The 122,824-nt window shown below is 35.2% G+C and overlaps 9 protein-coding genes and 1 pseudogene across 27 annotated transcripts in view; 4 read left to right on the top strand and 6 right to left on the bottom strand.

Annotated features, from left to right (window-relative positions):
* LOC116121152 (NAC domain-containing protein 86-like) overlaps positions 1 to 3,951 on the top strand; it is a 4,541-nt gene extending 590 nt beyond the window's left edge. The window contains exons 3-7 of the mRNA XM_031407093.1: positions 780 to 1,057; positions 1,618 to 1,944; positions 2,191 to 2,634; positions 2,921 to 2,999; positions 3,103 to 3,951. Coding sequence (XP_031262953.1) covers positions 780 to 1,057; positions 1,618 to 1,944; positions 2,191 to 2,634; positions 2,921 to 2,999; positions 3,103 to 3,755 — 1,781 coding nt within the window. The 3' untranslated portion in view covers positions 3,756 to 3,951. The remainder of the gene's footprint in view (positions 1 to 779; positions 1,058 to 1,617; positions 1,945 to 2,190; positions 2,635 to 2,920; positions 3,000 to 3,102) is intronic.
* Positions 3,952 to 51,440: 47,489 nt separating this feature from the next.
* LOC116121133 lies at positions 51,441 to 53,476 on the top strand. Its single transcript, XM_031407067.1, has 10 exons — positions 51,441 to 51,649; positions 51,743 to 51,756; positions 51,882 to 52,100; positions 52,320 to 52,391; positions 52,475 to 52,564; positions 52,639 to 52,680; positions 52,762 to 52,866; positions 52,954 to 53,122; positions 53,201 to 53,310; positions 53,387 to 53,476. The coding sequence occupies exons 1-10, from the start codon at positions 51,559 to 51,561 to the stop codon at positions 53,474 to 53,476; spliced, it is 1,002 nt and encodes a 333-aa protein (XP_031262927.1). The 5' UTR covers positions 51,441 to 51,558.
* Positions 53,477 to 53,901: 425 nt separating this feature from the next.
* Positions 53,902 to 57,592, bottom strand: LOC116121142 (ALA-interacting subunit 3-like). The gene is made up of 8 exons (XM_031407077.1): positions 57,260 to 57,592; positions 57,088 to 57,146; positions 56,938 to 57,012; positions 56,702 to 56,818; positions 56,525 to 56,595; positions 54,880 to 55,177; positions 54,475 to 54,764; positions 53,902 to 54,004 (listed from the first exon to the last, which is right to left on the bottom strand). The coding sequence occupies exons 1-8, from the start codon at positions 57,339 to 57,341 to the stop codon at positions 53,950 to 53,952; spliced, it is 1,047 nt and encodes a 348-aa protein (XP_031262937.1). The 5' UTR covers positions 57,342 to 57,592; the 3' UTR covers positions 53,902 to 53,949.
* Positions 57,593 to 63,867: 6,275 nt separating this feature from the next.
* Positions 63,868 to 72,300, bottom strand: LOC116121153 (sucrose synthase 7-like). 12 transcript variants are annotated; one of them, XM_031407097.1, is made up of 16 exons: positions 72,009 to 72,233; positions 71,758 to 71,912; positions 71,101 to 71,293; positions 70,889 to 71,007; positions 70,596 to 70,812; positions 70,404 to 70,499; positions 70,132 to 70,305; positions 69,918 to 70,034; positions 69,665 to 69,831; positions 69,349 to 69,573; positions 69,170 to 69,256; positions 65,507 to 65,986; positions 65,285 to 65,423; positions 65,119 to 65,198; positions 65,003 to 65,029; positions 63,868 to 64,364 (listed from the first exon to the last, which is right to left on the bottom strand). In XM_031407097.1, the coding sequence occupies exons 1-16, from the start codon at positions 72,231 to 72,233 to the stop codon at positions 64,328 to 64,330; spliced, it is 2,538 nt and encodes an 845-aa protein (XP_031262957.1). In that variant the 3' UTR covers positions 63,868 to 64,327. The 12 variants fall into 12 exon arrangements, with proteins under 12 accessions (XP_031262957.1, XP_031262955.1, XP_031262966.1 ...); XM_031407095.1 differs by having other exon boundaries at positions 65,003 to 65,032; XM_031407101.1 differs by lacking the exon at positions 63,868 to 64,364 and adding an exon at positions 64,559 to 64,881.
* An 8,032-nt stretch (positions 72,301 to 80,332) lies between these two features.
* LOC116121148 (glutathione S-transferase F11-like) lies at positions 80,333 to 81,389 on the top strand. Its single transcript, XM_031407086.1, has 3 exons — positions 80,333 to 80,538; positions 80,621 to 80,669; positions 80,836 to 81,389. The coding sequence occupies exons 1-3, from the start codon at positions 80,392 to 80,394 to the stop codon at positions 81,282 to 81,284; spliced, it is 645 nt and encodes a 214-aa protein (XP_031262946.1). The 5' UTR covers positions 80,333 to 80,391; the 3' UTR covers positions 81,285 to 81,389.
* Positions 81,390 to 83,184: 1,795 nt separating this feature from the next.
* Positions 83,185 to 90,307, bottom strand: LOC116121141 (phytoene synthase 2, chloroplastic-like). 5 transcript variants are annotated; one of them, XM_031407076.1, is made up of 7 exons: positions 90,194 to 90,307; positions 89,254 to 89,882; positions 89,103 to 89,153; positions 84,962 to 85,134; positions 83,859 to 84,094; positions 83,534 to 83,726; positions 83,261 to 83,434 (listed from the first exon to the last, which is right to left on the bottom strand). In XM_031407076.1, the coding sequence occupies exons 2-7, from the start codon at positions 89,714 to 89,716 to the stop codon at positions 83,261 to 83,263; spliced, it is 1,290 nt and encodes a 429-aa protein (XP_031262936.1). In that variant the 5' UTR covers positions 89,717 to 89,882; positions 90,194 to 90,307. The 5 variants fall into 5 exon arrangements, with proteins under 5 accessions (XP_031262934.1, XP_031262936.1, XP_031262935.1 ...); XM_031407075.1 differs by having other exon boundaries at positions 90,189 to 90,307; XM_031407072.1 differs by lacking the exons at positions 89,103 to 89,153; positions 89,254 to 89,882; positions 90,194 to 90,307 and adding exons at positions 86,281 to 86,331; positions 86,432 to 87,060; positions 87,367 to 87,524.
* A 1,177-nt stretch (positions 90,308 to 91,484) lies between these two features.
* Positions 91,485 to 119,553, bottom strand: LOC116121143 (phytoene synthase 2, chloroplastic-like). Of its 4 annotated transcripts, none has more exons than XM_031407080.1 (7): positions 119,533 to 119,553; positions 94,729 to 95,357; positions 94,578 to 94,628; positions 93,262 to 93,434; positions 92,159 to 92,394; positions 91,834 to 92,026; positions 91,561 to 91,734 (listed from the first exon to the last, which is right to left on the bottom strand). In XM_031407080.1, exons 2-7 carry the CDS (start codon positions 95,189 to 95,191, stop codon positions 91,561 to 91,563), a joined length of 1,290 nt encoding a protein of 429 aa, XP_031262940.1. In that variant the 5' UTR covers positions 95,192 to 95,357; positions 119,533 to 119,553. The 4 variants fall into 4 exon arrangements, with proteins under 4 accessions (XP_031262942.1, XP_031262940.1, XP_031262938.1 ...); XM_031407078.1 differs by lacking the exon at positions 119,533 to 119,553 and adding an exon at positions 95,664 to 95,821; XM_031407079.1 differs by lacking the exon at positions 119,533 to 119,553 and adding an exon at positions 95,669 to 95,801.
* Positions 103,890 to 107,562, bottom strand: LOC116121145 (annotated as a pseudogene).
* LOC116121146 (glutathione S-transferase F11-like) lies at positions 112,641 to 113,697 on the top strand. Its single transcript, XM_031407083.1, has 3 exons — positions 112,641 to 112,846; positions 112,929 to 112,977; positions 113,144 to 113,697. Exons 1-3 carry the CDS (start codon positions 112,700 to 112,702, stop codon positions 113,590 to 113,592), a joined length of 645 nt encoding a protein of 214 aa, XP_031262943.1. The 5' UTR covers positions 112,641 to 112,699; the 3' UTR covers positions 113,593 to 113,697.
* On the bottom strand, positions 115,691 to 116,349 carry LOC116121134 (phytoene synthase 1, chloroplastic-like). Its single transcript, XM_031407069.1, has 3 exons — positions 116,127 to 116,349; positions 115,832 to 115,993; positions 115,691 to 115,719 (listed from the first exon to the last, which is right to left on the bottom strand). The coding sequence occupies exons 1-3, from the start codon at positions 116,347 to 116,349 to the stop codon at positions 115,691 to 115,693; spliced, it is 414 nt and encodes a 137-aa protein (XP_031262929.1).
* Positions 119,554 to 122,824: the final 3,271 nt, after the last annotated feature.

Raw genomic sequence — 122,824 nt, forward strand, 5'->3', positions numbered from 1 at the left:
AAGTATAAAGAATATTATCTAGAAATGGCTACGTAATATGAAACTTCTAATCAGTAATCTCAACACCTAAGCCTTCTGTCGAGAACCTGTTACTCATGCATTAAATTAAGAACTCCACAGAACTTTTAAAAAAGTTAAAATAGCATGGATTTTCTTTTTGTTTGATTGTTATTCTCGTACATGTTTATACAAATTAATTACATGCTTTATAATTAGTCAAATATCTTAAACTTTTGCATGAAATATCTTAAGTACAATCAGAAACTATAAGGAACAGGTCCCACGAAGATGTTTTCTTTCTTTTCAATTTATTTTTCTTCGGTTGCTTTCTCTTGAGGTAATGTATAAAACAAGCTGCATGAAAGACCAAGTCAAAAAGTACGTGCGAATTAAAGTATTACTTTGTTGCGAGAGATGAGTTTCAAGCTATGCTTTGCATCTCTCTCATAAATTTTATAACACTCGTCAATATTATAATAATTTATCTCTTTTAATATAATTACTTTTGAATTACCGTATAGTTTCCTTGGAGTAGAGGTTTCATAGTCTTTATGTATTTCCTATGATTTATTACGTTTATATTATGAATTATATCAATATTCTGTTTTCCACTTAAAAATATATTTTTTTTTTTCCTTCTAGGCATTAGTTTCAGGTAAAAATGGCAAGATTTTGGTACAGCTCCAACAATCAAATATGCAAATTTAATTTAATGTAGTTTAGTTCATTTTCTTTTGAATTTTTAAAATTTAAAGAAGTGAATTAAAATATATATGCAGGGAAGTCATTATTACCCAGCAAAGACCTGGAGTGGTATTTCTTCAGTCCTCGTGATCGCAAGTACCCCAATGGATCAAGAACAAATCGTGCAACCAAAGCTGGATATTGGAAGGCCACAGGGAAAGATAGAAAAGTGAACTCTCAGACTCGTTCTGTGGGCATGAAGAAAACCCTAGTTTACTATCGAGGGAGAGCCCCACATGGCATTCGGACTCACTGGGTCATGCATGAATATCGCCTTGATGAGCGAGAATGTGAAACTGATTCAGGTTTGCAGGTGAGCTTTTTTTTGCTTTTCTTTAATTTACTTAAATTCTTATTATTCTCTAACATAACCAGTGCATGAAAGGGACGGAGTCATTAAGGGCTGAGTGGTGGCTCATGCTCCCGCTGATCTTAAAAATTTAAGTTAATCCCCTTCTATTTTGTATTTGTAACAGAAGTCCCATTTCTTCTATGAAAGTACCATTTTTCCATGTTTTGATTTTTTTTCTTCAACCTCCAATATCTTAAAAGTTTTGATTTTTTTTTTTTTTCACTCTTATGATTGAATGTAGTTTACATCAATATTAACAACCACAATATTTTATAATTTCAATTATTTTTTTCTCTTATGACTAAATTCTTCACCTATACAAAATAGATGTATTGGTTGGTGTCTCGAGTTTCAAATTCTATATATGGTCAAATATTTGTACTTTAGATATTTCAAATTTCTTTTAATTTGCCCCCAGTGAACAAAATCCTGACTCCATCACTCAGTTATGAATTATTTTCTTTGATCAATATTAAACTAATAAATTCATTTTTATTAATATTTTGTTTAATCCTTTCCAGGATGCATATGCTCTTTGTCGTGTGTTCAAGAAGAGTGCAATTGCTCCGAAGGTTGGGGAGCATTATGCTCCTACAACTAGTAATCAAATGATGAACGAACATTCTTCCGGGGACATTGGTTTGTATTCAGAGAGACGATGCGATGGTTTTGATAGCTCAGGATATCCAATGGCATATGGAACATGTTTACCCAGCAATGCCAATGGATCATCAATTGATCTCAGTGGGACACAGGACGGAAAATGGACACAGTTCTTATCAGATGAGGTGCTCGGCTATACAAGTCCATTGTCAAATTATGGAACCACTTCATACCATCCTTCCAAGGTAAATTGTTTTGGTGAAACAATTTTCTAAAGTTGAAATATTAATAGCTCTTCTCTAATCCAAACATTCTAAAATTTTTAACCTGCGAATCAAAGGTAAGCAATTAATCATTTATTTTACAAAGCCAACAATCAAAAGTGAGCGAGTAAAGGCTGACCTTTGATCCGTATGTTAAAAATTTTAGAACATTAGCCTCGAAGAATTATATCCTACAATAATAAAATGTGTAATTGATTTTTTTTACAGATTGATATAGCGATAGAGTGTGCAAAGGTGCAACATCGGCTCTCGCTGCCTCCATTGGAGGTGGAAGATTTCTCTCAAGTTGGCTTCACGGACTTCAAAATGCCGCACTCGCACTCAACTTCCTCACTGGGAGGCACAAATGAGGGAAATATACTGCAGGAAATTCTTTCAGTTTCTCATACATCACAACAACTCATCAATCAGTCCAACCTTCAAGATACATGGGGTGGAAATTACGCCCATGCTGATGGTTTTAGTTTTATAACTGGGGAAGATAATCATTATAATCCAAGTAATGATATGAGTTGTGTCAGATATAATGACAAGTCATGGGAAGATCTGAATACTAGGTCAATAGAAATCGGAGACTTGGATGAAGAAATCAAGCCAGAGAGGATGGTGGAGAATTTGAGATGGGTAGGAATGTCCAAGGATTTGGAGAAGGTATGTTTACCTTAAAATTCTATCTTTTTTCATTAATTTGATAAAAATATTATATTAAATTAACGTACAAATATATATATCACATCTATACTAAACAATAAAATTATGTTACATATATATTTATTTTATATGTATTCTATTTTTTCTAATTATTGTACTGATTAATAATGCTTGAAGTGAATGGATATAACAGGATTTTATAAAATGAATGTATGAATCATGAAATAATAATAATTTTTTCATTAATTAAAATTTCTCATCGAGTTTTTTTTTTCCTTTGTCGCAGAGTTTTATGGAAGAGCAGAAGGTTGTTCCCATAGAAAATATTTCAAGTTTCCAAAGAACAGAAGTTCATGAAGCTCAAGGTATTGCTATATATAATAATTAATTAATGCATCTTACACCTTCCTTTCTATGTTGGCATAAAATTTTTCTCGTTTTCTAATTTGAAAAGTTCCTTACGTTCAGGTGAAACTTCGCATAATAGCTGTTTGGGATTCAATGACTCAGAAATAAATGATTTTTCACTTGGGTTCATCGTCGATGAACCCAATGGGAACAATCTAGATCATGAAGACATTGCAGATGGATTTGCAAGTTCACCAAGCTTTGAGGTGGTCGAGGAAATTAAGGTGAATCATGGAATGTTTGTTTCGACCCGCCAAGTAGCAGACACATTCTTTCACCAAATAGTGCCTTCGCAGACAGTTCAAGTCCACCTTAACCCAGTGATCACAAACAACTCATCAATAGAGAAGGTTGAGAAACAATTCATTAGGCATGAGAAACCAGGCTCTTTCTTCAGAAAGTTCACCAAATTCATGAAGCTATGGAAGGAACTAGCAATTGCAGTTGTCTGTGTGGTGGCATTTGATCTCTTAATGCTTCTTTTTCATGTTGGGGAAAGTGAGAAATTGATGGATGGCTTCACTGTAAGTGGTAGTGTGAAAGATGAAGGCTGCTCTAACGATTTGAAGGTGATGAAGAAAAAGCCAGCGGGAGATAAAAATTTCTTTGTTAATGTAAGGAGCGGTGGGCATCATTCTATTGTATTTTTGAAGAAATTAGGGCTTTTCCTCACCATTACCTTGGCTTTATGTACCATGTGGGCAACAGCTTAGTTACCTGATCTTGAGTACTGTTGACATCCTTGTTTGTTTTACTCCTAACTGTAGTTGATAATTTTGGGAAGGGATAAGATGAACCTTCTCCAAAATTGGAGGCTGATCATCTTAATTAATACTTGTGTTGTATACTGATACCTTAATTGAATTATTGTATTTTAATGGATATTTTAATAAAAATTCATATTTTAAAGCTACTGTATCTTTTATTTACTGAATGCAAACTGATCATTATACACCATAATCTATAAATTCTGTCAATTTGTGTTTCTTTTCCATCCAGGGATATCATTCTAAACTCCTTGAGGTTAGCCTAAAAGCCAATAACCCCAAGTTTTGAATCACATTCCAACCATACGAACGAGCAACCGCGCACACACACACACACACATATATATATGCGGTGCAATAACTATAATCATCAATGCGGAGCGGAATGAAGTTTGAGTGAAGTTTGGATACAAAACGAAGCCACAAAGCAGCATGGCAATCTCCTTTCTTGGTCATTGAGTCGTAGATTTATGTCGCAGCGAATCACCTGTATTAACAGACTATACATAAACACTATATTAACTCACGGTATACACGAACACTATGGTAACTGTGATGTAGATGTAGTTTTTTGTGTACTCGAAACATTCAACTTGTACTAATATCAACAAAGTTTTGTACAACTTATAATTAATTTTGCTTATTCTGTTTTTTATTCACTGAGAAATAATGTTTTGGAATAATTATGTTATTCTTTGTAAAAGTTTTCATGTTTATAATTGTAGATGCAAAAATCTATCTTTACAAAAAGGGGGACTGATCCCGTGAGGTTGAGGCCACTAGCGATCTGCTACACCTGCACACGTAAGGAAACAAGCATGAAGCAGACGAAAAACACCAAGGTGGTGTTTTCCATAGGCACTCCGACGTTCAAGTCAGCAAGGCTGAGTGAAGCTAGTTTAGTGAGGGTTAAGGAGAAGAAAGTTTACCGGAAGTCTAGTCGGGGACTGTGACTACGGTTGTAATGCGGAGTTCTTGAGGGTGGGAACTTTGAGGTTTGAAGGTGTAATGTTTCCATCCCTTGTGAGAGGGTTGGCCTCTGTTTAAATAGTGACTGTATGGTCTTCGAATCCTGGTGGGACTGGGAGTCCTTGCAATGGTGGTCCTCCTAAAGAGTGGAGCCTTGGGCTCCCTTATCTGCGCAGGAAAGGGAGTCCTAGCGTGCCTAAGATACGAACCTTACACGAATTGGGATAGTAACTTACTTCCTTAGTAGAGTTCAAGTAGCACTGTAGTTCGTAGGCGACCGTGGGCTCTGAGTTGATCGTAAGTCCAGAGGGTGTTCTAGGATCAGGAGGCTTGGCCTAGATGGTGAGGAACTAGGAAAGAACATCAGACGGGTGTCATCTGCAGCACTCTGAGTTAGGCCCCATTGGAATTGGGCCTAAGCATTTCAGCTTTGTTGAAGGTGTCTTCGTCTTTGGGCTTGTCTAGGCTGAGGACATTTTTTGACCCTAACAGTTTGCCCCTCACTCTCTGAGTTAAGGTGTGTTTAGCTTAGAAAGTAGACTGCTTAGAGATGACTCTGGTCGGCCTTCTAGACCAACCGGTTGAACTTACGAATATGCTACTGCTCTGTTCCTTGGAACGAATGGGGTGAGCTCTTGTTGCCGGTGGGGAATCTGGTATGCCAGTGTACCTAGGCGAGATGAAACATAGTCACGGATGCGTTTGGTATGTCTGACTGAGTGGAAAGTTGAGTGGACCATGTCAGACTCGTTCAGTGTATCGAGATGAGGGGAAGCATGAGAGAATCTGTACGAAATCTCCTCACTCGGTCTGCCCTCTTGAGCAAGAAGGTGTGCGAATCCTCCCATGGTGTATTCGTTCGGTATGCCGGGTGGATGGCTATGTGAGTTGTCCCCTAAAGTGACTTGACTCGGTATAACGAGCCAGGTTAGTAGGCGTATGAGGTATAATTTAATGCGTGCCTGGTTGGTGCTTCCTGCAGAGCAAGGTACGTTATCTTCAACTGGGTAGTAGTGCCTTAGGCTGATTGGTTGAATCCGAGCGGAGGGGTGTACGTATGTTTAAAATCGGGGAAACTTTTTCATTCGGTCGGGATGATCGAGGGGTGAAGTCAAGGTTTTGCTAAGCAATGTTCGATATGAGGCTGGAGAACTAAGGCTGGACAATCAATGAAAACGATGGTAACCCCGCTCGGTCGGATGAACCGAGCGAGTGGTTACCTTTCGAGAACAAGCCGCGGCTAGATTAACCATCTCTCGACACGTGTACGATTGAGGCATTTTCTGAATTCGGCGGGGGGGAATCAAAATCACGCAGTTCTCGATGACAAGTCATAGGTTGCCATGTGTTAGCTCTGACATCTTTTTGCTGATAAATATGTGGGGGCGATCGCTTGTTTCATCTTCTCACTTCCTTTTCTTTCACTTTGTGTTTTCCTCTAAAATTTGGGTTCTCTTCGCAACTTTGAAGGATTTCGGGATTTTGGCCATTTCTATAGTAAAAAACTTCTTCCTTTATGCTCTTTTCTGTTTAGTTTCTTGTTTTCTTCGTTTCTGTGGTGTTTTTTGGAGAGATTGAGCAAAAGTTTGGAAAGTTTTGGTGGGTTTGGTGGCTTTTGAAAGGTTTTGCCAGATTTTTTGGAGGTGTCATGTTTTATTTTTAGAATAGGCTTGAATTTTGGGTTGAACGGAAAAGGTAGACGAAATATTTTTTATTGGCGATTGACGGTGGTTTTTCTGGGTTTTTTTTTGGATTTTTAGAAGATGGAACCGTTTTATATAAGTGTCCCATTCGGCTCGTCTCGGTCTGCCTGACCGAGTAGAGTGCGGTGTTCGACTGGGTTTTGAAGTTTGAGTCTTCTTGGATCGACGAGTTCTCCAAACTAAGTAGTCAAGGTTGCTAGGCTAGTTCTTGGTCATCCGGACAGAGTCAAAGGTAGATTTGGAGTTGAAAAATTTGGTGTTTGGAGATCGAGTACTCAGTGACTCGGGGCGAGTGGGCATCAGGTGGTTGCATTTTGGATAGGGAATCGGTCGGTTGTTCAGGTCAAGCAGTGATCAAGTGGTGCCAGTTTTTGGAGAGGGAGTCAATCGGTGGTGCGGGGTGAGTAAGGCCTTAGAAGAGGTAGGCTCTGAATTGGAGGAAGTTAGTCGCCTAGGGCGAGTGGGTGGACTGCTTAATGTCTAGGTCAGGATCAAGCGATTTGAGTGGGGCCGAGCCAGAAGTTGGGGATGAGTACGAGAATGCCTCGACCATGGTGATGATGCCCGAAGGTGAGGGCATTCCGATCGATATACCGACCAAGGTGAATGTGGCTGCCCTTGGGACGAGTGGCGCCAACCCGAGTGATGACGAGTCTGACAGGCAGGGGGGAGTGGGGAAGACTCCGATGGAATTAGTGATTCTGGAGTTCACTTTCCTCCGGTAGTGGCTCTGAGGACTAGCCGAGTCGACCTGGCGGTGGAATACTAAGCTGGGATTATCCGCCCATTCTGAAGGACAATGATGTGTGGTGGATCCGGACAATGTATCACATTCTGGATTCCATCAAGATCAGGGCGTTGTGGTCGTACGAGCGGGTCGACTAGGAGGGGAAAGGCTAGGTGAGCGCCTATGAGAAATGGTTCCACAATGGGCTGAGGTTTCCCATCCCTCGCTTTGTATGGGAGGTCTTGAACCATTTCATGATTGTTCTGTCCCAGCTTATGCCAAATGGATAGAGGTTATTGATGGATCTAGAGGACCTTTGTGTGCGAAACTAGGTGATGTTTAGGCTGCACGAGTTGCTGTATTCGTATTTCCTAAAGGAGAATGACAAGGACAAAGGTTGGTACCTGATAAACCTTAGGCATGATCGAGCTCACCTCATGACCGACCTCTGGTTGAGTGACAAGAACTGGAAGGATAGGTACTTTTTTATGAGGGGTGATGCGGTCTTCGGGGAGAGAGGCCAGGGTGAGATTTCGTGTACTTGGCGAGCCACTGGTGAGAAACTTTGTCTTTACCTTGGATTTTGATTACTAAAATCTTATTGTGTTTCTTCTTTGCAGATCTTGAATTCAATCGAGCCGGGCAGAGTAGGGACGGCTTAGACGTGTAGACCTAGAAGATTCTAGCCATTCCAAAAGTGCAGAGTGATTGGCGGGTGGTGTTGGAGGAAGCTAACCTCAGGAAAAGTCATCTTTGGGCCAGAGTAAGAGCGATCCAGCGAGGTATCCCCTTCCTCTTGCTGAAGCAAACCTAGAGTGTGCTGCTAACTCGCTACTACAATCATACTTTGTATGGTAAGTCGAGGCTGAACCCACTAACTGTTAAAGAGTTTGCAATTGCAGAAAAGCTGATGAAGAAGCTGACCGTCCCAAATGCAAGTGAGTCTATCGCGAGACGTCACGAGAAACGGAAGAGGGAATCCTCGGCCAAAGAGGAGAGAAGAGCTGAGGATGCAGTGGTGACTTCACTAAGTCATCAACCTGCGGTCGGAGTTGAGTCGTCTAAGACCGTGGTCTTAGGTGAGGAGACTGAGATGATTACTTTTAGCATCCTAGCTTCTGTGTTGACCTACTCGGATGCGGCTTCCATAAGCTAATTGGCAGACTCATTTCTGTTCCCAGTGGACGAGACTTGTTTGAACCAGATGAGTACGGTCGCGGCCGTTGACTAGGGGGTTTCCCATGCTTTTCGGGTATAAGCCGAAGTTTTAGTTTATTGTGTTTGTTGTGGTCGTATACTAATCAAGTTGTTTTGTTATACATGATTCACTAGCAGCTTGCACCTGAGGAAGTCAATTGTGTCGTAAGAGAAGAGGATAGAGGATGTATCCAAATCAAATGCCAATTTGCGCCAAAGAAAGACGGCAGCCCAAAAAGCCAAACGAGAGAGCTAGTAGCTTTTGAGAGAGGTTGAGGCTGAGTTGGATTGACTAAGGAGGGAGCTGGCCGAGAAGAATGCAGAGGTCGAGTCCCTGACGGAGCAGTGCCTCAGCATTGTTGATGACGCCTTCATCAAGGCTAAGGGAGAGATCATGCTTGAGTACAAGGCTGGGAACACCTCTCATTGGAACCCGGATGAGGACATCTAACTTCTACGGGAGATAAAGGAGGAGGAGGAGGAGGCTGTTACTCGCGTGGAGGAGCAGGTTGGTAACCAGATTCTCGACCTTGCTAGCCAGCCAGGTCAGTTGATCACAAAGGATATAGGCGACTAGGTTGCGGGGACGAGCACTAGGGTCAGTGATAAGATGACCGAGTCAGAGATTGGTGAGACGACTCACACTGATGACGTGGTCCATGATGCCTCTTAGGATTATTATTTTTTAACTCATGTATTTTGGGGCATGACTTAGCCGCTTGAGGCTCTTTTATCTTATACTTGGCCATTAGTGGCTATTGTGTTTTTGTTTTGCTGCTTTCCTTGTGGATGGATGAGTTGGTTGCAATATTGTTTGTAGATGTATTAGGGGTTGACCCGACTGCTTGTGCTTTGTGATTTTGACGAGGCCAAACGGCTGAGTCGTTTTGATTATCTAGTGGGTTGGGTTTATGACTCGTCAGTTGGAGGTGTGAGTCTTTCAGTCGGTCTAGGCCGATTGAAGCTATAAATCTATAAGTTGGCCTGCGCCAATTGAAGGTCTAAATTTATGAATCAGTTTGGGCCGATCAAAGGTGAAAACTTATGAATCGGTCTAGGCCAATTAAAGGTGAAAACTTACGAATCAGTCTAGGCCGATTGAAGGTGTAAATCCATGAATCGGTCTTGGCCAATTGAAGGTGTAAATCTATGAATCGGTTTGGGCTGATCAAAGGTGAAAACTTACGAATCGGTTTGGGCCGATTGAAGGTGAAAACTTACGAATTGGTCTGGGCCGATTGAAGGTGTAAATCTTACGAATCAGTTTGGGCCAACTGAAGGTGTAAATCTATGAATCGATCTGGGCCAATTAAAGGTGTGAATTATGAATCGGTCTGGACCGATCGAGGGTGAAAACTTACGAATCGGTCTGGGTTGATTGAAGGTGAAAACTTAGGAATCAGTCTGGGCCAATTGAAAGTGTAAATCTATGAATCGGTCTGGGTCAATCCTGATTGAAGGTGTGAATTATGAATCGGTTTGGGCCGATTGAAGGTGTCAATTGTTATATTGCTGAATAGTATTTTATTGAATTCGGGCCATGAGGCCGACTGATGGTGAAGGAAGTGGATAGGCCCACTCATTCTTTTAAAAACAGAAAAAAGAAAACAGAAATGTTGATCGAGGAGTTAAACTTAAAGTAGTAACGTTTGAGATGGACTGTATTCCAACTGTTGCTGATTTCTTTGCCTTTGGGGGTTAGGAGTCGGTAGGCGCCCTTCCCTATTTCCTTGGCGATCTTGCCAGAGTTGATCTCCCTAGTGTTTTGGAAGACATTGCGAAAGACCCAGTCACCTGTTTTGAAAGTTTTGATTTGGACATTGCGGCTGTAGTGTCGGGCGGCCTACTGCTGATAGATTGCATGGCAGATGTTCGCCCGCTCGCTTAGTTCGTCAACGGTGTCCAGGTTGTGGCAAAGGTTATGGCTGTTGGTTTCTTCATCTACCCATTGAAGTTTGGTAGAAGGGACTGATACTTCGGTTGGGATAACTGCTTTAGATCTATATGCAAGGGAGAAAGGAGTTTCACCTGTGGATGAGTGGGTTGTAGTCCAATAGGACTATAAGACTCTAGGTAGTTCATCTACCTATATGCTCTTGGCTTTCTACAGTCACTTCTTTAAAGTTTGCATGACGGTTTTATTTGATAACTCGGCCTGACCGTTAGACTGGGGGTTGTAGGGGGTAAAGAAGCTAAGCTTGATCCCCCACATGTCACAGAAATCTCTGAAGCCTGAACTGATAAATTGGGTTCCATTGTCGGTGACGATTTCCTTCAGTATCCCAAACCTGCATATGAAAGCTTTTACCTCTCGGTCTCTGAATTGTGTGAATGCTTCGGCTTCAATCCACTTAGTAAAGTAGTCGGTGACCGCCAACATGAAGACACGTTGCTTGGACGCGATTGGGAGCTTTCCAACTATAACCATTCCCCATTTCATGAATGGCCAAGGTGTGAGAGTGGAGTGGAGTCACTCAAGTGGGAGGTGTGAGATGTGGGCGAACCTCTAACACTTGTCACATTTCTTCATGTAAGCTATTGAGTCAGTACGGATGGTTGGCCAATAGTAGCCAACAGTGATCACCCAGTGGGCAAGGCTACGTCCTCTTGCATGGTTTCCACATTCGCCTTCATAGAGTTCGGCGAGAACACGTTTGGCTTTTTCTGGGCTTATGTCCCTAAGGTAGGGACCAAAGAATGACTTCCTAAAGAGCTGGCCCTCGTATATAGGGAACCTAACGGCTTTCGCTCTTAGGCGACGTGCTTCATTCTTGTCGGCTGGGAGCTCATTGTTTTTCAAGTATTTCACTATCAGGGTCATCCAAGAGTCGGCCAACTTGATGTTACTTCTTCGGGCTACTTGTTTGTTGGTCTTTCCTTCCAGTTGGCCGGCTATTGGAGGAATAACAGAGGGATAGATGACTGGGAGGAACATTGAAGGGTTGAGCTGAAGTTAGCAAGGGCGTCAGCATGGGTGTTCTCTGTTCTTAGGACTTGGGCAATGGAGAATTCTTCGAAGGCGGTCTGTAATTCTTTGACTAGGTCCAGGTAGGCTGTCATCTCCGAGTCGTGAGCTTGGTAAGTGCCTTATAGCTGGTTGACCACAAGTTGGGAGTCGGACTTCACCTCCAGCTTCCTTACTTTGATGAGAGCCTCATATTCAGCTTCATTGTTGGTGCATTTGAATCCACATTGTATGGCTCATTGGATGACATCTCCTTCTAGAGTAGTAAGTACGACACCGAGCCCGATTCCATTCACATTGCTTGAGCCATCCACTGAGAGATTCCACTTTGAAGGCGATCTGCTATTCATGCATAATAACTCTCTTTCTGCTTGGACGATGGTGTTCGAGGTGAAATCAACAATAAAGTTCGCTAGTGCCTGGGATTTGACGGTAGTGTGTAGTTGAAAAGATATGTCGAACTCACTAAGCTCTACTATCTATTGTGTGAGTCAGCCTGATAACTCTGGCTTATGCAGTATCTTCTTGAGTGGGAAAGAGGTGAGTACGACTATGGAATGACATTGAAAGTATGGCCTGAGCTTCCTAGATGCATGGAAGAGGGCGACTGCTAACTTCTCTAGCTGACTGTATCGTGTCTCCGCGTCAATGACTGATTTGCTTACATAGTAAACCGGTAGTTGCTTCGTATTATCCTCCCGGACTAACACCACTAAGATTGCTATCTCTGAGACTGTCAGATAGGTGTAAGTTTTTCCTCATCCACAGGCTTGGAATGGAGTGGGGGGGAGGTTAGGTATCTCTTCAACTATTGCAAGGCTTCCTCGCAGGAAGGGATCCATTCAAACTTCTTAGATTTCTTAAGTGTGTGGAAGAAATGGTGGCACTTGTCAGTGGATCTAAAGATGAAGCAGCTCAAGGAGGCTACTCGTCTTGCCAGGTGTTGTATGTCTTTGATGCAAGTTGGTGATGGTATGTTAAAGATCGCTCATATTTGGTCAGGGTTTGCTTCAATCCCACGCTGAGTTACCAAGTATCCCAAGAATTTCCCTGATGAGACCCCAAACGAGCATTTGGCCAGATTCAGTTTCATGTTATACTTCCTTAGGATGGTGAATGGTTGGCTAAGGTAGTCGAGATGCTGCTCGGCCATGAGGGACTTGACGAGCATGTCGTCAATGTACACTTCCATGGTGTCCCCAAGGTGTTCAGCGAACATTCTATTGACTAGCCACTGATAGGTAGCCTCAGCGTTCTTAAGACCAAACGGAATCACCTTGTAGTAGTAGGTTCCCCTCTCTGTAATGAAGGTTGTTTTCTCCTAGTCGTCAAGGTGCATCAAAATTTGGTTGTACCCTGAGAAGGCATCCATGAAGCTTAAGAGTTCGTGGCATGCTATCGCATCGACCATCATGTCAATATGTGAGAGCGAGAAGGAGTCCTTAGGGCATGCTTTGTTTAAGTCTGTGAAGTCTATGCAGACCCTCCATTTTCTGTTCTTTTTCTTCACAACCACAACGTTTGCCAACCAGTCGGGATAGTGGACTTCTTTGATCAGGCCATTATTTAGTAATTTGTCAATCTCCTCATTGACGATCCGGTTGCGTTCTGGTGTGAATTTCCTAAGCCTCTGCTTCACTGGGGGGATGATCCAGATATACTTTAGGTGGTGGACGATTGCCTCTAGGTTGACTCCTGTCATGTCTACGTGGGACTAGGCGAAGCAGTCTTGGTTTTGTTTAAGGAATTCTATAAGTCTCTCTCTTATTTCAGGCCCGAGGCGTGAGCCTATCTGGGTCTTCCTTTCGGGGTCATCCGGGTGTATCTGTATTTCATCCCACTCCTTCATAGATGGTTGATCTAGCTCGGTCAAAAGGTTTGGATGAGACTGTAGTTGCTATAAAGTGTGACCTTTATTTTTGAAGGCGTTTTTGTAGCAATCTCTGGATGCCTTAGGGTCGCCCTTGATTTCCCTTACTCCCCATTTCGTTGGAAACCTTATAGTTTGATGAAAGGTCGATGGAATAGCTCGCATGTTGTGGATCTAAGGTCAGCCCAAGATGACGTTATATGGTGAAGGATAGTCGAGCACTAGAAAAATGGTTTGCTTGTTGACTCCACTGGTGTAAACAGGCAGAGCAAATTTCTCTAATGGTATATTTCTACTTAGAACTGAACTCGACTAGTATGTTTGGTCATTTACTGATGTTTGTTTCATCCAGTCCCATGGCCTTTACTGCTTCGAGGAAAAGAATATTTGTCGAGGATCCCCCGTCTATGAATACTCTCTTGACCAAGATATTGGTGATCTGGAGGGAGATGATTAGAGCATCGTGATGAGGGGCAGCCAAGGTAACTGGCTCGTCATCTTCAAACTGAATTACCTGGTTGATGTGTGACCGAGAGGGCAGATGGATGGATTGGACTTCATGGTGATGGTTGGCTCGGGCATAGCGCTTAGCTAAGGAATAACTGACTCCACTTATCTCTGACCCTCCTAAAATAATTGAGTAGAGCCCCTTTAATGTTGGTTCTCGTGGAGATGGAGATGTTTCCTTTGAGCTTCTTTGGCTGACTGTACTTTTCCTTTTATCCGTTAATAGATCCCAGAGATGTCCCCTCTTTAGTAAAGTTGCAACTTCCAACCGTAGGGCGATGAAATATGCGGTGTTATGACCATGGCCACCGTGGAATTCGCACCACTTGGTTGTGTCCCTCCTCGCTTCGGGATTGAGCTTGTTCGGCCACTTGACTGTAGGTCCCATCCCTTTCATGATTGCCACGAACTAGACTGGTTAGACGTTAAGGTTGTACTCTGGAACTTTATATTGGCTCGATCCGGATGGTCTGTTGTCATTTCTAATTGGTAGGTGGTCCTATGGTTTTTTAACTTTGTTCAGATTGCGTGGAGGCGGTTGGTATCGGGGCTCAATCGACCTGGACTCTGACCTTTTATCGTTCTGCCTTTGATGACGGTCATCGTACCTGGCATGGCTCATGCGGTTCATTTCATCGTCCTCCCACCTTATTTGAATCACAGCTCTGGCTAAAGCATTTTCCATTGTGGTGCAGCCAAGCTTCATCCGGTCTTTGTATAGTTCTCCATCCGGGAGGAAACCTTTTCTGAAGGCATCCATTTCCGTCTCTGGGTTATAGGAGGGGATGAAGATTTTTTCTTTGTTGAATCTATTGACGTATTCTCTTAGTGGCTCCCTTCTCTTCTGATAGACTCTGTACTGGTCGACCGACAGTTTCTCGAGTTTCTTGCTGTTGGCGAATTGTTCAACGAAGGTGTCGATGAGTTGGGCGAATGAGCTGATTGAACAATTTGGGAGGTTAGTGTACCACTGAAGGGTTGGGCTGGAAAGGCTTGAATCGAAGCTCTTACACATGCAGGTTTCTCTCAATGTTCGGGGTATCGAGACTGCAAACATCTGTTGCTTGCAGGAGGCTATGTAGTCATCTGGGTCGACTGTGTCATCGTAGGGCTTCATGCTAGGGATGGTGAATTTATGTGGTATCTTGGCTAGCGCGATTGCGTCTACGAAAGGTGAATCAGCATAGCAGTGAGGTTGGCTATTTTTTGTTGGGATTGACATTCTGGGTATGCGCCGCATCACTACCTCTATGTCAGCCAGTCTCTTGGCTAATATCTACTACATAGGAGAGGTGGATACCATTAGGACATCCTGGTTGACTCGGTTGGCCACGTGATTTACAGTCGATGTATTTTGGTGGGTCAATCCACGTGGTGTAGCCTGACAGATCACTCTATTGTGTACCGCTTGGTAGCTTGGATCCCCATTCATTCCCTCCAGTTGGGTGACTCCTATTGTGACTGATCATGTGTTTCGCCCTACATGGATTGTAAAGGGGGTTATTTGGGATTTGCTTGGTCTGTCGGGATGGATGGATGGATGGACTTGAGCGGGATGGTTTGTAGGAGTGGGGGACCGCTCAACCCACGAGGATGAGTCGAGCCGAGCCGAGCCAAGCTAAGCTGAGTGGGGCTTAGGTAGGGATGATTGACTGAAGGTGAGACTGGGCTGCGAGGATGGATAGTTCTTGTTGTAGTGGGCTTTCTGCCACCTGGACGCCTTGATCTTATGCTTGAATCGAATCGACAAGAGTGGTTCATCGATAGCCCCCGTTCACTATTAGTCAGGGTTGAATCGTTGGCTAATGTCGAACATAGTTGGCATGACCTCGTATCCAAGATCGTGGGTCTATGTTCAGGAGTTTGGAGAGGTTACATAGGCAGAATCGTAGTGCGAAACCGATTGGGTTGTACTTGACAAGGCAGAAGCTCAAGGTCATAAAATTGACTTACCTTCCCTTTTAAGAGATTGGTTCTCGGCCCTGATGGAGGCATTTTCGGTCTGGATGACAGTGTTCTCAACTTCCAATATGGCCACCTTGTCTAAATGCTACTGCATGAGGGCAGTTAGCGCCTCCAGTTTGGCCTCGAGGCCAGGATTAGTGTTATCAGAATTGATAGCCATAAAGAGTTTCTTTATGTAGCAGGGTTTGTGAGACGAATGATCGCTAGAGGCCCCACGGTGGGCGCCAAACTATTGATACGAAAATCTACCTTTACGAAAAGAGGGACTGATCTTGTGAGGTTGAGGCCACTAGCGATCTGCTGCACCTACACACGTAAGGAAACAAGCGTGAAGCAGACGAAAAACACCAGGGTGGTGTTTGTCGTAGGCACTCTGACGTGTAAGTCAGCAAGGCTGAGTAAGGCTAGTTTAGTAAGGGTTAAGGAGAAGAAAATTTACCGAAAGTCTAGTCGAGGACTATGACTACGCTTGTAATGCAGAGTTCTCGAGGGTGGGAACTCCAAGGTTTGAAGGTGTAATGTCTTCGTCCCTTATGAGAGGGCTGGCCTCTGTTTAAATAGTGACTGTGTGGTCTTCGAATCCTGGTGGGACTGGGAGTCCTTGCAGCGGTGGTCCTCCCAAATAGTAGAGCCTTAGGCTCCCTTATCTCCACAGAAAGGGAGTCCTAGCATGCCTAAGATACGGATCTTACAGGAATTGGGATAGTAACTGAATTCCTTAGTAGAGTTCAAGTAGCACTGTAGTTCGTAGGCGACCGTGGGCTCCGAGTTGATCGTAAGTCCAGAGGGTAATCTAGGATCAAGAGGCTTGGCCTAGATGGTGAGGAATTGGGAAAGAACATCAGATGGGCCTCATCTGCAGCACTTTGAGTTGGGCCCCATCGGAATTGGGCCTGAGCATTTTAGCTTTGTTGCATGTGTCTTCTGTTAGGAAACGGTCCATATACACAACGGAAAACAAAATCATAATAAAAAGATCGTTCCAAAGAGCCAAGATCAAAGGTGTAATTTTATAGTTTATATTAAAGTAGAAATCCGCAGAAAAATTAATCAAGAGTTTAGAAACTATACGCACGTTTGGAGGCTCCTCCAACTTTGTCTTTGAACGTTTTGCTACCGACCCAAGTATAGGATTGAACCGACGTAGTCTACATGAAGACAATCACAAAGAACTAAGGAGGGATTTGCTAGATCCTCCGTAGCTTTAAGATTAAAGAAGAAAAATCAAATGAATTGACTTTGGGCAAAATGAAATACTGCCGTGGGAGAGACTTTGGGGCTGTGTGTTTTTGGTTTTTCAAAGAGAATGAACAGTGAATCAATTTATTCTTTTTACAAATAACTCTTTCTTTTATATTGAAAACTTAGTTGCCCTATTCTCATACGGATTAGGCTTGGGCTCCAACCCAAACACCCCATGTTACCAAACACTCCTAATTAGATATTTATTTTTATTTCATCGTTATCTCAATTAAAATCAATTACTATATATATTTAATCTATATTTATTAATATTTAACAATAATGATGATTTAATTAAATTTATGCAAACACATATTTAAACGTAATTTCACTTATTTAATTTTTCCAATAAATTAAATAAAAGCTACGACCTCAGCAAATTTAATTGCACTGTGAAATTACCAAAATACCCTTTCACCTAAAAAGATGAAAATGCCCTTCTTTCTTCTTGGCTCTTAAATTATCTTCTATGTGTGTGACCCATAGGCTTCTCATCATACCGGCAGTGTATAGTATCGTGATTAACATCAATTAATCACCTCACTAATACACAGACCAAGATTGGCCCCTAACAAGGCATCATGGTCACCCGATAGATTCGGATTCAGCAAAGTAGCTACCTGTCAACGATATGGTTACTGTACAATTCGATCCTTTCATCATACGTTATCTTGACGAGACGAAGGCATAGAAATATTGTCAACCTTCGGTTACTCTCAATATTATGTATTCAGTTTCTGGACTAATGACCTGTATTATAATCCGGATAGAGCAACAACTCAATTCCACTGTGGCCACAGTTTCAGTGTCATTGCCATATACTGAATTGCGCCGTGAGATAACTTCTCTTGTACCCGGGAGTGATGAATCCTCTGTCTATCCACCATAGTCTTGATACACTCTTTGATGCAGCTAATCACCACCGTATTGATAGCTCTGAATAGAACTGCATTAGGCTAGTGTCAACTGCACCAATCGGTGCACAAGGCACTCCGGTGATCTCAAGTCTAAGGATCACATGCACCACCATTCGTTAGAGGATTTGTTCCATAGACACTGGGGTTACCATCCATATGGAATCCTCTGGTGGGCTAGTCCAGTGAACTTGCTGTATATCCGCCTACAGCAAGCACCCATGTCATGCACCAGGTTGTCACCAAACAAGCTTGACAAGTGAGATCAGTCACTGCCTTTCGACAGGGTCGTTCAACACTATGATAGCCTTACTGTATTATTTGTGCCCTTACTTCATAATAATACTGGGGCTACGGACGTTTCTAGAATGGCCACCATATGTGCTTATAGGGTTCTCACTATCAAGATTTGAAACACTTGATACCCTCGTCACGGTTCTGCCATTCTAAGGACATATATCGATACATATTGCAATAATAATGATTTACGTGATATAGAATAAAATGCCTTTTATTATTGATTAATGAACATTATTACAAAGAGTCAATTCTACAATAATTGATTGGCTCTAGGGCAGCTACTCTAACAATCTCCCACTTGCACTATAGCCAATCATTCATGTATTTAATACCAAATGATCTTAAGTGCCTTTCATGCTTCTGTTGCCATAGAGGCTTTGTCAGTGGATCTGCGAGATTGTCGTCAGTATGCACTTTACTAATCTGCACGTCTTTCTTCTCAACTATCTCTCTGATGAGATGGAATCGACTGAGTATGTATCTGGACTTTAGATGAGACCGTGGTTCCCTGGCTTGAGCAATTGCTCCATTGTTGTCGTAATAGATGTCTATAGGATCAACAATCGTGGGAACCACACCAAGTTCAGTAATGAACTTCTTAATCCAGACTACCTCCTTGGCCGCATCTGACAATGCAATATACTCAGCCTCCATTGTAGAGTCCGCTATAGTGCTTTGCTTAGAGCTCTTCCAGCTCACTACACCATCATTGAGACAAAATACAAACCCTGATTGCGATCAATAATCATCTTTGTCCGTTTGGAGACTAGCATCACTGTATCCTCTTACAGTGAGCTCATCTCCCCCTCTATAAACCAAGAATATATTCTTAGTCCTCTTCAGGTACTTAAGGATATTCTTGACAGCCATCCAGTGATGCTCACCTGGATGCGATTAATATTTACTACAAGTGCTCAAAGCACATGAGACATCAATCCGAGTACATAACATGGCATACATGATGGATCCAATTGCTGATGCATATGGAATCCTCTACATCCTATCTCTCTCATCTTGTGTTCTAGGACACAATTCCTTAGAGAGATAAACACCATGTGACATCGGAAGAAATCCCCTCTTGGATTCTTCCATACTGAATCTTTTCAGTACTTTGTCAATATATGCACTCTGACTTAGGCCAAGCAACCTACGCGATCTATCATGATAAATCTTTATTCCAAGGATGTAGGTTGCTTCCCCTAAGTCCTTCATGGAGAAGCACTTGGATAACCAAGTCTTTACCGACTGCAAGTTCGGTATATCATTCCCGATCAGAAGTATGTCATCGACATACAACACTAGGAATGCTACTGCGCTCCCACTCACTTTCTTGTAAACACAGGGCTCATCTTCGTTTTTGATAAAACCGAATTCTTTTACGGCCTCATCAAAACGAATGTTCCAGCTCCTTGAAGCTTGCTTGAGTCCATAAATGGATCTCTGCAACTTGCATACCTTATTAGCTTGACTATCAAGAACGAAACCATCAGGTTGTGTCATATTCACATCCTCCTCAAGGTTTCCGTTCAGGAAAGCAGTTTTGACATCCATTTGCCAAATCTCATAGTCATGATATGCTGCAATTGCAAGCATAATCCGGATGGATTTAATCATGTCAACCGAAAAAAAGGTTTCTTCATAGTTAATGCCATGAATTTGTTTGAAACATTTGGCAACCAGTCGTGCTTTATAAGTATGCATGTTGTCATCCATGTCAATCTTCTTGTTGAAGACCCATTTACACCCTATGGGTTTTACCCCTTTAGGTGGTTCCACCAGAGACCACACTTGGTTCTGGTACATGGAGTCCATCTCAGATTTCATGGTTTCAAGCCATTTAACGGAATCTAGATCTGATATAGCGTCTTTGTAGGTTCTGGGTTTATCGTCTTGGTAGACTAGTATGTCACCATGTTGAGTCACGAGATAACCGTATATCTCGGGCTCATGGCGTACTCTCCCAGATCTACATAGCTCCTGTGCTACCTAAGGTGGTTCACTTTGATCCACAGGTTGTGGAGTAACCTCATCATGATGTTCAACCACTTCCTGTGGCACATCATCCCGTCCTTTGTCTAGTATATCTTGTGGTTCTAGAACTTCATCAAGTTCTACTTTTCTCCCGCTAGTACTTCTTAGAAAATATTCCTTTTCTAGAAAGACACCAGATCGAGCAACAAAAATTTTGCGCTCTTCTGAGTGGTAGAAGTAGTATCCTTTGGTCTCTTTTGGATACCCCACAAATATACATTTACAAGATCTTGGGCCCAGCTTGTTCGAAGTCAATTTCTTAACATAAGCTTCGCAACCCCAAATCCTTAAATAAGACAAGTTGGGCTTTCGCCCACTCCATAGCTCATATGGAGTCTTATCTACAGACTTTGACGGCACACGGTTCAAAACGTGAGTCGCAGTCTCTAGGGCATAACCCCAGAACGATGCAAGTAAATCACTAAAACTCATCATGGACCTAACCATGTCAAGTAAGGTCTTGTTCCTCTTTTCTGACACTCCATTGTGTTGGGGTGTATAAGGAGGGGTGAGTTGTGATACTATCCCACATTCCTACAGGTACTCTAAAAACCCTGAGCTTAAGTATTCACCTCTTCGATCTGACTAAAGAGCTTTAATACTTTTGCCCAACATATTATGTACTTCATTCCTGAATTCCTTGAATTTATCAAAGGCTTCAGATTTATGTCTCATAAGGTAGACATAACCATATCTACTGAAATCATCAGTAAATGTGATGAAGTATGAATATCCACCTCTGGCTTCAACTGTTAGTGGACCACATACATCACTATGGATGATGCCTAACAAGCTTCAGTAGCCCTTCACCTTGTCCTGTGAAAGGAGACTTGGTCATCTTGCCTAACAGGCATGACTCGCATATCAAATGACTGAAAGTCAAAAAGGTCCAAAACTTATCCCTTGAAGTTTTGCAATGCGAGTTTTATTAACATGACACAATCTACAATGCTAGAGATATGTTGGTTTTGATCGCTATGTTTAGCTTTTTTGGTTTCAATATTGAGAATATCTTATTGTTTAAATCAAGAACATATATCCTTATGTAACCTTGCAATTCCAAATAGAATACCATCAACACTAAATGACAACAATCCATTAGATATCTCAAAATGATACCTATATTATCCAAAGTAGATATTGAAATAATATTTCTAGAAATAGAAGGTACGTGATAACACTTATGTAGTTCTAATAACAAGCTCGTAGGCAAAGATAAATAGTAAGTCCTACAGCCAATGCGAGCCACATGTGTTTATTTCTAACTTGTAGGTCCACCTCTCCATTGGCGAGCACTCTACTTGCCTTAGTCCCTGGCATCAGTACAAATGTGAGTACCAAATACTGTGTCAATGAACCAAGATGTTGATTGAGAGAAATTAATTTCAATCATAAAATACCTGAGTCGTAGCCTTAACTTCTTCTTGCTTGCGAGGAAAGCCTTGCAAGTTTCCTCCAGTGGCCAGTTGCCAAAAAGAAGCAAACTGCCTTGCCCTTCCTATGCTACTCTCAGGCCCAAGGCAACTGTCCTTTAGGCTTGGCTGGGTTTGGCCTTGGCTACCCTTATCGTTACCCTTTGCTTTACTGGCAGCAACCAGTAAACAGGCTTGGACTTTTCAAGTCCTGGTTTGCAGTCCTTAGCATGTTCAAAGTTCTGACAGGGTTTTCTCCATGTGTTCATATTGAAATTCATATGAATGGAGCATAAGAGTCAGGCAAGGATTACAGAATTAAATCCATTGTAATTCTGCATCAAGCCACATCCCAAAGTCTCAAGCTCTCTATGTGCTCGATCATCTTGAGCACATGAGGACCAACTTGGGCTCCCTCAGTCAGACGACTCCCAAACAGTGCTTTCGACACCTTGTACTCTCAGTCGAGCATTTGTTTCAAAAGCTCCTGAGGTGTAGAATAATGGAAGAAGCATCATATATTCTCATGCTGCTTTTGCAGCAAGGTGTCATCGATGTCAACATCAAGCATTGAACCCTATCAGCATCATCAAGGAACTTTTGAAAAGTACCCTTACTTCTGAATCAGGATCAGGCTCAGCCACGTCGGCTTTTCAAGGATATACAATTTCTTTCTGACTTGAGTATAATCGAAGATTACAATACCAGTCTGAGAAATTGGATCCATCCAATTGTTTCTTTCTCGATTATCAGCGTAGGTTAATGCTCTATTTGGTGACTCTACAATTGCAAAAAGAAAGATTTATTTATAATATTCATTATTATATGGTCTTTTATTAACGATGCTCCATATTTACTCAATTTAATAGCCTCACTATTAAACTAAGGAAAGCCCGTTGACTTTCCTTGTGGACTGAGATCCATGGCCCATTTCAAACCTTCGCTTTGGGCACAAGCCAAAATGAGTGATTAGGTAGGCCAACAAACTTAATCCACACTAGCTGATAGCTCTTACTATCAACCTCAAATGTGAAAAAGCCAACAAGCCAATCACACAATCCAATGGCTCAAACCATTGTCCTCAAGTGTGATTCTCAGTATCAGTAGAGTGGACACTACATGTCACCATGTACACACATATGTGTACTGCTCTACTATGCCTATGACGCATTTATCAACCTCGCTTTGGCGAACAACCAAAACCGATTTTAAGTCGACCATCATCATTAAGGAAAACTCTAATGCATTTTAACCTCCCACGGTAGAAGTGTACCTTTCGCTTTGGTGAACAAGGTTTCGACGAACAGGGTTTGATTAAAACCATGAGATGGAAGGATACGTGACTTAATATAATTAATTAGAGGTTTTATTTAATGTCTCATCAGATTATTATCTTTGTTAGAATGACATTGTTGGCATGTTATTGAACATAACCTTCGTATGCATTCTAAACAATAATATAATACGTTCCGGTACATGGCCCAACTAAAACCGATTCCTCGAGCCTAGAGGAATCGATGGGACCTAGGGGTCCTATAATAAACATCTGAGTCTTCAAGTATGGTTGCCTCGTTCTTTGCTCCATTTTCAAGTACATTACAAAATATCATTTAAATTTTACAATAAATAACTATACAAAATTCTTTACATCAAAAATTTAGAAACCTCGATTTACATTCGAGGGGAATAGAGATGAGAAGAGAAGTACATTGAGAAGAGGAAAAAGGTAGGACACGTAGGCCCTATTTAATAATTATACACAACCATACATAACCAAAAATTATTTTAAAACATTCACCATAGGTTTAAGGCTCATGTACCAGGCACCATGCAATATACAAACAAGTACAAACATACATTAAAAAAACAATCAATTTTGAAATTTGTGGGTTAATTACATTTACCCCCTGACCATTTGCAAATTGATTTGGTCCAAAGTTTTGAAACTTTACATTTTAGCCCCTATGCCTTGGAAGTGCGCTCACTACAGCGATGAGTTATATCGCAGCGGCGTGCGTTGGTATGTGACATCTACGCTCTAAGGATGAGCGCATGGCGAGCGTGTTTTATGAGTGCTCGTCCAAAGGACGATTGCCACGGCAATGCAAAGTGTGAATAACGCTCGCTGCGGTGATGGATTATATCGCCGCGGCGAGCGTACACAGATCTGTAGCTTCAGATCTGTTCATACAGTAACCATAACACTCCAAAGGGATTTTCAATCAATCATACACACTGATTTCAACAAAAATCCATCAACCATTTCCAAACTTGCAGATCATCAACAAATTAAAATTAATCAATTATAGATTTCTTTAGAACATGCTTTTAAGGCAGTTTAGGCAGATTCTATAAGGCAACAAATATCATCAAATACATGCTATCAACCATCCATATAAAAATTGTAAAATTTGGTACCTAGGCTTTGATACCATGTTAGGAAACGGTTCATATACGCAAGTGGAAAACAAATTCATAATACAAGGATCGTTCCAAAGAGCCAAGATCAAAGGTATAATTTTACAGTTTATATTAAAGTAGAAATCTGTAGAAAAATTAATCAAGAATTTAGAAACCATACGCACGTTGGAGGCTCTCCAACTTTGTCTTGAACGTTTTGCTAAGACCCAAGGTTGGATCGAACCGACGTAGCCCACACGAAGACAATCACAAGAACTAAGGAGGGATTGCTAGATCCTCCTTATCTTAAGATTAAAGAAGAAAAATCAAATGAATTGACTTTGTGCAAAATGAAATACTGCCGTGGGAGAGAGTTTGGGGCTGTGTGTTTTTGGTTTTTCAAAGAGAATGAACAATGAATCAATTTATCTTTTTACAATAAACTCTTTTCTTTATATTAAAAACTTAGTTGCCCTATTCCCATATGGAAAAGCTTGGGCTCCAACCCAAACACCCCATGTACCAAAACACTCCAATTAGATATTTTTTTTATTTCATCATTATCTCAATAAAATCAATTAATATATATATAAATATATATATTAAAATTAACAATAATGATGATTTAATTAAATATATGCGAACACATATAAACGTAATTTCACTTATTTAATTTTTCTAATAAATAAATAAAGGCTACGACCTCAGCAAATTTAATTAATGTGAAATTACCAAAATACCCTTTCGCCTAAAAAGACGAAACGCCCTTCTTTCTTCTTGGCTTTAAATTATCTTTTATATGTGTGACCCATAGGATTCTCATCATACCGGCAGTGTATAGTATCTGCGATTAACACCAATTAATTTCTCACTAATACACAGACCAAGATTGGCCCCTAGCAAGGCATCATGGTCACCGTAGATTCGGATTCAGCAAAGTAGCTCCTGTCAACGATATGGTTACCGTACAATTCGATCCTTTCATCAACGTTATCTCGACGAGACGAAGGCATAGAAATAGTGTCAACCTTGGTTACTCTCAATATTATGTATTCAGTTTCTGGAACAATGACCTGTATTATAATCCGGATAGAGCAACAACTCAATTCCACTGTGGCCACAGTTTTAGTGTCATTGCCATATACTGAATTGCACTATGAGATACATCACCTGTACCCGGGAGTGATGAATTCTCTGTCTATCCACCATAGTCTTGATACACTCTGATGCAGTCAATCACCACCGTATTAACAGCTCTGAATAGAACTGGTTAGGCTAGTGTCAAAGTGCACCAATCGGTGCACAAGGCACTCCGGTGATCTCAAGTTAAGGATCACATATACCACCATCGTTAGAGGATTTGTTTCATAAACACTAGGGTTATCATCCATATGGAACTCTGGTGGGTCAGTCAGTGAACTTGCTGCGGTATATCTGCCTACACGCAAGCACCCATGTGTTGCACCATGTTGTCACCAAACAACCTTGACAAGTGGGATCAGTCACTACCTTTCGACAGGTCGTTAACACTAATAGCCTTACGTATTATTTGTGCCCTTACTTCGAATAATACTGGGGCTCGGAGTTCTAGAATGGCCACCATATGTGCTCATAGGGTTCTCACTATCAAGATTTGAAACACTTGATACCCTCGTCACGGTTCTACCATTCTAAGGACATATATCAATACATATTGCAATAATAATGATTTATGCGATATAGAATAAAATGTCTTTTATTATTGATTAATGAACATTATTACAAAGAGTCAATTCTACAATAATTGATTGGCTCTAGGGCATCTACTCTAACATCTTCGTCTTTGGGCTTGTCTGGGTTGAGGACATTTTTTAACTCTAACAATAATATATTTTCAATTTTTGAAGCTCTTCTTAGCATAAAAGCATATAAAAACCGAATTAACACTAGTTTAGAAATAAATCTATGTTGAAATAAAAATATCAACACTTAACAAATTTTTTTCTGACCGGATAATTATTTTAAATCCTTGGAAGTTTGGCCTAACCTCAATTTGGATTCTGCAAATCTAATCGGCATGAAGTTCTATCCAGTCCAATCCAGATCATTCATAAAATCCAAGGATGGATTGGATTATTGGAGTGGATTTTTGTGGACAATGGATTGGATTATGAGTTATCCAATCCAAAAATTTTAATATTTATTTCTAGTCTAGTTTTTATATTTTCAATCTAATTTTGTTATTTTCAGATTATTTTTTCTATTTAAGCCTAACTAATTATACATATCTTATCTATTTATTTCAAACCTAATTTATTGGAAATAATTAAAATATGAAAGTTAAATGTCTTTAGAACATATTCTTACCCCAATATTATGAAAACTGGACTGGACTGGCTGGTTAGACTGGTTCGACCGGGAATCGGCACCCTCTTAGGCTCGGTTTTCTTCTGAAATAAAAAATGGAAGTCAAATCAGATTGACCTGTGGTTGGACCGTTGGAATATTGTCGAATAGCGGTCTAATCTAGAGTCAATCCCACCAGAATTCGACACCATTTGAGGGAGATAACACCATCATAAGACTCGTTGACATCTCCACAACAAAACCCTTCCATTTTCAGTGGTCTCTATCCTATCGTTCGTTACTCGCTGTTCACCTATTGTTCGCGTGATCGATGTCCTTTCTTCTTGATTCCAGGATATTTCGATGCAGTTTGAACTCCTTGACACCACCATAAGAGTCGCCGACATCTCTACATCAAAAGCCCCATCATTCCAAAATCCGATTGGCCGTCGATTATCGTCGTCAGCCCCACTCACCAGTCTCTTCATGTGACTACATAGGTCGTAGGGGTGTTTTGGATAAATTTCAATCTTGTAGGGATCCGTGACTAGGTTAAGGCCTGGTCTGGTTTTGAGAACATTGCTTACCACTCAATAAACACAATAATAAAAGAGTTTATGACGTTTTCCCACTTGAAAAATATCGTAATGACACTTTCCCACCCTCAAAACTTTTAAAATACCACTTTAATATCCAAAGCAAAAATCCGTTAGTAATTTAAGTTATGAGGAAGGGCAAGATAGTAAAAAGAAAGTTATAAGTGAGGGCAGAATTGTCATTAAACTTTTTCCATCTGAAATCAAATTTTAAAAATAAAGTGAGAGGAATCGTAGGGCTAGGAAGATGACATGTGGCTTTGGAAGTTGACTCTAGTAAGGAAAACAAAAAGGCAAAAGTCATATCACTTGTTGCATGTTCTGGAAAAGGCGACGTTTGTGTTTTCTGCTGCCAAACTACCACTAGTTTCTGGCGATTCTGGCGGTTGTTTTCGGCAACATTTGAGTGTTAACGACGACTTGCATTGAAGGGTTAGACTGTTGGTTGACACGTTTGGAGTTTTGGCTCGGTTAAAGTGTTGTCAACAAGGTTTTGGGTTGTGGTGGCGGAATTTCTTTGGCGAACAATGAGTGTTTGAAGCGAGTTCGAGTCACAGTTGGATGGCTGAGTGTGAGTTTTGGCTTGCTTCATTGTTTAGATTTCTAACAAAAGGGTTTACGTTAGCGACCGTTCAGACTTCTGGAGGTACTCGTCTTCTTTTAGTTTTTTGTGGTTTATGTTTATAGCATGCAAAATAAAGCCATGAGCCATCCACTGTTGTTTATTTCAAACATTATTCTTTTTGTGTCTATGATACGCTTTTAATGGAGTGTAATATACTTTTTTAATTGTTGGCTTTTGTCGATTAAATAAAGCCATGACAATATGTTTTTCATTCTTTGTCCATAGCTTTGCACAACTTTTTAGATTCTTAAAGTCTATGACTATGTGAAAACCGTTGCTGATGTATGAACGCTATTAGTTTCCTTGGTTCAGATTATCTATATACGTGTATAAATTGCTTGTCTAATATAAATCAAGATACAATTGGGTTTATAAAATTAGTTTCAAATCATAGTCACGTTTGGATTTTATTCGAATTTGAATGAGTATGCAAGTTTTGCTTTGTTCTATTAACACGTGTGTGTGTATATATATATATATATATATATATGAATCAACATATTGAGTGTTGCATTTTGTTTGAGATTATACATATTTAAAATAAAGAACTGCAATTTTATGTTCGTTTTCATGTGGTTAATTGAAATTTCTATTTGTTGCATTAGTAAAACAATTGAGCTTGATGATTTTACTTTCCATCAATGTGTGAACTTTACGAGGTTTAATTCGGTGAAAACTGTGAGTTTTGTGCCACCTAAAGGTGAATTTGAATTGACCAAATAACTTGAGAAATTTTCTGAACTTATGTTATGTTGGGAGACTTAAATCTTATAATTGTAGTCATAGGCCATGTGATGATATTCTATTTTACTAAGGCATGCAAATTATGTTTTATATTTTAGTGAAATTAGCTTCTAGATACACATCCCTCTGTTTAATTTATCTATCTTTTATAGAAATATCAGTCACTTACCCATAAATTATAGGTCAAAGAATTTTTGAGGTTGGTCAAAAAAATTTGTTCGATAAAATTAGCAGTGAGGCATTAACAACTGACAATTTTTTTCACATCATTGTATCGATGTTGTTTTACACAATGCTCCACAATCTCACAACACAAGCAACGATATCTACACACTCTACTTTGGATTAGTTTATTTCTAATCAGTCATGACTCTATAACATATAACCTTCATGTTATAATTTAATATGTAGGGTCATAGCGTATTTAAGACCATGGAACTCTAAACTTGGAATGGCAACATATGCGAAGGTAATTGAAATAATTACATACACACACATATATATATATATATATATATATATATTAATGGCCTGTTGGTTTAATTTGGAGATGCTTTGATACTTGAGGAGTGAATGGAAAATTAATGAAAATCTTTTGGTTTAACTGGAATTCTAGCATGCACGTGCTTTTCGTTAAGAAAATGGGTTGCTTTAAAAAGTCCGGCTACATGAGAGATGAATTAATTTTGTTTTGCTTGAAAAGTGATGCAAGGAAACTACATGTTAAAAAAAGGCCAAATTTCTTTTAAGTTTTGCATGTTCATACAATTTGATTAACTTTCGGATGCACTATGGAATCATGAGAGATGAATTAATATTGTTTTGCTTGAAAAGTGATGTAAGGAAACTACATGTTAAAAAAAGGCCGAATTTCTTTTAAGTTTTGCATGTTCATACAATTTGATTAAACTTTCGGATATACTATGGAATCATAAGTTGCATATCAATGTTTAGTTCATTAGTTTAAAATCTTTTTTTCTTTTTCTTTTTTTATACATATCTTGTTGAATATTATGTGTAATTGAGTTTTGACTTTGAGACATGTTAGAAAAAGGCCAAATTATTCCTTAAGCTTGCATGTTTAGTTCTAATTTACAGTGAAATACTTTGATTCATATCTGAAAATTTTGGTTCATTGTTGTGATAAATCTGTCCTGCATGTGCTGGCTAAATTGATTCCTAGATATTGCATGTAATGACTTCTTTCTACTATTATACTTTAGAATATATGCAATAAAAACATACACACTTAGCATATGAAAATAGTTGGGCCCAAATTTTTCTTTACTTATAAAATATAATCTTTACATAGACTAAAATAACAAGTACAAAAGTTTAGCAACGGTGGACAGTAATGCCAATTCTCTCCGCTTGTCGACTTCCTTCCGACCGCTGCTCACCTATTTCCTGCAAAACATGGAAAAACAACGGGGTGAGCACAAAAATGCTCAGTAAGTAAATCCCTTATCTCTTCTCTTTCTTTGGTTATTTCCTTACTTAATTCTCTTCTTCTTTCTTTCATTCTTCGTTCTTTCTCTGTTTCTAATTCTTACTGTTCTTTCTTTCTTCCTAATTCTCGCTGTTCTTTCCTTCTCTCTGTTCTTTCTTTCTATTCTTTCTAACCATGGTGGATTACATGGTAATATGCATGAATGAAATGCATGTGCAATAATGCATAAAAATGCATTTTCTTTCTTCTTTCTATTTCGTATTCTATTTCTTTCCTTTTCTTTCTATTCTTTTCCTTTCTTCTTGTTTGTCTTGCTCAAGCTTCTCTTTCCTTTCTTGTTTTTCTTTTCTTTTCTTTGCTTGTTCAAGCTTTCTCATTCTTTTTATTCTTGTTCTTTCTTATTCGTTCTTTTCTTGTTCCTTATTCTTGCTTATTCTTTCTTTTCTTATTCTTTGCCGATCGGACTCGGTTGATGCATGGATTCGGAACCTTGGCTATGTGAATGCGTACAGTCCTCATCTACATACGCTCTTGTAGACCGTACAAATTCTTTCTTTCTTCTTAGGCCACTCAATTAAGGTGGCGTGCATGTAGGAATTCTTCTTAGTGCAACCCTCATCCACATACACTCTTACGGGTCGTACAATTCTTCTTCTTCTTATGTCACTCAATTAAGGTGACGTGTATGTGGGAATTTCTTCTTAGCACTCACGGTTCCCCATCGCACAACCTATTCTTTTCTCTTCTTTAATGCTTTTCTTTCTTTAATTCTTTAGTGCTTATTCTTTCTTAATTCTTTAGTACTTATTCTTTCTTTCTCTTTATTCTTAAAGTGTTATAGTCTTAAAATTCTTTATTCTTTCTTAAGTACTACATATATACAAATATATGCATATGGATGGCTCATGCTTAGAATTCTTACTTAAATGCACTCATGAAATGCAAATATGCAATGTTGCATAAAATTAAGGTTTTTACTCATACTCATACTTTTCTTAGGCATTTCATCAAACAATAAATGTGCATATACAAACTTTATTTTAATTATAATTCTATTTGTTTCTTAAACCATCCAAAATGAGAGAAAACTCCCATGTATCATCACAATCCCTACACGGCAAAACACTCCCAAAAATTTTCTTAAACTCTTCCAATTTCAACCGAATTTCAACCCATCATCATACAATCAAAAACACTTCTCATACTCAAATATATCCAACAACAAGAATAAATAATCATCAATCTCATCTCAATTTCTCAACAATCATAATATATACATGCTTAAAGAAATCTCTACTTAATTGATTTCTTAAACCTTAACTTGAGTTGGAGTTTAAGTGGAATTTACTTACCTTATACTTGAGTAGTCTCCATTAAAGCTCTCTACTCTTGTTGGATTCAAACCTTGTCTTAACCCTAAGCATAAACTTAATAAGAATTCAACTTTTACACAAATAAATCTTATATATAAAGCAAGAATTATTACCTCTTGTTGCCTATGATCAAAACCTTATTGAAATCCACTCAAAAGCCCTCAAAATTCCTTGGAGAATTGAGTGAAAAATTGAGAGAAAATGGAGAAGGAAAGTGGCAGTGGAAGGAAAGAAATAAGGGTTTCAAACCCTTAATATCTTATTTTATAAACATACTTTCCCATTTTGCCCTTACACTTTCTTAGAAATTTCATCTATGTCCCTTAGTCAATTGTCATAATGCCCTCATTTTTATTACATTTTACATGAACTTCTCTCTCTTTTCACTCCCCACTTTTTCAACTAATTTCAAGTGAAAAGACCATTTTACCCTTAATGCAAGTTTAAGACATTTTCTTCACATTTTCTCAAAATAACTTTAACAAAAATCAACTAAGGGCAATAAAAACATAAATTAAATTATATACCTCCGTGTGGGCGTTACATTGCACTAACTTTGTTTTTAAGAAAAGTGATTTCATGCTGCATTTTATATATATGTATATGGTTTTCATGTGGATTCAATTAATGGTGAAAAGGCTTATTTTCAGTTGAAATTGTTCCTTCGGATGAAGTTAGGTTTTGGTTGAACTGGGAGATGATTTTGATAATTAAAAAGGGTTGTTGAAATTCGTTATATATGCTTGTAATTGGTTGAACAGTTCATTGGAACATGCTTGAATTGGATATTTTTTATTACAATGTTGTGTTGGATACTAGAGTTGCTTGTAGTCAGATTGGAATACCTTTGGGAAATTGGTTGATTTGAGTTTTCTTTTAAAAAAATGTTTGATATTAAAGTTGTTCCTTAAACTGATTTTTTCTTCTTCTTTGTCATTGTCCCAAGTGGTCTGTGAAAATTTTACGCTATTTGTGTATTGATTAACACTATGATGGCCTAACTCTACATTGTTTTATTTCTTCATCATTTTCATTGTCCCAAGTTGTTTGTGGACTAATCTGTTTGGCTCTGACATTGATTAGTTTTTAATTTGGCTGAAGGTTATTGTAAAATTCTGATTCAGGTCATAACAATTCCAAAGATGAGGGTTCAACATCTTGGAGATCCTTAACTTTTTTTGCATCACAAGAAACAGCAATATTACCATCTTGGTCACCAAGGACAACTCCTATACTAATCACGTTTTGCTCTCTATCACCAAGGACAACTCTTATATTGATCACATTTTGCTCTATGAATCAAAATTATGACAATGACCATGACGTTCCCACCCCCCAACTTTTAGTTCTACCCTTTTTTTAAATTGTTTGTTTTAATTGTGCATTATTGAAGAGATTTGTATTGAATTCACAAATTTCATTTGTGTTCTTATGAGTAAAATACATTGTGATTTTGCAATCTGGATTGTTATTGGATTTAAATGGATAGAATTGATGTAATATAATATAAATATTCGCTTAGTTTGTAGCACTTGCAGGGACAAAGGTAATTTCATGTGTCAAAAATCCAAATTCTCAACTGTTATTTATTATAAACATTAGGGCAAATTCATCATTTAATTTTAACAGAGCAACTACCTCCATTAACAGGTATGAATCAACATATGGGTTTGACCGTAAGGGAGAGTTTTGGAGTCTCATAATGACTAGGCACGCTCAAGCCTACTAGTGAGGGGGTAATCCTCTCATCAACAAGGTCTTATTGGGTAAAGAGTCAGGCTCATCTCAAATTCTATGGTATTAGAGTTTAGCCCAATTGAGCTGAGTGTTTAACGAGTGAGGAGTTGAAGCCAACAACTACCTCCATCAACAGGCATGACCTAACATATGGGCTTGACTGTGAGGGGGAGTGTTGGAGTCCCACATCGACTAAGCATGCTCAAGTCTATTGGTTTATAAGAGGAGGTAATTTTCCCATTCAACAAGGCCTTATTGAGTGAGGAGTTAGACCTACCTCAAATTCTATCACATTGTTGGGGATATGATAGTAATTTCATAATTAAAAAGTGAGGTTTATAAGTAATTGATTTTATTGACTTGACATATAATAATAATAAAAAATTAAAATCAAACAATTAAGGGTATTTTCGTCTTTATAGTGAATATCACTGTTTTTAACGGAATCTGTTAATGGAATATGTCGTTTAAGTATTAAAGTAGTATTTTAAAAGTCTGAGGGTAGGAAAGTATCATCACACCATTTTTCGGGTGGGAAATAGTCATTAACTCATAATAAAATCGGACCTAATAACCACAATAATAAAATCATACCAAGTAAATCTCAACTAATAAAATCATATCAAATAATAAAATCTCAAACCAAATTCACAACTAAGTCTGTAAACCAAATAATATATAAAATCACACTAATTAATAAAATCTCAAATCAACTTTCTAACTAAGTAAAGTTTAAAACAAATTATAATGTTAAGTTATATAGTATCAAATCAAAAGTACATGACTAAAGGTCAATAATTGAACACAAATCTGTATCATCTTGGTCTTCTATCCAAATTATTTTATTAGAACATTTCTATTGTAATACTCTATATAGGAATAACTTCTACCTAGTTATAAAAAATTATGGTCCCAACTTAGATCAGCTATAAATAAAAATAAATTTCACATTGTAATAAGTTATAATTTTTCTAGGTCTCATCTTAAAAAGTTTGTCTCTACATAATAATAATTATATTTATATTGCAAAAAATATATGCTACATTACATTAAAGGTTTAAGATGAAATATAATATTTAGCTAAAGTTTCTTGAGATAATGATTTATGCTTTAGAGTTGTTACCATATTTTTTATCTAGCGGATACATAATAAGTCGACAGCATGGACACCTTCTTGTTGAAGCCAGAATATTTTTAGTTTTTCAAGCATGTTTAGAGTTTTTTGACACGAAACTTTTAATATTTATGTACTATCATCTTCAGGATTATCTCCTCCTTCTTCTTGTCTAATTCCAGTAATGATTTCTTTTTCAGTTAAAACATACATGACTTGTTGCTCATCTGGATGATTGAGGAAGACATTAATATCCATTTGATTAATGTAATGAAATTATCAAATCTGATCATTCAATTTTGCAATGACTCTTTGATATTCATTTCCGTACTGCCCTAATGCTACTAAATCAATGAATTGAAATCCTAATACTACTAAAACATGAATAATAAAATAAGAAATCAAAACAATAATTTTTGTAATTATATCTCTATTAAGTTATAACCTCCTTATGGTAATAAATTTAGTAGGTCCCAACACTATGGCTATAAAAAGGTTTCACTCTCTGTGTGTTTGTATATATATATATAACAAATAATATAAACGACATAATATATTGTTAGAATAGGTGCCCTAGAGCCAATCGATTTATCGTAATTGACTTTGATGTATCATAATAAAAAGCATTATATATTTATTTATATATTGTGTAAATCGTACTTTAATATATGTAATAATATATGCCCTTAGAGTGGTGGAACCGTGATGAGAGAGTCAAGCGTTTTAAGTCTTGATTGTGAAATCCCTATGAACATATATGGTGGTCATTCTAGAAATGTCTATAGCCTCAATATTACTCTGACCTATGACACAAATAATATGATAAGGCTATCATAGTGTTGAACGACCCTACTGAAAGGTAGTGCTATGTCTCGCATGTCAAGGTTATTTGATGATAACATGGTACAACTTGTGGGTACTTGTTGGTTGCAAGTTCACTAGATTGACCCACCAGAGAATTCCATACAGATGGTAAATCCATTGTCTATAGAACAAGTCCTCTTACAGATGGTGATGCATATGATCCTAAGACTTGAGAGCACCAGAGTGTCATGTGTACGTAATGCTGTAGTTTGACACTAACCTAAGGTAATCCTTTTTATGGTTATCAATATGGTGGTGATTGGCTACATCGTGAAATACATCATGGCTATGGCGGATCAACAAAAGATTCATCACTCTTGGTTATGGGAGTAGTTCTCATCGCTTGGTTAGATGGCAACGACCCTAAACCTTTTGGCACAGTGGAATTGAGTTGTCGCTCAAATTTGATTTAATCACAGTCGTTAGTTTGATAACCAAACATGAAATACATCAGGGGTATGATCTAAGAATGACACTATTTCTGTACCTCAGCCTTGACGAGATAATAAATGATGAAAGGATAAAATTGCACGATAATCATACCATTGAAAGGTATCAGTTCTTTGCTGATATCTACTTGTTGGGTGGCCATAATTCCTTGCTAGAGGTTAATCTTGGTCTGTGTGTAGTGAGACGATTAATAGGTTGTTAATCATGGTACGACTCACTGTCTACCATCATAGAGAGCCTATGGGTCACACACATAAGGAGAATTGAATCCATAACGTATATTTTGTCGAAGGACGGTTAAATGGTGTTTCGGACCTTTCACTAAGACAAGGTAATTTGGTAATTTTGTATAGGTTGTTGCCTATGATTATTTACTAGTTAAATAGAATAAATAAAATTACCTAATTAATATTTATTATATTAATATTAATTGAGTTAATTAAAATTGCCATAATTAATATTAAATATATATTTATTATATATTAATATTAGTTGAAATAAAATACCTAATTAGTTAATTAATATATTTCATATATTAATTCGAACGGGAAACCTATTAAATTCTATTCTTAATTGGTTTAAGATTAAACCCAACCCGGAATAGAATTGTATCCTATTCCAAGATGAATAAGATTTTAAGGTGCACTATATAAGTCAGTTTAAATTAGGTTTCAATATACACAATTCATTCACTCAAACTTATAACCTAATTTTGAGAGAGAAACCTAATTAACCCTAGCCACCCACTCCCTCCCTAGCAATTGAGATTTTATTATTTGATTAATCCATGAGATTCTCTGTGTGCATAAGCGCGATTCTGCACTTGAATCGAGTTGCGAAGAATCAAAAGAAAGAGCTTTCAAACTTGAGTAAGTTCTTTTGATTCTTGAATGGTTTTTAACATGAAAATAGTAAAATCAATACCTGGATCCTAGGCTTTAAGGTTAAATTGTTATTCTGCTGCGTTTTTCATCTAAATCAACCTTACATATGTAATTAAAAGTTAAAAGGGGAAAAGAATTAAAGTCTTTCCATTCCTTCCATAACACCCCAAAACCAATTTTGAGCACACCTTAAAGCTTCCAATGTCTTAGGAAGAAGTCTATCGCGACGTGGACGTAAAAATCCATTGTCAATACTAAAATTCAGACGCAACAATAGAAATAAGAATATGACCAAAATATCTCTAGCCAACTGAGATAATATAGGATATTTACCCTCATTTACCTTCCACCAAATCAAAATATTAAAATCTGCAATTCTAGGTACAATACGCTCCTCCAAATATAAATATAGTTCTCACTTAACTTGATAAGCATGATGATCACTAGATTCAAAAACCTTATATTTATCCATAAATGTAAGCATTAAGAATGTTGAGTTCCATCTAGTTTGAAAATCAGTCGCACCAAATTTTTAGTGTACTTCTCATCCACGTGACAAGTTGTATCTTCAAAATTTTCCACCCTTTTAGGTGTTGACAACCAATAGGAAACACTATCTCCAATTTTTTCAATATCACCTTCAATTACACTTAACCTATCCTTTATTATTAAATTCAAAATATGAGAACAACAACGCATACGAAATCCACCGAACGTTATCAAATCATGAGTAAATGTGCTAAACAACATCTAAACTATGACATTATTAGTTGAATAATTATCAACTATTAAAGTGTGCAAGTTCCTATCAATTTTCCAATCAAACAAACATTGAGCAAACTTAGAAGAAAGTGTCTTAGTTGCGTGCCGGCATGACACATATATAAACCTAGTAAATTCAAATACAATAATCATACCATAAGTATATTACATAACAAAAACACTTTCAAATAAATAAATAAAATTAAAACCACAATATTTTACCTCATAACTCAACTTTGCAAAGTCCATGAATCATCAATCCATTGCGCTGCATTCATATATCCTCTTTTTTTATTGATAATAGTCTACAAATCCAGGGTAATAGTATTCTACTTAGATTTATGTCTAGCAAATCCTTTGTCTTCACTAGTTCACCATTTTATAGCTTGGGAGGGTCACTTTCTTAAGTGTGTTTCTACTCATTTGAGGGAACTTCATAAACTCTTGATAATCTCTATATTCAACGAACTTAAGAGGAACCTCATGCAATATAACCATACTTGCAACCTTTTCCTTTATCCAATTTATCAAAAGGTACAACATTAGTTTCTTCTTCTTTCTTGGTGTTTCTCCTTCTACATCTTTCTTAGGATGTTCAGGACGTTTTAACAAATGTAAACGTAAAATTTGAGTTCCACTACCTCTCTTTGCAGTATAGAATTTTTTTTTGTCAAAATAGTTGCATGCAATTCTTTCTATCCCATTGATTTTTAGCTTCTTAAAGGTGATCCCGAACTACAAATCTTCCACCACTTTGAGATTCTTCTTCCTTACGTTTTCTCCCACCTCTATGGTCTCGTGTAACACTAGTAGATTGAGTTTCAATCTCAGCATTACAATCTTCCTCTCCAAATTTTCTTTTCTTGTGTCGTTGGTGTAGACATTGATAACACTAGTCTCAAAACCTATTTAATAGGTACCTATTACAAATAATTATCATTTCTTTTTAAATCAATTCAAAACCTATTTTTATTTTAGAATTTAGTCATATAAAACAACTCATTATCATATTCAATGCAATATAACTCAATCATAGAACTCCAAAATCATAAATAATGATATCCCTTAATCTCTTTTTAATAGGTAGGTGGTCTCATCCCGTTGAGGAATGTTGAGGAATGTAGAAGCTTTTATAAGAATTAGTACTCACACTTTGTTCAACGTCAAAAGAAATTTCGGTAGCATCCCCCCCTAGTTCTTTAAGTACATGAATATATTATTAATTTGATTACTATGAGGACAATATAAGAAAATGTATATTCTGCAATCAAATTTTATGCAACTGGTCAATACTAGTTGTAGATAACTCATATGTAGCAACTAAAATGCAATTGGTAAGCAAAAGAAGAATGAAATTTTGGGGGCCATTTATTCCTAGGTTTGGTGCTTAAAATTAATATTCTGCGACTATTTGATTAGTTGCAGAACAATTTACATTAGCAACCAATTGATTGGGTTGGCAATTTTTGCGTGGAAATTTTTTCTGGTAAAACGGAATAATTGACATCTAAATAAAGAGATTTTGCATCTAAATTTTTTGTTATAGAAAACAATTATTGGCAACTACACTATAATAGCTAAATTAGATGACAAATATTTATTAATTAATTGGTAACTATTTTGATTAGTTACAAAATATCAAAATTATTGAAATATCCAAGTTTTTGACAATAATTATAAAGGGCCCAATATATATTTAGCAACAAATTATTTTTTGCATATTAAAAGTAGTTTAAAAACGCATCAATAACAACTAAATTGGATCTAGTCACTAAAATTAATTGAAATTTTCATGTTCCCACCTAGTTTTCGTGTTCCGATCAGCGCAAAATCGACAACTAAGAGTCTACTTGGGAGTTTTTTTTTTACTGGTTTTGGGAGATTTTTAATTAGACTAATTTTGAGGTGTTTAAAAACCATTATTTGTCAGATTTTTTATGAACTGGTTTTGACTGGTTTAAAAGCTCCCCAAAGCCAATGTAATGTATTTTTTAGGGGTTTATAAAAAACCCCAAATCGGAGTGTTTTGATTGATTTAAAAATTTTATCTCAAAAAAACCCTTTTCCACTGCTAAAAATAAAGTCACAGAATAGAGGAGCCATTCATTTCTACTTTTGCAAAAGCTAGATGTGCCCTTGTTGCTGCCGCAAAGTAGATATTTTTGTTTAAGTTTGGACATGTTCCATACATATTCACGAGGGGATCCCAGGGCCCAGATTGTACATTTATGTGCATGTCCAAATACATTTTTAGGAGTGACTCTTTCTGTCTGCATGTTCTGCTCCTTGGCAAAAATTGGTGCTCAGAAAGCTATGTTCTACTTTTTATTTTCATGCCACTCTTTTCATCATGCTAAATTACTCCCAAAGGTGCATGATCTGGACTATTAATACGTGTTGAATCTTCAATGTTTCTTTAATTGGTTGTTTTTGAAAATTAGAGTGCACGGATGCTTCGGTTCCTTATATTCAAACTATTTATTTTTTTGAACAGTTCTCTTTCAAAGTTTGCTGTTCTTGGATATGAATTGGGTTATTCAAGTGAAAACCCGAACTTATTGGTAATGTGGGAAGCTCAATTTGTCTTCTTTTGCATATATTTTCAGCAAATCTAATTGTTGAGTGAAAGTCAAATTACCAAGTATGCTAATAGTGCCAGCATAATCGAATGTCATCAACTAAATTACATATTTTAGTGAGAACATACAAATAAATTAATAATATACAATGAAAGAACTTACAAAAAAATTAAACTTGGAAGGAACTTTGATACTAAGTATTGGTAATTGAAAAAAAAAAACCTCCCAAGTACTGGTTGAAGTTGGGGTATTTTTATGGGTATATATGTAAATTTATCATTTTAAAAAACTGTCAGAACCGCTGAAAAATAAACTCTCAAGCACAGATTGGGTATTTTAAAAACCGCTACTAAAAACCTCTTAAAACTGTTATGATGGTTTATCCTCAAAACTGCTACAATGGTTTACCTTCATATTTGCTACCATAAAACTCCCAAACAGACCCTAAAATAATTATTTGGCAACTAAAATTTTAGCTAAAAAATAAGGAGCTCAAGAAATGACCAAAATTTTTAATATAGTTACTAAAAACCCATTCCTATATAAACGCAACCTAATTCCCAATCCTAACTCTCCAATTTCCCCTTTTTGATATTGCGCGCATCTTCTCCTCCATGCACTATTCCAGTCCATTCTCCTCCTCGGCTTCGTTCATTCATTCATTACCATCGTGTCACGGTTGATCCGTTCAAAACCATCACTGTCTGGACACTGGTAAGTAAAGCTTTTCTTCCTTATGTTTCTTATAAAGTTACAAAATGTCATCGGTGTTCTCTTCGGTTACGTATGATTATGCGTTTTCTTTTTTGTGGGTTTTGGAAATTTTGCATATTTATGTGTTTAGTTTTTGAGGTAAAAGAGTGGAGCTGAAGTGAATTTGGATTCTTAGTATAACTATCAAAATCCAAAGCTTGTGGTGGTAAATATTTTGTGCATTTTACTAATGAATCATATAAACTATTGATTTGAGTTTATGGTAATATTTCGTTACTTGTGGGTTAGTTTTACCATCACTGAAGTCAATGCGGTACGTAATGTCTCTCTGACTCTACTTTACATAGCACATCATTGCAATTTCGTTTTGTTTTTGGCTTGAATTTTGTAAGTGGCTTTTGTTAATTGTGATGAAAAAATTGAATGAAATAATGAATGCCTCCTCTCGCTAATTATTATGAACTAAAGAAATGACCAAATTTGTTGTTTTGGCTTGTTGCCGTTGGTGTTTTTGGGCTTGGGTCCATGTTGTGGCTTGCTGGTTTGGTTTTGCTCTGCCCTGTGAGTGGTGTGCTGTTGGTTGCGTTGATTCTTGGATGGCCCGGTGCTGGTTTGTTTTGTGGGGGTTTAGGTGTTTTGGTTTTGGTTTACACATTGTTGAGTCTATGGAGAAAAGGGATTATGATTAATCTATGGAGAAAAGGGATTTGTTGTTTTGCCTTTGAATTGATTCTGACATTTGATTGAAAATAAGACGATGAGAATGATGGTTAATATGCAAAATACTCACATTTCAGTTTCAATTTGTTTTAACTTTAATATGTTAAAATAGAGAATCTGTTATAAATTTTTTAAAAATAAAAAAGGAAAATGAAAACAAATTGTACTAAAACTCTCTAGCTTTCCCTCTCAAACCAAACAAGTGTCCAAGATGACCCTACAAAGTAAACGTGTTGACTGAAATAAGGCTTAGCCTTTGGTTTGGTTACGTTTTTTGGGTGTGTTCATGTTTTAAAATGGTTGTAATATTTATGATCATCAATTCATATGGTTTTGCATTACATAAATGAAGAAAGACTCGTTATAACTAATTGTAAAAGTACATAAAATAAATTAACTTTGAAGTGAGGGGCAGGGCGCCCACAATTTAACCAACGAAGTTTCTTTTTTGTTATTATTTCAATGATTGGAAAGTGGAAGAAACATTTAATTTAATCTTTGATTTGTTATTCAAGATGTTAATGATGCTTAAGGACTTTTTTCCCTTTCCATTTTCCATGTCAAAACTAAACTTCGGGTTTGTTTTGTGGGTTTAGGTGTTTTTGTTTTGGTTTACAGATTGGTGGGTGTTTTATATTATTTTATGATTGCTAGGACAGCCTAAGGATAATTATCTTTCCTTGGACGTATAAATTAAGGGGTAGTTTTAGACTTTATCTAATTTGAGGTTTAAGTAAAGACTGACATAATGTGTGTTAAATTGTTTTATACTGAAAATAATTATATGATGATGGATGAACTATGTTAAAAATATTTCAGATATTAAATTCTCATTTATTTTCTTTAAGCTATGAAATTGATTTGTTCTTACAAAACCAAATTTTTTTAGAAAACCTAGGGTGTCTTTGGTTTATTATTTTGGGTAGGATTTTGGGGATAGTATTGGATAGTTGAATAGGGGAGTATTACGAGATAAAATTTAAAAATTTATGAAAAAGCCCCCAAGGTTCGCTAATTTAATAAATACCCCAATATATTAAAATATTGTAAAATGACAAAAACACCCTTAACACCCAAAGTGCCAGATTCCGGCCACCACCGCCGGAATCTGGTCGGAAAATTGGATAACTACAAAATCTGGTCGGATCTGGCGGGCATTCGATTGATATGGCCTTTTCCGGCCATATCCACCACGGATCTGGCCGGAAAAGGCCAGATCTAAGGCTGGATGTGGCCTTCGACGGCCAGAACGGCCAAAGCTATGGCCGTCGTTGTCTGTCAACGATGGCCAAGATTTGGCCGTCGTTGATAGTCAACGCCGGCCATTTCTTTGGTCGTCGCTGACGGCCAGATCCGTGGCGGATCTGGCCGGAAAAGGCCAGATCTGGCCATTACCGGTGCTCATGTGACTGTTGTGACAGATTCCGGCTACCATCGGCGGTGGTTGTCGGAATCTGGCAAGTATTGTGGGTGGGGGTATTTCTGTTAGTTTTTAAACTTTTTTTCTGGAGGGTATTTAATGAAATTAATAAACTTATGGGGTCAGGAGTAATTAAAAAAAATAGACTAATATTTTGGGAATAACATGCCAAACAACATTTGAAGAATAGGATTGGGAATATGGATAAAAACAATAAGCCAAACGCACCCCTAATTGTTAAAATAAATTGATTTATCTTAAAATTTCAAATGAAAGTTTACTAAGATTTATTATTTAAACAAGGTAGCACACTTTAAGATATTTGAGGATCTTAAAGTTGACTTGAAGATCGAGGCTGAGAAGAGTGAGGGTACCATTGCTACTACAACCATAAAAAAGAAGGTATAAATTACGTAAATTGAAATTTAAATACTTTATTGATCGTTTATATTCATTTACATTATCACTTGTAGTATATTCTTTGTTGGTATCTATTTATTTTTTTGTTTTGTATGGATGACTATGTTTTAATTGGGTTGAGTAATGTCTTTGTGATACAACATATTTGTGATACTGAATTTCTGTTTTGTTTGTGAACCTATAAGGTCATGATGGATAGAAGATGGATTTGGTTGTTTAATAGGTTGTGCGATGAATATGTTCAAGGAATTGACTCTTTCATAGACATCGCAAAACAACACTTGGATAGTGAGGGTAGGACTCGTTGCCCATGTAGAACTTGTTTGAATACAAGATCACATGATATATTCACCATTCAGCTACATGTACAGATGTGGGTTTTCTAGAAGTTACAATGTATGGACTTTCCATAAGGAACACATGAATCTAGGAACTATATTTGATGACATGTTTGACGATGAAGTGGACAATGAATATGAAGATGACGATAAAATCATGGAAATGTTGAATGATGCTCGTGGTCCAGTAAACATGGATATGAATGAGGAAGTGCTTGGTAAAACTTTCGGCTTCAACCAGAATTTTGTATTTTCTGTGACTCAGTAGCATGATATATCAGAAGTAATAGAGTTAAGGCGCACAGTTGAATAACAACAAAATAGGATTAAAGATTTAAAGGAGCAACTTATACTATTTGATCAACAAAAGGAGAAAATCAAAATGCTTGAAGAACAACAAGCTCGTATGTTGGAGATGCTGACTCACATGACTATAGCAGGTGCACGAGCGCAACCTACTAGCACTTCAACTCGATTGCCATCTCCATCTCCAATTAATGATGAGTCTTCCGCTGCTTCTAGAACCTCAACCGATGACGTTTGAGATGCTAACATTGATATTTAGGTTTTTTGTTGTATGGCTAGTACATATTTTGACATAGGGGTAGGACAATCTTTTTGGATTTTTTAGGATTGCTTGCACATATCCTTAGATGATGTACTTGAGATGAGTATTTTGTTTTGTTTTTTTTTTTTTTTTTTTTGTTTTTTTTTGGAGTTATGCACAGATAGATAGGTTTGATGAAAATGTGGGGTGTAATGTTTTTTTTTTTTTTTTTTTTTGTTATGCACTCATGATAGTGCATTTTAGATTTGTATTACTCATCATGCATAAAAATCCATACAATTTTAGATTTGTATTGCTCATCATGCATAAAAATCCATATATAGACTATTAATTTTATATGCATTGAAGATATTGGATGTTATTGATCTAGATTTTTATATTGTGTCACTCTTATTTTGTTGATGTTAAATATATAAATGAGGTCAATGACAAAGAGCAAAAACAATGCTCTTAAATGTTAACCAATTAGCTATTAAAATATTAGTTGCAAAAATAATAGAGCACCCAAGACTAATTAATAATATCAGACTAAAATAATTAGTTTCCAAAACTTGTATACAATCAGTTGTTATATTATTTAGATATAAAAAATTAATTTTAATAACTAAATCATTAATTATTAAATGTAAGAAACGAAATTGGACATACAAATTTCCTAACTAAAACGAAATGTTTTTGTCACTAATTTTTTTTCTCATAGAAACACTTATTCTGTAACTACTTTCATAGTAGCGGAAAGTAATTTACCAGATTTGGGTTCAACATTTAGCGTCTAAAATTATTGGAATTTACCACTATTTTTTTTGCTCACTAAAAGATACATTCTTCAACCAATAGAATAGTCACGAAACACTTTTATTAAATTACCCTTACACATTTAGCGTATAAATTTTTTGGAATTCACCACTAATTTTTTTTTCACTAAAAGATACATTCTTCAACTAATTGAATAATTGTAATACAATTTTACCAAATTACCTTTACACATTCAACGTCAAAGTCAAAGGACTATTTCAAACAACAATTAGTAACTAAATTGCTAGTTGTTAAAAAATACATTTCCTCGTCTAACCTAATATTTAGTTGCCCATTCATTATGGGACATCGATTCTGCAATTAAATGGTGACTACGTAAATTTAGATGCGCAAGACAATCAGTATCTAAATTGGATGATTAGCGTCCAATTTTGCTAGACGTCGAGTGCCATTTTTCTTGTAGTGAGAGGTTATAACTTAGTAGAGGTATAGTTAAAAAAATTATTGTTTTGATTTCTTATTTTATAACTCATGTTTTAATAGTACACTATTAGAATTTCAATTCATATTTTAGTAGTATTAGGAATTCAATTCAACGTTTCAATTACCTACTTTTAAAATTGATAGAAGATCATGTCTTAGAACAAACAAAGATAAATGTCATTGATGAAATTGTAAATGCAATTGATGCATAGTCAATTGATGTGAAACCACAGACAATTGCCAATTGTTTTAGGCATTGCAAAGTTAGGATCCTCGATGTCAATGAATTGCAAATTACAAATGAAGTGGATGAAGAGAATCAAAGAGTCATTACAGAATTTAATGATCAAATTCGACAACTTCACTACACTAATCGAATGGATATTAATGTCTTCTTTAATCATTCAAATAAACAAGTCATATATGACTTTAACTGAATAAGAAATCATTGTTACAATTAGACAAGAGAAAATAAATAATCTTGAGGGTGATAGTACGGAAATACAAAAAATTTCCGTGCTAAGAAGTTATAAACATGTTTGAGAAGCTAAAAATGTTTTGGTTTCAATAAGAAGGTATCCATACTAGCGAGTTATCAAGTACCTGCAAGTTAAAAAAATGTGTTAACAACTCTAAAATATAAATAATTGTCCCAAACAACTTTAGATAAATATTTTATTTAATCTTAAACATTTAATGTAACATAGCATATATTTTTTTGCAATATATAGATAACTATTACTATGTGGAGACAACTTTCTTAAAACGGGAATTAGAAAAATTTTAACTTATTACAATGTGAAGTTCATTCTTATTTATAACTATCTCAAGTTGCGACTAAAATTTTTTATCACTACATAGAAGTTATTCATATCTAAAATATCACTATAGAGAAGTTATACTGTATATTGAGCTAGCTTCATAAAGTTGTCAAATCAATAAATGACCCTTGAATCTCTCACATTATTTCACTGACCAATTAACCGATCAAATGGTAAATTTGGTTATTGACACCTTCACCCTCCTATCAAATATTGACTCAATCACCTACTACATTAAGTGTTTACATCAAAGTATCAAGCAGTTTAGAGTGTGTTTGTTTTATTATTTTGGATAAGATTTTTAAAAAAGTCAGAGTTGGTGGTTATTAGGTATGATTTAAAAATTAACAAAAACACCCCTTAGGTTTGTTAATTTACTAAACACCCTTGCAATAAAACATTAAAAATTAATAAAAACACCCCCATCTACCCATTAAATGCCGGCAGCTAGCCACCACCGCCGGAGGGTGGTCGGAGTTGTCGTATTAGCGTACAACTGGCTGGATCTAGCCGGTCATACGCCGATATGGCCTTTTCCAACCAAATCCATCGTGGATCTGATTGGAAACAGTCAGATCTGGCAACGTTTGGTCATCATTGATGACCAGCTATGACCGTAGATCTGGCCGACCAGTCAAATCCATCGTAGATCTGGTTGGAAACAGCCAGATTTGGCCACGTTTGGTCGTCATTAACGACCAGCTATGACTGTAGATCTGGCCTTTTCCGGTCAGATCCAGCCAGTAGTACTCCATTATACTAGATTCCGGCCACCTTTCGACGGTGGTGGCTGGAATCTGGCAAATATAGGTGGGTGGGGGTGTTTTTGTCAATTTCTAAACTTTTTTTGGGCGGTGTCTAGTTAAATTAACAAACCTAGAGGGTTTAAAAAGAATTGAATAAAATAGAATAGGATTTTCATAATAGGGAAATAAATGTATATTTTGGGTAAGATAGAGATATGATAGTGCAAAAATGCTAAAACAAACACACCTTAGATTTTGGTCTACTCACTACTTAGTAGTATTTATCCATTCAAGTGAATTATTAGGGAATAATGTAAGTAAAAGTTAGGTAACAACATTCTTCTAAGTACAATTAGTAATCTAAAACACAAATATAATGGGCATATTATTTCCAAATAGGGTATAAGTGAGTTGGAAGCTACAATAATACCAAATCGTACCTAACTAAAATAAGAGCTCAATTTATATGTCGGTGTAATAAATGTTCATTACTAGAAAATTTTTTCTCATAAAATAATCTTTAAATATATTAAACAATAAATCCCAATGGTAAGGGTATGGGAAGGTGGGAAGGGTGCTAGCCATTACGGATCATGCATACTTTGTCCCACCAAGTAATATGGCTTGTGAATGCACAACAAAAAAATAACAATAATAATAATAATAATAATAATAATTAACACTTGTGAACTACAGCTGGATGAATTAATAAAAGTTATGAAAGCAAGAATGTTTAAATATTCGGGCAAAAATATAAGGGGATTATTCCTCAAAGTTTGAAGAAAATAAAAGACACCCAAGAATTTCAGAGGTAAAAAATGCACCCAAAAATTGATTACTTTACTATATAAAGACTAGAGTACCCTTCATCTAATTATACAAACTAAATTCAATTAAAGTGCATAATATTAAATGAATAAAGTAGAATGGGAGAGTGAAGTATAATAAAATAAAGATGCTAAATTTTTTTCAAAAGTAACAAACCCTTGGAACATTGGGTTTGTAGAGTATTCAAGGGTCCTGATGATTAATCGAGATGTGTGCAAGTTGACTCGAATACTTGAGTCATAAAATAAAAACTAAAAAAAAGATCTTTTAAAAATGAAGTTTTAGATTCTTTTAATTTTTTATTTCCTTATAAAAAACTTTATATTTAAAATAAAAATTGAAGAAATAAAAAACTCAAAAGAATATATAATTGGACAAAGTATATTATAATTTTTTTATGGTGGAGTAATCAATTTTTTGGGTGTATTCGTTATTATCTGAAACCTTTGGGTTGTGTTTACTTTCGTAGAGCCTTGAGGAGGAAATTGTTATAAACCCAAAATATGTGTTTGAACATTTTCAGACGATGAACAACCCGACTAAAATTAGCTTATCAATTAAATATAAATATAAATCTAAATCTAAAAAGCAATATGGCTAAGTGAATGGCGTTTGATCCATCAAAATGAGCTGAAAGCCCTTGATTTAAAAATAGAGCACAAGATTTTGTATATTAAAGGAACACCACTTATAATTTGAGTGAAGTGGTGGTAGCGGTGACGGTGCATACATAGCACATGGAGTGAGGATATGATGGTGAGACAATTGGGTTAAGGAGCGAAAAACAAAAAGAAAAGAAGATGACAAATAAGGCAAAGAAAGAAACATTGGTTCACGGGTTACCAACTGTTTCAAATCCATTAATGAAAAAGAAAACCTCACATGACAACAAAATCATCAAATAATTCACATATCCAAAAGTTCTTTTCTCTCTCTCACGCACTGATAATTAGGTATATTAGTACTATTCCATGCTAGAGCTAGGAGTGTATAGAGTAGTTAACTAGTGAGTTTTGTTTTGTGCTTCTTCATTAAAACCATGTCGTCTTCTTCTTCTACTTCTACTTCTGCAACTTGGAAGTTTCAGCTAGTTGTTTTGTTGTTAAGTTGGGGATGGTTTAGCGGTGGGAATGGTGATATTTCAAAAGTGGAAGATGCCCAGAATTTCCATGTATATTATGGACAAACCTTCAAAGTTATCAAGAACTCCATTGATGGCCGGAGCTACCTTCTNAGTCAGATCTGGCAACGTTTGGTCATCATTGATGACCAGCTATGACCGTAGATCTGGCCGACCAGTCAAATCCATCGTAGATCTGGTTGGAAACAGCCAGATTTGGCCACGTTTGGTCGTCATTAACGACCAGCTATGACTGTAGATCTGGCCTTTTCCGGTCAGATCCAGCCAGTAGTACTCCATTATACTAGATTCCGGCCACCTTTCGACGGTGGTGGCTGGAATCTGGCAAATATAGGTGGGTGGGGGTGTTTTTGTCAATTTCTAAACTTTTTTTGGGCGGTGTCTAGTTAAATTAACAAACCTAGAGGGTTTAAAAAGAATTGAATAAAATAGAATAGGATTTTCATAATAGGGAAATAAATGTATATTTTGGGTAAGATAGAGATATGATAGTGCAAAAATGCTAAAACAAACACACCTTAGATTTTGGTCTACTCACTACTTAGTAGTATTTATCCATTCAAGTGAATTATTAGGGAATAATGTAAGTAAAAGTTAGGTAACAACATTCTTCTAAGTACAATTAGTAATCTAAAACACAAATATAATGGGCATATTATTTCCAAATAGGGTATAAGTGAGTTGGAAGCTACAATAATACCAAATCGTACCTAACTAAAATAAGAGCTCAATTTATATGTCGGTGTAATAAATGTTCATTACTAGAAAATTTTTTCTCATAAAATAATCTTTAAATATATTAAACAATAAATCCCAATGGTAAGGGTATGGGAAGGTGGGAAGGGTGCTAGCCATTACGGATCATGCATACTTTGTCCCACCAAGTAATATGGCTTGTGAATGCACAACAAAAAAATAACAATAATAATAATAATAATAATAATAATTAACACTTGTGAACTACAGCTGGATGAATTAATAAAAGTTATGAAAGCAAGAATGTTTAAATATTCGGGCAAAAATATAAGGGGATTATTCCTCAAAGTTTGAAGAAAATAAAAGACACCCAAGAATTTCAGAGGTAAAAAATGCACCCAAAAATTGATTACTTTACTATATAAAGACTAGAGTACCCTTCATCTAATTATACAAACTAAATTCAATTAAAGTGCATAATATTAAATGAATAAAGTAGAATGGGAGAGTGAAGTATAATAAAATAAAGATGCTAAATTTTTTTCAAAAGTAACAAACCCTTGGAACATTGGGTTTGTAGAGTATTCAAGGGTCCTGATGATTAATCGAGATGTGTGCAAGTTGACTCGAATACTTGAGTCATAAAATAAAAACTAAAAAAAAGATCTTTTAAAAATGAAGTTTTAGATTCTTTTAATTTTTTATTTCCTTATAAAAAACTTTATATTTAAAATAAAAATTGAAGAAATAAAAAACTCAAAAGAATATATAATTGGACAAAGTATATTATAATTTTTTTATGGTGGAGTAATCAATTTTTTGGGTGTATTCGTTATTATCTGAAACCTTTGGGTTGTGTTTACTTTCGTAGAGCCTTGAGGAGGAAATTGTTATAAACCCAAAATATGTGTTTGAACATTTTCAGACGATGAACAACCCGACTAAAATTAGCTTATCAATTAAATATAAATATAAATCTAAATCTAAAAAGCAATATGGCTAAGTGAATGGCGTTTGATCCATCAAAATGAGCTGAAAGCCCTTGATTTAAAAATAGAGCACAAGATTTTGTATATTAAAGGAACACCACTTATAATTTGAGTGAAGTGGTGGTAGCGGTGACGGTGCATACATAGCACATGGAGTGAGGATATGATGGTGAGACAATTGGGTTAAGGAGCGAAAAACAAAAAGAAAAGAAGATGACAAATAAGGCAAAGAAAGAAACATTGGTTCACGGGTTACCAACTGTTTCAAATCCATTAATGAAAAAGAAAACCTCACATGACAACAAAATCATCAAATAATTCACATATCCAAAAGTTCTTTTCTCTCTCTCACGCACTGATAATTAGGTATATTAGTACTATTCCATGCTAGAGCTAGGAGTGTATAGAGTAGTTAACTAGTGAGTTTTGTTTTGTGCTTCTTCATTAAAACCATGTCGTCTTCTTCTTCTACTTCTACTTCTGCAACTTGGAAGTTTCAGCTACTTTTTTTGTTGTTAAGTTGGGGATGGTTTAGCGGTGGGAATGGTGATATTTCAAAAGTGGAAGATGCCCAGAATTTCCATGTATATTATGGACAAACCTTCAAAGTTATCAAGAACTCCATTGATGGCCGGAGCTACCTTCTTATTCAGGTACTCTTTATCTTCTGTAAATTTATTAGTTTACCTCAAGAAGAGGCACATTTTAGCTAGTTTGATGCACTGGCTTTGCATATAGAGACATTATAAATTGAGAGTGAATTAGCTAGATATATATATACTATATTAATTACATTTATTTGGTGAGAATATTGGCCTACAATATTGGTTGTTGGTTCGAACGGTAATGACAAATATTATAAAGATGACATTAAATATAAATTCATAAAAAAGACTGGCGTTTAACACAATAAAGAGTACATTGTAGTAACTAATATAAATAAAGTAATGCTATATTTAATACTTTTTAGTCTGGTAGTAACAAGCGGATGGAATCGGTTTTAAGGTGGCCCGTAGAGATCACGGGCCGTTGATGGCCCTTTTTTGGAACTCAGTCCACAATGACACCGTCTGGCTAATACAACTTGGCTACTTGTCACAGTTGGGCTTCCACAACCCAATGCCTGGTTTTTCTAGTCGGCTCATGGGCCAGTCATGAATTAGAGCAACGTTTTCAAAATTTCATGAGAATTTTATTGCATGTATTAACTATTGAAATTGAAAGATAATAAAAAAAAAAAAAAAAAAAAAAAGTATTTCTTGAAGATTTGAGGGTTTAGAGTTTGAGAAAGTGTTAGGTTGTTTTGGTATGTGAGAGAAGTTATGGTAAAGAGATATAATCTCATGTTTTATTATACATTGGGTATATGAAGTTGGATTAAAAATTGAACAGAACAACTCAAGAATGGCAGAAAGAACAAAGTATTGCACCTCCAGAATCAAATCTTTTGTCGTTCCATTGTCAAACTATTCAGTTGATACTGATTTCTTTCCAGGTACTAACTCAACTCAATTCATATTTCTTTTATTTCATCATTTTATTATCACTTTTTCTAATTCCTTTTCCCTTCTTATTTTAAATCCATCAGTATCCTTTTTCGAGGTGAGGATCCAGGCCTTCTCTAAGTTGTAATTATAATAATTTAGCAAGTTTTAATACTGATGAAATTATAAAGATTTTTGTTTCTTTTATTATATATAGTTGAATATATATATTTTTCTCCACAGCTACTAGGATTGTTAGAGAGCATGAAGGGCATTACATCGAGCTTCGTGGCTTCTGAATGCGTAATGAAATTATACGAAGGAGGAGAAATAGATATAATCAACAAAACTGAGCCACAACAACTTTCACTATATGCAGCTCATTTTACTAGCCAGACCGATCAGCCACAGGCTTGCAATTTCGCTATTTTTGCTCCTCTTGGAGAGGATTATCCTCTTCAGGTAGTCATCAATCAAACCCTTTTTACCTTTGGAAAAGATGCATTTCCAAGGAACATATTTTCCTCAAAAATTATTTTTTTATCATGATATTTTCCATGGTAATTTTCATCTTTTACGAGAGCTTTTATCCCTTGGAAATAGACAGTTTTGTTGTAATGTATAAGTACATTTTACTATTAGTAATCCAGTTTTCTTATGCATAACATGTAAATATAATAGCGAGCAGAGTGGATCAAGTTCTTGGGAGTTTTTGCAAACGTTGAAACGAGAGCCAACCAAGTGTATAGTGCAGTGAGAATTACAGTTTACCCTTGAACAAGCCGATTATAGATATTACTCAATGTGTTTATCAATGTTTCATTTAATTTTTGCAGGTGAAATCGAACTATTTGTGCCTGAATAAATCAGCAGCAAGCAAGACACAGTCATTCAAACCAATTGTTGCTTGGATGGAGTTGGATAATGTTTGTACCTATACATTTATCTCTGTGTTATGAATTAATATTTGCCATTTTAATTAAATTACTTGCATTTTCAGCAGGGTATATGGTCTTTTAATCAGGAAACATTCAAGTTGAAGGTACAAACTCAATCTTCAATGTTGGATTATAATTTCCTTTGATTTATTTTTTATTTTTGATGCATTGAATTGGAAGAACAGTATGTGGAAGATGCAGGTGGAGAAAATGTAGATAACTCAATCAACAAGAAGACTTTTAACATCTCTATTCCTGATGATTTAGATGATTTGCATGCCATCCTTTGTGTAAGCTTTTTAATTTTAGATTAAACAATTTACTTTAAATTATATTTTTCATCAATTATAATTCCAACACTTGTTTATGAAATTTAGACAGTGGATGTTGTGATTGATGGAACGAATACTTCTGATCCGATTAACTACAATCAATCAACATTTCTCAAAAATATTGATGTCCATGACAACTTTTGCTTTGCTTTCATTACAAATCAAAGCTTATGGAGATATGATAAAAGAATTCAAAATAATTCAATCACTCTTGGTAAGTATTTTTCATATCAATTTTCTTTTTCTTTTTTATATTTTTATAACTAACTAATTGTGAATTTTAAAACTAAAGATTGGTATGATGGAGCTGTGGCCCAACCTCAATTGGTTTTAGCAGATCTCATTGAAGCTCTATTTCCTACTGGAAATTATACCACCACATTCTTTAGAAACATTGCAAAGGTATTTCAGTAATTTTCTTACCATATTATAAAATATAATATAAGATATTTATGAGTAAATAGTTTATAATATGCAGGGAGAAGGTGTTGTAAATATTGGTGCAAGCATGTGCGATAGAAATATTTCCATTGCAATGGAGCCTACAATTATTCCTTGCCAAGAGTAATTTACAGTACTATGATCTCCATATTTCTATTTAATAATTTCCTTTTACAAGAAGACATAAGAGTCTTCAAAAAAATTTCTTTTGATTTTGAGTTGGCACAATATGTAAGTTTAATTGAATATTTATTTGTTGAAAATGAATCAGATAGTTTCCTAGTCCACTTCAAGTGAAGAAGATGTATCACCTTATTGTGAATGAATTTATTGGTAATAAATATGATGCCGGTGAATTTTTTGTTTTTTGAAAGCTGTTGTATAAAACATTCATCAATTTTACAATAATAAGACAAAATAATACAATTAGGTTTATGAAAATGCAGAATAATGATATTTGTTAAAACTTTATACCGAGTGAGGACGAAGTTGTTTTCTTCGGCAAAATTAGTACATCAACTTGGTGTGATGAAAGTTATATCCCAACAGACATGATCTATAAACTGCGGACGCCGGATAATATTTTATGGCAATGCTAATCTAATTGCCTGCTGGATTTCTATTCCAAGACAAGTAAGTTGGATCCCCAAGAGGCCTACACAAAACATAAAACCATCTCAAATGAATAACGCCATATAATTCACTACAACAGATTGTGCACAACACAAGAAGATGTAAAATCAAAGAAATTAATTATCATTACCGGAAACAAGATCATCATCAATTCGAGTTAGCAACGTCAGTTAAATATATGCCGAAATCAGGATTCTCGCTCAAGAGCAAAGAAATGGAAACATGAATCATCATGCAAAGATATTTCAGCCAGTTCTATTGTACATCTCCATACATGCGATCTGAAGGAAATATACAACTAAACTAAATCCTAAAGCTAGTACACTGCAAAAATACTATAGGGTACATCACAGATTAGGAATTTAGGATGAGAAATAATTTGTCTTTAGGGTGGAAAATTTCTCTAGAGAAAATTTTCAAACATAAAATTTATTTACTTCAAATGATTATATTGATAAATAGAAATCAGTATGAGTTTAGATATTAACTCACCTTGGTTTGGCCACATATACAAGTATGAAGGATATTGCCAAGAACAGGCATAGTCCGCCAACGGTAAGATATGCTATGCCCAGAAAATCATTTTTTCCGCCTATCCAACTTGTGGTTGAAAGAACCACCTTCTTTTTACCCCCGAAACTGTAAGTGTTATAATTGTTCTGGATTACGACTGTAACTTGGTCATTAACTTGAAGATCTACCTCTATTTTTCCATATAATTTTCTAAAACTTGGAAGTGCAGCGGTACGCATCCAAACTATAAGATCATCTTGTTCGCTCAACTGTCATACACAAACCAGTAATGAGAAACATCTTTTATAGTTAAAGAAAAGGAAAAAAATTAAAAAGCAGTAACGTTATAAAACTAACAGGAAAGAATAACAAAGGTATACTCACTGGTATGCTAGAATTGAGTTTTCCACCTCCAATCAACTCTCCAGTCTGGAAATTTTTGGGATAGACATCAGACCCAAATTTATGCCCTTTGTCACTTTTCCAGGCTATGTTCTTCTTGCTAACCTCTAGCGCCTTGTTTTTCACTGAAAACCCATATGTGTCATTGAACAAACTCCATGCAGTAAGGCCACAAGGAACAATTGGGAAACCTTTTGATGTGGCCTCAGGAGCACAGTCTTTTGTATCACTCTCATATTTTCTACTCCGCAATTGTTTGTCACTTCGACTTTTAACATATCTGAAAGCAACTTTTAGACTTCAAATTAAGAGAAGGTTCAAAAAGATACAGAAGTCCAGCAGAATATGATGACAGGATGATTAATATATGGTAAACACTGTACAAGGTTCCAAATTCAAAAATAAAACTCTACTTTTCAAATTCATAAAAATTTTAATTCCAATAAATAATAAGCAAAGCAGAAATGCGAAGTTGTTACAAGGTAAATTTAGAATCTCAAATTAAATTATAAATTTATACTATCACCGCATTAATCGCAATTAAATCTGTTAAATTGTATTTCATTCAGAAAATCATCTTGACTATTTCTCAACTTCATCTCCTTATAAATACAAGGCAACATTTAGATCTTGACACTCATATTTATTCAATTTTTCATCGTTCTTCAAAAATTTTGAATAGGTTGAAGAGTAACAAACTAATTGAATAGAAGATTAGAAGAGGAAAGTGAGCCACAAAAGGAACAAACATATATTACTCAAACTATTAAAATCATTCATTATGTAAAAGTATTAGCTTAAATATGATTTAAAGGATATTTTTCTTCATAATAAAAAATCTCAACCAACTCTGGGCTCTGTTTTTGAGAACTCTGCTACAATTTTTGGCTTCTTTGAAAGAAAAATTTAGGAAGGATAGGAATGCAGTAGTCTGCAAATGCCACTTCTCTTGGTCCAATTTGGAGCATTTGGCGTAACAGAATTAAGTACACTTTTGGGGGTGAGAACTTTCTTTTACAAAGCCTAAGGTTCTGTTCCGGAGATCAGTTTTCAGCTTGATGTCTTAATCAAATTGCAAGGTTTACTATGCTTCATTTTTCAAATTTCCAGAATCCTCACAATTTCAGGAGTTAAATGATTTTGTTTTGGTTCTCTCAGCCTACATCATCTCATTTATAATTCCTGTGTCGATGATCACAAGTATTTTCCTCAAAATATATTGCGTAGGAGAAGCCTATGCAATTTATTAACAAAAACAATTCTTTCTTTCAAAGTATTTACTACAAATATTTGTGTGGTTGTAAGCACAGAACTAGATGAAACAAAGGTAAAGATGACATCCTAGCTCAAGCTTTCAATTCATTAATCATCAAACTCACTGCCTCCTCCATTATGATCATAAATTTCACAATTTTTTTATTTTTTTATTTTTTTTTACCAATTTCAAGAGATCTTTAAACATCAAAACTCAGAATTAGGACTTTTACTGGGAGGAGAATGGCAAGTAATTTTTAGAAATCACATACATTCACAACCAAACATATAGAAAATATAACAATATCAAGCCTCTCAAAAATGTAAAACTATCCAAACAATTGCACGTAAAGTACAAACAGATTGTGCATACCGACGATGATTCTGGTAGAAGTTATCAAGCTGATAGTAGATAAAAACAGGACTTTTCATTTCCTTTGTAATCTGGAACATATCAAGTTAATGCACAGAAGAAAAATGTTATTAATATATAATTTAAAAGTGAAGAATAAACCTGCAAATCGTTGAGAAAATAAAATAAAGGACTAACATTCAAACTCCTAGTGCAGGTCTTGTTAGTGGCAGTGCTTTGGATATACGCAAGCATATTCGAGGAATAATTAGAAGGAACACAATCAATATCATATCTATCCACAATTTCCACCACCTGCATATAAAATAAATAAAGAAACCCTAGTTTAATTTTAAATATCAATCATTTCCAAAGTTGACAAATTAAAATAAATTCAGTATGTATATAATATAATATATGATTAAAAATATTACACTTTCTGATGCAAATAATGAAAAGAGGCCAACTGGGATGAAGATGACACCAACGGCAGTAAATATCATAATCACCTGAAACCCCAATACAAGAAATTCAGAAAATAATCAGAGAAAAAAAGATTAAATATTATACATTTTAATCCATACATATCCGGGTGTTAGAATTGGCTTGCATGCCGGAAGCTCTTGCTGGGTAAACTTAGAATCTGACAACAAAAACAAAAACAAAAAAATGTCAAGAAAAAGAAATTCCCAAAAACAAACCCAGAAACAGAATGGTTAAAATAAAACAAAAAGATGATGAAATAAAGAAAATCACATTTGGGTTTCTTGGTTCTGGAAGAAGAAGAAGAATTTGAAGGAGCATCTGTGCCTCCAGAACTGGCTGATCCTCCCTTCATCTCAAACAAAAGAAAAATGAAAGAGTTTGAGATTAACGTGTCCGTTTCTGATTTTTTATTGTTTTAGATATTTTCCATTTGGGATGCTGTGCATATTAGGAAATTTAAAAATAAACAAAAACGAAAGAAAAACGAAAATGGTTGACATATAAGGCGGAGGATGAGAGGTAAATTTATGTAACTAACGGTCTTCTTTATAAAGCAGAGTTTCAATTTAGTTTGTTTTGTCTTTTGTTTTACAGCGGCTGACCTTCGGACACCCTCCTCAATTCATCATCAGACTTTCTCCTCTGCCTCGAGTTAGGTGGTGCAGTGCAAGTGTGCAACCCATCACATGCCTTACTGTTGTTTCCGTAAATTGGTTAACCCCTAACTTTTAAGACTTTTCATTTACATCCCTAATTGAATAGTTGTTGTGGCCATTAGACCATCTAATTTTTGAGTCCACCACCTATTTCGTAATTATCATATGAGATTCATTTTAAGGTCACGCTATTTGCAACAATATATATTTTTGTTCAATTGAGCATTGATCTATTGCTTTGATGCTGAAATTATGAAAGCATATAGGTAAAAATCTTTTTTCTTTTTTTAAATAATAAAAAAATACTAGTGGGTGTTTTTAAATAATAGATTCAAGATCAATTTTAGGTGAAAGGAGTCTCATCGCTGAAAGGGTGATCAACAATAATTATAAGGGATATTATGCAAAGTTTCATAATGATAGGTGGTTTGCTGATATTCAAAAATAAATACTATGAGAGTTCTAAAATGATCCCATGTGTAATTATAAATTTCCTAAGAGTCCCACTAGGGGCGGTGACTGACCGATGGTCCATGTTAGACATGGGCCGACCCTACCCGCCTTTAACTCAGCAGTTTTCCTATTATGTCTAACTATTAAAACATTATTGATGTTCATTTAGTTTTTTTTCAGAAATAATTGTATGTAATAACTAATAAGCGTTAAAAAACAAAAAAATGAAAATTTAAAGTTCTTTTTATTTGATTAATGATATTACCATGCTACTTGCCGTGCCATTTAACCATTTACTTGCATTAGATAAAAAGAACCATTTAAAATAAGGCTTGATAGTGAACTGCATATTTATATTTACTAAAATGATTAATTAGATTTATCTTTCCTTTCCTTTCAAATGATGGTTGTGTTGCGGGCAAATAAAGCATTGTTATGAATAATAACTTCACCTAGTAACGTCTAAAGTTAAGTTTAACCAAACATTGATAACATTTGAGTGAATAAAGAAAAAAAATCCAATATCAAGTGGGTTGAACCTCTTTTAAGAAGAAATTCTTAAACAGAATCAAGTTTTGAAATTTCATGGAATTCTAATTTTCCCATTTTTGGCTTAAAATTAAAATGAAGAAAAACAAACCTTGTTTAGTGGCTTGGAAGTTGATAATTAAGATGAGGTTCCTTTCTTTTTTTATTTATTATTTTATTTTATTATTTTTGCCTAAGTTAAACGTGAAATATCTTAATTGAAGTAATATGATTGAATGAGATGTAAAATATTTCCAGAGAAGGCTTCAGCTGGGATGGGTTGCAGCAAGAGCGTGCCAAAGTAAAACTTTCCTCCTACATTCAATAATGTGATTTTAAGAGTCAGTTAATTGAGGCAATGGTCTATTACATTAATTTTTATTTTTATTTTTATTTTATTTACGGGTATTTGCTAATTGGGTGAATAATAGCCACTAATTTCAAAATACATGGAAAATAATTATTTTATTTTATTCAAAAACCCCATCATGTATGCCTTGTCCAGTGTTTTAAAAATCGCCCGACCTAGCCAGTTCTGGCCTGGCCCAGCCTGGATCGGTTTAACCAGTTTAACCAAGACCCGAGATCACTTGACCACTGATTTGCATTTGGGGTATGTTTGCTAAATTTTAAACCTGTAAGAACTTAAATAGTTTTCAAGGGTTTATTCTTTTTTGTTGTTGAAAGTTGTGTGTATTTGTATATATAATTCAGCCAATCAATTTTGTAGAATTGACTCTTTGTAATAATGTTTATTTATCAATAAAAAATATATTTTATTCTATATCGTGTAAATCATAATTATATGTATTGATATATGTCCTTAGGATGGTAGAACTGTGACTAGGGTATTAAGTATTTTAAATCTTGATAGTGAAAACCCTATAATCACATATGGTGGCCATTCTAAAAATGTTAGTAGCTCTAGTATTATTTTGACCTAGAACACAAATAATACGGTAAGGTTATCATAGTGATGAATGACCCTATCGTAAGACAGTGGTTAATCTCACTTGTCAAGGTTGTTTGTTGATAACCTGGTGCAACACATAGGTGCTTGTTGTAGGCAAGTTCATTGGACAGACCCATCAAATGATTCCATATGAATGGTAACCCTAGTATTTATGGAATAAATCTTCTAACGGATGGTGGTGTATGTGATCATTAGACTTGAGATCACCAGAGCACCTTGTGCACCAATTGGTGTAGTTTGACACTAGCCCAACGTAGTTCTATTCAGAGCTATTAGAACAGTAGTGATTGGCTACATCGAGAAGTGTATCAAGACTACGGTAGATTGACAAAGGATTCATCATTCCTAGGTACAGGAGAAATTATCTCACTGCACAATTCAATAAATGGTAATAACACTAAATCTATGGCCACAATGGGAATGAATTCTTGCTTAATCCAATTTATTATCCCAGTCATTGGTCTAGTAACAGAATATAAAGATGTCAAGGATATCTGAGGTTGACACTATTTTTGTGCCTCAACCTTGATGAGATAACGAATGATAAAAAGATTTGATTGTACAATAACTATATCGTTGATTGGTAGCTATTTTGCTGAATCCGAATCTATCAAATGGTCATGATGCTTTGCTAGAGGCCAATCTTAGTCTGTGTGTAGTGACACGATTAATTGGTGTTAATCGCGATACTACTCGTTGCCGATATGATAAGAAGCCTACGGGTCACACAATTATAAGATAATTTAAGGACCAAATGTGAAAATGGTATTTTCATCTTTTAAGACGAAATGGTACTTTGATAATCTCACAGTGCAATTAAATTTGTTGAGGTTGTTGCCCATATTCAATTTTAATATTGAAATTAAAATTAATAAGATTATATTTAAATATATGTACGTATATATTTAAATGAATTATTGTTATTATTTAATATTAATATATTTTAATTTATTAATTGATTTTAATAATAGTAATAATTAATTAAAAATACCAATTTAGCTTGTTTGGCTACAAGAGTGGATTAGAGTTGGAACCCATAACTATTCTTAAGTAGAATATGGTTTTAATTAGTTACACTATATAAATGCAACTTAAATTAAAACATAATTAATTAATTCATTGAATTGAAAAAACCCTAGCCACCCAAAACACCCTGCACGTTTTTCTTCATTGAGTCATCAAGTGGATCCCTCAATTTCTGAAAGTATGAAATAGCAGGCTTGGCAGTTTCACTTTCTTTGTTTGATGGGACTCCAACACACCTTAATACAAAATTACATTAGCTAATAGCATTATTACACAAAAATATCAACTTAATGAAATCTGGCCAGCCAATAATTTATGAGACTATCAGTTTAAATAACAAACATACAATATAAACAGCTGTGTTTAGAATTCTGAGGTTAGTTAATGAATGCCAACAATAACAACTAATTATGAGACGTTGAATAAACTAGTAGCACAGAATGACCAAGTAATATAAATGTTTCACTTCTGTTTAATCTTTTCTCCATCGGAATATATGCATTCACGTAAAAGAATACAAAACAATTAAAACTGTTTAACCCTAAAATAAAGTCAGAAACTGAGAAATACCTGCAGAGAATACCCAGAAAAAGCTCCAGGAAATTGCTCGGCCATTATTTCCATCACTGCAAGGAATGCTACAACCTACCAAACCAACAAAAAATATTATGATATGGAATACAATAAACCAGAGAGCATTAAAATATTTACATCTGGTCAAAGGTGCAGGACCTGTATTTCCTTTTTTCCGATTTGTGGGGAGATCACAGCATATACCTGTGAATTCTCTGGAGTCTTATACAATCTATGCTTGTCTCCACCAGTGGTTCCCATAGTAAAAGGGCACTCCAATTTTACAATACAGCTCTGTGTTACTACATTTTGCAGGAACCACAGGAGATCAAATTACATGAAGGGAAAACTTGTATGCAATATTATGTTGTCTATAAACAATTGGTGTAGGCACAATTAAACGAAACATATTGAATTAAACTGGTCTAATGATTAATAAAATTATAAGGTCAAGGATCCTTAGACTACTAATAGACCGTAAGACAACTTATAATTTGAGAAATAAGTAAAACCTGATAACAGTTGCAACGAAAATGTTGGACAGTATGTTTAGCCCTTCTGTACAATAAATCTTACAGATTAAATCTTTCTGTCTCATCAAATAATTTCTATGAACACTTGTGATTTAATTCACCTTAAATTACCGAATCCAATCTTTTTTCTTTACTAAAAATCTAAGTTTCAACATCTGGATAGCTTTTTTCTTTCAAAATAATAGTACTGTAACTCGGTACCATTCACTGTATCGGGCACAGTATAGTCGACCACAATCATGTTTGGATATTTATCAAACACTTTCCCTGTCAGAAGGACCATGCAACAGAATCTCTTTCCCACATACTTGTATTGTTTTCCCGGATTCATCTTTCAAGCTAAATGATACAGGAACCAACTGAAGTCCAATGGAATCTGCTGCAGAGAGTATAACCATTTACCTGGAATTGTTAAAGCAATCCAGCGCAAGAGGCAAATCATTAATTTATGCTACACAGAGTATAACTACTCTTCTCAATTAAATTCTTCCAACATAATGTTTTTTAAAATTAGTTTTGAATAAGATTTAAAGTACTTCATAATTGATTTTCCACACGTGTGCAAAATTAAGCAAAGCAATAAAAATCATATCACTTAAACAGGTCGAAGCAAATGGAATTGTGAAGCAATATAGGAAAAGCACAAAGACGAAGGAATCCACAATTTAATGTTGATCTTTACATATAACACCTTTGAAATTCACTTGACAGATAAGCTTTTATAATCGCTGTAAAAAGTTTTCCAATTGAACATGATAAGTGAAGACTTATATTCAGCTATACTATCCTTAATGACCCCAAGCACCTCCCTGGCTACTAAGCACCACAAAACAGAAAATTCAGCACAACTCACAATCCTTTGCCAATGTTGCAAGCTGATCAGTATCAAATCAATGATATGTAAAACATATTTTAGTTAACCAATTCAACGTTTGAAGGACAAAATGTTTCAAGTTCATCACACAGCACAACAACAATAAAATACATAATGATACGGATGTGTGTGTGTATGTGGGTGTCTATATATATATATATATCTCTATATCAAGTGAAAACGTCCTGAAATTTTTAATAGGCAGATTAAGGACTAACAATAAGTCGTTAGCTTAACAAAATGTAAAGTCAAAGCTAGCAATTGCACGTTAAAAATTTTAGAACGTCCACACCTATATGGTTGAAGGGTTGTTACAAGTGAGTTACAATTATGGGAATATGAAAGTTCTTGGACATGGATGATTCCAAATGTTGAATTGGCTTTGTTGTTGCTGACATTGACATAACTATAGGGCCAAAGATCTTTTTCCTGAGAAAACAATGTTCTTAGTTCCGTTACTAGAACATTCTCTTCGAATTCTTGCTGCAGTGAACAACTCAAGTCTTCTCTTGCTGATAAATGTGTTCAAACAAGCTTTAAATAATAATGACTTCATCTGCCGCAGACACATCATAATATATTACTTTAATTGTCAGTAAACAAAAACTGGGTTTTAAATTATAAAACACTACAATAAGCGAATTTTACCTCACCTAGTTCAGTCCTATCTTTACCTTTTGCAAAGAACTTGAACTTACTGCTTCTGATTTCTCTCTGAAACAAAATAAAACTGAAGAGCGGAATAGAGGAGTTGAGTTTTAAAGTTCTAAAGAGAAGACAAAAGAGGCGCATGAAGCTGGCGTGGTTTGAATTAAATATGACTATTTGTTTCACCCATTGGAATGATATTGAGTTGTTAAAAAAGATATAACCAAATAAGTCAGTTAGATTCAATTGTTAGGACAAATATGTTGCCCGCAAAACCAATTAAGTAACAAGGAATGCATGGACATAATTTACCACTTGGCTAGAGTTTAGGCCAGGTTGATTGGGATGGAAAACAAAAATAGTAAGAAGGAAAAAGAAAATAAAAAACATCCTTATGCACCAAGAGTTTGAGGGGATAAATATCACACCTTGGCAGCTCAGTAGATTGATATGGTCCAAACAATCCCAAAAAACCAGTCAAGTCCAAAGTAGTTTTTTAAAGTTACAGGCCCATCACCATTCAAGATAGGCATTTTGTAAACCATCGAATGATTGCTCAAGCTACTGTCACTCCCATAGCCATTGTCTAAATGGTGACTATCAGAGAGAAGATGTTTATATTCAACTAACTCTAACCATTTCAAGTTTCCCTCTCAAATAACCTATATTTGTCTCAAACACAAGGCATTTGCATCAAATAAGTACAACAACAAGCAACACAAACGGCAAGACAATTCTTGCAAGATACCATAAATATTTAACAATTGTCGTGTGTGAGAACAGCGAGATGAGTTATGTTATGTCCCAACCCGGAACAGAAAAAGGAACAAACTATTTAATTTGAACTTCGGTAAGAAAGAAACTCGACGTCAGCAGCGACGGCACTACACGGCTGCGGCCTTGGAGATGATGCCTTGGCGTTTGACAGTGGCGAAGCAAAACACATGAGCCGAGAGTCAGTCAATGTGATTCGGACAGGCGAAGGCGGTACTTCGACGGTAGCCGGTGAAATGCAGTGGTGCTGCGACCCCTTTTTTTATTTTTATTTTTTTATTCCAGGGGTTTTGAGTGTTGCTAATTGTTGTCAAGGCTTGTGGCAATTGACTGACTCCTGCAGGTGACATATTCATTTTTAAGGCTATGGAAATTAAATTTGATTTAAGATTTTATATATAAATTTATCATTCGTTTAAAAATGGTTTTCATGAGTTCAATAATGAAATTTAAAAGTAACCACTAAATCTAACTTCATTTAACAAAACATAAGACAAATATGTAATTAATCTAATTCAATCGCATGAATTGATGCAGGAACATTTAAGTCTCCATATTATAAACACACTCAACAAAGTTAAAACATCAGCTGTGATAATAGGTGCCAATACATAATACTCAATACTCATCACGGTCTTCTATTTTCAAACTCCACATTATTCCCTTACATTCTTCAATTGATTCATGTACATCATATTTCCACTCCTTTATTTTTCATTATTTGGACAACACGTTAAGGAAGAAACCAGAGGCAACACCCTTGTTAGTTAGCTCAACCTTAACACAACAGTTTACAATTTAGTCACAACACTCAATTGTTCACAGCGGAATTGGACCTTCAAGCTCCAAACAACCTGAATACGATGAGTTCAATACAAGAGTTTGAATGAGTTACTACTTCGGTAGCTTTAGGAGTGATTCAAGCAAATCAGGATTGAAGATTTGGAGAGAATCAGGTAGCACAAACAGATTTACCTGTTCAATCGCGACTGTGAGCGTTTGCTGCTACACAAAACAATTACGCAAATTAGCTTCAATGAAAAAGGAATACTAGCATGAGAACAGGGCTGCAGTGAGTTTAGTGTCAATGCCTTTGTGAAGGTTGTGTTTTGGATGCAGGCTTTGATAGTTGTTGTTGACCCTCTTCAATTATAATCGGTACATTCTTCACCTGCAAGAGTTTCATAAAAGAACAAGTAAATTCCTGTCCTCTTTTATATTTTAGCACTAATTAGCGGCAAAGGAAATAATATATACCAGGCTTTTGTACTGCAGATTGTAAAACATTTCAATGTATCTCTGCTTAGCCTGTTTCTGCTCTTTGTTCAAGTTCTTCCAGAAGCTATATGTGCATCCCATATTCAATAGCTTGTTTGCATAGATCTTCCAAGTGTAGCTACATTCAGAAGAATACATATATATCATACTAATTTTGTTATAAATCACTAGAAGAATTGGTATTTGGTTTGTGTGACTTACCATTCGTTTATGCGTTTTAAGCCTTCAGTTGAAAACTTATTCCATAATCCTGGATCCACCATGCACTTCTCAAAGAAATTTGCAATTTTGTTGCTTGATTCATCCCCGTTGTTAGGATCAATATGGAAGCCTGAGATCCCGTCAACTATAATTTCAGCTGGTCCGCCTTGATTGGTTGCGAAGGTGGGTAATCCACAGTTCATAGCCTCAATGACTGTAAGGCCAAATGCTTCATATAGAGCAGGCTGCACAAAACCTCCTTTTGTATCAGCGATACAACGGTAGAGTTCTCCATTTCTGATCCTGTCACTTTGTGCTACTATCCATCTCATCTGTCCCTTAAGCTGATATTTTTCCATCAATGCATGCATCTTTGTAATTTCAGCACCTTCTTCTCTATCTTTTGATTTGGAAGGGTCAAAGAAGGCCCCAACAATGACAAGATTTACCATTTCCCTCAGCTTTTTGTTCTTTCCATACCACTCAGTTTAAGGACTAACAATAAGTCGTTAGCTTAACAAAATGTAAAGTCAAAGCGAGCAATTGCACATTAAAAATTTTAGAACGTCCACACCTATATGGTTGAAGGGTTGTTACAAGTGAGTTACCATTATGGGAATATGAAAGTTCTTGGACATGGATGATTCCAAATGTTGAATTGGCTTTGTTGTTGCTGACATTGACATAACTATAGGGCCAAAGATCTTTGTCCTGAGAAAACAATGTTCTTAGTTCCGTTACTAGAACATTCTCTTCGAATTCTTGCTGCAGAGAACAACTCAAGTCTTCTCTAGCTGATAAATGTGTTCAAACAAGCTTTAAATAATAATGACTTTATCTGCCGCAGACACATCATAATATATTACTTTAATTGTCAGTAAACAAAAACTGGGTTTTAAATTATAAAACACAACAATAAGCGAATTTTACCTCACCTAGTTCAGTCCTATCTTTACCTTTTGCAAAGAACTTGAACTTACTGCTTCTGATTTCTCTCTGAAACAAAATAAAACTGAAGAGCGGAATAGAGGAGTTGAGTTTTAAAGTTCTAAAGAGAAGACAAAAGAGGCGCATGAAGCTGGCGTGGTTTGAATTAAATATGACTATTTGTTTCACCCATTGGAATGATATTGAGTTGTTAAAAAAGATATAACCAAATAAGTCAGTTAGATTCAATTGTTAGGACAAATATGTTGCCCGCAAAACCAATTAAGTAACAAGGAATGCATGGACATAATTTACCACTTGGCTAGAGTTTAGGCCAGGTTGATTGGGATGGAAAACAAAAATAGTAAGAAGGAAAAAGAAAATAAAAAACATCCTTATGCACCAAGAGTTTGAGGGGATAAATATCACACCTTGGCAGCTCAGTAGATTGATATGGTCCAAACAATCCCAAAAAACCAGTCAAGTCCAAAGTAGTTTTTTAAAGTTACAGGCCCATCACCATTCAAGATAGGCATTTTGTAAACCATCGAATGATTGCTCAAGCTACTGTCACTCCCATAGCCATTGTCTAAATGGTGACTATCAGAGAGAAGATGTTTATATTCAACTAACTCTAACCATTTCAAGTTTCCCTCTCAAATAACCTATATTTGTCTCAAACACAAGGCATTTGCATCAAATAAGTACAACAACAAGCAACACAAACGGCAAGACAATTCTTGCAAGATACCATAAATATTTAACAATTGTCGTGTGTGAGAACAGCGAGATGAGTTATGTTATGTCCCAACCCGGAACAGAAAAAGGAACAAACTATTTAATTTGAACTTCGGTAAGAAAGAAACTCGACGTCAGCAGCGACGGCACTACACGGCTGCGGCCTTGGAGATGATGCCTTGGCGTTTGACAGTGGCGAAGCAAAACACATGAGCCGAGAGTCAGTCAATGTGATTCGGACAGGCGAAGGCGGTACTTCGACGGTAGCCGGTGAAATGCAGTGGTGCTGCGACCCCTTTTTTTATTTTTATTTTTTTATTCCAGGGGTTTTGAGTGTTGCTAATTGTTGTCAAGGCTTGTGGCAATTGACTGACTCCTGCAGGTGACATATTCATTTTTAAGGCTATGGAAATTAAATTTGATTTAAGATTTTATATATAAATTTATCATTCGTTTAAAAATGGTTTTCATGAGTTCAATAATGAAATTTAAAAGTAACCACTAAATCTAACTTCATTTAACAAAACATAAGACAAATATGTAATTAATCTAATTCAATCGCATGAATTGATGCAGGAACATTTAAGTCTCCATATTATAAACACACTCAACAAAGTTAAAACATCAGCTGTGATAATAGGTGCCAATACATAATACTCAATACTCATCACGGTCTTCTATTTTCAAACTCCACATTATTCCCTTACATTCTTCAATTGATTCATGTACATCATATTTCCACTCCTTTATTTTTCATTATTTGGACAACACGTTAAGGAAGAAACCAGAGGCAACACCCTTGTTAGTTAGCTCAACCTTAACACAACAGTTTACAATTTAGTCACAACACTCAATTGTTCACAGCGGAATTGGACCTTCAAGCTCCAAACAACCTGAATACGATGAGTTCAATACAAGAGTTTGAATGAGTTACTACTTCGGTAGCTTTAGGAGTGATTCAAGCAAATCAGGATTGAAGATTTGGAGAGAATCAGGTAGCACAAACAGATTTACCTGTTCAATCGCGACTGTGAGCGTTTGCTGCTACACAAAACAATTACGCAAATTAGCTTCAATGAAAAAGGAATACTAGCATGAGAACAGGGCTGCAGTGAGTTTAGTGTCAATGCCTTTGTGAAGGTTGTGTTTTGGATGCAGGCTTTGATAGTTGTTGTTGACCCTCTTCAATTATAATCGGTACATTCTTCACCTGCAAGAGTTTCATAAAAGAACAAGTAAATTCCTGTCCTCTTTTATATTTTAGCACTAATTAGCGGCAAAGGAAATAATATATACCAGGCTTTTGTACTGCAGATTGTAAAACATTTCAATGTATCTCTGCTTAGCCTGTTTCTGCTCTTTGTTCAAGTTCTTCCAGAAGCTATATGTGCATCCCATATTCAATAGCTTGTTTGCATAGATCTTCCAAGTGTAGCTACATTCAGAAGAATACATATATATCATACTAATTTTGTTATAAATCACTAGAAGAATTGGTATTTGGTTTGTGTGACTTACCATTCGTTTATGCGTTTTAAGCCTTCAGTTGAAAACTTATTCCATAATCCTGGATCCACCATGCACTTCTCAAAGAAATTTGCAATTTTGTTGCTTGATTCATCCCCGTTGTTAGGATCAATATGGAAGCCTGAGATCCCGTCAACTATAATTTCAGCTGGTCCGCCTTGATTGGTTGCGAAGGTGGGTAATCCACAGTTCATAGCCTCAATGACTGTAAGGCCAAATGCTTCATATAGAGCAGGCTGCACAAAACCTCCTTTTGTATCAGCGATACAACGGTAGAGTTCTCCATTTCTGATCCTGTCACTTTGTGCTACTATCCATCTCATCTGTCCCTTAAGCTGATATTTTTCCATCAATGCATGCATCTTTGTAATTTCAGCACCTTCTTCTCTATCTTTTGATTTGGAAGGGTCAAAGAAGGCCCCAACAATGACAAGATTTACCATTTCCCTCAGCTTTTTGTTCTTTCCATACCACTCAGTTAGTCCTGTCAGGTTCTTCACAACGTCAAGCCTTGCCATTGAGAAGATTGTCGGTTTATTCCGGTCTGCTAGATATCCACTGGTTTGGAAACAAATTAAAACAAGATGTCAGACTGACTTAAATTGACACTCAGGATTTTTCAAGTGAACTTGATTGTGACCAAAACTTACATGTGTTCATCATTTTCCTCTTTATTATACAGCAATGCTTCAATTTCAGGATGATACTTTGTGAGTCGTCTTTGTTTCTCGGTATAAGGAAAATACACAGATTGATCAGCTCCAGGAGCAGCAATGTTAAATTTTGGATCAAAAACATTGATGCCCTTAACAACTCTGCAGAGCCCCGGAAGAGTAAATGCAGCATGGCTCTCATACTGTCCTAGTCTATCTTTGCTGCAAACAACAACATAAAACCAAATATTTTTCAGTCTATGACAATCGTTACAGAATACTTTGTTGAAATAAACTGACAGATCTTCCTAACCTTCCTGCAATCTCCTGGTATGTGCTCGCTATGACGAAATCCGTCGCATTCATTGCAATTGTATCAGCAATGAACTGGCATGAGAAGTGATACTTTGGGTCTAATTCCTTCCACTTGACATCTGAATCCTCGTACTTGGTCTTCTCTAAAGCATGTGCTATAGTTGCCTATTTTTCATTAAAAAGTACTAGTTGAACTACTAAAGTTTGTAGAAGATCCATATTTTAAAGCCGTTAATATAAACAAAACTGACCTGAGTTACTCCAAGTTTACTGGCCATGAGGGACGCAACTAAATTTCCATCACTGTAGTTTCCAATGATAAGATCTGGTTTTCCGTCGAGGATTTCTAGTATCTTGGCTGCAGCATCCTGGTGATTTAAAAGAGACAGAGCCATCGGTACCCATATTTGAATAAGAATGAACTCTTAACACATTTATTTGGCAAGAAAAGAAAAGTATACGTACTTGAGAAAACCTCTCAAGATAGGGATAAATGTCAAAACGAGAAACCCATCGATGGAGGACTCCTCTATCTGTCTTAAATGGCACTCGGACGATGTTTGAATATTTTGTACCATCAATTGCTTCCATTTCCTGGTCGCACTTGGTTCCTTTAGCATCAGGAATGAGCCGAGTAACCTATTTTAGGTATACAACACAATTATGCTATCATTAATACCAAAACTAAACTATATTTATGCCTTGTTTGGAACTTAGTACATGATGCAATTACTTACAACAAGAATTTGGGGCTTGACATTAAGTCCTTGGAGCTTAAGTCTGAGGAGCATTTCCTCTTCCAGAGCTCTCACTTGATCCAAAATGTAAACAACCTGTTCAGATTTGTAACAAGCAAATATGTCATAATCTTGCCTGGAATATCAAATAGTTGCTAAATTAAACACTGCCAAATTAACTGAAAGTTATACCTGCCCGCCAGTGTCCGGCAAGCCAAGGACATCAGCCTGGCCAAAGTAGCCATGAGGAGAGAAAATTACAACATTGAAAATTATTGGAAGCCTGCTAAGAAGCTTCTCCATATTTGATGGATCAGGCGCTTGAAGTACTTCTGAGAGTGATCCCATTGTCTCCTTCACTCTTTCTGCAGTATCGCCCCATCCTTTCTCAAACCCCCATTCCTTAAACCTGTAAAACAATTTGGCATCACATATAACTCTCAACTCAAAACTTTGATAATAATATGTATGAGAAATATATTCACCTCAACTCAAAATTTTGATATGGAGTGTCCTTGTGAAGTCCTGAGAGAAAGACATCTGCAATTATTAATGCAGTCTGAAGCCTTTCAGCTGTGTTGAGGTTATCATTTATCATAAGTTTCTGCAAAGAAAGAAAATGATGATTTAGAAAAATTGAAATGAAGCTGTTTGCATTAAATTTTCATGTATGAATGAAATTCTATTTTGATCATACTTCTCCTTGATGTTCCAATGACAGTAAATAATCAACAAGGGGCTGTGCACTCTCCAGGCGGCCGCTTAGTGTTGCAGTCATGAACTTCGAAACAAAATGACTGCCATTTCCAATTGAAGAAGACATGGTTAAGTGTGGCGCAGAGAAATCATATGCACCAAAGTCCACTTCCAATGCATTTTCATCTGTTGCCCTGCATTAATGTTCATGAACCCTTCAGCTAAAAAATAAAACTTGAAGCTAGTTCAATTCTGAGAAATCAATGACAAACACATCTGTAATTGAAATAAAGAGGATAAATTGTTAAATTAATGTAGCCTGATAATGTTATGACACTGGTTTAAACCTTAAACTGCAGCAAGATATCGTGTTCATTTTTTACGAACTAATCCAAATTTTGAATTATTGTAATATATAACAAGTAAAACCTTTGTTTCATTTCATCTAAAATTTATTTATTTTTGACGTAATATCAATACAAAGAATAGAATCATAATATGACCCTCATATAATTGATAGTTTATTTTCTCTTTTGACAAGTGGCCCCTTCCCGAACTACTAAATAATAAATTAGCTTTTTCAGAAAGCATTTGACAATTTTACTAATTGAACCAAAAAAAATAGAAATAAAATAAAGAAAACATGATCAGGACATACCAGTCCTCGTCGAAAACCATTTCTTTGAACTTCAAATATTCGGAGGCATTGATGATCTCAACTGAGAGATCATCAGAGTTCACCTTAGCGAATTCCCAGAATCCAGGATTCGGTCTAATGGCAAAAGCTATATACGGAGGAACGACAACCACTTCCTGCAAAAATCATAGGAAAATAATTAAAACTAACGTATAAAGAGCTGAATTATTGTTCTGTAATTGGACTATACGAGAACAGTAATAAACATAAACCTGAGTAGCACTGAAAATGTATCCGAGTGTTCCCTCCAGGACCTGGCTTCTTTCAGCCTTGTCTTGTATCACCACATTGATTTCATCCATTAATTGGTGACGTTTCATTATTCTTTTTCCCTTCTCAACACACCTACTAAAGCACCTCTTCATGTGGTACCGGCTCTGCTTCAACGCCTCCGGCATGGTATCGGCCATCGAATCAGATCGCTTAAAGGTGGCCATTTTTCAACACAAAGGTTTTGAGTTGTATTTTTTTTTTTTTTTATTAATGGCCAATTGATTGGTTTTGCTGAGCAATGTATAAGTTACTGTATTTATAGAGGAATTGTTTTTATAATATTCAATGCATGGCAGAATCAAATTGGTTGCTTATGTTCTGCGTTAAGGATGGGGCCCGTAGAGGATGCATGAGAAGGAGAAAGAACATTCCTTAAAGTGAGGGTAGAGAAAGCAAAGAATATTGTGTAAGAAGTAGATTCTTGAATTATGCATAAAAGGAAGCCAATAGTTATTCTTTTCTTTCCGTGACGGTAAGAAATAAATCAGAGAAGCGAAAGTTGATATCTTTACGGAATTTCTTTGATTGTCTCATTGTAGCTCCGTGCCCTTTATATTGAAACTTGAGGTGAGTAAATTCTTTGGTGATAGCTTAGGCTTTTTCCAGAAAGAAATACTTTTGGCACTATAATATGCCAAACTTTTGGGAAATGTTTTTAAGTAACACTTGCATCCCATGGAAGAAGAAGCGCCACGCAACCACACGTATTATGCTCTCATTCATTAGTTCAATATTGGGACAAATCCAAAAATTAATTCAAGTTAAAAATAATATAATATAAAATAAAATAAGTGAGGTCACATATAAAACCATTAATACAAATACAGGATGATCAAAGTAAAAAACAAAATTAAAATCATGGAAAAGAAAATTTGAGTGGGTAATTTATTTATCATTAGTATATAAAAACCATTGTTAAAAAAATTAATGTGAATTTTCTAATATGATGATATCATTTATATCTTGAAACTAAATAATGTTATTGATAAATTATGCGCTATAATTAGGCAATTTAAAAAGAGAAAACTAATTACATTGAAATTTTGAGATGCTCACCATTTTGATTGCATAATTCAAATTTATCAATTATGCAAAGCATTTTTTTTTTTTTAAATTCCATTTTCATACTTCATGAAAAAGCAGATTCAGGAATCCTACATTAGAAGTGGCCCTTTTCCACATGAAATGAACCTTTTAATATGCTTGGACAACTCCAACTCCAAGCCACGAGAAAGTGAAAGGCAAAATAAAACAAGAATGTGAATAAGTCGATCGTCATTCACAGCAGATAATATGTCTCTAAACGAAAGTAGTAAAATAAGCATTTTTATCAATGGATTAAATTCAAAGATAATTTTGAAATTTTCAAGTTAGTTTTCATATTAGCTAGTAAGTCATTATAATTTGATAATGTTAAAATATTTACATTCAAGATTTTGACGATTTTTGTATGTCTTTAAGCATTTAATGATAAGCATCCAGTACCACTTACACACCCAAAATTGATTAGTAGAATCAATGATCAAGGGTCTATGACTGATTATGGAAACATTTGACTATATATGTTGTATAAATATCAATTACACCACCATAACACACCAAAATGGGTCATCAACATCGCTTGAGAGTTTACTTTAGTTTTGATTCCCTTTTTATCATCACATATCACAAGCCTTTGATAAGTAATCTCTTTACCACATTTTACGAATTGTCATTTTGATAAGACAATAGTCTCTTATTTAGGGAAATCAATAGCAACTCTTGAAGTTAGGTATGACTTTCTTAAAAAAAAACCAATGCAATGTCTCATTTGGATCATCCCACATCTTAATTTGTGTGACATAAAGTAAGAAGAGTGTAGATAGTAAAATCTATTGTTGATTTGGAAGGGGCGGATCTTGTAAGAAACGAGCCACTAACAATCATATACACCTGCATAAAGAGAGAAAATGAACATGAAGGCTTGGGTGACACTAGTGTGATGTATGTCATAGGTACTCCGACGCTCAAGTCAACACGGTTGAAGGTATTTTAGTGAGGGCAAATAGCGAAAAAGGGTTTACTGTAAGGTGGCTAGGGCTAGACTAACACAAAGTGACCGGAGCATAGCTTGGCGGTGGTTGAAGGTGGTAAAGTTAATGGATATTCTTGAGAGCAAGAATTTAGGAGCTAAAGCTATGGGTGATTTCTAAATGCATAATGAGAGGCTTGACCTCTGTTTATATAGGAGTCCAAGGGAGCTTGAGTCATAGTAGAACTCTGAGTTCTACTTGGTAGAGGAGTTCGAATTAGGAAGGAAAACTTGTAACTTGCCTTTATCGAATTAGGACTACCAATTCAAGTAAAATCTTAGATCTTGACTGAAGTGGAAAGTAATAGGATTTTGATTCTTGTTTTTGGACCAATGTTGGCTAATAGGCTGGAGCCCGATTTAGCTTAACTTGTAGAAAGACCCACCTCATGGGGTGGTCAATCCACAAGGTGGATTTAAGCTAAGGCCCAACCAGAATTGGGTTAAATCACTGGACAGTAACATGCGTATTTCATTATTGGACTTTGTTAGCCCAACACGATTTTAGCGCATACAGTTTGTCCCTCACTCTCTAAGCTAAAATTAATTGTTGGTGTAATATGAACAAGTCAATGTCCTCTCAGGGAGGGTTTGACTCGAAGCACTTGTTACTGCCACATGGGCATAGGCCATTTGGCTCGGCTCGTGTGGCCGAATGGAGACGAAAAGCCAAATGGAATCGAAGTGGAGGTTCGCAATTGCCCTGGACCGAAAGGCATACGTCGAGCCAAAAGAAGCACATATTGTCATTTTGATTTTTGATAAAACAATATTCTCTTATTTAGGGAAATCGATAACACCTCTTGAAGTTATGTATGACTTTCTTAAAAATTCAATGCAATGTCTCATTTGGATCATCCCACTTCTTAATTTATGACATAGAGTAAAAAGAAAAATACATCTTTAGAAGACTATAAATCAAATGCTAAATGCATTTACTGATGCAATAAGATAACGAAATCAAATATGTCACACCCCAACACACAAATGGATCCAAAACACAAGTTTAAATATAAAATATAGTTCTTCAATAGAATAATTCCTAAAAGGATCAAATTATTGTCAAAGAGATTCGACAAACTACTATTCTTTCTTAAAACAAAAGTCTATCATACGAATGAAAGAACAAAAGAGTAGCTCCCCAAGTCCTAAACCTTATTCATTGAAGGGGAAACCAACTCATGAGCTCAAAACACTATGAAATTCATGGTACACTCACATATATTTATACCAAAAGTTTTATATTCACCACATAATGTACTAAATACAAGTGTACAGTGATGGACCCACTCAGTGGTGATTAAGGGCTGGTGACCCCACTCAAAAATAAAATAAAAAATCATTAACTTGGTTTGGTTTTTGATGGGAGAATTTCAAAATCTACCCTTTAGGTTTCACTATTCATTGATTTATGGCACTTATGTAAGAAATATTCAAGAAACACCTTGAGCTCTAACACCGTTAAGAGTCCAATAACATTGCAAGGATATTCTTGTAATTGTGTTGTCACTTTAACAATTCCTAACTCTTATCCTAACTCAACATTTACTAATTCTAATTAAGTTAATAACATATTTAATAAAGTTAATAATATGAATTAAGTTAATTCATTAAATTACAATAAATATACCAATTGTTAGGCAAAAACGCAACAACTAGAGATACCTAGTCGATCTTCGACGGGACTAGGTAGGATGTGCGTGTGGTTAATGATAATCAGCTTGGAATGAGTTAGGAAGTGATAATGTGATGACAAAATAAGATTTTTAAAGTGGTTTAACGAGTATGAATCAAGCCTACGTCTATTGTTATATTATTGCTTTGTACTTGCCTTATACACAGGGTGATTACAAGGTAGAAACACGTAATAGCAAGCTAAAACTCTCTCTAAGTGGTTTCTTATGCTTGTATGAATGATCCCTCTCCCAAAATGGAGGTAAATCCTCCCACTATCTAGCAGTGGTTGGGAGTGGTTGCTACGAGGTGGATTACACGCATAATCCCATGTAATCCGAATCTGAGTCAACTTTGCCCATGCTTAAGTCTGAACACCCATGCTTAGTATTGATGAGCTTGTTGGAGAAGTTATCTGCTGTGGGAGCGACACATTAGACGAGTCTGACCGTTGGATCTCGGTATGGCGTATGAACAGGTGGCACAAATCGGGTCTTCGAAAAGTATGCACAACAGTACCAAAGACATTTAAAATCAACCACCGTCAAAATTCATCAACATTGTAACTAATCTCCCATACCGATCTTCCCTCCAATTTTCAAATGGACCTTACTCACACAACCATAATAGCACTTAAACAAAACAAAATAAACTCCATCAAAAGTTATTTGGAGACATTAATGAAGAAGTTATTCAATAGAAACTATGAGAATATGTAGATCTATAAACTTTAAAAACAAATGGTGTGGATGTTGAAGCTTGACGCAACACCATGTAGAGGCGCTTAACCAGTAATTCCCTTGTTATGATCTTCTGCTGAGCGACTAAACCCTAAACATCACTAAATCTTATTTTCTTGTTTCTTTGTTGTTGGTGTTGGTATTAGCTAAAGGAAAAAGAGATGGCAACACAAGAAAATTCACCAATTGCTACGAACATTACCCTAACGTTGCAAAATATTGACCAACTATCTCACAATGACTTTCATTGCTGCATTGTCTACAATATATTCCGACGCCACTTGGCTTGTTCAACGAAAATATAATGGCATCATAAAGTCATTGTTTTCAACTCCTTATCAAGCATCCATAGCAACGTGCACCCTATGCCGATGAAAATAGGACACAAGGTAGACGATGCAATCATTGACTGATTTAGTTGCAGTACGATCAATGACAAAAAACTTGCATCGTATTCTATGGGATTGAAGTTTGCTGAATTGATGGGATTGTTTTGTGGCAATTTTGACGAGGTTTTTTGGTATGTGTTTGCTTGTGAATGAGGGATGAAATCAAAGATGTTGTAAGTGTTGAAGGATGGCTCAAGAAGTCAGCAAAATTCCCTTAATAGGAAGTCGTAGCTTCACATTAATGGCAATATTATGATCCCATATCTAGATCCTGCACCCACTAAGTGTGGTACTTAAGCCTAAGGGCTCTCCCACCTATCAAATATATTTTTTGGCTTAGGCTTTCCCTTAGGCTTGAGTTCTAATATTGGTGTTTTCGTTGAAATTTGGCTACGGAATGGGCTACTTATAGGCTAAATTAAGGTGCAATGTACCCTTCCAATTGATAGGTAAGTGATAATGTATCGAATAATTGATAGGTAAATGAAGCCGCCCAGTGTGCTACTTCGAATAATTGATAGGTAAGTGAAGCTGCCCAATGTGCTACTTCGAATAATTGATAGGTAAGTGAAGTCACCCAAAGAGGGAAAGGGCTACCGTCAGGTTAGTGTCAATAGAATGAAAGTCGTTGTGGACGTTGGCTCTTAAAAGGAATGCAATGTTAGAATCCCACATCGAGCTCTCACACCCACCAAGTATAGCACTTAAGCCTAAGGGCTCTCCCTCTTATCAAACCAGTCTTTTGGGTTAAGCTCTCCCTTGGACCTAAGTTCTAACAAGCAATGATGAGAGGTTTTGTACTTTGCATATTGGGTTGTGTTGTCATCCAGGTTGTCCCCTTTTTTTCTTCATGAACGTCTTCCTTTATACTAAGAGGTTTGATAATATAAAACTTATTAGAATAATTTAATTGTATATGATAATGCATGTTGTGAATGGTTAATGCAAATCTAATGACAATAGTAATCAACTTTGATAAATACTAATGCAATAATGAATGCAACTCTTAATAAAGAATAGGTTCATTAGAAAAATAATTAAAGGAGACTTTAAAGAATAATGGAACAAATATAATAATTCTAAAAGATAAAGGATTTTGATTATTATAAAAATAATAACATAAAAAGAATAATTATCTAAGTAAATATAGTTAATAAAACAGTTTTTCAAAAATTTATTAAGAAGGGATAATTTCTGGAGAAATATTTAAATAATTATCCCATCTTTATATAAATACAAAATAAAATTACTAATAAGATAAGGATTTTAAGAGATAAATTATATTTTATAAAAGAGGATAAAATAAAAAACAAGAGATTTATATTAAAATAAATTAATAAATATTTTAAAATAATAAAATAATCAATAGACTCCAACCAACCAAAATTTTGGCCAACAATGCACTATCATAATTAAATTCCAATAAACCTTCCTGCAAATCATCTCTTTTTTGATGGATCTTACTTTAGTTTCCACAAGGTCACAAACGGAGATTATTTTTTCTTTCTTGGAGATTGGCTAACCTCCTTTTGTTTTGAGGCGGATCTACGACCATCCTTAAATTCCACTAGCCGAGATTAATCATAAAGAAGGTTTGGAAAAAACCCTTTTCCCCCCTTAGGTACTGCTACTTCTGGAAGCCTTCCTATTTTTCTTTTTTGCTTTGTTGAGGAGACATACGAAAGCAAGATAGCTAGACAAGACTCACCCCTCTTCTTCTTGTCTTCTTTTAGCTTAGCTCTTTCTTGTTGTATATCTGAAATAAAGAACTGAAAAGAAAAAAAAATGCCCAGGAAGATCAAGACGTCTCCTTTAACTCAACAAAATCAATCCACAGAATCGAGGGTTTGGGGTTTTAATTTTTGAGATGATGATCAACCCACGTTACAGCTTCAGTGTTTGGAATTCTTTTTTCTTTTAATATGGAAAGTGGCGGCGAGCATTGGTAGAGTGGGTAGATTCGATTCCAAGTTAGCAGGAGTTACTCTAACAAATTATAGTTTTTAATAGTTTCTTGTATAAATGTCACAAGTTAACTATTAAACAAAGGTCAAGGGCAGTTCTTGAAAATCTCCCATTTCAAAAATTTGAAATCAGCAAAATGGTTTGTATGTATTTCTATTGATCAAAATTTTACTATAACCCTATTTAATACAATATACCAATAAATTTTTTCACCCTGTTTAGAGTATTTAGACATATTTGCTTAATGGTTGGGATATGTGAAACTATCATATTAACCTTGATATTGGAAGGTTATAACGGTATAATCAATATTGAATTTGACTAGTTCTATAAGCTCAATACACTATATTTTTATCTAATTCTGATATAATTTTAAGAAATTATACTAAACATATTCTCATAATTTTATCTTATTTGATTTAATCATATCCTATCCTATCATATTCATAATAGTTTTTCAGAATATCATATTTCAAATAATATATCAAACATACCATTTCTTTCTTCTTGATGGGCAAAAGAAGATAGGTATTGAAATTGAATGGCCCATGCAGAAAAATCCACGTCCAAAAGGAACAAAAATAGTGTGGAAGAAGGAGAAAGAAGAAAAGAGAAGAAAGGAGAAAGAGAAGAGACAAAAACTGGGGATTTTGTTTTTCAACTTTATATAAGGGTGAAACGACATAATTGTCCCTCATTTTTTTTTTTTTCAAACTACTGTTCTATACTTCTATCTTTCTGTAGTTAAAGATATCAAAAAAATTGGATGAATGGATGGATGGATGGAAAACTGTTGTTTTGAATAGTCTTTGGTTCACAAATGAGAATAGTTCATTAGTATATAATTTGATCTGTCCAAATTTCAACCTATAAAGTTAGGGTTTGTTGAACTTCTCTTCAGCGTAGTATCTCCACCTGAATAGTCTCAATACTCTTTGGAAAAAGAATTAGTCTTTAATACTACGGGAAAAAGATGTTGAAGCCACTGGAATTCTAGGACTAAAGAACACCATTTTTATTCCCTTTTTGCAAAATATTGTTCTTGTTTTTGTAGGTACAATCGTTTTTTTAAGTTGGAGAAATGGAAGGAGATATATAGTAAAAGGGTATTTTTCAGATAATTTTAAAAATGAACTAAAACAATAATTTATTTAAATTGAGGTTTAAAAAGAGTTTTCTAGAGTCAATTGAGCTGGCCAAGCCCAACCTGTTAGTAACCTCCAGCTCACTTGTGGGCAAGATCGACCCACCGGTTGGGTCGATGAGGGTGGCATGTGACAACCCCCGAAAACCACCATACTGTAAACGTATTGCAAAAGTCAAAAGTGTTCTTTAATTTATCAGAAGTAGAAAAATAAAATAACACTTCATGGGAGGAGAATTCCACGTGACAACCACCATGTGTTTTCGAGAAAATTTCGTCTATATAACACCTTCAAAATCCTCATTGAAAAGGGCCGAGATCAGATCACTTAATAACAAAATGGTAGTGAAAGTGTTTGGTCCAGTGCATGCAGCTTGCCCCCAGAGAGTTTTGGCTTGCCTGCTTGAAAAGGATGTGGATTTCGAAATTGTGCATGTTAATCTCGATCAAGGGGAGCATAAGCAACCGGATTTTCTTGTTCGACAGGTGATTTTTAACAATGTTGCTTACTATAATATTTATGCTTTTTTATTTTTTATCTGACATGAAATTTCAATCATTTTTGAAGCCGTTTGGGCAAGTTCCGGCTATAGAAGATGGGGACTTTAGGCTCTTTGGTAAGTAACATAATCTTACATGATCCAAGGATGAAAATAATTTCAATTTGGGTTTTTTACACTATTGCACCAGTATCATATATATATAACTCGCAAAATACGTTAGTACTAATCATTTATAAAAGGTTTTCTAAAATCCATCTCCAACTTCCATTGAATTTTGCAGAGTCTAGGGCAATCATAAGGTACTATGCAGCAAAATATGCAGAGCGCGGTCCAAACCTACTGGGAAAGACATTAGAAGAGAGAGCTCTGGTGGATCAATGGCTTGAAGTGGAAGCTCATAATTTCAATGACTTGGTTTATACTATGGTTCTTCAGCTTGTTGTACTGCCGAGAATGGGACAGCCGGGGGACTTGGCCTTGGTCCATAGCTGTGAGCAGAAGCTGGAGAAAGTTTTAGACATTTATGAACAAAGGTTGTCTAATTCCAAATATCTCGCTGGAGAAAGCTTCACACTCGCGGATTTAACCCACCTTCCAGGCACAAGATATCTAATGAATGAAGCTAAAATGGGACACTTAATCACTGAGAGGAAACATATTAATGCATGGTGGGAGGACATTTCCAGCCGCCCTGCTTGGAAGAAACTTATGAATCTTGCTTGTTTCTAAGTGTCTTGTGATGAGTGATTAATTTGCTTTCTCTAGTTTGCTTTGTGTTGTAATAATTTATTACTCTTGATAATAAAGTAATAATAATTTGGTTTCCTCCTCCAATCCTGAAAATCTTGAGAGCAAACGGGCAGTTCAGATGCTAGTAATAGTATGGGAGGTGTAAGTTGCAACGATAACAAATAGGTAGAATTACGGGTAAAAACCAGCTACCAGCTTAAAAGGGGAGGATGCCCACAACATGTTCAATATACCCAATTGGTAAGACTAAGACAGGATGCCCACAAGTACATGTTTAATTAATATACCCAATTGGTAAGACTTACTCTATACCTTCTGGTCGTGCTTGCCTTAGCTGTAGCCCGGCCAAGTTTTCTGAAAAATAAAGAAATAAGTAAATACATATTTTAATAAAATTGAAGCCATTTAACCTTCTTTTTTCATAAAATTCTCTAAGATATCTTCAAAAACATATATTTTTTGTAACTATTTCATTCCTTTTTATTTACAAACAATCAAACGTAACCAACTTTGATTCTTCATAATATACATTATATTTCTACATTCTCTAATTAGATTACATATATTTATATTTATTTATGTTTATATTAAATGTCTTAATCAAATTAAGTGTAAATTAGTAATTAACTTTTTTTTTTTTTTTTTTTTTAAATTTTGGTTGTAGAATAGTATTTATTAGTAAACATTTTATTGAGAAACTAAAAACTTTATTCGGTCCAGGTTGAAAAAAATCTTGGCTATGTCCCCTCGCTGCAGAAGCATAGAAGGGATGGGTGCTTATACCCAATTGACTAAGACTTTATTTTTTTTTTTATTTTTTTTTTTTTTTGGCATAAGACTTTATCTAGATTAATTTGTGCGTATCTTAATTAGTCTCTCAAAATCCTGAAGTTAACGGTCAGGTAAACCTCCTGTAACTAACCCTTATTAGTAATCGTAGAGATTCTAATTCAAGACCTTTTGAGTAATACACTCAAGAATCTCAGATGAACCACCGAAGAGGCAGTTACAAGACTTACTTTATACCTCCAGTTTGTTCCATGCGCAACGAGTTTCGTCTCATATGGATACTATTTCGTACCAATTGTAACAATCACAAATAGAAAAAAAATCACCACATGTCAAACCCATTCTTTAGCGATATGAGACTCTATATCGCTAGAGGAGTCATTTGAAGCAATGAGAACTTTTGTTATTGGGCAGAAAATGATTTTGGCGCATGCATGGAAAATTAACAGTTGGTGAGTTAAAGACTTTAGGGTTGAGTACTGAATTAGGTGTCTGCTCGTAGAAAGAAATAATGGGATTCAAAGAAGAGGTAGCAAGTACGACACGTCGATTCTCATGTTTCATACGTTTTCTCCAACAAACCGACAAACGTGCGTGAGACTTGAGACTGACTGCTTGGCGCACTTAAATTTGTCAAAAGCTTCACTATATATATATAATTAAAATATACAAGAAATTCTCTCATTTCACAAGATATTAGAAAAGTCTTCATTCATTGCATATTGTAACAATAAGAAATTATTTCTAGGAGTTGAATGAAATGCCGAAGAGGAGAATTTTGAAAAATATAAATACGTTCTCTATCAATTAATTTTAATTTATTTTACGTGGATATTCCTCAAGTAAAACATAAAGAGACAAAGAGATTTAGTTTTCAATTTTATACATTTTTTTTATCCGTAATCTCAATGACCAACCGAGGCAAAGGCAAACCTCTGTCTACATAGATAGAATATAGCAAGAGCAAAGCATAAATCTTGATTTGCGAATTGCAAGTGAGAATTGAATTTACTATTTGAGCTTTATCTTGGATACACGTTGTTGTATTACAACAATTCCTAATATACAAAATAAATGATTCCTTCTTTTTTTTTTTTTTTTTTGGAGGGATTTCCTTCTATTCAACTACATATGCTTCTAAGATTTGTTGATGTAAAATGATGAGTTTATACTTTAGACAGAGATTTTCTTGAGGGGCGTATAAGTGACTTTGCATATGAGATAGGCAATGCAGCTATCTTCTTCACTTTACTCACATATGCCCTCCTTGTGAAATTGTTATAATCATTGGCTTCAATCTCGTCCAGTATTTGACGATACAACAGCAACGATGCCCATACCTGCATTAACATCCAACACTCATGTTCATTCATATCTTCAATCTCATCCAGTATTTTAAGGCACAATTTATACTGATAAAAAATTTCCTGATTATTTACCGGCCATCGACTAGCCTCACTCAGCTCTGTCACGCCTTTCTCTGCCGCATCAAAGAACATCCTTGCTCTCTTAATTTGGTTCTTCATGAAGTTTCTCCATTTCTCTGTCACCTTTCCAGCTAGTATGTCTTCATCAGAAAGCCCTGCTTGTGCCAACTCATCTTGTGGTAGATAAACCCTTCCTCTTCTTGCACTGAAGAGGAAATGTTCAAAGATGATGAAAATGAAGAGAAACGTTTAAAAAGTAACAACAGCAGAATTTCAAAAGATGCTTATCTTCATGAAATTTAACAGAAAAGCTAGCAAATTTAAAGACTGCACTTACTCCTCTCCAACGTCCCGGAGTATGTTGGTGAGCTGGTTAGCAATCCCTAATGCCAAGGCAGCATTATAGACACTCTCTGTTGTTGCCTGTGATTCAGGTGCAATGCCCATGACCGGAACACTCATCAAACCGACCGTCCCGGCAACATAATAACAATAGAGGTATAGTTCATCAAAGGTTTTATAGCTTGACTTCTTAAGGTCCATTCTCATTCCTTCAATCATGTCTCTGAATGGCTGCAAGACAACAGGTATTTTGGTGATAAGTTCAATGTCTTGCAGTGCAATACAACCTAGTTTTAAAAGTGTAATGCTTTAACTAAGGGGAACATCGATACATTCAATTGGCTGAAATTCACTTGAAATGGCAGAAGGTTCAGATTAAGGGTTTACTACAAGTTCTTGACAAAATAATTACTTAACTTTTGCCGAGGAAATTCTACAGGGTAAATATAAAACTTCAGAGAGGTTTCTCCAAATCTTTACCCCATTCATTTAGAAATTTTAGGGTCTCTTAGGCATTTGCATATTCCTCATAGTACCGTGTAGACCCTGCCTACAAAATCTGGCCCCAAATGACTGTTTTCATGGCTGGACAACCCTTTGTTTTGATAAAGGTTAGTTTTTTCTTTTTCCCCTCTTCCGATGAGTGACTAAAAAAGCGAGATTGGTCAACTTTTGTGGACGAGGGGAATAAGTCTGGTATGAACATGGGACAAAAATCAAAACACAAGGTAGATATTTGCTTGTACTTTACAATTCTCTGACATATTCCCCCAACTCCCAATAAGCTCGACCTTTTCCTAATAATTATCCAAAATTTATGAAAACTAAAGAGCTCATAGTAGGCATACAGTGTCACCTCTTTCAAAACTTTGGACTTGAAGGATAAAATTGAAAACGCAGAAATAGCATGATATCATTACAAATGGAACATGATCTGTCATTATAGATAAAATTTTAATGTTATTAAAAATTGTTATAGTTATGCTCAAGGACCACCCAATTGACATGAGATCTAACAACACTACAAAAAGTTCAAACTAGTACTACAACAACCATTCTCTGTTAAAATTTAATTTGATTCTGAAAATATAATCCAACCTGAATGTCAACAGGAAATTTGGCTACTGTATCTGATAAAGCAGCATCAAGCATATCAAATGGACGACCCTGGAAAAGATCTTCTAACCTGGACTCCCACCTATCTAAAGCTGTTGGAGTAATGTGTGAAGCATTAGGCCCATCAACCAGTTCATCAGTCCTCCTACACCACACTGTACATACATTTTATAAGAAACGATAGGTAATGTACATACATGTTACTAAGAATCAGCATGAAGATTCTCACAAATTAATAAAACTGCTTAGCCAACACATATACAAAAGACGAAAAAAGAATGTACAAGACATATGTCATACAGAGATTCTCTATTTCTGTTAATGTACAAGACAAGTTCCCAAGACAAACAAAAGCATCGTTGTAGGCAAAAGTTTAGTTGAAAGAAATAAAAAATAAAAATTCACCACCTTATGCATTTTTCTGTAAATAATAGTGCATATGTGATTCAAAACGCTAATAACATAACATCAGACATACAGGGCTTGTCGATGGTCATTATTTGATATAACATTTTAATGATAACTTTAACATAAAAATAGAACAGGAAAATCAACGTTAAATGTGGAGAACAAAGCTCCTTTCAGTGAGGTATTTCAAAGAACTGGGACTGAATATCATCCCCATCAAGGTTGAGAGAGTTCGGTGTCAAGGAAAGTTATCTGAATAGAGCATATACATCCCCCCCATGGAAGAAGACAAAGCTAACATTATAAAATAAATTAAAACAAAAAGTATCTCTATCCTATAAATATTAAATAGAAGGAAAAGAAGTCACAGATCAGATAACCACAACCACATAAAAGTCATGTTTAAAGATGAACTTCGTTATAGTGGAGTCGGTCACAGCATGATTGAATTTGTGCTGTGACCGAATTTGTTAAAGAAATATAACCCTTGAGTAGTCATCAACAAATAGCAGAAACTGGCAGTAAAGTACATACTCATGCAGGGAGAACATGAGGTTTATATCATCATTCAAAGAAACAGCAATCCTTGTTGTTTGGATAATAATATAGATTCAGGACACAACCAAACTCACTAACACCAACAATCCACAACAGTAATTCTATGGCATGGTTTGGGATGTCTTTGTTAAGCACATAAAAAAAAAAAAATTACTTGGTTTAAGATTCAATAAGCTACAAAGTCCTACATTTTTAAAAAAAATCTTTCAAGGTTTTTACTGATTCTTTGATAAATCTGATCGTCAAGTACCTAAAAATTTTATATGAATATTTACTCAGGTAATGTTAAATTGCAAGCAAAAGATGCAGTATGATTTAAGGTTATGATCACAAACCATATATAGCCCATATAGCCCTTCTTCTTTCAGGGGTCATTAGGAGAGTTCCTGAAAAAGGCAAAAATACATAAGGATTTGATTCAAAAGAACTGCAAATACAGAATTTCACTCCCAGTTCAAAACTCAAATTACATAGAAGAAGTCTAACCCAAGTAAAATGTCTTGGCATACTCTGCACAAACTTCTCCACACCGATCATAAGCTTCAGTCAACAAGCTCAGAGTTCCCGGCAACACAATATCAGGTTTTACATCAAGTTCCCCACTTGACATTAATTGCCTATTAACCAAGGCTGCCTGCTTCAACACCACATTGTAAACCTTTTCTTCTGAAGACAGGGCCATTTCTCCCGCTGTGCTAGCCACCATACTTATTTCAGGCAAGTTGATTCCACCTAAGCAAGGATGCCTAAAATCTGTATCCAATGAGCAAGAATTCCATTTTTGTTTCCTACCTTTTTTCGGTCTACAGCTAAACATGGAACTACGATCCCGGTACAGAAATCTTGATAATTCTATTAGTCGGTTTCCATCGCGAACTGAATCAACGTATCCAACATATCTTGACAACTGTGAGTTGGGCGATACAACCCATAGCAAAGCCACAGACATGCTGAAACTTAAAATTCTATATATCTAGCCTTCTTAATTCCCTCCTATCTCCAACCTCAATTCACACACATCCAACTGAAACCTATCTTCTAGAAAACAACCCCACAAGTTCAACTTAAACACAATATTTAGCAACAACTCAGCAGTCAAAGACTCTGCTTCAACTCTGTATAAATGAACCAGAAACCACAGTAAGCATACAAAACCAACAACAAAAAAATTTAAACACAACAAAGCATTAATAACAACCAACACAAAATCCCACAGCAAGAACAAGAACTTAGAACGGGATCGCAAAAACATAAACTAAAATTGTTTCAGAGTTCAGAAACCATAGTTATAGTGATTAAACAAAGAAGGGTATTGGAAATGTTGGTAAAAGCAGTGACTAATTAAATAAGAAAAAAGAAAGTATCAACATCATATCAAAATGAAAGCATAAATAAAACTAACAACGGCCATTTTATCTAACCTTACCTAACAAACTCTCCACTCTTCCAGACCTCTCAAAGCCTCACACTGTTTTGTTTCTTCTTTTTATTTTATTTTATATTTTGTTTATATTAATGACTAGCATTGTCCGGATTTGTATGCAGAATGCAGAGTTGTTTCTCTCTCTTTTTTATTTTTAATGGTTGCTGTTTTGTCATGTATCAGAATTCAGATCCGAATGGAATATGGATATTCTTGGATAACCCGTTTCTTTTTCTATGGTTTGGGTTAAACCCTTCCAAGGATTCTTTTGTCTTCATCAATGCACTTCAATTATTTTCTTAAAATTTAGTAACCTACTTGACAATACATACGGTTCTAAATTTTTGAAAAGGTTGAAAATTCTTAAATTCGAAAAAAATACTTTTTATATTTTCCAAAAATGTTTTACTAACCGACTTTGAAAAACATTTTTTATATATAGTATTATTTAATTATTTCTATCAAGTTTGTATAGGAATGTACTTCAAAAACTACATATATTCATAGTTACAAAAGGCTTATTTGGTATTTTCTTTAAAAAATGATTAAAATGGCTATCAACCAGTTCATCAGTCCTCCTACACCACACTGTACATACATTTTATAAGAAACGATAGGTAATGTACATACATGTTACTAAGAATCAGCATGAAGATTCTCACAAATTAATAAAACTGCTTAGCCAACACATATACAAAAGACGAAAAAAGAATGTACAAGACATATGTCATACAGAGATTCTCTATTTCTGTTAATGTACAAGACAAGTTCCCAAGACAAACAAAAGCATCGTTGTAGGCAAAAGTTTAGTTGAAAGAAATAAAAAATAAAAATTCACCACCTTATGCATTTTTCTGTAAATAATAGTGCATATGTGATTCAAAACGCTAATAACATAACATCAGACATACAGGGCTTGTCGATGGTCATTATTTGATATAACATTTTAATGATAACTTTAACATAAAAATAGAACAGGAAAATCAAGGTTAAATGTGGAGAACAAAGCTCCTTTCAGTGAGGTATTTCAAAGAACTGGGACTGAATATCATCCCCATCAAGGTTGAGAGAGTTCGGTGTCAAGGAAAGTTATCTGAATAGAGCATATACATCCCCCCCATGGAAGAAGACAAAGCTAACATTATAAAATAAATTAAAACAAAAAGTATCTCTATCCTATAAATATTAAATAGAAGGAAAAGAAGTCACAGATCAGATAACCACAACCACATAAAAGTCATGTTTAAAGATGAACTTCGTTATAGTGGAGTCGGTCACAGCATGATTGAATTTGTGCTGTGACCGAATTTGTTAAAGAAATATAACCCTTGAGTAGTCATCAACAAATAGCAGAAACTGGCAGTAAAGTACATACTCATGCAGGGAGAACATGAGGTTTATATCATCATTCAAAGAAACAGCAATCCTTGTTGTTTGGATAATAATATAGATTCAGGACACAACCAAACTCACTAACACCAACAATCCACAACAGTAATTCTATGGCATGGTTTGGGATGTCTTTGTTAAGCACATAAAAAAAAAAAAATTACTTGGTTTAAGATTCAATAAGCTACAAAGTCCTACATTTTTAAAAAAAATCTTTCAAGGTTTTTACTGATTCTTTGATAAATCTGATCGTCAAGTACCTAAAAATTTTATATGAATATTTACTCAGGTAATGTTAAATTGCAAGCAAAAGATGCAGTATGATTTAAGGTTATGATCACAAACCATATATAGCCCATATAGCCCTTCTTCTTTCAGGGGTCATTAGGAGAGTTCCTGAAAAAGGCAAAAATACATAAGGATTTGATTCAAAAGAACTGCAAATACAGAATTTCACTCCCAGTTCAAAACTCAAATTACATAGAAGAAGTCTAACCCAAGTAAAATGTCTTGGCATACTCTGCACAAACTTCTCCACACCGATCATAAGCTTCAGTCAACAAGCTCAGAGTTCCCGGCAACACAATATCAGGTTTTACATCAAGTTCCCCACTTGACATTAATTGCCTATTAACCAAGGCTGCCTGCTTCAACACCACATTGTAAACCTTTTCTTCTGAAGACAGGGCCATTTCTCCCGCTGTGCTAGCCACCATACTTATTTCAGGCAAGTTGATTCCACCTAAGCAAGGATGCCTAAAATCTGTATCCAATGAGCAAGAATTCCATTTTTGTTTCCTACCTTTTTTCGGTCTACAGCTAAACATGGAACTACGATCCCGGTACAGAAATCTTGATAATTCTATTAGTCGGTTTCCATCGCGAACTGAATCAACGTATCCAACATATCTTGACAACTGTGAGTTGGGCGATACAACCCATAGCAAAGCCACAGACATGCTGAAACTTAAAATTCTATATATCTAGCCTTCTTAATTCCCTCCTATCTCCAACCTCAATTCACACACATCCAACTGAAACCTATCTTCTAGAAAACAACCCCACAAGTTCAACTTAAACACAATATTTAGCAACAACTCAGCAGTCAAAGACTCTGCTTCAACTCTGTATAAATGAACCAGAAACCACAGTAAGCATACAAAACCAACAACAAAAAAATTTAAACACAACAAAGCATTAATAACAACCAACACAAAATCCCACAGCAAGAACAAGAACTTAGAACGGGATCGCAAAAACATAAACTAAAATTGTTTCAGAGTTCAGAAACCATAGTTATAGTGATTAAACAAAGAAGGGTATTGGAAATGTTGGTAAAAGCAGTGACTAATTAAATAAGAAAAAAGAAAGTATCAACATCATATCAAAATGAAAGCATAAATAAAACTAACAACGGCCATTTTATCTAACCTTACCTAACAAACTCTCCACTCTTCCAGACCTCTCAAAGCCTCACACTGTTTTGTTTCTTCTTTTTATTTTATTTTATATTTTGTTTATATTAATGACTAGCATTGTCCGGATTTGTATGCACTATTGATCTGTCATTATAGATAAAATTTTAATGTTATTAAAAAAGTTATAGGTATGCTCAAGGACCCCCAATTGACATGAGATCTAACAACACTACAAAAAATTCAAACTAGTACTACAACAACCATTCTCTGTTAAAATTAATTTGATTCTGAAAAATATCAAACCTGAATGTCAACAGGAAATTTGGCAATGTATCTGATAAAGCAGCATCAAGCATATCAAATGGACGACCCTGGAAAAGATTTCTAACCTGGACTCCCACTATCTAAAGCTGTTGGATAAGGTGTGAAGAGGCAGTTACAAGACTTACTTTATACCTCCAGTTTGTTCCATGCGCAACGAGTTTCGTCTCATATGGATACTATTTCGTACCAATTGTAACAATCACAAATAGAAAAAAAATCACCACATGTCAAACCCATTCTTTAGCGATATGAGACTCTATATCGCTAGAGGAGTCATTTGAAGCAATGAGAACTTTTGTTATTGGGCAGAAAATGATTTTGGCGCATGCATGGAAAATTAACAGTTGGTGAGTTAAAGACTTTAGGGTTGAGTACTGAATTAGGTGTCTGCTCGTAGAAAGAAATAATGGGATTCAAAGAAGAGGTAGCAAGTACGACACGTCGATTCTCATGTTTCGTACGTTTTCTCCAACAAACCGACGAACGTGCGTCAGACTTGAGACTGACTGCTTGGCGCACTTAAATTTGTCAAAAGCTTCACTATATATATATAATTAAAATATACAAGAAATTCTCTCATTTCACAAGATATTAGAAAAGTCTTCATTCATTGCATATTGTAACAATAAGAAATTATTTCTAGGAGTTGAATGAAATGCCGAAGAGGAGAATTTTGAAAAATATAAATACGTTCTCTATCAATTAATTTTAATTTATTTTACGTGGATATTCCTCAAGTAAAACATAAAGAGACAAAGAGATTTAGTTTTCAATTTTATACATTTTTTTTATCCGTAATCTCAATGACCAACCGAGGCAAAGGCAAACCTCTGTCTACATAGATAGAATATAGCAAGAGCAAAGCATAAATCTTGATTTGCGAATTGCAAGTGAGAATTGAATTTACTATTTGAGCTTTATCTTGGATACACGTTGTTGTATTACAACAATTCCTAATATACAAAATAAATGATTCCTTCTTTTTTTTTTTTTTTTTTGGAGGGATTTCCTTCTATTCAACTACATATGCTTCTAAGATTTGTTGATGTAAAATGATGAGTTTATACTTTAGACAGAGATTTTCTTGAGGGGCGTATAAGTGACTTTGCATATGAGATAGGCAATGCAGCTATCTTCTTCACTTTACTCACATATGCCCTCCTTGTGAAATTGTTATAATCATTGGCTTCAATCTCGTCCAGTATTTGACGATACAACAGCAACGATGCCCATACCTGCATTAACATCCAACACTCATGTTCATTCATATCTTCAATCTCATCCAGTATTTTAAGGCACAATTTATACTGATAAAAAATTTCCTGATTATTTACCGGCCATCGACTAGCCTCACTCAGCTCTGTCACGCCTTTCTCTGCCGCATCAAAGAACATCCTTGCTCTCTTAATTTGGTTCTTCATGAAGTTTCTCCATTTCTCTGTCACCTTTCCAGCTAGTATGTCTTCATCAGAAAGCCCTGCTTGTGCCAACTCATCTTGTGGTAGATAAACCCTTCCTCTTCTTGCACTGAAGAGGAAATGTTCAAAGATGATGAAAATGAAGAGAAACGTTTAAAAAGTAACAACAGCAGAATTTCAAAAGATGCTTATCTTCATGAAATTTAACAGAAAAGCTAGCAAATTTAAAGACTGCACTTACTCCTCTCCAACGTCCCGGAGTATGTTGGTGAGCTGGTTAGCAATCCCTAATGCCAAGGCAGCATTATAGACACTCTCTGTTGTTGCCTGTGATTCAGGTGCAATGCCCATGACCGGAACACTCATCAAACCGACCGTCCCGGCAACATAATAACAATAGAGGTATAGTTCATCAAAGGTTTTATAGCTTGACTTCTTAAGGTCCATTCTCATTCCTTCAATCATGTCTCTGAATGGCTGCAAGACAACAGGTATTTTGGTGATAAGTTCAATGTCTTGCAGTGCAATACAACCTAGTTTTAAAAGTGTAATGCTTTAACTAAGGGGAACATCGATACATTCAATTGGCTGAAATTCACTTGAAATGGCAGAAGGTTCAGATTAAGGGTTTACTACAAGTTCTTGACAAAATAATTACTTAACTTTTGCCGAGGAAATTCTACAGGGTAAATATAAAACTTCAGAGAGGTTTCTCCAAATCTTTACCCCATTCATTTAGAAATTTTAGGGTCTCTTAGGCATTTGCATATTCCTCATAGTACCGTGTAGACCCTGCCTACAAAATCTGGCCCCAAATGACTGTTTTCATGGCTGGACAACCCTTTGTTTTGATAAAGGTTAGTTTTTTCTTTTTCCCCTCTTCCGATGAGTGACTAAAAAAGCGAGATTGGTCAACTTTTGTGGACGAGGGGAATAAGTCTGGCATGAACATGGGACAAAAATCAAAACACAAGGTAGATATTTGCTTGTACTTCACAATTCTCTGACATATTCCCCCAACTCCCAATAAGCTCGACCTTTTCCTAATAATTATCCAAAATTTATGAAAACTAAAGAGCTCTTAGTAGGCACACAGTGTCACCTCTTTCAAAACTTCGGACTTGAAGGATAAAATTGAAAACGCAGAAATGGCATGATATCATTACAAATGGAACATGATCTGTCATTATAGATAAAATTTTAATGTTATTAAAAATTGTTATAGTTATGCTCAAGGACCACCCAATTGACATGAGATCTAACAACACTACAAAAAGTTCAAACTAGTACTACAACAACCATTCTCTGTTAAAATTTAATTTGATTCTGAAAATATAATCCAACCTGAATGTCAACAGGAAATTTGGCTACTGTATCTGATAAAGCAGCATCAAGCATATCAAATGGACGACCCTGGAAAAGATCTTCTAACCTGGACTCCCACCTATCTAAAGCTGTTGGAGTAATGTGTGAAGCATTAGGCCCATCAACCAGTTCATCAGTCCTCCTACACCACACTGTACATACATTTTATAAGAAACGATAGGTAATGTACATACATGTTACTAAGAATCAGCATGAAGATTCTCACAAATTAATAAAACTGCTTAGCCAACACATATACAAAAGACGAAAAAAGAATGTACAAGACATATGTCATACAGAGATTCTCTATTTCTGTTAATGTACAAGACAAGTTCCCAAGACAAACAAAAGCATCGTTGTAGGCAAAAGTTTAGTTGAAAGAAATAAAAAATAAAAATTCACCACCTTATGCATTTTTCTGTAAATAATAGTGCATATGTGATTCAAAATGCTAATAACATAACATCAGACATACAGGGCTTGTCGATGGTCATTATTTGATATAACATTTTAATGATAACTATAACATAAAAATAGAACAGGAAAATCAAGGTTAAATGTGGAGAACAAAGCTCCTTTCAGTGAGGTATTTCAAAGAACTGGGACTGAATATCATCCCCATCAAGGTTGAGAGAGTTCGGTGTCAAGGAAAGTTATCTGAATAGAGCATATACATCCCCCCCATGGAAGAAGACAAAGCTAACATTATAAAATAAATTAAAACAAAAAGTATCTCTATCCTATCAATATTAAATAGAAGGAAAAGAAGTCACAGATCAGATAACCACAACCACATAAAAGTCATGTTTAAAGATGAACTTCGTTATAGTGGAGTCGGTCACAGCATGATTGAATTTGTGCTGTGACCGAATTTGTTAAAGAAATATAACCCTTGAGTAGTCATCAACAAATAGCAGAAACTGGCAGTAAAGTACATACTCATGCAGGGAGAACATGAGGTTTATATCATCATTCAAAGAAACAGCAATCCTTGTTGTTTGGATAATAATATAGATTCAGGACACAACCAAACTCACTAACACCAACAATCCACAACAGTAATTCTATGGCATGGTTTGGGATGTCTTTGTTAAGCACATAAAAAAAAAATTACTTAGTTTAAGATTCAATAAGCTACAAAGTCCTACATTTTTAAAAAAAATCTTTCAAGGTTTTTACTGATTCTTTGATAAATCTGATCGTCAAGTACCTAAAAATTTTATATGAATATTTACTCAGGTAATGTTAAATTGCAAGCAAAAGATGCAGTATGATTTAAGGTTATGATCACAAACCATATATAGCCCATATAGCCCTTCTTCTTTCAGGGGTCATTAGGAGAGTTCCTGAAAAAGGCAAAAATACATAAGGATTTGATTCAAAAGAACTGCAAATACAGAATTTCACTCCCAGTTCAAAACTCAAATTACATAGAAGAAGTCTAACCCAAGTAAAATGTCTTGGCATACTCTGCACAAACTTCTCCACACCGATCATAAGCTTCAGTCAACAAGCTCAGAGTTCCCGGCAACACAATATCAGGTTTTACATCAAGTTCCCCACTTGACATTAATTGCCTATTAACCAAGGCTGCCTGCTTCAACACCACATTGTAAACCTTTTCTTCTGAAGACAGGGCCATTTCTCCCGCTGTGCTAGCCACCATACTTATTTCAGGCAAGTTGATTCCACCTAAGCAAGGATGCCTAAAATCTGTATCCAATGAGCAAGAATTCCATTTTTGTTTCCTACCTTTTTTCGGTCTACAGCTAAACATGGAACTACGATCCCGGTACAGAAATCTTGATAATTCTATTAGTCGGTTTCCATCGCGAACTGAATCAACGTATCCAACATATCTTGACAACTGTGAGTTGGGCGATACAACCCATAGCAAAGCCACAGACATGCTGAAACTTAAAATTCTATATATCTAGCCTTCTTAATTCCCTCCTATCTCCAACCTCAATTCACACACATCCAACTGAAACCTATCTTCTAGAAAACAACCCCACAAGTTCAACTTAAACACAATATTTAGCAACAACTCAGCAGTCAAAGACTCTGCTTCAACTCTGTATAAATGAACCAGAAACCACAGTAAGCATACAAAACCAACAACAAAAAAATTTAAACACAACAAAGCATTAATAACAACCAACACAAAATCCCACAGCAAGAACAAGAACTTAGAACGGGATCGCAAAAACATAAACTAAAATTGTTTCAGAGTTCAGAAACCATAGTTATAGTGATTAAACAAAGAAGGGTATTGGAAATGTTGGTAAAAGCAGTGACTAATTAAATAAGAAAAAAGAAAGTATCAACATCATATCAAAATGAAAGCATAAATAAAACTAACAACGGCCATTTTATCTAACCTTACCTAACAAACTCTCCACTCTTCCAGACCTCTCAAAGCCTCACACTGTTTTGTTTCTTCTTTTTATTTTATTTTATATTTTGTTTATATTAATGACTAGCATTGTCCGGATTTGTATGCAGAATGCAGAGTTGTTTCTCTCTCTTTTTTATTTTTAATGGTTGCTGTTTTGTCATGTATCAGAATTCAGATCCGAATGGAATATGGATATTCTTGGATAACCCGTTTCTTTTTCTATGGTTTGGGTTAAACCCTTCCAAGGATTCTTTTGTCTTCATCAATGCACTTCAATTATTTTCTTAAAATTTAGTAACCTACTTGACAATACATACGGTTCTAAATTTTTGAAAAGGTTGAAAATTCTTAAATTCGAAAAAAATACTTTTTATATTTTCCAAAAATGTTTTACTAACCGACTTTGAAAAACATTTTTTATATATAGTATTATTTAATTATTTCTATCAAGTTTGTATAGGAATGTACTTCAAAAACTACATATATTCATAGTTACAAAAGGCTTATTTGGTATTTTCTTTAAAAAAAATAATAATAATAAGAATGAGAAATTGAATACTGTTCAATTTTTATATAAACAGAAAATGAATGAATAAAATTTCACCCAAGCAACCGACCCGGCCCGAGTGAGAAGGAGATGAGGGAAGAGGATCGGACGTGGAATGGTCGACCAATGAGTGGAAGATAAGGTTATCAAATGGAGAGTGGAGGTGAGAGTACACGTGGCAAGCGGTGAGTGAAGAGGGAAAAGAAAAGCTAGATCCCGGGAGGATGAGTTGAGTGGTGGAGCCCAATAGTGGAGAACACAGTGAAAAAGTGGAAATGGACAAAGGTGTTTGTCTTTTATTTGAATACAGCAAAAATTGTGAATGTGGACGACGTGTCGTCCATGTGTTTACGACACGTTTTTCATGGTCAAGCGATTGACACGTATCTGCATTTTTGCCAACTTTCATGGGGTGGGGATGGCCTACGTATGCAAACTTAATTGGTTGACGGCTTAATAACATAATGGTAATTGTATCATACAATGTGAGTGAAGAAAATTTACTCTTAATTTCTTTTTTGTTTTACTTACGGTAGCTCTTCATTCCCACCACATCAACTTATTTCTCAACCTCTCTTCAATTTTAATTATTTTTTATTTTACTTGTAAAATAGTGAAAGATTTAGAAATTTTAAAAATATTCAGTAATTATACTGTTAATTGGATATGGAGGGATTTGTTAAGATTTAGATTTGATGGCGAAATTAATAGTAATTTAATAAGAAAATATACCAAACTTTCCACCAACCAATTAAATAATATTTGATAACATTAGAGGCAGACATGGGCGGCTGGTCCAGTCACTTCAAAAAAAAGAAAGAACAATCCATATTATTATATATTTTGTAGTGAAAAATAATTTTTTCTTTTCTGACATATTAATTTGCACATGGTTAAATTGCATATGAATCTTTTTTCAAACAATGTTAACCGTTAACTAATTATTTGTCAAACTCTTTGATGTTATATAATAATTGCCCAAATCCCGATTAATAAACAAAAGAAAAAACAGTTATANCTATTCAATTTTTATATAAACAGAAAATGAATGAATAAAATTTCACCCAAGCAACCGACCCGGCCCGAGTGAGAAGGAGATGAGGGAAGAGGATCGGACGTGGAATGGTCGACCAATGAGTGGAAGATAAGGTTATCAAATGGAGAGTGGAGGTGAGAGTACACGTGGCAAGCGGTGAGTGAAGAGGGAAAAGAAAAGCTAGATCCCGGGAGGATGAGTTGAGTGGTGGAGCCCAATAGTGGAGAACACAGTGAAAAAGTGGAAATGGACAAAGGTGTTTGTCTTTTATTTGAATACAGCAAAAATTGCGAATGTGGACGACGTGTCGTCCATGTGTTTACGACACGTTTTTCATGGTCAAGCGATTGACACGTATCTGCATTTTTGCCAACTTTCATGGGGTGGGGATGGCCTACGTATGCAAACTTAATTGGTTGACGGCTTAATAACATAATGGTAATTGTATCATACAATGTGAGTGAAGAAAATTTACTCTTAATTTCTTTTTTGTTTTACTTACGGTAGCTCTTCATTCCCACCACATCAACTTATTTCTCAACCTCTCTTCAATTTTAATTATTTTTTATTTTACTTGTAAAATAGTGAAAGATTTAGAAATTTTAAAAATATTCAGTAATTATACTGTTAATTGGATATGGAGGGATTTGTTAAGATTTAGATTTGATGGCGAAATTAATAGTAATTTAATAAGAAAATATACCAAACTTTCCACCAACCAATTAAATAATATTTGATAACATTAGAGGCAGACATGGGCGGCTGGTCCCAGTCACTTCAAAAAAAACGAAAGAACAACCCATATTATCATATATTTTGCAGTGAAAAATGATTTTTTATTTTTTGACATATTAATTTGCACATGGTCAAATTGCATATGAATCTTTTTTCAAACAATGTTAACCGTTAACTAATTATTTGTCAAACTCTTTGATGTTATATAATAATTGCCCAAATCCCGATTAATAAACAAAAGAAAAAACAGTTATACTATAATAAACAATTGTCCAAATACCAATTTGTAAGACTGTTGTTATCATTATTAACTGTCATCTATTGCCTCCTAATTTTTATGATTTTATTATTTTTGTTAACATTTAATTCAAGGTAATAAAAGAGAATTCTGATAATCTATTTTTAATTCGATCATTATTATGTTTAGTTGTTAAGTAATAAAATATTACGATAATCTTCTGATACTAATAATAATTACTATGGTAGCGTTTGGTTCAAGAAATATTGTATTACAAGAGAATGTTATATTAATGAAAAAATAGATTATCAGAGAATATTTAGAGAAATGTATTTAGTTGATTGGAATGAATTAGTGGTTATATTATACTGTATTAATATATTTGGTTCGGAGGATAAATGAGTAGATATATTATATAGATTACTAAATTGTCTTTCTTTTTAAATAATAATATAATATTATTTTTAGTATTATTTTTTGAATAATTTCTTTTAACCCCCTATATTTGAAATTTTGTTAAAACACCTTAGCCACATAAAACTTTAGTTTGTAGTAAAATCACCCTCACCTACCCACCCCAAGCCACTGCCGGCAACTAGCCACCACTGCTGGTAGCCGTTGTAATGGCGCACGACGATAATGCCTTTCCTAGCCGTGAAACAGCGACCACTTCACGACCACATTTTGGCTGTGAAACGGCCAGATCTGGCCATTTTCAGCCATGAATATGTGATCCATGGCCGGAAACATCCTTACCGACACACAACCGACAATATCCCACCAATCTTGCGCCAATATGATGACTTTCGCCAACGGTCGGCGATGGTCTTGGGTGGCTAGGGTTATTTTGTTAACTTTTGAATTTTTTTGTAACTGGGATATTTTAGCTAAATTTTCAAATATAGGGGGTCTAGGTAAGGGTTATTTGGTATACATATAAGGGCAAATGTGTCCAGAATGATAAAAGATTAAGGGCCAAATAGGGTCAAAATTAAGATTGCCCTGGTAATCTTATAATAACACCCTTGAGAAGATAATCTAATTACCCCTAATATTACCAATAGTAAACACTATTTGCAACAAAAGATTATCGTAATATTTTATTATTGACAACAAAACGAGGGAATCTTGAAAATGAAATAAAGATTACAAAATTAATCTTATTTCACCCCGAACAAAATGCAACCTACAGGTAATATGAGAGGTAATTCGATTACCGACTGAAAAGGTGTTATTCTTTTATTACCGGGGTAATCCATGTTCATACCAATTTTACCCTTAATTAATAAATATTTTGGACACAAATGCCCTCATATATCTACCAAATAACAATTAGCTCAAATGTGCGAAATAACTTCTGTAACCTCATAAATTAATTTTTTGGACAATTAGGGGTGGTGGCCGAAAGCCGGCAGTTGTCTTGGCCTAAGAGATTACTAACATAATGTTAACCTGGGACATTCAAAACATCACAAGATTTAGGAGAAAATAAGCAAATTTACCAAATCACTTAAGCAACATCGCTTATTGCTTAAGTGATCAAAACTTGCCTATATGATTATCGTTTAAGCGATTCGTTTACATCGCTTAAGCGATCTTGTATTTGACAGGGATTATTTGACAACCAAATTACATCAACACATACTAAGGCAATTTAAGAAGATTACTAACGTTAACCTACAATGTTCAGAACATGACAAGATTCAGGAAAAAAGAAGCAAATTTACTGGATCGCTTAAGCAACGTTGCTTATCGCTTAAGTGATCAAGGCTTATCTATATGGCTATCGCTTAAGCGATTATTTGCATCGCTTCAGCGATCCTGTATTTTTTGCGAGATTATTTGACAACCTAATTACATCAACACATATTAAGACCATTTAAGAAGATTACTAACGTTAATGTAAACCTAGGATGTTTAGAACATCAAAATAAAACAACTAGGATATGTGATACTAACAAGTCTATGATACATGAAGGAATGTCATAGCACACTACTGTGACAGGTTAGTATAAACGTACCTCATGCACAAATATGGATGGTTATGATTGCACAAACAGTCGACCCACATTACGGAATACAACTTCTCACGAAAATGTTCACAACATCACAAGATTCAAGAGAAAACAAACAAATTAGCCTTGATTGCTTAAGTGAAGTCGGTTTTTGCTTAAGCGATCAAGGCTTATCTATATGGTTATCGCTTAAGCGATCTTGTATTTTAGAAGGATTATTTGACAACCAAATTATATCAACACACATTAAGGCAATTTAAGAAGATTACTAACGTTAACATTAAGTCGGGACATTCAGAACATCACAAGATTTAGGAGGAAAGAAGAAAATTTACTAGATCGCTTAAGCAACGTCAATTATCGCTTAAACAATCAAGGCTTATCTATATGGTTATCGCTTAAGCGATTGTTTACATCGCTTAGCGATTCTATATTTTAGAAATATTATTTGACAAACAAGTTACATCAATACATATAAAGGCAATTTAAGAAAATTATTAAGGTTAACGTTAGCCTGGGACGTTCAGAACATCACAAGATTAAGGAGAAAAGAAGCAAATTTACCGGATTGCTTAAGCCACATCGCTTATCACTTAAGCAAATCGCTTAAGTGATTCGTTTTCATCGCTTAAGCGATTCGTTTACATTGCTTAAGCAATCTTGTATTTGAGAAAGACTATTTGACAACCAAATTACAACAACACTTATTAATGCAATTTAAGAAGATTACTAAGGTTAACGTTAACCTGGGACATTCAAAATATGACAAGATTCAGGAGAAAAGAAGGAGACTTGCTAGATCGCTTAAGCGATCAAGACTTATCTATATGCTTATTGCTTAAGCGATATGTTTACATTGCTTAAGCGATCTTGTATTTTGGAAGGATAATTTTACAGCCTAATTACATCACAAATTTACCGGATCGCTTAAGCGACATCGTTTATCACTTAAACGATATAGGCTTATTTATATGCTTATTGCTTAAACGAGATGTTCAAATCACTTAAGCGATACTACATTTGAGAAGGATTATTTGACAACCTAAGTACAACACATATTTACAAGATCACTTAAAATCATAGATTATTGGTGCAATAGTTTAAGATTACAAGATTGCTTTAGGGGGTGAAGATCCACTCGAAGAAATCTCTAGTTCACAAGCATATATATCACTATGAAATATCATGAAATAGTATAAGATTACTACTTTTTCTATTTATATAACATCTTAGAAGTAGTAAGTCAATCATCGAACAAGAGAAAAATGTCATTCACGCTCACACTTCAAATAAAAAGAATGAACAACCCCTAAGTTGAGCTACACTGAGCCATTTCTTGTTCCACTATGCTTGTGCTAACAGGATTGTACTAATAGTAGAGCTCCCCAACATCATCACCAGACAACTTCTTCCATCCATTAGGTCCAACGTGATAAACTGATTTAAGGAAAAGCTTTCGATCAAAACAAGCACATAAAAAAATAACATGCAAGTACGTGTGTGAGAAAAAGAGAGAGTACTGCTAGCACCGCCACCACTAGCCCTATCCTAGGCCAACAAACCAACCAAGAGAAATGCCTAAACAAAGGCAGGTAAAAATTTTGCACAAAGAAGCAGCCAAAACACAAACTTGCAGCACCCAAAACCCACAAACAGCAGCACACAAACTAGCAAAAAAATCTGCACAAAAAGATAACACCTGTAAAACCCCCCTCCAGTCAGGTATCCTCTGAATATCCCTCAATGAGAATCCCGAGGATACATGTCTAGAGAACGAGTTGTATTTAGAAAAAATCTGTATAAGGATAATAATAAAAATATCCAAAACATGCATATAAAATATCACGCAGGATCTAAACTTATAATTTACAAACTTTAAGAAATTACACAATCAAAACATATTTATAGGGTGGAATTAACCCACCTTCCAGGCACAAGATATCTAATGAATGAAGCTAAAATGGGACATTAATCACTGAGAGGAAAAATATTAATGCATGGTGGCAGGACATTTCCAGCCGCCCTGCTTGGAAGAAACTTATGAATCTTGCTTGTTTTCTAAGTGTCTTGTGATGAGTGATTAATTTGCTTTCTCTAGTTTGCTTTGTGTGTAATAATTTATTTACTTGATATAAAGTAATAATAATTTGGGTTCCCTCCAACCCTGAAAATCTTGAGAGCAAACGGGCAGTTCAGATGCTAGTAATAGATGGGAGGTGTAAGTGTGCAACGATAACAAATAGGTAGAATTACGGGTAAAAAACCAGCTACAGCTTAAAAAAGGGAGGAGGCCCACAACATGTCCAATATACCTTGTTTTTTTCATAAAATTCTCTAAGATATCTTACAAAAACATTATTGTTGTAACTATTTCATTCCTTTTTATTTACAAACAATCAAACGTAACCAACTTTGATTCTTGATAATATACATTATATTTCTACATTCTCTAATTAGATTACATATATTTATATTTATTTATGTTATATTGACATTTGTCTTAATCAAATTAAGTGTAAATTAGTAAGAACTTTTTTTTTTTTTTTTTAAATTGGTTGTAGAATAGTATTTATTAGTAAACATTTTATGAGAAACTAAAAACTTTATTCGGTCCAGGTTGAAAAAAAATCTTGGCTATGTCCCCTCGCTGCAGAAGCATCAAGGGATGGGTGTTATACCCAATTGACTAAGACTTTTTTTTTTTTTTTTTTTTTTGGATATACGAAAGTATCCAATGAGTTGTGCGTATTTTAAATAGTCTCTCAAAGTCCTGAAGTTAAGGGGAAACCTCTAATAGCTAACTCTTATTAGTAATCGTAAAATCTAATTCAAGACCTCTGAGTAATACACTCAAGAATCCCAAATTAACCACCAAAGAGGCAGTTACAAGACTTACTTACCTCCAGTTGTTCCATGCGCAACGAGTTTCGTCCCATATGGGTAGTATTTGTACCAATTGTAACATCACAAATGAAAAAAATTGACCACATGTCAAACCCATTCTTTAGCGATATGAGATCTATATCGCTGAGAGAAGTCATTTGAAGCAATGAGAACTCTTGCTATTCGGCAGAAAATGATTTTGGCGCATGCATGGAAAATTAACAGTTGGTGAATAAGACTTAGGGTTGAGTACTGAATTAGGTTGTCTGCTCGTAGAAAGAAATAATGGGATTCAAAGAAGAGGTAGCAAGTACGACACGTCGATTCTCATGTTCGGACGTTTTCTCCAACAAACCGACGAACGTGCGTCAGACTGAGACTGACTGCTTGGCGCACTTAAATTTGTCAAAAGCTTCACTATATATATATAATTAAAAATATCAAGAAATTCTCTCATTTCACAAGATATTAGAAAAGTCTCATTCATTGCATATTGTAACAATAAGAAATTATTTCTAGAGTTGAATGAAATGCCGAAGAGGAGAGTTTTGAAAAAATAAATACGTTCTCTATCAGTTAATTTATTATTTTGCGTGGATATTCTAAGTAAAACATAAAGAGACAAGAGATTTAGTTTTCAATTTTATACTTTTTATCCGCAATCTCAATGACCAACCGGGCAAAGGCAAACCTCTTCTACATTGATAGAATATGGAAGAGCAAAGCAAATCTTGATTTGCGAATTGCAAGTGAGAATTGAATTTACTATTTGAGCTTTATCGTATACACGTTGTTGCATTACAACAATTCCTAATATACAAAATAATTGATTCCTTCTTTTTTTTGAGGGATTTCCTTCTATTCAACTACATATGTTCTAAGATTTGTTGATGTAAAATGATGAGTTAACTTTAGACAGAGATTTTCTTGAGGGGCGTATAAGTGACTTTGCATATGAGATAGGCAATGCAGCTTCTTCTTCACTTTACTACATATGCCCTTGTGAAATTGTTAATATCTTGGCTCAATCCGTCCAGTATTTGACGATACAACAGCAACGATGCCCATACCTGCATTAACATCCAACACTCATGTTCATTCATATCTCAATCTCATCCAGTATTTTAAGGCACAATTTTACTGATAAAAAATTTCCTGATTATTTACCGGCCATCGATAGCCTCACTCAGCTCTGTCACGCCTTTCTCTGCCGCATAAAGAACATCCTTGCTCTCTTAATTGGGTCTTCATGAAGTTTCCCATTTCTCTGTCACCTTTCCAGCAGTAGTATTTCATCAGAAAGCCCTGCTGTGCCAACTATCTTGTGGTAGATAAACCCTTCTCTTCTTGCACTGAAGAGGAAATGTTCAAAGATGATGAAAATGAAGAGAAACGTTTAAAAGTAACAACAGCAGATTTTCAAAAATGTCATCTTCATGAAATTTACAGAAAAGCTAGCAAATTTAAAGACTGCACTTCTCCTCTCAACGTCGGAGTATGTTGGTGAGCTGGTTAGCAATCCCTAATGCCAAGGCAGCATTATAGACACTCTCTGTTGTGCCTGTGATTCAGGTGCAACATAACCGGAACACTCATCAAACCGACCGTCCCGGCAACATAATAACAAATAGAGGTATAGTTCATCAAAGGTTTTATATCTTGACTTTTAAGGTCCGTTCTCATTCCTTCAATCATGTCTCTGAATGGTGCCGACACAGGTATTTTGGTGATAAGTTCAATGTCTTGCAGTGCATACAACCTAGTTTTAAAAGTGTAAGTTAACTAAGGGGAACATCGATACATTCAATGGCTGAAATTCACTTGAAATGGCAGAAGGTTCAGATTAAGGGTTTACTACAGTTTGACAAAATAATTACTTAACTTTTGCCGAGGAAATTCTACGGGTAAATATAAAACTTCAGAGAGGTTTCTCCAAATCTTTACCCCATTCATTTAGAAATTTTAGGGTCTCTAGGCATTTGATATTCCTCATAGTACCGTGTAGAACCCTGCCTAACAAATCTGGCCCCAAATGACTGTTTTCATGGTGGAAACCCTTTGTTTTGATAAAGGTTAGTTTTTTCTTTTCCCTCTTCCGATGAGTGACTAAAAAAGCGAGATTGGTAACTTTTGTGGACGAGGGGAATAAGTTGGCATGAACATGGGACAAAAATCAAAACACAAGGTAGATATTTGCTTGTACTTCACAATTCTCTGACATATTCCCCCAACTCCCAATAAGCTCGACCTTTTCCTAATAATTATCCAAAATTTATGAAAACTAAAGAGCTCTTAGTAGGCCACCAGTGTCACCCTTTCAAAAACTTCGGACTTGAAGGATAAAATTGAAAAGCGCAGAAATGGCATGATATCATTACAAATGGAACATGATCTGTCATTATAGATAAAATTTTAATGTTATTAAAAATTGTTATAGTTATGACAGGCACACCCAATTGACATGAGATCTAAAACACTAAAAAAGTTCAAACTAGTACTACAACAACCATTCTCTGTTAAAATTTAATTTGATTCTGAAAATATAATCCAACCTGAATGTCAACAGGAAATTTGGCTACGTATCTGATAAAGCAGCATCAAGCATATCAAATGGACGACCCTGGAAAAGATCTTCTAACCTGGACTCCCACCTATCTAAAGCTGTTGGAGTAATGTGTGAAGCATTAGGCCATCAACCAGTTCATCAGTCCTCCTACCAACTGTACATACATTTTTAAGAAACGATAGGTAATGTACATACATGTTTACTAAGATCAGCATGAAGATTCTCACAAATTAATAAAATGCTTAGCCAACACAAACAAAAGACGAAAAAAGAATGGACAAGACATATGTCATACAGAGATTCTCTATTTCTGTTAATGTACAAGACAAGTTCCCAAGACAAACAAAGCATCGTGTAGCAAAAGTTTAGTTGAAAGAAATAAAAAAAAAAATTCACCACCTTAGCATTTTTCTGTAATAATTAGTGCATATGTGATTCAAAATGCTAATAACATAACATCAGACATACAGGGCTTGTCGATGGTCATTATTTGATATAACATTTTAATGATAACTATAACATAAAAATAGAACGGAAAATCAAGGTTAAATGTGGGAACAAGTCCTTTCAGTGAGGTATTTCAAAGAACTGGGACTGATATCATCCCCATCAAGGTTGAGAGAGTCGGTGTCAAGGAAAGTTATCTGAATAGAGCATATACATCCCCCCATGGAAGAAGACAAAGCTAACATATAAAATAAATTAAACAAAAGTATTCTCTATCCTATCAATATTAATGAAGGAAAAGAAGTCACAGATCAGATAACCACAACCATAAAAGTCATGTTTAAAGATGAACTTCGTTATAGTGGAGTCGGTCACAGCATGATTGAATTTGTGCTGTGAACGAATTTGTTAAAGAAATATAACCCTTGAGTAGTCATCAACAAATAGCAGAAACTGGCAGTAGTAAAGTACATACTCAGCAGGGAGAACATGAGGTTTATATCATCATTAAAGAAACAGCAAACCTTGTTGTTTGGATAATAATATAGATTCAGGACACAACCAACCTCACTAACACCAACAATCCACACAGTAATCTATGGCAGGTTGGGATGTCTTTGTTAAGCACATAAAAAAAAAAAATACTTGGTTTAAGATTCAATAAGCTACAAAGTTACATTTTTAAAAAATCTTTCAAGGTCTACTGATTCTTTGGTAAATCTGATCCTCAAGTCTAAAAATTATATAGAATATTTACTCAGGTAATGTTAAATTGCAAGCAAAAGATGCAGTATGATTTAAGGTTATGATCACAAACCATATATAGCCATAAGCCTTCTTCTTTCAGGGTCATTAGGGGAGTTCCTGAAAAAGGCAAAAATACATAAGGATTTGATTCAAAGAACTGCAAATACAGAATTTCACTCCCAGTTCAAAAATCAAATACATAGAAGAAGTCTAACCCAAGTAAAATGTCTTGGCATACTCTGCACAAATTCTCCACACGATCATAAGTTCAGTCAACAAGCTCAGAGTTCCCGGCAACACAATATCAGGTTTTACATCAAGTTCCCCACTTGACATTAATTGCCTATTAACCAGGCTGCCTGCTTCAACACCAATTGTAAACCTTTTCTTTGAAGACACGGCCATTCTCCCCGCGGTGCTAGCCACCATACTATTCAGGCAAGTTGATTCCACCTAAGCAAGGATGCCTAAAATCTGTATCCATGAGCAAGAATTCCATTTTGTGTTCCTACCTTTTTTCGGTCTACAGCTAAACATGGAACTACGATCCCGGTACAGAAATCTTGATGATTCTATTAGTCGGTTTCCATCGCGAACTGAATCAACGTATCCAACATATCTTGACAACTGTGAGTTGGGCGATCAACCCATAGCAAAGCCACAGACATGCTGAAACTAAAATTCTATATATCTAGCCTTCTTAATTCCCTCCTATCTCAACCTCAATTCACACACATCCAACTGAAACCTATCTTCTGAAAAACAACCCCACAGTTCAACTAAACACAATTTAGCAACAACTCAGCAGCAAAGACTCTGCTTCAACTCTGTATAAATGAACCAGAAACCACAGTAAGCATACAAAACCAAAACAACAAAATTAAAAACAACAAAGCATTAATAACAACAACACAAAATCCCACAGCAAGAACAAGATTAGAACGGGATCGCAAAAACATAAACTAAATTGTTTCAGAGTTCAGAAATCATAGTTATAGTGATAAACAAAGAAGGGTATTGGAAATGTTGGTAAAAGCAGTGACTAATAAATAAGAAAAAAGAAAGTATTAACATCATATCAAAATGAAAGCATAAATAAAAACTACAACGGCCATTTATCTTACTACCTAACAAAATCTCCACTCTTCCAGACCTCTCAAAGCCCTCCCTGTTTTGTTTCTTCTTTTATTTTATTTTATATTTTGTTTTATATTAATGATCATTGTCGGATTTGTATGCAGAATGCAGAGGTTGTTTTCTCTCTTTTTTATTTTAATGGTTGCTGTTTGTCATGTATCAGAATTCAGATCCGAATGGAATATGGATATCTTGGATAACCCGTTTCTTTTTCTATGGTTGGGTTAAACCCTTCAAGGATTCTTTTGTCTTCATCAATGCACTTCAATATTTTCTTAAAATTTAGTAACCTACTTGACATACATACGGTTCTAATTTTTGAAAAGGTTGAAAATTCTTAAATTCGAAAAAAATACTTTTTATTTTCCAAAAATGTTTACTAAGCCGACTTTGAAAAACATTTTTTATATAGTATTATTTAATTATTTCTATAAATTTGTATAGGAATGTACTTCAAAAACTACATATATTCATAGTTCAAAAGGCTTATTGTATTTTCTTTAAAAAAAATAATAATAATAAGAATGAGAAATTGATACTGTTCATTTTTATATAAACAGAAAATGAATGAATAAAATTTCACCCAAGCAACCGACCCGGCCCGAGTGAGAAGGAGATGAGGGAAGAGGTCGGACGTGGAATGGTCGACCAATGAGTGGAAGATAAGGTTATCAAATGAAGAGAAGGAAGAGTGGAGGTGAGAGTACACGTGGCAAGCGGTGAGTGAAGAGGGAAAAGAAAAGCTAGATCCGGGAGGATGAGTTGAGTGGTGGAGCCCAATAGTGGAGAATACAGTGAAAAAGGGAAATCGACAAAGGTGTTGTTCTTTTATTGAATACAGCAAAATGCGAATGTGGACGACGTGTCGTCCATGTGTTTACGACACGTTTTTCATGGTCAAGCGATTGACACGTATCTGCATTTTTGCCAACTTTCATGGGGTGGGGATGGCCTACGTATGCAAACTTAATTGGTTGACGGCTTAATCATAATGGTAATTGTATCATACAATGTGAGTGAAGAAAATTTACTCTTAATTTCTTTTTGTTTATTACGGTACCACATCAACATCCACTCCCATCTCATCAACTTATTTCTCAACCTCTCTTCAATTTTAATTATTTTTATTTTACTTGTAAAATACTGACAGATTTGGAAAATTTAAAAATATTCAGTAATTATACTGTTAATTGGATATGGAGGGATTGTTAAGATTTAGATTTGATGGCGAAATTAATAGTAATTTAATAAGAAATATACCAACTTTCCACCAACCAATAAATAATATTTGAAACATAGAGCAGACATGGGCGGCTGGTCCCAGTCACTTCAAAAAAAACGAAAGAACAACCCATATTATCATATATTTTGCAGTGAAAAATGATTTTTTATTTTTGACATATTAATGCACATGGTCAAATTGCATATGAATCTTTTTCAAACAATGTTAACCGTTAACTAATTATTTGTCAAACTCTTTGAGTTATATATAATTGCCCAAATCCCGATTAATAAACAAAAGAAAAAACAGGATACTATAATAAACAATTGTCCAAATACCAATTTGTAAGACTGTGTTATCATTATTAACTGTCATCTATTGCCTCCTAATTTTTATGATTTTATTATTTTTGTTAACATTTAATTCAAGGTAATAAAAGAGAATTCTGATAATCTATTTTAATTCGATCATTATTATGTTTAGTTGTAAGTAATAAAATATTACGAAATTTCTGATACTAATAATAATTACTATGGTAGCGTTTGGTTCAAGAAATAGTATTACAAGAGAATGTTATATTAATGAAAAAATAGATTATCAGAGAATATTTAGAGAAATGTATTTAGTTGATTGGAATGAATTAGTGGTTAATTAACTGTATTAATATATTTGGTTGGAGGATAAATGAGTAGATATATTATATAGATTACTAAATTGTCTTTCTTTTTAAATAATAATATAATATTATTTTTAGTATTATTTGAATAATTTCTTTTAACCCCCTATATTTGAAATTTTGTTAAAACACCTTAGCCACATAAAACTTTAGTTGTAGTAAAATCAACCTCACCTACCACCCCAAGCCACTGCCGGCAACTAGCCACCACTGCTGGTAGCCGTTGTAATGGCGCACGACGATAATGCCTTCCTAGCCGTGAAACAGCGACACACTTCACGACCACATTTTGGCTGTGAAACGGCCAGATCTGGCCATTTTCAGCCATGAATAGTGATCCATGGCCGGAAACATCCTTACGCACACAACCGACAATACCCACCAATCTTGCGCAATATGATGACTTTCGCCAAAGGTCGGCGTGGTCTTGGGTGGCTAGGGTTATTTTGTTAACTTTTGAATTTTTTTGTAACTGGGATATTTTAGCTAAATTTTCAATATAGGGGGTCTAGGTAAGGGTTATTGGTATACATATAAGGGCAAATGTGTCCAGAATGATAAAAGATTAAGGGCCAAAAGGGTCAAAATAAGATTGCCTGGTAATCTTATAATAACACCCTTGAGAAGATAATCTAATTACCCCTAATATTACCAATAGAAAACACTATTTGCAACAAAAGATTATCGTAAATTTTATTATTGCAACAAAACGAGGGAATCTTGAAAATGAAATAAAGATTACAAAATTAATCTTATTTACCCCGAACAAAATGCAACTACAGGTAATATGAGAGGTAATTCGATACGACTGAAAAGGTGTATTTTTTTATTCCGGGGTAATCCATGTTCATACCAATTTTACCCTTAATTAATAAATATTTTGGACACAAATGCCCTCATATAACCAATAACAATTAGCTCAAATGTGCGAAAAACTTCTGTAACCTCATAAATTAATTTTTTGGACAATTAGGGGTGGGTGGCCGAAAGCCCGGCAGTTGTCTGCCTAAAGAGGAAAAATCAATCCACAGAATCGAGGGTTTGGGGTTTTAATTTTTGAGATGATGATCAGCCCACGTTACAGCTTCAGTGTTTGGAATTCTTTTTTCTTTTAATATGGAAAGTGGCGGCGAGCATTGGTAGAGTGGGTAGATTCGATTCCAAGTTAGCAGGAGTTACTCTAACAAATTATAGTTTTTAATAGTTTCTTGTATAAATGTCACAAAGTTAACTATTAAACAAAGCTCAAGCGCAGTTCTTGAAAATCTCCCATTTCAAAGAGTTGAAATCAGCAAAATGGTTTGTATGTATTTCTATTGATCAAAATTTTACTATAACCCTATTTAATACAATATACCAATAAATTTTTTCACCCTGTTTAGAGTATTTAGATATATTGCTTAATGGTTGGGATATGTGAAACTATCATATTAACCTTGTTATTGGAAGGTTATAAGGGTATAATCAATGTTGAATTTGACTAGTTCTATAAGCTCAATACATGCACTATATTTCTATCTAATTCTAATCTAATTTGAAGATATTATACTAAACATATTCCGATAATCCTATCTTATTTGATTTAATCATATCTTATCATATTCATAATAGTTTTTTATAATATCATATTTTAAATAATATATCAAACAGACCATTTGTTTCTTCTTGATGGGCAAAAGACAAAGGTACTGAAATTGAATGGCTCATGCAGAAAAATCCACGTCAGAAGGACCAAAAATAGTGTGCCAAGAAGGAGAAATAAGAAAAGAGAAGAAGGGAGAAAGAGGAGAAAAAAAAAATTGGGGATTTTGTTTTTTCAATTTTATATAAGGTAAAATGACATAATTGTCCTCTAATTTTTGTTTTTCAAATTACTGTTCTATACATCTATCTTTCTGTAGTCAAAAATATCAAAAAAATTGGATGAATGGATGGATGGAAAACTGTTGTTTTGAAAACTTTTAGGTGGGAACTTGTCGTGAGGCCAATTTATAAAATTAAAAATATATATTAAATTGAGAATTAGAAAAAGCATAAGAATACATAAACTACCTTTTACAAAATAAGGACGTAATTATCCTGAAAAACCAAATTACAGAGTTCACAAATGAGAATAGTTCATTAGTATATAATTTGATCTGTCCAAATTTCAACCTAAAAAGTTTGGGTTTGTTGAACTTCTCTTCAGCGTAGTATTTCTACCTGAATAGTCTCAATACTCTTTGGAAAAAGATTTAGTCTTTAATACTACGGGAAAAAGATGTTGAAGCCACTGGAATTCTAGAACTAAAGAACACCATTTTTATTCCCTTTTTGCAAAATATTGTTCTTGTTTTTGTAGGTACAATCGTTTTTTTAAGTTGGAGAAATGGAAGGAGATATATAGTAAAAGGGTATTTTTCAGATAATTTTAAAAATGAACTAAAACAATAATTTATTTAAATTGAGGTTTAAAAAGAGTTTTCTAGAGTCAATTGAGCTGGCCAAGCCCAACCTGTTAGTAACCTCCAGCTCACTTGTGGGCAAGATCGACCCACCGGTTGGGTCGATGAGGGTGGCATGTGACAACCCCCGAAAACCACCATACTGTAAACGTATTGCAAAAGTCAAAAGTGTTCTTTAATTTATCAGAAGTAGAAAAATAAAATAACACTTCATGGGAGGAGAATTCCACGTGACAACCACCATGTGTTTTCGAGAAAATTTCGTCTATATAACACCTTCAAAATCCTCATTGAAAAGGGCCGAGATCAGATCACTTAATAACAAAATGGTAGTGAAAGTGTTTGGTCCAGTGCATGCAGCTTGCCCCCAGAGAGTTTTGGCTTGCCTGCTTGAAAAGGATGTGGATTTCGAAATTGTGCATGTTAATCTCGATCAAGGGGAGCATAAGCAACCGGATTTTCTTGTTCGACAGGTGATTTTTAACAATGTTGCTTACTATAATATTTATGCTTTTTTATTTTTTATCTGACATGAAATTTCAATCATTTTTGAAGCCGTTTGGGCAAGTTCCGGCTATAGAAGATGGGGACTTTAGGCTCTTTGGTAAGTAACATAATCTTACATGATCCAAGGATGAAAATAATTTCAATTTGGGTTTTTTACACTATTGCACCAGTATCATATATATATAACTCGCAAAATACGTTAGTACTAATCATTTATAAAAGGTTTTCTAAAATCCATCTCCAACTTCCATTGAATTTTGCAGAGTCTAGGGCAATCATAAGGTACTATGCAGCAAAATATGCAGAGCGCGGTCCAAACCTACTGGGAAAGACATTAGAAGAGAGAGCTCTGGTGGATCAATGGCTTGAAGTGGAAGCTCATAATTTCAATGACTTGGTTTATACTATGGTTCTTCAGCTTGTTGTACTGCCGAGAATGGGACAGCCGGGGGACTTGGCCTTGGTCCATAGCTGTGAGCAGAAGCTGGAGAAAGTTTTAGACATTTATGAACAAAGGTTGTCTAATTCCAAATATCTCGCTGGAGAAAGCTTCACACTCGCGGATTTAACCCACCTTCCAGGCACAAGATATCTAATGAATGAAGCTAAAATGGGACACTTAATCACTGAGAGGAAACATATTAATGCATGGTGGGAGGACATTTCCAGCCGCCCTGCTTGGAAGAAACTTATGAATCTTGCTTGTTTCTAAGTGTCTTGTGATGAGTGATTAATTTGCTTTCTCTAGTTTGCTTTGTGTTGTAATAATTTATTACTCTTGATAATAAAGTAATAATAATTTGGTTTCCTCCTCCAATCCTGAAAATCTTGAGAGCAAACGGGCAGTTCAGATGCTAGTAATAGTATGGGAGGTGTAAGTTGCAACGATAACAAATAGGTAGAATTACGGGTAAAAACCAGCTACCAGCTTAAAAGGGGAGGATGCCCACAACATGTTCAATATACCCAATTGGTAAGACTAAGACAGGATGCCCACAAGTACATGTTTAATTAATATACCCAATTGGTAAGACTTACTCTATACCTTCTGGTCGTGCTTGCCTTAGCTGTAGCCCGGCCAAGTTTTCTGAAAAATAAAGAAATAAGTAAATACATATTTTAATAAAATTGAAGCCATTTAACCTTCTTTTTTCATAAAATTCTCTAAGATATCTTCAAAAACATATATTTTTTGTAACTATTTCATTCCTTTTTATTTACAAACAATCAAACGTAACCAACTTTGATTCTTGATAATATACATTATATTTCTACATTCTCTAATTAGATTACATATATTTATATTTATTTATGTTTATATTGACATTTGTCTTAATCAAATTAAGTGTAAATTAGTAATTAACTTTTTTTTTTTTTTTTTTTTAAATTTTGGTTGTAGAATAGTATTTATTAGTAAACATTTTATTGAGAAACTAAAAACTTTATTCGGTCCAGGTTGAAAAAAAATCTTGGCTATGTCCCCTCGCTGCAGAAGCATACAAGGGATGGGTGCTTATACCCAATTGACTAAGACTTTTTTTTTTTTTTTTTTTTTTTGGATATACGAAAGTATCCAAATGAGTTTGTGCGTATTTTAACTAGTCTCTCAAAGTCCTGAAGTTAACGGGTAAACCTCTAATAGCTAACTCTTATTAGTAATCGTAAATATTCTAATTCAAGACCTCTTGAGTAATACACTCAAGAATCCCAAATTAACCACCAAAGAGGCAGTTACAAGACTTACTTTATACCTCCAGTTTGTTCCATGCGCAACGAGTTTCGTCCCATATGGGTAGTATTTTGTACCAATTGTAACAATCACAAATAGAAAAAAATTGACCACATGTCAAACCCATTCTTTAGCGATATGAGACTCTATATCGCTAGAGAAGTCATTTGAAGCAATGAGAACTCTTGCTATTCGGCAGAAAATGATTTTGGCGCATGCATGGAAAATTAACAGTTGGTGAATTAAAGACTTTAGGGTTGAGTACTGAATTAGGTGTCTGCTCGTAGAAAGAAATAATGGGATTCAAAGAAGAGGTAGCAAGTACGACACGTCGATTCTCATGTTTCGTACGTTTTCTCCAACAAACCGACGAACGTGCGTCAGACTTGAGACTGACTGCTTGGCGCACTTAAATTTGTCAAAAGCTTCACTATATATATATAATTAAAATATACAAGAAATTCTCTCATTTCACAAGATATTAGAAAAGTCTTCATTCATTGCATATTGTAACAATAAGAAATTATTTCTAGGAGTTGAATGAAATGCCGAAGAGGAGAATTTTGAAAAATATAAATACGTTCTCTATCAATTAATTTTAATTTATTTTACGTGGATATTCCTCAAGTAAAACATAAAGAGACAAAGAGATTTAGTTTTCAATTTTATACATTTTTTTTATCCGTAATCTCAATGACCAACCGAGGCAAAGGCAAACCTCTGTCTACATAGATAGAATATAGCAAGAGCAAAGCATAAATCTTGATTTGCGAATTGCAAGTGAGAATTGAATTTACTATTTGAGCTTTATCTTGGATACACGTTGTTGTATTACAACAATTCCTAATATACCAAAATAATTGATTCCTTCTTTTTTTTGGAGGGATTCCTTCTATTCAACTACATATGCTTCTAAGATTGGTGATGTAAAATGATGAGTGTTACTTTAGACAGAGATTTTCTGAGGGGCGTATAAGTGACTTTGCATATGAGATAGGCATGCAGCTATCTTCTTCACTTTACTCACATAGTGCCTCCTTGTGAAATTGTTATAATCATTGGCTTCAATCTCGTCCAGTATTTACGATACAACAGCAACGATGCCCATACCTGCATAACATCCAACACTCATGTTCATTCATATCTTCAATCTCATCCAGTATTTTAAGGCACATTTATACTGATAAAAAATTTCTGGATTTAACGGCCATCGATAGCTCACTCAGCTCTGTCACGTTTCTCTGCCGCATCAAAGAACATCCTTGCTCTCTTAATTGGTTCTTCATGAAGTTTCTCCATTTTCTGTCACCTTTCCAGCTAGTAGTCTTCATCAGAAAAGCCCTGCTTGGCCAACTCATCTTGTGGTAGATAAACCCTTCTCTTTCTGCACTGAAGAGAAATGTTCAAAGATGATGAAAATGAAGAGAAACGTTTAAAAAGTAACAACAGCAGATTTCAAAAAAATGCCATCTTCATGAAATTAACAGAAAAAGAGCAAATTTAAAGACTGCACTTACTCCTCTCCAACGTCCGGAGTATGTTGGTGAGCTGGTTAGCAATCCCTAATGCCAAGGCAGCATTATAGACACTCTCCTGTTGTTGCCTGTGATTCAGGTGCAATGCCCATAACCGGAACACATCATCAAACCGACCGTCCCGCAACATATAACAATAGACGGTATAGTTCATCAAAGGTTTTATATCTTGACTCTTAAGGTCCGTTCTCATTCCTTCAATCATGTCTCCGAATGGCTGCAGAAACAGGTATTTTGGTGATAAGTTCAATGTCTTGCAGTGCAATACAACTAGTTTTAAAAGTGTAATGCTTAACTAAGGGGACATCGAACATCCAATGGCTGGAACATTCACTGAAATGGCAGAGGTTCAGATAAGGGTTTACTACAAGTTCTTGCACAAAATAACTTACACTTTTGCGAGGAAATTCTACAGGGTAAATATAAAACTTCAGAGAGGTTTCTCCAATCTTTACCCCATTCATTTAGAAATTTAGGGCTTCTTAGGCATTTGCAATCCTCATAGTACCGTGTAGACCCTGCCAAAATCTCAGCCCCAAAGACTAGTTTCTGGCCTGGCTGGACAACCCTTTGTTTTGATAAAGGTTAGTTTTTTCTTTTTCCCCTTCGATGAGTGACTAAAAAGCAGATTGGTCAACTTTTGTGGACGAGGGAATAAGTCTGGCATGAACATGGGACAAAAATCAAAACACAAAGAGAATTGCTTGTACTTCACAATTCTCTGACAATTCCCCCAACTCCAATAAGCTCGACCTTTTCCTAATAATTATCCAAAATTTATGAAAACTAAAGAGTCTTAGTAGGCACACAGTGCACCTCTTTCAAACTCGGACTTGAAGGAAAATTGAAAACGCAGAAATGGCATGATATCATTACAAATGGAACATGATCTGTCATTATAGATAAAATTTTAATGTTATTAAAAATTGTTATAGTTATGCTCAAGGACCACCCAATGACATGAGATCTAACAACACTACAAAAAGTTCAAACTAGTACTAAAACAACCATTCTCTGTTAAAATTAATTGATTCTGAAAATATAATCCAACCGAATGTCAACAGGAAATTTGGCTCATGTATATAAGCAGCATCAAGCATATCAAATGGACGACCCTGGAAAAAGATCTTCTAACCTGGACTCCCACCTATCTAAAGCTGTTGGAGTAATGTGTGAAGCATTAGGCCCATCAACCAGGTCATCAGTCCTCCTACACCACACTGTACATACATTTTATAAGAAACGATAGGTAATGTACATACATGTTACTAAGAATCAGCATTGAAGATTTCACAAATTAATAAAACGCTTAGCCAACACATATACAAAAGACGAAAAAAGAATGTACAAGACATATGTCATACACGAGATTCTTATTTCTGTTAATGTACAAGACAAGTTCCCAAGACAAACAAAAGCATCGTTGTAGGCAAAAGTTTAGTTGAAAGAAATAAAAAATAAAAATTCACACCTTATGCATTTTTCTGTAAAATAATGTGCATATGTGATTCAAATGCTAATAACATAACATCAGACATACAGGGCTTGTCGATGGTCTTATGATAAACATTTAATGATAACTATAACATAAAAATAGAACAGGAAAATCAAGGTTAATGTGGAGAACAAAGCTCCTTTCAGTGAGGTATTTCAAAGAACTGGGACTGAAATCATCCCCATCAAGGTGAGGAAGTTCGGTGTCAAGGAAAGTTATCTGAATAGAGCATATACATCCCCCCATGGAAGAAGACAAAGCTAACATTATAAAATAATTAAAACAAAAAGTATCTATATCTATCAATATTATGAAGGAAAAGAAGTCACAGACAGAAACCACAACCACATAAAGTCATGTTTAAAGATGAACTTCGTTATAGTGGAGTCGGTCACAGCATGATGAATTTGTGCTGTGACCGAATTTGTTAAGAAATATAACCCTTGAGTAGTCATCAACAAATAGCAGAAAACTGGCAGTAAAGTACATACTCATGCAGGGAGAACATGGGTTTATATCATCATTAAAGAAACAGCAATCCTTGTTGTTTGGATAATAATATAGATTCAGGACACAACCAACCTCACTAACACAACAATCCACAAAGTAATTCTATGGCATGGTTTGGGATGTCTTTGTTAAGCACATAAAAAAAAAAAATACTTGGTTTAAGATTCAATAAGCTACAAAGTACATTTTTAAAAAAATCTTTCAAGGTCTTTACTGATTCTTTGGTAAATCTGATCCTCAAGTACCTAAAAATTATATGAATATTTACTCAGGTAATGTTAAATTGCAAGCAAAGAGCAGTATGATTTAAGGTTATGATCACAAAACATATATAGCCCATATAGCCCTTCTTCTTTCAGGGGTCATTAGGAGAGTTCCTGAAAAAGGCAAAAATACATAAGGATTTGATTCAAAAGAACGCAAATCAGAATTTCACTCCCAGTTCAAAACTCAAATTACATAGAAGAAGTCTAACCCAGTAAAAATGTTGGCATACTCTGCACAAACTTCTCCACACCGATCATAAGCTTCAGTCAACAAGCTCAGAGTTCCCGGCAACACAATATCAGGTTTTACATCAAGTTCCCCACTTGACATTAATTGCCTATTAACCAAGGCTGCTGCTTCAACACCACATTGTAAACCTTTTTTGAGAGACACGGCCATTTCTCCCGCGGTGCTAGCCACCATACTATTTCAGGCAAGTTGATTCCACCTAAGCAAGGTGCCTAAAATCTGTATCCAATGAGCAAGATTCCATTTTGTGTCCTACCTTTTTCGGTCTAAGCTAAACATGGAACTACGATCGGTACAGAAATCTGATGATCTATTAGTCGGTTTCCATCGCGAACTGAATCAACGTATCCAACATATCTTGACAACTGGAGTTGGGCGATACAACCCATAGCAAAGCACAGACATGCTGAAATTAAAATTCATATATCTAGCTTCTTAATTCCCTCCTATCTCCAACCTCAATTCACAACAATCCAACTGAAACCTATCTTCTAGAAAACAACCCACAAGTTCAACTTAAACACAATATAGCAACAACTCAGCAGTCAAAGACTTGCTTCAACTCTGTATAAATGAACCAGAAACCACAGTAAGCATACAAAACCAACAACAAACAAAATTTAAACACAACAAAGCATTAATAACAACCAACACAAAATCCCACAGCCAGAACAAGAACTTAGAACGGGATCGCAAAAACATAAACTAAATTGTTTCAGAGTTCAGAAATCATAGTTTATAGTGATTAAACAAAGAAGGGTATGGAAATGTTGGTAAAAGCAGTGACTATTAAATAAGAAAAAGAAAGTATTAACATCATATCAAAATGAAAGCAAATAAAAAACAACAACGGCCATTTTATCTTACCTTACCTAACAAACTCTCCACCTTCCAGACCTCTAAAGCCTCACACTGTTTTGTTTCTTCTTTTATTTTATTTTATATTTGTTATATAATGACTAGCATTGTCCGGATTTGTATGCAGAATGCAGAGTTGTTTCTCTCTCTTTTTTTATTTTAATGGTTGCTGTTTTGTCATGTATCAGAATTCAGATCCGAATGGAAATGGATATTCTTGGATAACCCGTTTCTTTTTCTTGGTTTGGGTTAAACCCTTCCAAGGATTCTTTTGTCTTCATCAATGCACTTCAATTATTTCTTTAAAATTTAGTAACCTACTTGACAATACATACGGTTCTAAATTTTTGAAAAGGTTGAAATTCAAATTCGAAAAAAAATATTTTTATATTTCAAAAATGTTTTACTAAGCCGACTTTGAAAAACATTTTTTATATATAGTATATTTAATTATTTCTATCAAGTTTGTATAGGAATGTACTTCAAAAAATACATATATTCATAGTTACAAAAGGCTTATTGGTATTTTCTTTTAAAAAAATAAATAATAAGAATGAGAAATTGAATAATGTCAATTTTTATTAAACAGAAAATGAATGAATAAAATTTCACCCAAGCAACCGGACCCGGCCCGTGGAGAAGGAGATGAGGGAAGAGGATCGGACGTGGAATGGTCGACCAATGAGTGGAAGATAAGTTATCAAATGAAGAGAAGGAAGAGTGGAGGTGAGAGTACACGTGGCAAGCGGGAGTGAAGAGGGAAAAGAAAAGCTAGATCCCGGGAGGATGAGTTGAGTGGTGGAGCCCAATAGTGAGAGATACAGTGAAAAAGGGAAATCGACAAAGGTGTTTGTCTTTTATTTGATACAGCAAAAATTGCGAATGTGGACGACGTGTCGTCCATGTGTTTACGACACGTTTTTCATGGTCAAGCGATTGACAGTATCTGCATTTTTGCCAACTTTATGGGGTGGGGATGGCCTACGTATGCAAAATAATTGGTTGACGGCTTAATAACATAATGGTAATTGTATCATACAATGTGAGTGAAGAAAATTTACTTCTAATTCTTTTTGTTTACTACCGTACCACATCAACATCCACTCCATCTTCATCAACTTATTTCTAACCTCTCTTCAATTTTAATTATTTTTTATTTACTTGTAAAATACTGACAGATTTGGAAAATTTAAAAATATTCAGTAATTATAATGTATGGATATGGAGGGATTGTTAAGATTTAGATTTGATGGCGAAATTAATAGTAATTTAATAAGAAATATACCAACTTTCCACCAACCAATTAAATAATATTGATAACATTAGAGAGACATGGCGGGGGTCCCAGTCACTTCAAAAAAACGAAAGAACAACCCATTATATCATATATTTTGCAGTGAAAAATGATTTTTTATTTTTGACATATAATTTGCACATGGTCAAATTGCATATGAATCTTTTTCAAACAATGTTAACCGTTAACTAATTATTTGTCAAACTCTTGATGTATATAATAATGCCAAATCCCGATTAATAAACAAAAGAAAAAACAGTATATATAATAAAACAATTGTCCAAATACCAATTTGTAAGACTGTTGTTATCATTATTAACTGTCATCTATTGCCTCCTAATTTTTGATTTTATTATTTTGTTAACATTTAATTCAAGGTAATAAAAGAGATATGATAATCTATTTAATTCGATCATTATTATGTTTAGTTGTAAGTAATAAAATATTAAATAATCTTCTGATACTAATAATAATTACTATGGTAGCGTTTGGTTCAAGAAATATTGTATTACAAGAGAGTTATATTAATGAAAAAATAGATTATCAGAGAATATTTAGAGAAATGTATTTAGTGATTGGAATGAATTAGTGGTTATATTTACTGTATAATATATTTGGTTCGGAGGATAAATGAGTAGATATATTATATAGATTAAAATTGTCTTTCTTTTAAATAATAATATATATTATTTTTGTATTATTTTTTGAATAATTTCTTTTAACCCCCTATATTGAAATTTTGTTAAAAACCTTAGCCACATAAAACTTTAGTTGTAGTAAAATACCCTCACCTACCACCCCAAGCCACTGCCGGCAACTAGCCACCACTGCTGGTAGCCGTGTAATGGCGCACGACGATAATGTTCCTAGCCGTGACAGCGACACTTCACGACCCCATTCTTGGTCGTGCTGTCAACGGCCAGATCTGGCCATTTCAGCCATGAATATGTGATCCATGGCCGGAAACATCCTACCGACACACAACCGACAATATCCCACCAATCTTGCGCCATATGATGACTTTCGCCAACGGTCGGCGATGGTCTTGGGTGGCTAGGGGTATTTTGTTAACTTTTGAATTTTTTTGTAACTGGGATATTTAGCTAAATTTTCAAATATAGGGGGTCTAGGTAAGGGTTATTTGGTTACATATAAGGGCAAAGTGTCCAGAATGATAAAAGTTAAGGCCAAATAGGGTCAAAATTAAGATTGCCCTGGTATCTTATAATACACCCTTGAGAAGATAATCTAATTACCCCTAATATTACCAATAGTAAACACTATTTGCAACAAAGATTATCGTAATATTTTATTATTGACAACAAAACGAGGGAATCTTGAAAATGATAAAGATTACAAAATTAATCTTATTTCACCCGAACAAAATGCAACCTACAGGTAATATGAGAGGTAATTCGATTACCGACTGAAAAGGTGTTATTTCTTTATTACCGGGGTAATCCATGTTCATACCAATTTTACCCTTAATTATAAAATTTGGACACAAATGCCCTCATAATATACCAAATACAATTAGCTCAAATGTGCGAAATAACTTCTGTAACCTCATAAATTAATTTTTTGGACAATTAGGGGTGGTGGCCGAAAGCCGGCAGTTGTCTTGCCTAAGAGATTACTAACATAAGTTAACCTGGGACATTCAAAACATCACAAGATAGGAGAAAATAAGCAAATTTACCAAATCACTTAAGCAACATCGCTTATTGCTTAAGTGATCAAAAATGCCTATATGATTATCGTTTAAGCAGATCGTTTACATCGCTTAAGCGATCTTGTATTTGACAGGGATTATTGACAACCAAATTACATCAACACATACTAAGGCAATTTAAGAAGATTACTAACGTTAACCTACAATGTTCAGAACATGACAAGATCAGGAAAAAAGAAGCAAATTTACTGGATCGCTTAAGCAACGTTGCTTATCGCTTAAGTGATCAAGGCTTACTATAGGCTATCGCTTAAGCGATTATTTGCATCGCTTCA

This window comes from Pistacia vera, unplaced genomic scaffold, assembly GCF_008641045.1.
Source record: "Pistacia vera cultivar Batoury unplaced genomic scaffold, PisVer_v2 Contig968, whole genome shotgun sequence".
In the NCBI taxonomy this organism is placed as follows: Eukaryota; Viridiplantae; Streptophyta; class Magnoliopsida; order Sapindales; family Anacardiaceae; genus Pistacia; species Pistacia vera.

Coding starts and splice junctions, on each gene's coding strand:
- LOC116121153 (XM_031407095.1), bottom strand. CDS start 72,233: ATGGCCACCTTTAAGCGATCTGATTCGATGGCCGATACCATGCCGGAG. Junction 71,294..71,757: donor ATGGTTTTCGACGAGGACTG/GTATGTCCTGAT, acceptor ACATTAATGCAG/GGCAACAGATGAAAATGCAT. Junction 71,008..71,100: donor CATTGGAACATCAAGGAGAA/GTATGATCAAAA, acceptor CTTTCTTTGCAG/AAACTTATGATAAATGATAA.
- LOC116121142 (XM_031407077.1), bottom strand. CDS start 57,341: ATGAAGGGAGGATCAGCCAGTTCTGGAGGCACAGATGCTCCTTCAAAT. Junction 55,178..56,524: donor TTCTACCAGAATCATCGTCG/GTATGCACAATC, acceptor AGTTGCTTTCAG/ATATGTTAAAAGTCGAAGTG. Junction 54,005..54,474: donor GTATATGTGGCCAAACCAAG/GTGAGTTAATAT, acceptor TGTTTTGTGTAG/GCCTCTTGGGGATCCAACTT.
- LOC116121134 (XM_031407069.1), bottom strand. CDS start 116,349: ATGATTGAAGGAATGAGAACGGACCTTAAGAGTCAAGATATAAAACCT. Junction 115,994..116,126: donor ACTCCGGACGTTGGAGAGGA/GTAAGTGCAGTC, acceptor TCTTCAGTGCAG/AAAGAGAAGGGTTTATCTAC. Junction 115,720..115,831: donor GAGAAACGTGACAGAGCTGA/GTGAGCTATCGA, acceptor GATGTTATGCAG/GTATGGGCATCGTTGCTGTT.
- LOC116121133 (XM_031407067.1), top strand. CDS start 51,559: ATGGCAGAAAGAACAAAGTATTGCACCTCCAGAATCAAATCTTTTGTC. Junction 52,681..52,761: donor AGGAAACATTCAAGTTGAAG/GTACAAACTCAA, acceptor TTGGAAGAACAG/TATGTGGAAGATGCAGGTGG. Junction 53,311..53,386: donor TCTTTAGAAACATTGCAAAG/GTATTTCAGTAA, acceptor TATAATATGCAG/GGAGAAGGTGTTGTAAATAT.
- LOC116121141 (XM_031407074.1), bottom strand. CDS start 86,894: ATGTCTGTGGCTTTGCTATGGGTTGTATCGCCCAACTCACAGTTGTCA. Junction 84,095..84,961: donor AATTTCCTGTTGACATTCAG/GTTGGATTATAT, acceptor GTTGTCTTGCAG/CCATTCAGAGACATGATTGA. Junction 83,435..83,533: donor GTGAGGCTAGTCGATGGCCG/GTAAATAATCAG, acceptor ATGTTAATGCAG/GTATGGGCATCGTTGCTGTT.
- LOC116121148 (XM_031407086.1), top strand. CDS start 80,392: ATGGTAGTGAAAGTGTTTGGTCCAGTGCATGCAGCTTGCCCCCAGAGA. Junction 80,539..80,620: donor CGGATTTTCTTGTTCGACAG/GTGATTTTTAAC, acceptor TCATTTTTGAAG/CCGTTTGGGCAAGTTCCGGC. Junction 80,670..80,835: donor TGGGGACTTTAGGCTCTTTG/GTAAGTAACATA, acceptor TGAATTTTGCAG/AGTCTAGGGCAATCATAAGG.
- LOC116121143 (XM_031407082.1), bottom strand. CDS start 95,191: ATGTCTGTGGCTTTGCTATGGGTTGTATCGCCCAACTCACAGTTGTCA. Junction 92,395..93,261: donor AATTTCCTGTTGACATTCAG/GTTGGATTATAT, acceptor GTTGTCTTGCAG/CCATTCAGAGACATGATTGA. Junction 91,735..91,833: donor GTGAGGCTAGTCGATGGCCG/GTAAATAATCAG, acceptor ATGTTAATGCAG/GTATGGGCATCGTTGCTGTT.
- LOC116121146 (XM_031407083.1), top strand. CDS start 112,700: ATGGTAGTGAAAGTGTTTGGTCCAGTGCATGCAGCTTGCCCCCAGAGA. Junction 112,847..112,928: donor CGGATTTTCTTGTTCGACAG/GTGATTTTTAAC, acceptor TCATTTTTGAAG/CCGTTTGGGCAAGTTCCGGC. Junction 112,978..113,143: donor TGGGGACTTTAGGCTCTTTG/GTAAGTAACATA, acceptor TGAATTTTGCAG/AGTCTAGGGCAATCATAAGG.